Here is a 143,820-nt window from a genome sequence, read left to right as displayed (position 1 = left end):
AGAGGGAAACACAAAACACCTGCAACACCAAGTATGTTGCAGAAATGATTCAAGGTAAAAAGCAGATATTTTTATACCTCTCTTTATATCAATACTACTTTAAAATTCCAATGATGCTCAGCCAAATATACCTGAGAGAAAGTAAATATAAGTAATTATTAAACATATTTTCTCTGTCTGTCTGAGGTTTTAATTGACACACTCAGCCTATGACTTCTGTTTAGTATGATAATGGAAACCTGTACTAGTCAATGTGAGTGAGGCTGAGAAAGCTTCTTTCCTTGACAATACTTAAAGATGCATAAATAAAATTGTTAACTGACATTTAAAAGGAATCATCAAGAATTCCCAGCACAACTAGAGACCTGGAGAAGTGTTGACCACAATTAAGGTAGGATGCCAGGGGAGTAGAAGCTGGAAGAGAGAACCTGTTTCTTAAGCTGGTAAGTTTTTTTTTTCTTGTACAAACTCTGGAATGAATTTAAACAGTAATATTTAAACCAGGATAACCTTGGTGTGGAGATGCTTCTTCTGGGAGGAGATTTAGATTGAACTAAAAGTTACTGTATTGATCAACTTCTCTGTGATGGCCAGGTCCACCAAACTTATTTTTAAAGGCATGTTTGTTCCCAGTACAATTAGCAGAAATATTTGTTTAATTATTTGAAGAGGAGGAAAGTACCTATGGCACTTGCGCAAATACTGCTGGGTGCTTTATGAGACATTTAAAGTGAACAGAGCATCGATAACTGAGTTTTATGAACATTAACGTTGGATCTCTGTATTACAGGAGCCTTTGGCACTACTAATTTGACAGTAATCACATATGAATACAGTCATCTTCTTGTTACACGCGAAGTATTTCAGATTTATGCCAGTGTCAATATGGGCATTTCAGCTTGCAACCTTATTTCATATTCCCTTTGTCCACTGCTAGTTGGTGAAAGGTATGATGCTCATATTAACTGATCTAGTCACTTCGTCACCCTTAAGCACTGATCTGTCTATAACCTTTTTAATAATATTTAATGTCATTCTTGGAGGTTGTAACAGAAACCTGCATTTTGGCCTTATTTCAGTTTAGTAAAACTGCTAACACATTTTTATCTGTTGCTAATACTTTTTTGAAAGGGAAGACGAGCAAAAAAAATAATTCTCTTATCCGAGTTGTCTTAAGTATTTTACTTGCTGTTGAATATTTCAGTAAAAAGAGCTTCTTGTACTGGAATCAAAGACTATTTTGAAGATACTGGTCTCTTTTTAAGACGTAAAATGTATTAAAGCAGGACTTCATGATCCAAGCATTTATGGAGCAGATTCTGATCCCTTCTGATGAGTGAGAAGGGGAAGTTGCTACATTCCACTTTCTCCAGGCTTACCCTGGAGCAGTAAGCTACTGCAGGCTTGCAGGTCTCTTACTGGGATCAGAATCTTGCTCAGCACCAGAGTAAGAAGGCAGTGTGCAAGTGAAAGGCTCACAGGTAATTGCTCAGATCTGGGGCACACTTTTCATGGGTGCATAGCCTGTGAGAATTGCCTTAATTCATCTCTGTCTCTGCCATCCAAACCCTATTCAGAATTGCTGTGCTAACCTGAAATTGAGTTAACTTGACAGGCAGAGAGTAGCATTGTTATTGGCTGAATATCATTAATTTTGATGTGACATATTTCTTACTAATGGGAACATTTATATTATCTGTATTTGCAAAAAGCAGGAGAAAAAAAATCTACTACAACAGTATCAATATTTCAAGGGGAGGCAATGCAGTAGGGAACACTGTGGTTTCTGTAGCATTGCTTTTATTGATTGTTATAGGTATAAAAAAGAAAAGATTTTCACCTTTTTTCTCTGCTTTTTCATTCAGAGACTGCTAATGTATGTGAAGAAGAAAATTAACATAATGAGGAAAAAATATGAAAAAGCAACTGTAGCCCCATGAATAATCCTGAAACTATATATAAATGTACATATTTGGGCAAAGTGAGTACTATGTATTATAAAGACATCAACAGGAAAGTAGAGCTTAAAGCAGACTTAGGGACAGTAATAAAACCGACGAACGCTTACACAGGAGTGATTTGCATTTGTTGTGGGTTGGATGTGCAGGCCTGGCTTGCTCAGCTTCTTGTGCTGTGAAAAACTGAACTGGTGTGTGTGGAGTGACACTGGATGGCGTATGTCTGAATATAACAGAATTTGGCCCTACAACTGCAGCGAACACGTGGAACAAAGCAAGGTCTTTGCTTGCGGTGCCCCAGCAGGGCTGGGGTTAGGTGGTGCTGGAGGAGTGCTGCCCCACTGGTGTGCAGCGCCTGCAGGGCGCCTGCAGCGTCTGTGGGCTCCGTGGTTGGGCTCCTCTCTTGGTCGCCTCTCCCCAGGAAACCCGAGGGCATTCTGCACCAAAGGGCTTTTCTGTTAACTCTGGTAATGGATGTGCTCCATGGTCTTTACTCTTGTAAACGAGAGCAGGAGATGACCTGTGAAACCAATGAAGGTGCTGGCGAGTGGAAAATGGGACCAGAATTAGAGCTGGGCTGGAAGGTTAAAAGGAGCAGCTGGTAAGAAGCGGTAAGCCATGCTCTCTGTCCTGTGAGACTGGCCTTCAGTATAAAAGAAAGGAAACTTCAATACTGAAAGAAAGTGAATCTACTGAAAAAGGGGAAAAAAATGGTGCTAGGTAATATTGCTACAAGTAACACCTTTGGTGCTCCCTGCAGCAGGTGGTGAGCCGGTGCTGGAAGCTGGAAAATGGCTTTCTACAGGGCTGGGTAACGTGTTGAGCATTGTGTGTCTGATATTCAGAGCTGGTGCGCCTGCTCCTAGATCATCTTTGGATTAGCTCTTCTTTAAATAAAATATTAAACTTTAAGCAAGGAGAGTAACGAAGTAAATAACATAAAATGGAGGAGCAGGGATCCAAGTGTCGTGTCGTAGAGGTATGGCACAGTACAGCAGCTCTCTTTCCTCTGCGTCCCTCAAAGAAAAGTTGGGTTTTATTGAATGAAGGTTATGGAGAAGATGGATTTATAGGTAGCATTAAACCTTAGAAGGAAAGGGGACTGGAATATCATTATTTATAAAACTCCTGGTATTTGTCTTCTGTATTGATAACAGGGTAAAAATTAACATCATACAGCCAATCACATATGTGATACATTCTTTTTTCTGATTTTGCAACGCATAAGAGGGGAATAATTCAGTCCTCCATGTGATGTTTCAGCATGTATTTTCACCTCAGGTTTTGAGATTTTCAATTACATTTTGCTAGTATGAGAGACATTTATTGCAACTTAACACCCCTCCATGCCCCCCACGCACCCTTTGTATCACCTTTTCAGAAGGAGAAATGCTAAACTTGAACTTGCAATCTCCTAAGAATAGCATGGAAGCTTTCCATGTGAGAGGAATGAAAAGTGTTTTCAGGGCTATGTGGAGTCTAAATAGTTGCCACAATGGTGATTGAGAGGAATGTTATTTTATGAAGGGAAAAACCCATTTCTCAGCAGAACTAAAATTAATCTGTGCCAGTAGAAAAAGACACAATGAAGTTCTCCATTGTAGTTTGCTCCCAGAAAAAACGATTTTCTAGTAAAAATTTGTGGACGAAAAAGCTATAGACCTAAAGTCCTTTAGATGGCAGTCTCCACAGATGTCAGAAGAATCAAAATCTTCAAGCAGATCTAGAAAATCTGGGAAAACTTCACTCTCTGCCATAGGTCAGCCTGTAAGTGCTGCAGATCTTTGCCCCTGCTGTCTCTTTTCAAGTCTTTGCTTCAGCTTAGGATCTTTAAATGTTTTATCAGATTTCAGTCTACATATAAGATGTTGTGCATCTTTAAGTCTGTTTATAAGACAGTTAAAAGGCTGAAGTATATATTGATGACCTTAAGTAATTCAGCCACAATTTTATTTAAAATATCCAGGCACACGCTTCATCATTGTCCTGACATGAATACCTGATTATTTTTTATCCTTCAGCATAGCCTGCAGCCCTCTGGTTTATGAACATATTTACGTATGAATAATAAAAGTTTTTCATAATGTTCACCAAGAGGAAATATTGGGTGGGATCTCGTGGAATACCAACTGTGTAATTGCATTAGTGGGAGTGTGGTTTGGGGACCTACAGAGGAGAGAGATCGTGGCATGGTGCGAGCTTGGGGTCTGTGGTTTAAATTCATGCAAGTTAGGTACCAAGCTGCTCCCTTGTAGGCACCTACAACAAAAGCCCTCTGGTTCTTGGGGGCGAGGAGCTGCACTTTTCCTTGCTAACTCTGTGTTTCTAGAAGTTAATCTGTCTCAATGTTTGAAGCCTGACTTCAGGCACTTCAATTTTTTCTTTCATGCCTTCTGTGTCAAGAGCAGAGTCTTCTGGACTTGCCTCAAAAAAAAAAACAAAAAAACATAGGCTTGGCAATGAGAGTGTGAATTGTAGCAAGATTTCAATTTTTCCTTTCCAAATGTTGTTCCTGTGATTCTCAGATATAATCCTTAACATTAGCCAAGTTTGTTATTACTGGATGTGTATGTCTGAAGCTCTCTTCTGTGACACAGGGCGGGTTGATAAGGCTGAGCATGGTGTAGCTGGTGCTCAGCTGACTGATGCTTTGGGCTCCTCAGATCTACCCTTATGATGGATCGTGTGCATTAAAAGCCTATTTGTGACAACACTCTTGTCAGAGATTATCTTGTGTTGTAAAAGCCTTCTAAGGATTATGTGTGCTTTATTTTTCCAGTGACAGCTTACCTAACTTTGCTTTCATTAAAAAATATGATTCTGTAAAGTGCTTGGGAATAATGTTTTTAAGAGACTGCAGTTTATTACTGAAAATTTCAAAGAGGAAATATTTAGCCAATTATTAAATTAAAGTTGATTATTAATCCCAGAGAGATAATTACCAAGGTTTGAGGCAATTTATCTTCTATTTGAAATAGATTTTCACTTCTATTCACAATAGGTCTAAGTTTTATTTGTCACTTAGATCCACGGCTGTTACTGCAAAGAATTGCATTGTCATGCAAAGTACAAAATGTTTCTTTGAAGTTGACCATAAATATATTGGCAACGTGTTAGCTGAATTCTTCATAAAAGCATGCTGTCTTTAAGGAGTAATCTGTCCCTTCTTGCATCATAGGCAAATTTCCTTTGAGTAAGTAGTACTATCACAGCAGCAAGGAAGAACACTGTATGTAGCAACTAAACTGAAATATAATTTTACTCCCAAAAAGCATAGGTTACATTGAACTTTATATATACATACAGTAGTGTAATAAAATGCTTATAGTGATACTTAAAAGCTATAATGGCAAAAGACAATATAAGTGATGTCAGCTCTTCGGCAGAGTTAATATTCTGTCTGCAAGTATGTTTTTTTTTTTTTCAGCGTGTGTAGTGGTTGTGGGTATTTTAACCCTTAAATCTAGAAAACGAGTGCCTCAGTAATGGGTGAATTAAACGTACATCAATGCATTAATCTAGATTTTGTCTGCTATACTGTGGTATGCTAAATACAAAGGATCTGTGAATGTTATGAATGTTTATGCTTAAACATGGTTACAAATCATCTGTGAAATAGCTTTTTTAGATATTTGAATCATAAATTCCAACTTAATTACTCTGGAAGTGAAAGTGATAGCAATGCACTTCAACACTAAATGGTACCGGGAGGGCTGGAGCCTGCGGATACCCAGCGGAGCGCAGCACCTGTGAGAATTTCTTGTCAGCTGCATGCTTTTTTGATGAGGACTGTTGAGGGAATCAAGGTTATTTTCACTTTAATACTTTTCTAGAGGATGAAAATATATCCATGTTTTCCTAAAAGATGAGGTGTTAAATGCATCCATTGCAGAGAGGATGAATGCTCCCTGCTTCCCTTCCTCCTCACGAAAGGATCAGCTTGACAGGAGAACGCTGCTGCTTGTGTTCAGTCACTTTTCATCTTGGAATTCAAAGAGCATTATTTATAATCTCCTTTTCAGAAATTCGTAAAAATGCTTAATTTTCTTTTCAGCTTAATTTTATTCAGTATACTTACAGAAATGGTCAGGATGCTCAATGTGGTCCCCAACACCGCCAACCCCCCAAGATACTTCAGCATAGAAACATTTCCTCCAGGAGCTGAAGCACATGCTCTTCATTAACTCATACCGAACAAACCCACAGGGCTTCCCTTCATTGATAGCCTTTATGAGAAATCGCTCTCTGTGTTTGGATGGCAGTGATATGAAGTACCAAGATGTACCAATTGTCTCCAATACTGATTGGAGAAAAAATGGGAAAGAAAAATTTAGCTAAAAGGTAGAATTTAGACGAATTCTGGCCTAAGTATATCTGCAAAGACTGCCATAGCACCTCGGCTCCAGCCCTTTCGTCACTTTGCTTGCATAAGATAAAAACCTCGATTGTAATATAAGCGTCACTGAAGAATTTCTGCTGTCATTAAATAAGCCTCAAGGAAGCTTTTTGCCTATGGCTAATGACCAGGTATGAATTTTTTCTTTTTTCTTTTTTTTTTTTTTTCCTTCCTCCTCCAGAAGCTGCAATCAAGAAAACAATCCAATTACGTCTTTATTTGTGAATTACTCTTCAAACGTTGATTTCTTGTATGGCTGCTTCAGGAGTCCCTGAGCAAGCAGCAGGACAGCAGCCTGGTCCCTCCCGCAGCCTGGTGCGGACAGCACGCGCCGAGAAGCAGCATCTCGTCTCCTACGGTAGGTGAGCCAAGGCATCGGCATCCCATTGGAGCCGAGGGGATAACCAACAGCCCCACGGGCACCCTGGCTGCAGGAGGGTGTCCAGGAGGGCTGCAAATCCCAGTAGGACCAGCAAAGTCCAGATCTCACTCTGGTTTGGATGTCAGAGTCCCTGTGCCCCCAGACTGCCGGGGCAGAGAGCAGCATTTCTGCCTAAAGGGTCAAGAGGGAACTGGCTGTGGGGCCGGGCATAGGCGCACCTGGAAACTTGTGTTCTCCAAGAGTGATTCAATGCTGATTCCCTTTCACATGGTCAACAGGCACGGCTCAGACAGGCAGCAGCTGAACCAAGCTGACTGCCCAGCCGGGCTCTGCTTTTAGAGCCACGCTGCTTCTGCAGTCCGGGGCACCGACGATGCTTAGCAGTCCCGGCGGTAGTGAGCAGGCATTAACTAATTAAATCTTCCCTCTTCTGTAGGAGGGAGGTAAATATTTATTGTCTCGTTTCAGAGTTAAGGCAACATGAGATAAGACAGCATAATGATAAATGATGAACAAGAACCGCTGCGGTGCCTGGCCAAGAGCGAGGCCAAGCACAGAACTGGCACAGCTCCTGCCAAGGCTGAGCAGTGCAGGATCAGGTCTTACTCTCCTAATTACATACTGTCTGATGTTTTAAGTCCTTTTTTCATCTGTCGCTAACAAGATTTGTGTAACATAGTAACTGTTATTTTGGTAAATTGCAGTTTTTTTTTTTTAACTTTGCTGCTACTTTCTGTTTTAGAAAGAGTTCTTGGACCTTCACCAGATGTGATAAAGTTTGCACATGATGTGGTTTGAAGAAATCCTTACCGGAGTCATTCCGATCCCCGTAAGAGAGGCGCAGGTCTGGGTACAGCAGGAAGCTGTTTGTATTTTCTGTACAAACAGACACACCGCACCCGCTGGGGAGAAGCTGTGAGATTGCTTTGAGGGAGCCCTCAGCTTGCGGGCTTTTTCTCTCCAAAACAGCAATTGTATTACCATTAATAAACTCTCCTTGCAAATCTAGGCTGAAATAAGGCTAGAATTTCATTCATCAGTGCTTACTGCTTAAGGCAGTGCTGCCTTCTTATGGTCTCCCCACAGACACGTAGTGCTTTCCTGGGGATAGAATATTGAGCAGAAATTGCTTCCAATCTTCTGTAGGACCGAGGCGTGGGAATGGGTTTGTGCTTTGGCTGCTTTCATACTGCCAGCTTATGAAAAATAACAAAGCAAGCAGCCAAGTTGAGGAAACAAATAGGATATTATATAGTTTATTCATATGTGCTGCCTTCCATCCCATTTGTCACCATTTCATCCCACCTGCTGCTGAAAAAGATTCTGTGGCTGAGAGATGCCTTCAAGGCGTCGTTGGCACGCTCATGCTACAAGTGAATATCAATATCTGCGTTGAATAGCCTAAATGTATTTTAAACAAGACATTTCCAAATTATTGCGGTGTGGCTGTGTATGGGGCTCTGCAGAACACCAATTAAGAGTCTGTCAGCATTTGCAGCATGATCCATTGTGAAAATTTATTCCAAGTAGAAATTTGGCATGCAACAACCAAGACTAGGAATTCTCCCCTTCCATTTTTCTCTTCCTTTTTTGTCCTGGAAAACAATATCTGATGCTCTAACTGCTAAATTATTTAAGATTAAAAAATGTTCTATGTGAGTAAAGCAAAGAGATGGGTGTTTCAGAGCTGTACAATGGCTCTATGACTCTTTGACACAGCCCAGGGAGACAGTATGCAGAAGAGAATTTTGAGCATAGAAAGTTTCATATGAAGTAGATGCACAACATTTGGAGGAATAGAAGTATCTGCAGCTAGAGCAGAACACCAAAGGTGGTGTTCCTCCTACAGTTATCAGACCTTCATGCTTTTCATGTGGGAGAGATGCTATTTGGTGAAATGCAGTCTGAGTTTGATCATCAGGCTAGCCACAGGTGGTACTAACCCACACAGCAGCCATTTCATTGTGCGCTTCCCCTAATGGTGTTTGTTGCTGTGTTTTCTGTTGAGGTCTGCACTGTCTAGCTCGTGATCTATTGTAGGATGAAAATTGTTGTACAGAAACCTATTCCTAATTTAGCATACGTGAGATCTCTAAAGTCACTGAGGGTTCAGTGCTCTTCAGTCCTGTGATAGCTGTGAAGGTGCCCTATTTCTGGAAGTCTGGGAGAACTGAGTTGTATGGAGGCAGGCAGACCCTTCTTCAGGCTGCTGAATCTCTCTGGAAATACTAACAGCTGTGGCTAGAGTGAGAGGAGTTAATTTAACAGATGAACCAACTCAGCTTAGGAAAAGCGAAGAAGTGCCAGAGAAGAAGCACAGCTTTATATGAGGTAAGGGAGGTGACTTTCTACTTGTTTTATATATGTATATACTTATTCTGATTTGGAATTACAGAGAAAATCATAATGGAGGAAAAAATTCTGAACAAGGTGAGCTGTATTTTTCTCAAAGCAGCCAAGGGGTCTATCAGAGAGTAAATTGTAGAATCACAGAATATCCTGAGCTGGAAGAGACCAAAAGGAGCATCAAGTCCAACTCCTCGACCAACTTTCTTTTGGATGATTAAAGGAACTATGATTTGGCACACAATCTGCCCTTTTCATTCTTTCTAATGCTGAGCATTGCAAGCTGGAAAGACTTTTCCGCCTTATGAGCTCTGCTTTGCCAGCTCCGTTAGCCACCTCTGTGGGCAATTTGCAAACTGCAGATCACTGGTTAGTGTAAGATGTTCCTCAAGTATTTGTCCAGGTTCTCATCACTGGTAAGTACTGATAAAAACAGCTGCAAGCAATGAAAGGAGCTGGCAAAACGTGCTGTGATGGGGTTGCTGGTATGCGAGGACTAGCGCAGCAGGGCTTTCCTGAGCTATTGGACGTCATTCAGAGGATGAGAATTTTGAGATTATAATTCCTGAAATCTAGTCATTGAACCACAAGGAAAAAGGAAATCCTGAAGAGCATTGGCCTGCAGCAAGGTAGGATACACATATTTAAAATAAATCAAGTACTTTACTGCAACAGCAGCAAAAAGGAAGGGTGCTAGGGTTGAACAGAGGGAGTACAGGTGCAACTGTAGCTTGTAAAGTGGGATATTTTGATGGCCTACAATTCATCTGCAGCAAGTGTTTTATCTATTATAGTAGTGCTGTTAAGGTTATTATACACCTCAGAATTGAGTTTTGTTCTGAAATCTGCAGTGCAGAGTCTCTGATTTCATCCATATTCAAAATTAATTCACTTACATACTGACATTTCTGCTTTTAGTAGTGGCACATATTTTTGGGAATACTTCTGTAAAAGAGAAAGGAGTTTGTGTGAAATGAGAAACTTATGTTAAAAATACAATTCCCCTTGCTTTACACACCAAATTCTTGTTTTGTTTGCTAGCAATCATATGCATTGTAGTCAATAAATACCATAATCAGCAGAGGACTACAGTTCCTGATGTCTGGTTTCATCACTTCTCTTGTGGTAATTGACGTTCATTACCAAAATTATAATGGCTGTGGAGGACCCTCATGTTTGTTTTTTTGCAGGTATTTTTTTTACATATCTGCAATGCCTACTGCTTACAAAGAGCCTTTACACATGTATTCCTTTGGAGACTTGAGGTATGCAAAGGATGTAGCCACAGTTTGTGCTGGGATAATTTGGATTTCTGCTTTCTGTGATTTATGCTTGTTGACTTCAAATGCTTGCCCCACCAAAAAGCTGCATCATAAAGCTATTAATGTCAGGAGCTCTTCTTTTATATGGCTCTCAGACCACATAGAGGAATGCAGAACGCTGCAAAAGCAAAATGCTGAAAATAAATTGCTCTGCGTTCCCTGACGCACCCAAGGACTGTGAAGTGGACATTGCAGACATGTTGCTAGTGCCCACATACACACTGTTCTGGATGATCATTAATCTCGTCTCAAATTGGCTTTGAAAAGTTGTAAAATAATTCATTTGTGTTTTTCTTTCTGATGTTCCTCGTATCTCATCTCATTGTGTGAAGGTAATAGATCAGAACTCTCCCGATTGCGATGGCTGTAGACCCAGGTTAACCTTTACTCTCTGGAAGCCATTTCATGAGGATTTAAAAATGCATTTTAATAAAAGGGAGCTATTAATCTCCTGGCCATTTGTCTCTCAGATTTGTCATGCTAAAAGCTGGTATTTTACCATATGAACACTGTCTGCCCGGGGACAATTTGCATCCCACATTTCTGGGAGGACAAAGGTAGATGTCTCGTTTAAATAGGGGCAGACACTGTGAGGTGCAACTTAAAGCTGGTGTGCTTCAGGGATTGCACTAGTCTCAGGGACACAATTCTTTGAATAGCTCTTTTCTCTGCAGTTGTGCTGCTGAAAAACCAAAATTCCTTATAGCATGTCTTTTAGTCTTTTCTGTGTGGGGAAAATGTAAAACAGTAGGTGGTCACAGAGGAAATAAGGATTTTATGGAGAAAGTGATATGGGTTTTAATGCCATTCACGCTTATTATTTTTATGATTTAAATTTCAGATTGAATAAATGAAAATTGTGAAGGAAGGTATTTTTTCCATTTATTGTAGGGATATGTAGTTTCTCCCTTTAGGGTTGTGGTAAACATCTAGATGAATTTATTACACTTAACGATTTGAAAAGTATTTCCTGCGTCCAAAAGGGCAAAGGAAAAAAAGAAAATGGAGACAAAGGCAATATAGCACTTAGTTATGCAAATGCTCATGCAGTGTATCTAAATGCTATCATTTGAGACCTATAGTTAGAAAGGGTGTTTATGGGTGTCCTTAATCCAATGCTACCTTCCACATGTGACCTTGGCGAAGTCCACAATTTCACATCATTAAAAAACTGTTCTCATATATATATATATGTGTGTGTGTGTGTGTGTATATATTCATGCTTGATTTGTTTTCCTTTTCTTTCTTGCTTTATTATTTTTTCCCCTGAAGGAAAGTTTTTGTTCCTTCCAGTATTTGTTCAGGGCAATGTTAAATGTGCAATATGCAAGTGCAGAGGGTATAATTAGAAGTAATGGAAAGGAAGAGCAAATTGACTTCAGACTGCTCTCACTGTGAGGGCTATTAGGAAAGCAGCGAGTCTCTCCCGTTGTGCTTCTCTCTCTTGACTGAACACAGCACTAGAGGCAGAAGAGCTAAATCGTGTCCTTGTGCCTTGGAAGGCAGGGCCGAGGGGACAGCGTGGCAGAAGGATGGGCCAAATGCTCTCATAGATCTCTCATTTCAGCCTCTTGCAGGAGGCGGCTATTAGCCTCCCACAGTAAAAGCAGTCATCATCACTTCTTTCTGACAGCCCTGGTGGTGGTGTGGAGGTCCTACCAGGTGGTGTTAGTCTTGCTGGGTCCTGCAACCCATATGCCTATGGGGGGGCGTACTAAATGGGAAAGTCACTTAGCTCCAGCTGGGGAAAAGCACAGCGTAATTACATAGGATCAAATGCAAGGCATCACTGGAAATGACGGTATGAAAGCAGAGCGCCTGGCCTCTCATGACATGATGCTCATCACGGGTTGACTGTGTGCCTACTTTAATTTCTCACTGTTAGGAGGTTTGGCCTTTGTAGGGAAATACTCTCTAGGATCAAATGGAGGTTTCTGTCTAGAAGTGGCACAGACTTAACGCAGCGCAGATGGGATGCTCTCAAAGGCACTGGTGTAGTGGAGGCTGGTGCTGGTGGGAGGAGGTGTCCTGCACCCTGAGCCAGCCTGAGGCTGGGGAAAGCTGTCATCTGAAACTCTAGGGTTTTAGTAACAATCAGTGACAGTAAAAAGAATAACAAGCCAGATCTGTAGAGGCCTGATGTGAGTGGTCTTTATTTCTTAAGTGTTCCCATTAAAGACATGAAGTGTCTGCCATTTTTGTGCTGTTCCCAGTCACATTGCTTCTCAGGACACTGCCAGATAATTGGTTCTTGTAATTCTCTCAGACTGTCAGAGATCTCATTATTTGAGATCTCAAGTAGGGAATATTAAACCTATGCTTAGGTTAAACCATTCACTTAGGTGCCAAAATTAAGCATGTCCTTCAAGTGATTTCCTGAAAGATTCTGCTGAAGCCCAGTGTTGCAAAGCAAATCCTATGTTATGCACAAAATAAAATAAAAAAAAAAAAAAGGAAAAAGAAAAAGACCAAGTGTAGTTGTTATGGTCTGATGGAGGCAGCAAAAGACATAATACATACGGGAAAGTCTGAGCATCCCTGAACACAGGTTTGCAAGAAATTTCCATCCTTATCATCCATGAGTGCTCATAACGGTTAAACTCTGGCAGAAAATGCTGAAGGAAAAGGAAGAAGATGTACTGTTTCTATGAAGTATAGCCCGTGGCCAAAGGAAGAGAGACATTTCTATACTTATAACTTGTTTGTTTATTTATTTATTGCTATTAATCAACTGTAATTTCATTGCAAAGAAATAACCGTGAAGAAGTGCAAGTTGCTGCCTGCACAGAGGAAGCGGTGCAGTAGGAGGCATACGTACGTCCATGCTGTATGGAGGTACAGATCTATGCAATATGCTTTTGTGACTTGAATTTGTTTGGAAGCCAGAAGCTTATCCTATTCCTGGGTATCTTGCGGGCAGGTCAGCCAGTGTTTCCAGAGATTTGCCTGGCTCATTAGCTGATTTTTCTGAGTCAAACTGTGTACAGAAGATCTCCTGCCCATGAGAATCGGGTTGTGGCAGGGCAGTGAGCGTGAGCCAGCCCCGGCCCAGGCTGCCAGAGCGAGATGCTGCCTGCAGGAGACCGCAGGGATGCGGTTGGACGTAACTCAGGTCCCCGCTTGTCCTCCCCCCCAGCTCCTTCAGGGCTTTGCGAGGTTTGTGGAGACTTATCCCATTGTGGAGACTTATCCCACTTTGGTTTGGGGAGGGGAGAGGATCCAGATGCAGCCCATGCTGCGGGCTTGCTCACAGGAAATTGCACATATTTACAAGCTTGGTAATGATGAGGCCACAGTAATGATAGTTTGTAAATTATCATTGCTCAGCGTATGAATTAACGACCCTTTGGTGGAGCAATTCACACTTCTAGAATTTTTCTTCCTGCCTTCTTTGCTTCATTTTGCGCCATGTTCTTTGGAGCCATGTTAGAATGAGCCTGAAAAAGAGTACTTCGAGTTGGAACCCAGCACCATACAGAAATGTGTTAGTTCTAAGCCCTGATTACATAATAGCATTCATTTTAAATTATATTATTATTATTTTTTTAATTTTTTTTTCAAGGAAATATTTGGTGTTTTACTTGATCAAGTATAGAACATGATGCCCTTTCCTCTGAGAAACTTGTAATTTTAAAAGGGCAATTTCCTGCTCCAAGGAAAGTGGTTCTTTTGCCTCACAACTTTGCTTGGCCACATGGACGCATCTCATGCCTCTCCCTGAGAGTGTCCACCACGTACCTGTTCCACCCCTAGTGCGTGAAGCATCACTGGTGTCCGTGTTACCCTGCCCTCTTATTCCCTCCCTGACCAAAGACCAGGCTCAGTGGTGTGCTGGAAGACTGAAGAATAGCAATGATGCAATATCATGGTCTCAGGAATGCACAAAACTCTTTCCAAACAGTCCAGGGAAAAAAATCCTTTTTAATTTGTAGGAGGCTATGTCGGAGGCTCTGATGGACATTCAGGACACTTGGAGTGCCACAGCTCATGGCTCCATCAGCGAGGTGACTGACGCCAGCTGACCCCAGGGTCCTGCGGATGATGGCACTGCACATCCATGCGATAGGATATTCCAGCTCACCTTCTGCTCTCTTTGGCACCACCAAGCCATGCTCTGTTTTGCAGCTTGGACATGTCCATAGGTATTGAAATGTTTGTGAAATTGGATGAAACTTTCTCTCCCCAATACCTAAACCATTTTGAAAAGGGAGATTTAAGTATGAAAAGGGAGATTTAAGTATTGTAGCGGTTCTTATTTTTTTCTGTATAGTCTTCATATTAGCAGCATTTCATTTAGAATTCAAAAGGCAAACTCCGCTTTTTTAGCAGTGTAGCACTTGCAAGCACAGCTGTAAATTCATTTTGACCCAGTGTATGAGTTTCAAAACTGTTAGACCCCTCTATTTAAAATATGCTGACTGATTTTCACAGATCACTGGGAAGCTTCTGCTCTGATGCTGTGTCAAAGCATATTTTAGAGGAACAAATCAAAAAATCCTCAGCAGTGCGCTGCATGAAATAATAATTTGAAGGGCTAAAGCCTTATACCATGATGCTCTATAATCCTGTCTCAATGCATTGCTGTGAGTAAAGACTCCTCTAAAAGCATGTCACTGTTCTAGTTTATAACACTTTATAATTACAAAAGTGTAATCAATAAAATGTCTTAAGTGGTTCCTGAGTAGAGAAAATGATTAATGCACAATGTCTAATACACAGATACATTTAAAGCAATTTCCATAGTGAAGAGTTGTAACGTTTTCATGAAGTTAAATTCTAATACGCTACTGACAAGTAACTTTCTTATTTTACTTGCTGGCTTCCAGGTTGCCACTTGGGAATTTCCATATTATGGCAAAAACACTTGTGAGATATATATATATATATACACACAGATTTATGTAAAGGCTATTCCTCTGCCCTGCACTATGGTATGGGAAGGGACTGTATATAGACCTGTAGATGCTGAGTAGGGAAGATTATTCCTGCCCTTACTAGAGCATGTGTTCTCACTGTGTACTTTGGAACTGTAAAATAAGAATGGCTTCATTAGGAGCTGTTTATGACAAAGCTGCAAATTGCAGGTGTTTTTATTTCGGTCTCACTGAGGCCCTGCTTGTGAATCTGGTTTCCACTGTGCACAACTGCTTCTGACACCACACTGGGTCCTTGGCAGACACAAATGGCACAATGCATATGTAAAACAAATGATATGTAATATTGTTGATAGCTGCTCTAGGAATCCTAATTTAATATTACGGTAAAATTAAAATGATATACTTCTAAGAGAAAGGTTTTCTTTAACTAGAAATAGACCTTACTTTACGCTGCTCTCCTCATTCTTTACTCATAACTCCTGCAAAATGCTTATTGATTTTAGTGGGAGTCTTGCTGAAATACAGGCTGAGTAGGGAATGCTGTGGGAAGCCCTTTGCTCTCTTCGTGATGGAGGTTAGTCATAACACAAAGCACCTGAAGCTGTTGTGACTCATCCCATCCTGAAAAAAGAATGACGGGGGCAGTACTTTTCCACCACATGTTACTGTGCTGAAGGAAAAACATTGTAAGGATTTCAATAAATAGTCTGAGACACCAGAAAGGATGTTTAATTTCAGATTATGACTCTTCCTTATTCAAGCATGAAAAAGGAGCACAGTTTGTTGTCTTTCTTTAGGTTTGTGATTTGTGTGCACTAAAATTGTGAGTAGTAGCTCCAGTAAAACATAGGAATATTCCTCAGCTAGCAGCATGCACGTCTTCTAGGGAAGTCATTATGTTTAGGTGGTCTCATTATCCCTGACAATAATATTGCAATTAGCAACCATTCATAAAAATTGCACATTATTTGTATAATATGGTTTTTCTGTATTGGCAGAAATAAGCTTTTAGAACAGCCGCTTGTTATTGGCGTGTAGCTGTACAGTACTGTTAAGTAAAATTTGCTCAGGGACTCATTAGCAGGTAATAGGTTGTCAACCCATGTCTCCAACAGACATAGCATGCTATTTGCCCTTCAACATATGTAAAATTAGAAAGTACATTTGCAGGAGGCTTTGTGTGGCCTTTAAAGGCTGCTATTCAACCTCTCCGAAGCTGGTCTGCTCGCTCAGGTCATCGCCAGTTACAAGGGAAAGGGTTCCTGGAGCTGGCTCAGACCTTGGGGTTCCAAAGAACAGCCCAGGACAACCAGGCCTTGACTTCTTGTAATGCTAGTACTTGTGAATCTGCTTTTTCACATCTCACGTAAGGTTCGTACAGTGTTGTGCGTGAATTTAACGCATTTTGAGTGTCCGACTGTTTTCTTCAGTCAGTAGTTGGAGTTTCCAGCAATGTTGCCCTTTGTCAATGCCCTCGTCATATGGATATGAATAAGCTTTTGCCTACAAGGCCAACGTTTAGGTACAGGGCTTCTTGTCTGTGCCTTTGAGCCTTTGTCCTTGTCCTTGTGTGCTTGCTGCTTCTCCTAATCCCTACCTCTGAAATCGCTGCCACGCCACAAGGTATGGGAATTTCTGAATAAATAAGCTCAGCAAGTGGAAACAGGCTGTTTGTAAGGCTGCATGACGTTTCCTTGTTTATTTAACTTCTGCAGGACATTAAATAAATCTGCTGTCTGCTGTCAGAAAGATGTTGCGTGTCTGCACGATGTAGAAGTGTGAGTCTAGCCTTCCTCTGCGTGAGTTACATGTGTTGAAGTTGTGAAGTGGTTCCTTCGAATGATGAGATGCTCCCGTATGTAACAGATCAGGAGCTGTCACTTTTCTAAACAGCAAAAAAATAAAAATCCAAGTTATGAATTATGAATGTTCATTTTTTTCTGCGTAGCTTCCTTCTTGCAGCAGCCTCTGTAATGATGCAGCTGGTTCTCAGCTAAGACATATGGGTTCCTATTTCCTGCCTTTTTCTGTCCTTGAGTAATTGTTACCGTTAATTTTAATGACTTTAGTAACAGTGATCCACAGAGAGAAAGCGTGCTGCCATGATCGTGCAGTGCAATCTGAAAATAAAAGAATAAAACTCTTTCAGATACAAAAGTTCTTCCAAGTCTAACAAAAATGAGAACCGAAGAGGTTGCTGTCTCATTACTGAGCAGAAATGCAGGCAGCTTCACTTAAAGCTCCCTGGCTGGTGGAAGGATGCCTCAAATCCCTCCTGCACCCAGCTGGTCAGTACACTTGCTGTAAGCATTTGCTACTTAGGTCCATGGACATCAAACATGAATGATTATGTCTCCATCAAACGTGTGTTGGAAAATAAGTGGACTATGTAATCAAATGTAATTACAGGCTATTCCTACTTCGAAAACAGTATTTGGGCTTTGTTGTGATGCTCTTTTCCAATCGAAGCCTGAACTTTGTTTCAGCCACTGTCTGACAGTAGGAGACTATTGTGCTTGAATAACAATGCAGCCAACAGACTGTTTTTTCACAAACCGGTGCATGGATCTCTGTTGTAGCGTCCTCCCTACATTTACTATATTAATGTATTATTATTTATTTGTAACATCATTTGTTCATATATTATTATTATTTATTCTTTTACAGGTGCAGAACAGGACAATTTGAATGGAGATACCTGCTTTTTATACTGGCTGTGAGTTAGTTGACTCCGATAATCTATTTTTCAAGGAAAAACAAACAAAACCCACATGGGTTTCATTCCCTTCTAAAACACTTCTTTGTATAATGATTTCATAGATGAGTATATACCCTAGTGGACCATCTTTCTCCAAAGATGTGGTACCAGGAAGGAAGAATTGCTGATCTACGGTACATTTGAGTGAGTACCCAATATATAAATAATATATAAATAGCTCTTTACTGGGTCACAGTGAGTCTTTTCACAGCCTCCTTAGCAAAATGGTGTTGCATTTGCAATTTGGGGGAGTCAATGATGCTTAGGGTTTGCTTTTCTGATAATATTGTATAACTTTTCTCTCTGCTGTTCCTACCTTCCCTTATTAAATTACATCAATACGTAATACAGTAAATTCCAATAATCATTTGCAGCTGTTTGGGAGTTTTTATCTGCTGTGAATTTGTGCAGCAGTCAAGCACATAGCTTATCATTTATGGTATTCATAGGATATCATTGGCAATAGATGAATGCACAGCAACTCCATGGTTATAGTAATGTGATTTTTTTTGTCAGTTGTCCAAGATACAATACTTGTTCTTTGATTCTATGGCAAAGACTCCAAAGAACAAAATGTTCTTTGGGTTTTGTTCCACATGGTGCTGGAATTCATAAAGTTTGCTTTCAATCAGTTTAGAAAGAGTTATTCCAAAGGTTGCTGAGTTCATATGGAGTTTTTCATTGGTTTCAACAGGTTATGGGTCCTCCTAAATCAAACCACAATGACATATACAACCTTGAAAGGTTTCTGTAAATTATAGCATCACAGGGAGGAAACACTTAACTCTTATTGTAGGGCTTTATATCTGATTTATTTACCTTCTCTGGAGAGTCAGATAAGTAGAATGACTTTCATTTGCTCTCTCAAACAAGAGAGATCCCAAACTTTGAATTGTTTTCCTCTTTGCATACTTCTGATAATCACAGCACATATTTTTAAACCTGTCTAGGATTTAGATCTCTTATCTGATGATAAACATTATCTGTTGTGAAATAAGGATCTTGGACAAATTTTATTCTATTGAAAATTTTGGACTGAGTGAGTCCACTTGTGAGCCACTGCTCTATGTAGCACAGTTTTAACTATCCTTGAGTTGGTCATCCTTTAGTGTTGACACATAATGCTGAAGTTGACCAGTGTCTGAAAACAATGACTTGCTAGTTGTTTTCACTTACACAACATCATAGTTCTAGTGTCCTATCTAGGCTTTGGCATACAATCACAGTTCTGCTTTCTGTATTTGAAGTTTCATCTAAAATATGTTGGTGTCGATGTAGGCACTTCGAGGATCACGATGAATTCAGGTCTTTGAAATGGCTTCCAGGTGCTTCCTTATTATTTTTGTCTTTGTACTGAAATATGGGGGTCCTTGGCTATGGTTATCGGTTCATAGCCATTCTGTAGCCAGGTCAAGCTGCCTGCGTTTCTGAGGTTATATGGAGAAAGTTTGTACAATCATGTCAGAGCATTGGGAGAAGAATAAAGCAGTTTGTATTCCATCATTTGGTTGTGTGGTGGTTATTTGCTGAGTATGTGAGGCAATGTTTCAGAAGAATTAGCAGTGGAAGATGAAATGTGCATGTTCAGAGCATTTCAGAACAAGGATAGCTGATCTTTCGTGACGTTAATGGAAATCCTAATAAATAAATACATTGAGTAATTCTTCAGAAACAGAACATTCATATCCCTGGTTCTGTGTCCCCTTTTCATTATACGAGGCTAAAGGAAAAAAGTATCAAAAATGTGGGGGATAATTTAGTTCCAAATATTTAATGGAATATAAAATCTGTTCCTATAATGTAGTGCTATTTTAGAAAGCTTATTAACATTTTATATAGTGTACAGTGTATGAAAGTAATGGTCCAAATATTTATGTGGCAAGACATCCCTAAAAATGTTCATATCCATTCTGACTGTTTTAATAAGGTACTAAAAAAATACCATAATCCTCTGACACTAATGTTTTTCTTGGTAACAGTCCTCAATTATATCCACGCTACCGTTTACTTTATCATCCTCATTAAATCTAATTTTTTTCATGTTTTAAGGAAGTAATCTTACTGCATTTAAATGGCTACATTAAATCATATATGATTTCTTAGCATCCATTCTCACAATGAGAACTTTAGCAACATAGCAGAAAATGACAAGGACATGCTGCAGACATTACTCTATGTGCTAATACATAGGACAACAGCTATAGTGTGTGTTTGTATATGTATATATGAGCACAAATATGCCTCTGTGAGGCATATTTCTCCAGTGAAATTAGTAAATTCATGATTTTGCCCACTTTGACAATGTGTTGTATTCAGGACATTTTCAGTAGGAGCAGTATCAGATTATAAAAAGCTACATAAAAGGCCTTTTCCATTAGCTTGCCCTGCTGATCACTTCACAGTAAGAAAAGATCATATGATGATTTTAGAAGTCTTTCTTTAAGCATTTCCAACGCTTTGGATGTTGCATTATGATGAACTTCTCCAGGCGGCAATGAGCATTTTTGTTTATTCGTAGCTTGATAAGAATCTTCCAGTATGGGGATTCTGTTTAAAATTCTGACGGTATTAGCTATGAGAAAAGCCTCCTGTTAAACGAGGGAAATAATCTCAGTGTTGCCAATATAAATGTGGAAAGCTAGTTTTCATGGAGATTTGTTGCCTTTGTTTGACGAGAAGTAAATCAATAAATAAATGAAATAAAACCGGTATGACCCTTCCTGATATGTGGCAGGTTCTGACAGTAGCGTAGGTCATGGCAGGTCTTACAAGTACGTTGCCACCTGTTGCAGATAGCTGATTTTATTTTCATTAAGGAATCAGTGAAAACTGAAGTAGCTGAAACTGAAGGCAAAGTGAATTAAACAACCACAATTAAATTAGCTATGAAGGGTACCTCCTTCTTTTGCATTGTCAGAATGTATTGTCTATGAATAAAGCAATTGCAAAGTTATTGATTTGTCTTTGGTATTAACCTCCTTGTAAGCGTAGCGTGGCAGGATTTATCTTAGGCTTAAGTAAAGGAATAGACTGAGGAAAAAAAGAAATAACAGAACAGTTGCTGTCAACCTGCCTGCAGTGGAGAGCATCGGGAGGAGAAGTGTCATTTTTCTAATCTGCAGGAGCAGAAGTAAAGATTGTGCTGTGAGACTGGTGTTATCGGCGGCTGCCTGGCAGGGAATGACAAGGGCTGATCAGCAATGGGCAGGAGAATCCAGAATGATATCGTAGGTGCTGGGTACAGACTTTCTAGCTTGACTTTTCCTCTCCTGGCTATCCACAAAGAGCAGTGAGCTCCTGTGGGGCAGAAGGGAGCAGCCATCTGTCCCACGTGTGTGCTTAAGTGTCGTCAATCCTATCTGTCACCAGCAGGAAATCTGAGGATGGGACTGACAGATGAGCATCAGAGGTGGAAACAGGTTTGTTTCTTTATCTCTCGTGACTCCTATTTGGCTTAAAAAAATCACTGTCAGAAGCAGGATAGCGAAAGGAATTGCCCACATATCCGAAAGGGGCCCACCACCAACCACACTGACGTTTTAACCTCGTGAGGTGGTCAGTGCTCCTGTGGTCTGAGCTGGCATGGGCTAAGAGGGAGGGGTGCTCGTCCCTGCCTGCGTCCCGGAACAGAATTAAGAATGACAGCCAAACACCGGCCTTGTAGCACCAAACTGTGGCTTTTCGTGCTTTCTTTTGCCTAGATTGGTGATTGGTGGCATGCACCAATTAGAAACCAAAAAGCACAAGTCTAGTTCCTAAAAAAAAAAAAAAAATAATAAAAAAATATATATATATTTTGCACATGGATAATCACCTTCATACAGGATTTCTGGATTTACTCTCCTTGGTGTAATTAGTAAGCCTGTATTAAAAAAAATAAAAAGAAAATCAAGGACTGTCTCAGAATTTCTATGCTCATATATAAGCAAGCTGAATTAACTGCAGACAGGAGTTTTAGTGTCTGATTCAAATAACATTTTAAAATTTAATGAGCTTGCACCTGCACCTCTGATGTGCTTAAGCACCTTCACCTTACAAAAATTATTTTTGTCTTCAAAGTGCAGTCAGGTTACCTGAGATGTTCTTCAAGATGGATTTTGCTACAGTGATTCAAGGTGTAGCTGAATACCTTTAGAGTAATAAAACTATGTTCCTGTAAGTTGTCATTTACTTTAAGTTTGCCTATTGGAAAATATTAGAATTTTATAATATTATGGGAAGTGATTTTCTCTTGCTTTTCTGTGGAGTAACACTCAAATGGAGTCTGAAACTCCAGGGATTACATAAAATCTTTTCGCATGTGGCAATATATGATCTCCTCTAGTGAAACGCAGGGAAATTTTAAGTGTTTAAAAGTGAACATCATTTTTAAAACAGTATTTACAAGTTAATTAGGTAATATTACCTTAGCCTTCAAGTTCTAGAATAAGTACTATAGAGCAAAACTGTAGATGCTAAACTAATGCGGACACACATCTCCAGCAAGTGATGTCCAATTCTGATATTTATTCCCTGGCTTCATAAAACTTATTTTTTTTTTTTTCTTTCAGATGCGTGGTGTTTTTATTGGAACTCTTATGGATTCAGCTTCCTAGCACCATAAGGGGGCTTGATTGATTTTTATGCTAATCCTAAATGAAAGACAGCTGTTGTACCCACTGGCTTCAATAAAGCTAATCCAACTCATAAAAGTCTTGTAAATAGCCAGATAATTACGTTGCTGTTCAGAAGGATTTCCTTTTGCAAGGTGCTGGTAGCCCTGCAGTGCTCGCAGCCCGGGGCACTGCTGTGCCAGGCGGCCGTGCCGTGATGTGGCCGGGGTGGGTGCCGGGGAGGTGGGGGGCGACCGGGGGCTGCTGCTGCAAACCCCAACCAAAACCCAGCAAGCAAGCCTGAAAAGGAGGGAGGTATTTTTAGTGGTGCTTGAAATCTGATTTGTTTGTATGAACTTTGTACAGAGCTGTGGTTGTGCTGTTATTGAATACTAGTAGCCTTAGGGGACAGTTTACAGATGGTTATTATGTCTAATAGTCATAAGTCAATCCTAACCACTTTCAGATGATGAATGGCAGCTTTTTTGGCATATCCAGAAAAAAAAAAAACAAAAACACAACACACTATAATGTTCTTCCACTAGCTAATTATCATTATTTGTATCTTTACAGGATATGTGAGTGTATCTGTGCACGCGGTCCTTTTCACTCCATCTAAATAAATATGCATTCATGTGAGTGCATATTAACTGCCAAACACAATATTGAACACAGAATTAGTTTCTTCATTTAATATATGCAACAGAATTAAATTAAACCTCAGCATAAGCAGGGCAGACTTTAGTTATTAATCCTCCCAAGAGCAACTATAATTATTTTTGCCAGCACTAATTTCATTTGCATATGTATTGTTAAATTGCAAATCACAGCGAACCAAGAAGAGTTTTTGTACGCTTAGTTAAATTAAGCAGTGCTGCTTGAGCACATTGACTGCAGCAGCTAAAGTGCTAATTTTAAGGGAAAAAAGCAACGCGCATAAAAAGGCACGTGCACAACTTGTAGCATTTCCTGATCTCTCTGTGGTTTGCAAGAACTTTCCTGGGATTGACTGCTGCCCTCGGCCTGCCAGGAACCACTGGATTTGTTGCGCAGAGCACGAGGCTGCCTGGCTGAGTAGGTGCTGCTGCCCCAACCCAGAAAAACCCATCACAAAGCACTGGTGATTCCCCCCCCCGCTCCTGCTGAAGTTCAGCACTACCAAGGAAAAATTCAGACAAGTTTCTGGAGGGGACTGAACTGCTCAGTTAACATCAGTGTGCACGGACACAGATTTGGGGACTTGTACTGTAGAAGGAGCTCAGGAATATAACCCCCCATGTCACAACTGTGATAGACAAGTTGTTGGAATCAATAAAGAGATGGTGAATTTGAAAGTCTGCAAAGTAAGCGGTTCCGTTTTGTTTAATTGCCATGCTCCAGCTCTGTACCTTCAGATACAACATCTCCAGGAGGCAGGGGTGAACAGCAAGTACGCTTGTTCAGCTGAGCCACGTTTTAAACGCTGTCCAATTATTTACCAGCTTCTGATTTAGTACCTTTTAGCGAAGAAAAGGTGGGAGAAGCTTCAGCGCAGTGTTGCAGGAAAATATTCATGGCTATGTATCAGCAATAAACCAATTACTTTCATGGCATTTCAAAGGTGGCATTTCTTTTATTAGGTGAAGACCAGATGTTGACTGAGCCTGGGACACTGGGTACATTGCTGCACCAGCAGAATAATGCCCTGAGATTTCTTCAAAGCCAGGTAATGCATTTGTTTCTAGATTTAACTTGTAGGCACCAACGTTGGAAGGTCATTGCAACTCATTTTGAGTATGGAAGTGGTGCTTGTGGTTACAAGAGAAAGGACATGGAATGAAGCTAAAGACGTATGGGGCAGAGTGGTGTAGCTTGAAAGCAGAGCTGTTGTAATTTCCAAACAGGCTGTTGTAATTTCCATCTCACAGAGTTTTATTAGAAGAGGAAGCAGCTGAAGGAAGGGCTTTGCAATTTTAATGGAAATTAGTAGTCTTCTTTTTCTGCTAAGGTATAATTATGTTTTTGGTTTATCAAATACTGACCTGACATTCAAGATTTTTTCCTGAGAGCTTTATTTTTACAGCACTGAAAAATTCAATAGACTTGCAATTATTGTTCTTCAGAATACACACTCTGGAAGGTTCAGAGCTGAAATTTATGGTACCGTTTCAATCCTGGTAGTTTTTGATCATAAAAAAACCTAAAATTAATTCACCATAACATTTGTTAGGCATGCTTCGGGCTGTACAGGACTTCAGGTGTGCTGGTTTTATTTTTCATTTGCTCTTCAGTTGCCTCTGGAAAATAAGTTTTATAGGACTTTGCCTTGCATTCTGTCTGTGCTGTGTTCTGAACTTATAAAAGACGCATGACTGTCAGACAATAGATACAAGTAAATATTTCACTCGGACCAGTGGATGGGACACAGGTTTCTATTGAAATTTATTATAAAGCTTCATTCTGCGTCCATTTGCTTTGTTTTGCAAACTATTATTACGGGCTGGGCTGACACAGTGTGTTCCTTTTTTGTTGGCATTAATTGTTGTAAGCCAAAAAAAAAAAAAAAAAGAAAAAGTACTGACATAAGCAAACTCTTCCTTTCTCTCTTGTTTCATGACTTAGATTTGGTTTTAAAATTTTCACTACCAGATGCATGTTTACAGGCTGTCGGATGGTACAAGCCAGGCTTTGGATTTGCCTTATGTTGTGCATATTTTGTTATTTTATGTTGGGATTTGCCTAGAGAATTAATACATGGCAAAGTCTTTGCTGTTGATGCAGACATGTACGAGCACACCTCCCTGGCAGCGAGGTGTTCGTGGGAGAGCTAGAGGAGTGCTTGCCATCTGCAAGCGCATGGCACAGACTCACAAGGACTGTGAGATCTGGGCATTTTTTTCCTCCCTTTTGATGAACCCATGAGACTCATCTAGATGCCTCTTCAATTTTCCTAATGATCCTTCTTTCTGACAATCAGCACTTAGCTCAATAATGACTTAGAGCAGTTAGGAGAATAAAACATTGCCATGTTTGAAATGAAGATATGACTGGGGTTTACCATTGCAATATTACTCACAAAATTTTCTTCAGAGTACCCAAATGCATCCATGTAGCACTGTGACACTGAAAAACCCTAAAAAATTATGAAAACATGTTTTAATAAGGGAGAAGTTGCCAAGAAATAGGGAGCAGAGAGAGAGAGGAAGTAGCAATATCTCAAAGCCACAGCTGGGAATTTCACAAGGCTTTTTTCTTGCTCAACAAGCAGAGTGAAGTAAATTGGTTTTATTAATGGAAATCTGGTTTCTCAATAAGAGGGCTCAGAAGGCAAAGAACAACGAAACAAATGAATGGTCAGCATAACGTAAACTTGTTCCCCTTTACAAATAACAAATGAAGTAATATCTAGTTCTGCTGAGACTAAGTCAAATAGGTTGTGTCCTCAAAGAGCTTGGTTTGTGTAGCCACAAATGATCTGCCTGCTTTGTGTTTGTATCTGAGCTCTTCTTTAGTGATGTCCGGCCTTCTATGTTTAATATTGAACTCTTAATTTCCCAGGTTATTTCTGAGCAAAATGTACCTGTTCTTTTCAGTTACTTGAGTTAGATTTCTTTAAGTTACTGAAAACATTTAACTTATATGTGGTGTTTCTTTCTCTCCCCCAAAGAATCATGTTGCCAGTGAGAAAAGGACACAATTCAGTTTTTAATGCAAAGGGTATAAAGGAAAAAATCCCAGTGCTCCCTTGTCATATTTGCACTTTCTGTAGAGTACTGTATGTCAGATTGACCTTGGGCTAGAATGGGAAATGCAGAGCAGTTATGAACAACGTGGGCATCAATGTAATCTTTCATCAAGAAATAAAGAAGGAAAATAAAGAACTCAGCTTAGTAGGGTTTTATAAATAGATATTGCAGCACTGTCCTCTGTAACTCTACAGATAAAAGCAAGTTAAGAAGGACATCTCATGAAGGGTTTTTACTACCAAGCAGGGAAAAATGTATGAAATTACATTTGTCAAGTGTGACCTGTATGTGTGGGGGGGTTACATATGGCCTCTGTCTTAGGCTGCATGGTCTGAAATTTGCCCTTTGGATAGCATTTTACTCTGGAAATATCTGAAGGAACTTAGTTTTTTCACCTCTCTATGTAAGGACTATGAATATATAAAAAGGAAATGGTCACAAACAAAATGGGGTTCGCTTGAACTTGAATACCAAGTGGTGGTAGAGATGATGCACAACAACCTCTGTGATTCTGTGTTCTTTTTAAGAAGAATCATATTGCAGAAAAATTGCACACGTACAGGAAAGGCTCCCTCATCCAGGGAGGAATCATTTTAAACAAGGGACAGAAGCTGCACCGGAGCTGCTTGATGGCAGGACAGACTTGCTGGGTTGAGCTGCAGCCAGGCACTGGCCTGGCCCCTTCCCAGCAGCACTCATCTTGGTGAGCTTGCAAGGCCCATGAGTGTGCAAAACCCATGGGAGCACGGCACTGTATTCAGGTATTTTTTCCCAGCCTCCAGCTGTGAACGGCCTGGTTCTGAATTTACGTGGACCAAGGGATTCGTGCTGCTTCTTGGCTTCTGGGAGTGATTTCCTCCGGCTCTGTCAGCAGCCGAGCTGCAGCCTGCTCGGGAGGACGAGGGCAAAGGATGGCCATTAAAAGTGTATTGGATTGCAAGAAGGCTTGAGACTTGTCACGGGGACACGGAGGTTTATGAAAAACTGCAGCTATGAGCAGAATCTCCTTTGGCTCCATTGCTCCTGTGGTGCTGGGTGATGATGGTATCTATCAAGCCTTTAAGGGATTAAGGACAGGAATGGGCAATAGCTGTCCTAGCGCTGCTTCCAGACTTCTCAAATTAGCTGTACTGTGCACATCACAACTTTTGTTATTTTTTTGTGGATAAGTATGACAGTGTGTTCACCTCCTCTAGCATGTGTAAGAATGGAAACAAATGGATTGGGAATTGGGTCAGGTACAACAGGGCAATGTTGACTTTTCTGACTATATTTTTTCCTTTCTGTGACAAGAAGAAAGAAAATAAAGACTTAACAGATGCCTGGAAGATGGCTTTGACCTAGATATTCTAAACTAATATAAAATAGCTACAAAATAACTGGGATATTTTATACATAAGCTTCCAAAATTATGGCAATGCAGAAGTCTGTCCTAATTGGGAACCCTGGTGGTAATAGATGAAGCGTGTAGTAAGAATCAACCTTGGGTAGTACAAAGGGAAACCCCACCCAAATACAGTGGGGCAGAGAGACTTGTCAAATTCAGCATTGCTGAGCTGAATTCAGTTGTGTTTCCTCTCTGAAAATGCTGGGTTTTACTTGGACTATCTTAGTCCATCTCCACAGTGGGAGAACGATATGCAAAGGAGTATCCCTTGGGAAGGTCCCTTGTCAGTACTGGAGATCTTCATCTCCCTGCCTTGAAACGAAGAGAAGAAAGCTGGTGGATCTCTTAAAGCTGGTGGACCTTTGGGTCCACGGGGAGCCCTGAAGATGGGGGCCACTCTCCTGCAGGACCTCCAGCATTCCTAGTCCAGTTCCCAGTACACCCAGGAGTTTCTCCAGTGGCCGATTTCCTTTAGTCATTGTTCCCTCTTTCTGTTGGTCTCTGGCTCTTTTTTGCAGCCATTCAGTTCAAGCAGCCACCAATTCCTGCTTGCTGCCTGCAGAGTCAGCAGATAGCCAAAGCTCAGCTCGGGCACAAGGGCAGCACTGGGGAGGGTAAGTGCGATCCCAGTACAGGTCGGAAGTTATTGCTGAGTAACCTGATGTACTGCTTCACAGTAGGGTTTGCAGTAGCGTTTGAAGTAGTAATCACAGGTATTTGTTCCAGTGTCAGCATGATGGGGAACTTTTGAGTGCATTGTTTTACCTCTGGCAAGGAAAATATGAATATAATTTTTCAGTTGGTATTTTCTGCATGAACCGTGCTACACAAATTCTCTTGTGTACCCTGCGATGACAGCAACACTGGTGGTCTCTCCAGTGTGTGTTTAAAATTCAGTTCTTCTTAGAGTCTCATACATGAAGTATTGCAGTCACGTAGGTTTTAAACCTGTTTCTTCTGGCTATTAACTACACTGCAATTAACATGATGGCGTAAGAATCCATTAGCAGAAATGTTTGTACTTGTGTCGGTTCAGTTCTACCATGCTGCATCAAAGTGTGCGTCGTGAGGTGACTTTGGATTTGCTTGCACTAATGCTGCACTGGGGAGCACGAGGAGACCAGCAGTGAGCATCCTGCGCAGTGCCGAGCAGGTGCCTCAGGGGCTGCCCGTGGCCACGGGCCGGGCTAATCACACCACATGCTCCCCCTGGAAAAGGCAGGTGGTATCCAAGCCTCCGCTTTGCCAGGTGCTCTCTTTGGGAACAGCCCTGAAGGCAAAACCTGCATCTGCTGGGCCGGTCTCCAGCAGCACCTGCTATCCTTCCCAGCGCCAGCTCACTTCTCCGGGGCCGCCACGTCTCGCTGCCGGCTCGGCAGTCTGCTCCAGCTTGCTTTCTCCTCTAGAACTTTCCTTCCAGTTCCCAAAATTTCACAAAAGAAATCGGCACAGAATAATTAAAAATTTTAAAAGTTCAGGTGATGGCGAGTGCTCCCCTCCTACACCCTCAACCCAGCGCCAGTTGCTGCTGGAGTTTAATGGGTCTCTTGTTGCTCCGTGGGAACCACGATGTGCTGCAGGAATGAGCTGTTATTCTGTGTTCCCTACACCAGGAATCTGCAGCATTTAGATGTACAGCTCTTCTGTCAGTTTCATCAATTCCTTTGGAACTGAGCTTGCTTATGCACGAGTCAGCTGATGCCCAAATAAAAGGGGCCCAGGACAGGGGCCTGGCACTTTGGGCTGAAAGGATTGGCTTTTTGTTCAGGAGCTAAAGCATGGACTGCTTGTTGCAGAGAGCTCAACTGCACGACTAGAGGCTGGTTGTACCCCATGTCAGGTACTTTCCATGTTATTTCTAGGTGCAGGAATAATACTTGCTAATATTTTGCTGTTATATAATCAGATACTGATTAAACTGCATCCAATTTTGAACATGTTCCTTTATTTCCTTCCCCTGTCCAAGCCAACATGTAATCCTTAACTTCCCCTCCTCTCCCAAAGTTGTTCCCTCCAGAAACCATCCGCAGACACCTTCCTTCAGTTGTCTCAGTGGCCTCGGTCCCTCCAGACAAGGGCTGGCACGTCTCCCTGTGCCCAAAGGCCCACGTGCACCATTAAAGCTCTGGCTTTTTCCCTGATTTTGCACCTGCAGCTTGGTGCCATGTGCAATTATAGCCTTTTGGGGAAATGTTTAAAAAATTGCCTTCCTTAAGTCATCAGAGCAAAGCACAGGCATCCAACAGATTATTCTTGTTGCTCCTACAGCTAATGTTATTCATTCTTTTATTTTCTTAGTCTTTATACCCATCATCACACGCTCTTCACAAGAGCACAGCTGCTGTATAGGGTACTTGTATCCCATTCAAGCCCACAGCCTGACCTTTTTTCTTTGGAAATGCTGGGGATGGATTTTGTAACCCTTTTCACTTTTGCATGGAATAATAATTATTCACCTTTGATTTCTGAGGCAGGAATTTTTATAAGACTGAAGATCTTTTCAGTCTCATTGAAGAAAATACAGGTTGGCAATGAGATGTCCCAATCTGTAGTACACCAGCTGAGTGAATTGCATAGTTTGTGTTGCAAATGCTGTGAATATAATCCTTTTTTTTTTTCTGTATTTCCAATCAGGAAGATGAGTGTTAAGTGTATGTGTTCTTTTTTGTTGTTGTGGTTGAATACTAGATTATGAGGTAGATGTATTTTATATGTATAGATACATAAACTTACATTATCTGGTGTCTTTGAATATATGCTCAATAAGCTGGAGGATTTGTGCATTCATTTATTTTGAAGTTTTGGTGAATAATACAAATTCCATTGGAAAAAATGGATGTACATGCAGTTGCATTTCCAATGTGTGGGAGGATTACACCCCTCCTAAGTGAAGAAGGACCAGCTCCTGAGGAGGTCATTTTGGCATACATCTAAGTTCATAGTCTTCTCTGGAACTGATGCACACATTTATAGTTAAGAATATTTCTAAGCACATCTTCAAGTGTTTGAAGATTAGCACTTGTAAAGGGGATAAATACTGGCACTTGGTTTTGGAGTGTAGGTTGGATATCAAAGGGTCACACTGATTGAAACCACTGAGGTACAAACCTGTAACTGCTCTGTGGACAGTGGAAAGCCCCAGTAGCCTGTTTGAAGAGGTTCCAGTAATAACTTTATCCAGTCAATTTGCTCAAAGCAAAAGGTTTAAAGTCTAGAGAACCCCTGTTATTTAATTAAATACCCCCCTTCTATATTTCTACGCATGAAGTGGATTTAAAAGTAAAATTAAAATAACTTTAATCTTGTCCCACAGCTCTAAATGGTTTCTAGAGCTTCTGTCTTTGAAGTATTGTGACACTGGGGAACTAATTAAAACATAATTAACTGATCTGTTTGAATGGCTCAAACACGGGCTTGGTGTGGGACTTGAAGAAGTTTAGATGAGAGCAGCTGGTGATCTTAGGGAAAAGGGGAGAGGAAAGTTGGGCAAAGAAAATAACCCCACAACATGGTGCAGAGCACAGCTCTCCCTCCTTTTCTCCCATTTTTAAGGTAGCATTTTGCATAATTAAGGAGTAAACCCTTATCTAAGTTGATTTCAGGCCCCGTGCAGGCTCTGTGTGACCAGAAACCATCAGATAACCATCAGATAACCAGAAACCATCAGTGGGGTCAAATGGGAATGTGGGATCCTGTCTGCACAAAGGGACTGGGCTGCCACTGTTGTATTGCCCTGCTTAGCTTCTTAGACGTCTGATTTCTGAGGAGTCTAGGCACCTCAAGAAGCCTGTGGAAAACCAAACTCCTCCTGAATTCAAAGGAAATGACTGTGCATTGAGGTCTCAGGCATTTCAGGTGCTAAGTGCTTATAATTACGGACTGTTGGCACTTCGATAGATTTACCTTGTGTTCATCTGCCCCACGTTGCCAGCTGCTCCCGAGCAAACATCCAATAATCCTAATTGTCTTGTCGGTGTGGTAAACGGCTGACTAATGCTGATGTGCAGTTGCACGTTTAATTCCCCAAAGCCATTTACCCAGTGGAGAATTCTGCTCTCGAGAAGTCTCAGGGCTCTCTTTTATTTTTATTTTTTTTATTTCCTTTCTTGTTTTCATGCAATAATTGGTTCACAGATAAGTCAATATATCCTGGACTGATTATCTCTACAAAAAGCACGTTTGATAAGCAGCCACACTGAGCCATCACATTGCCCACAGTAAAATTGCAGCAAACTTTCCCTGACAGACGAGCCAGGCGTTCGAAATACAAAAAAAAATACAAAAGCTGGTGCCGCATTGAGGGTGGCTGGGAACGAGGGTGTTGTGTGATGCAGCACGCCAGGAGAGGAGCGAGGTGTGCAGGGGGGGTTCCCCAAAAAGCCAGGCGCTGTGTGCTGCCCGGCATCAGGCACTGCATCCCCAGCACGGAGCCAGCATCTCTGCGCATCCCCTGCTGGGCTGTGCCAGCTGACGGACCAACAGGAACAGCAGAGAGAAGGGAAAAACCTTCCCAATGCAGGGAATGACTGAGTCATTTCTAAAGAGGCTGAGAATGAGCTCAGACGAATTGAATGCTTTCAGATTGTATTCTCCAATGACAGATGTATTTGTGTATGTTTAAATTTGGACTTTATGTAAAAGTTATATAAGCATTTCTAATTTTTGAAAGCATCAGTTACTGAAGCAAAAATAGATCCAGAACTTTTGTGCCATTTTAATTAACGTTCCTCTAAAAAGTGCAAAAACCCATGAAGCATCTTTAATTAACACTATAATACCACTTTTACTTTCTTAAATAAGGAACTAAATGACAGAGAGAATGTGTCTTTTGTTGGCAGGCCAGCGTAACCCAACAGGGAATTGAATTTAGCTGACATATAGATTACACCTACACCAAGCTCTCCCCTTGTACAGCATTTTTTCTCCATCTGCTTCTGAGGGAGGGAAAGGTAGAGTGGGTGCTGGTTCGCTTTGTTGCTCTTCAGCTCAAGCGAGAGCAGAGTCTGGTTCCTCCAGGTTGAATACTCATCAATCACAGCAGACAAAAATCATTTTAACATTTAAAATTTAATGTAGGGTTAGAGACAGAATGTCAGCTATCTGCTGCTGTAGGCATGGGAGCATGATCCGGACAGGAATTTTGGCATTCCCCGGTGGAAGCCCTTTGCTGGATGTCCATATTGGGTTGCATATGTGTGGCATCCCGGCTACATATGAGCACGCAGGCGTCCATCTGCCTGCATGGCATGCTGCCTGGTCAGCATAAACTGTTTGCGGTTTTGGTCCTGAATATTGGGATTTGTAAGCCTCATTTGCTCTCTGAATTGGATTGCCTCGTCTGAAGCGTTTTTTGGTCTGATTTCCGTAGCACTGAGGTTCCTGGGGCTTGCAAAGCAGCCTCCTCCGTAAGGCCGGCTGCGTCTCATAGTGCTGGCTGCCACGCTCAGTGCCCGTGCCCCCAGGCAGAGCTGGGCTGTGGGCATGGGGAGAGGAGGGAGCGGGTTGTGCTCTGTGCGCTGCGCTGCTCCTCCACTGGCCACCCGCCGCTTCTGCTTGTGTGGCAGAAGGAAAGTGCACCCTTTTTTGTGTGGCAGCAGTGAAACACAAAACCAAACCTTTCAATCTCTAAGCTGAGGAAACAAGATCTGAAAACCCCCAGAATGCTACGTAGGCTTTCAAAATCCAGGGTACCATTTTTAGATCTTTCTGATTATTGCTGTGCTTTAGGATGTTATCTTTTCACAAGTTAAAATTGGTGATGAGTAGATCAAGGGATTTCCTCCCACCTGTTGAGCTGTTAGAAACAGCAGATGTTAGGTAATTCTGGGAATATAATTCTAGATTGGAATTTAGAATTTTTCATTTTTTTGCATAATTTAGGTTTTTGAGAAATGAAATAGATGTGATTCCTAATGATCCCTGTGCTTATACAGAAAAAAGAATGCTATTTAGAAAGCAGGTGCCCCAAGACTACATTATCTAAATTGTAAACATAAAATAATTTCTCTGATGACAATGGAGTACTGTACAGTAATTGCCATGGCCCAAGAGAAAATATTACTGCTAAGTCCCAAGCTGTAGAACAGTCCCAAGCATTTTTTATACCATGGAAACTCTTACACTTCATTCAGGAACAGATAGGAGGAATACCCCAAGGTAGTCTACTTGCATATCCCAGAAAACAGTTTTTTTTTTTGGTGTATGCAAATTACATTTTTATTACAGCAAAGAGAAACGTGTAATTTTTTTTTTCTTCTTTTAGTTCACTGGAAAAACAGTTGATATAATTGGACAACTGATGTAATTGCTTATGCAAGTGGAGTAATTGCACATGCAAATAAGGGATTATTCTCACAGTTATAAAACTTCTGTGAGCAGTTACAGTGCATTCCTATGTTGTTTAGACACATAATTGTATGTGTATTTCGCACCTAGGAGTTTTATGCAGCATCCTACCTGGTTATTTATTTTGTAACAACACTGTTACCTAAATACGAAGTATTCTTTACAAGATAAGCAATAAAAATAACGAGTTCACTATAATATTCAGGGCTGTGAATACATTATTTCTAAACTGTGGTGCATTTTACTTTATGGGGAGTGAAATAAACACTTACTAAAGATGAAACCTCATTTAAGCTCTAGTCATTTCACAGCAATCAACAATGTACAGAATATTTTGCCTGTTCCTGAGGCTGTGCAAGAGGAACACGACAAGCAATTGCTCAGTGCATTTTTTATACCCGTTATTGCTAATGATAAAAATTTTAGTTGTAATGACTTTCTTCCCACTCTTTATTTTTTCCAGCTTTCTTGGAGTCAAGAAGAATGGTCTATGACCAGGTAAAATCCTCATTCATGTGTATGATGTAACAAGCGCCACGATATTTTGCAGCCAAAAGAATTCCATGGTTCTGTCTGCAAGCTGCTGGACTTTCAGGATGGAGCTGTGTACACTCAGGTGAGTTTTGGTGGTTAAGTAATTCCTCTTTTAGTTGTTGGCTCTCCCTTTCCTTCTCCCGATGACTTGTAGAGGGCACTGGCTGTGCGTTTTGATGGTGCCAGGATTTTGAGGGAACTGGTAGACCCAGACCAAGGAAAATGAGACAAGTACATTGAATTTATTACTTCTGTTGGCTTCTGCCACCGTAAAGCTGGAATGTTCAGAAGCTCCATATTGGTTAATAAAGGAAGCTCTATGACTCTCTGAAGCAAATAAAATCTCGGATCAGAATATGATTGTTAGTCATATCCAGTGGCACTATGGAAATAAAGTACAAGTGCTGGCCTCTAAGCCCCAGCTGTAAATCCAGCGTTGGGGCCACTTACCACCCTGGGGACTAAATCTGGCTATTCATATCATGATCGCAATCTTAGGAGTTTCTGTTCAAGAACTCTAGTTTTATTGAATGAAATGTTAAAAAACCCAATACCCTCATGCCAACACTGTCACTTCCCTTGACTATAAACAGCAAAGGGTAGAAATACCAATTTCCTTACATATGGAGGCACTGGAGGGTATAAAAGTCAAGTCCTTCTAAAAGGCTTGTTAGGATAAAAGAATTTAAAGTATCCTCCGGCCCAGAGGAAGACTAACATAAAATCCATAGGCCAGATTTGCAGCAGTTTGGATCGATATAGATCCATTGAAGTATACAGGATGTACTTACTTATATATATCAAGTAAACATCTGGTCCTATATGTATTTAAAATACTTAAGCTGGAGAAATTTCTAATAAGATTAAAAATATCTTATTTCCAACAGCATTCTGAGCAAACAAAAGAGCCACAAAAAATACTTTCCCATTCTTGTATTTATGGGATCAGACATTCACCTTTCAGAGTAAACCATATTTTTATTCTGTATCTTGAGTAGCTCTGTGACTGATCCAGGGAAGATGTAAACCTACTTTTTTCTCAGCTATGAAGCCAATCCCTATAGTTCCCCATGCTCCTGGTTCAAATTCCATCTTCCTAACTATCTGAAAATTCTTGTTACTCTCTTGGAACAACAGTAAAAAAGGAAATTTTGTTCTCAAAGGCTCTGCTTCCTCATAAATTCCTTTGTACCTAGGGTAGTGTCTGTATTAAAAAAACTGTATGGGTTTTTGCTCTGAAAACATATTAGTGTCAAGACACTGCCAGTAACTGGATTATTTGGACTTTTGTCTTGATGCAGTCTGGCAATTCCTGTTTCGAACGATGTTCTGCAAACAGCAGAGATGCAGAGACACTGGTATTTGTTCAGCACAGACATACATCTGTATGCTCTGAAGGGCAAATAAGCCTGGTACTGAACAGTTTCAGGTGGACATCCCTAATCTGGGGCTTCAGGAATGCTCTGCAGATATCTGGATGGAGGACAAGTTGTGCACTTCCACTTCCCACTTGGAAGAGCGCATCTCGTTTCTGCTGGCAATCTGCGGGGCACGCTGAGCCCGAGTGCTTGGCCTTGCTCTAAACAGAGTGCCATTCCAGGGCCGCTTTGGGCACACTTCTGAGCTCTCTAGCTTCATACTAGGCACAACACCCAGTCTCTAGATCGTTGCAGCCTCATTGACTCGTCTTGACCTCAGCTGGCAGGGGTGGACCACCAGGTGGTCAGGAGGCCCCAGCACCAGCTGGAGGCCATCGCTGCCCACGGCAGAGCAGGCCCGGGCGCACGCTGCCCGCCTCCCTCCTCACAGCACGCCCGGCTGCCGAGCCAGCTCTGTGTGGCAGAAAGCTTTGGTTTCACATCACATCTGTCTTCTAATTGCCCTTTCTGCATTTCAAAATCATGGAAATGCAGGTGTTGCTATCTTGGAGCCATGTAAATGGTAAAACAAATGCTCGCAAGTTCTTCAGCGGGTCAGCACCAAGTTACTGTCCAGCGACGGCCCGTGTGGGGCACAAGGAACGTGCGCGGTGCTGGGTGAGCTGGAGAGCCAGGACATCGCTCCGACAGTCCGCACACAGCACGTTGTCTGTCAGTTTTAGTCCTTTGAAGTTGTGTCTGCAAGAGGAATGAATCTGAAGAGCAGTATTGCTTGGAAGTTCTTTGTTTAACCTGTGTGTGCAGGTGCTGCGGTATTTTGTTGAACAAACACTGAGATTAGACTGGGACTTGCTCTTCAGATAACATTTGTCACTTGATAGGATAAGCCTCTGGCTTGATTGGTTACACAGAGATATGAAGAGTTACTTTTATTTATCAAATTCATGTACAATATTAGGGTTAGTTCCTCAGCTGATGTAATTTGATGTGACCACATGATTATCACTGGAGCTGCTCCAGCGTATAATAGGGTCTTGTGGAGAAATGCTGATGCAAGGAAAGGCTTCACGCCTCCCTCGCTTCACCTCTCTCACTGATGTAGCTCACCTCGTTCTCTGTAGCTGAGTAGTGAATTCCAGTAGAAATAAATGATAAAAAAAAGTCTTACTTTGGTTTGCATTTTTACCCAAAGGGCAGGGATAACATGCAGGCGTGCATTCTCTTGCAGCAATGCATTGAGCAGTGCTAGGCTGCTCTTCCTGTTACCATGGGCATCACTGGCTTCCCTATGGATACTCATAAAATAATTCCTACTAATTGGAACATCCCTGTTAAAAAGGTGAGTGAGAAAAACAAATCTTCACTGTGAAAAGATGTTGATGAACATTATGTATGTTTAAGTTTTTAATGTGGCAAGATGAGAAAGTAATTCAGTGACACAAATCCTTGAAAGTATGGAGAAGGAAAGTTGGAAGGTTTAGCCAAAGTGAAGCAGAATTCAAATTATACAGTTCAAAATACCAGAACTCACTAGAACTCAAATGAAAAAAATACACATTTTTGCAGTAAATACAGATTTTAAAAAAAGAATTATAGCCCTAAGTCCTTCATAGCACAGAACAATTTCTGTGTTATTATTCCTTGTGTAGTACCACAACTCCTTCACTGCTATGCTGTGCTGTCCCCTTTCAGACATGAAGATGAAGTTACAGTAAGATTCATTTGCAAGAAAAACCCCAAACCAAATGATTCTTGCATTAAAACCAATCCCCCATATGGTGGCAGCCTTTTGAAAGATATGAGGAAAAAACAAAAACCAAAAAAAGTCCATTTAAGGTTTGTTTTAACACAGATGAAAGCATACGTAATTTGAAATGGCTCCTCTCAGTTTTGGATCTGTAATTCACTTTCACAGGAATCTGTAAGAGATTGTTTCTTAACGCTTACAAGATTATTTCAAGCCTAGATCTTATTTCAACAGATGATTATTTTTAGTTATTCTCAAGTGCTTAAAATAGGCACAATGCTGGATCAATAATGTTGGCCCCAGTTCAATTACCAGCATTGCTGCTGGTGCCTTGGGCAAGGCTGTATGGAGACTGTTCGAGGAGTTCGTTCCTCCTCCACCAGACATCTCTGCTTATATTCAGCACGCTCTAAAACACGGCACTCAGCAGAGCCCTTCTGGTTTCCAGAAGCTTTCCAAGAGCAATAAGCACTGTGCTCTTTCGCCTGGTGCTGGAGAGGCTAAATGTATCAGTGCTGTGAGAGGAGCAGGGAAAATCTATTTGCCAAAGATTTAAAACCTGTAAATCAGGGCTGTGAACTCTAAAGCATGCCTGGGAAAATCAGGCTAATTCCTTTAACTACCCATTAGACTGACTTTGCTCATTCCCCCTTAAAGTATCTGATTGCTGAAGGAAAGTTGTTTTCTGGGGGAGCTTTGACATCGCCAGGTCTTTTGGCTGCTTCCAGATGGTTAGCTGGGAAATGTCACTAGGATCCAGAAAAGGGTTCAGCTCTCCTTGGGGTGACTCAGTGCAAGGAAGAAGTTTTTTCTTTTCCCTTTGTTTAGGGACGGATGCTCACCAGGCCTTGGCCAGGTGTGCAGTGATGTTGGAAGGCAGGAGGGGACCTGGCCCCCAGCAGCCCGGCACCATTTGCGTGTTGCAGGAAAGCACAGACTTTCTGCATTGTGGCATCTGGGTGAAAAAGTAGGTTTTTGAAAGCAGATTTAGAAGTGCAGTGGTTAGATACTCTTTTGTCTTTCTTATTGCTCACAGTAGGACAGCTGCGCTGCCCTGAAATGACCCTGTTCTGCAATATTTTGTCCCCAGGTGGTAGTAGAAAAGGGGAGGGGGGTGGGAGAGAGAGAGAGAGAGAGAGAAATGTAGCCAGTGGTAAATGCATTTTAGAAGTACTGATGGTATCCGTGGTATCAGATCCCATTTTCAAGGCCTCTTGTCCTGCGGTTTAAAGACAGCCTTGCACCCCATTTTCTGCTGGAGGCAGCATCTGTGGCTTCCCACTCAGTGGGATCCCAGCTCTGTCCCACATTACTTTGGACGCTCAGCCCTGTTTCTGTGGAGAACAAAGCACCCTCCCTTTCCCTGGCAAGGGACATGTTTATTTTTTCATTTTTTTTTTTTTTTGGTGAGCTCTCCATGCTTTGCTCATGCAAATGAAATCACTCTATTCTGACTAACATCTCCGTGAGTTACAGCCTGCTTATTGTTTTAGAAATAAAGATATTAGCATGCAAATGACTCTGGAAGGTGTTTCTTCTCATTAGAGAATGGAGATCGTTTGATAAAGGATGCAGTGTGCTTCATCTGTAAAAAGGCTCAGCAAATTTGTCTTGTCTCAACAGCACTCTAACAGCAAGACCGATCGGATAATGCAGAAAAGAAAGCACAGGAGACAAATGGTTTATGACACTCAGGTTACCTTTACTGTGCGAGGTGGGCGTGAAATTTTTTATGGTGAGACAAAAAAGATGATGGACAATTAACTACAAACTCTTGCAGCAGGTTTATCATATGCTCAGCTCATCCATCTGTGTCTCAGTCTCCAGTGGACTCATGAGTTTCATCAAGAAAACCATTTTCAAACCAGCAGACCAAAACAGATCGTTTTCGGCTCCAAGCTCCATCGAGGCTTTGCAGTAATTTTACCTTGTGTTTACGATTTATGGATGCAACATATACACAGAGCAGACAAGAGTGGTCCAAATATTTTCCCCTTGCAGGGTACGTGTTTTAAAATATTTCTCATTCAGGGAACAGTTCTGCAAATACTTGAATGCATGTGAATACCTTTATTCAGATTGATACCATTCTGTCCTTCGGGGTGAGATGGCTAACATGGTATGTAACTGCCTTTAAATTCCAAAGTCTGTCCTGTGATAACTCTGGCAGAATTGGTTTGGGTAATTAGGAGAGAAAGAATGAGCTCATGGTTAAAGCACCAAATCGGAACACAAAATATTGGTGCTCCCTTTGTGCTCCTGCTGCAGGCTGTCTTTGTGACCTTGAATGAATCACTGGGTCTAGCTGCACCTTAGGCTTTGATCTGTAAAGTCAGGATAGTTGCCTTTATTTTCCTCATTTGTTTGTGCCAAGGCAGTTAATATTGCCCTTCACAACATTATGTCAATGTATATCTTATTGAAGACCTTTAAGAACTAATCTTATATAAATAATATTTTTCCATAACTAATTAGTTTCATTTATTCTTGCCAGATTTGGGTAAATATGATATATATTTTTAGAATGCAAGGTAATTATTTTTATCCTATGAGTCTCGAGTCCCTCTTCTGTTTGATTTCTCCGTCTAGTTGCTTCACAGAACGCAGACTCTTCTTCGCAGAGATCACGTTGGGGAGGGAATCGATAAAGTCAGAGCCCTGGGACTAATCAGGTAAGCTGTCACACAGTCCTGAGATGATGTCTCTTTCTTTTCCCCCTGAAAAGTATGGGAGGGTGCTAAGCCTAGCTCATGTAGGAATAATTCTGGTAAGTTTTATAGAAAATGAGGCAACGCAGAGCTGTCCCCGGGTCTGACCTGGGGCTTGCTGGTACGGGCAGACAAGCACCTGTTGATTTCAGTATCAAAATTATTTACTTCAAGCTCTCCTTTTCTGTGCCATTCTCTCTTTTGCTTATAGGAAGATAAACATTGTTTGAAGGAAACAAAGGGTCCTACTTTTTTCTTAATTTGTCAAATAGATGTCAATTTCTCATTGCCTCAGAGTAATGCTAAGCATTGACAAAATGCTACCCAACCCTATGAGGATTACGGGAGCAAAATGCTCCCTTTCCAATTCATCCCCTTGCTACTCAACACCACTGAAGAAAGTGAAGTGCTGAAGAAAGATATAGGCCTTGTGGTCTTTCCTGACAGTCAATAAATTGGAGTTTTGTCAGGCCAAAGAGATGCCATAAAGAGAGCAGATTAAAAGAGATTAGTTCTGCCAAGTGGCCTGAAGAGAGAATTTAGTGCTCGCCCCTGCCCGCCCGGCACAGCCAGCACCCGCGTGGGCTGCGGAGGGCAGGGAGATCCTTCTGCCTTCACAGGACTCTACATCACAGCTGCAATGGAAACTGCTGCTTTGGAGGGGACAGGAGGAGGGATTGAGAAATGCTTAGTTTTGTTTTTCTTTCTCTGTGTTTGCAAGAAGTGCACCTTTGATTTCTGTATTCCCTTTGCTCTGGTTGACCGTTCTTGCTATCAAAGTTATGTAACTGAATTCAAAAACAAAGTAGTCGCTTAAAATTTTTTTGTAGTTTCAACCCTATGCAGCGGTACTATTGCACAATGGTGCATGTGCAATTATTCACATCGGTGGGACTTCCGAAAAAAGGTGAAATTTGCATAGGTGAGAGTGATGGATTCCTCACAGTGCTCATGGGGTGCTCAGGAGACTGAGGCATGGGACATGAAGGGAGAAGAGGTGGAGAACTGGCCATAGGAGAGCAGCAGAAGTTCTGTTATCAATCGCTAACTGAAATTAGTCTTGAGAAAAAAAAAAAGACTTGGAAAATTCAAATTCCCCTTCAGACAGGTCTGAAAATGTAGCATGTACAGCCATCATCATTGGTTTTGTGTTGGCTGATGAAAACTTCATAAGCCTGGTCTTCATGGCTCAAAGCTCCCCTTGACTTCAATGAGGCATGCAGTCTGAGGACACCATGAGAATATGCGGATAGCCACTGTCAAAAGAAGCCCTGGCTTTCCTGGGAAACAGGAACAAAACAGGGTCACATTTTGAAGTGATGAGGGAGAGGGAGAGCTGTTACAGGGAAGCTGAAGAAGGAGCGAAGGGTATTAGAGGTGCTGCAGTGACCACGCTCTTAACCCTGAAGAGCAGAGTTGTTGGAACCCTTTTGTTCGAACCAGATGGCGAAGAGCCAGTACAAAGCTATTTCACAACTCACGTGCAGACAGAAGGTGTCTGTATTGCCTACAATGTCCCACAGAAAGACGGCAAAACATTGTAAATTGATGGTCAAGTTTTAGGTAGGCCTTATATTAAGCACAAAAAAAGAGACATATGTCTACATTTATAAATAGTAGAGTAAAAGTATCTTTTATAATTTAACCATAATTTTTCATAGGTAAAACTACTTCCAACAAATTTTTCCCAGGTTTCAACAGTAATTTCTACTTTCCACTATAAGTGCAGCTATTTTATAAGTCTGTAAAACTTGCTACTCCAAATATAATGTACTAATGAGTTCTCTTTGTGGTCTGGAAAATGCTACTGCTGTTATGGTGTTTTGATCATACCAAGAGAAAACTCAGTGTAAGAAGGCAATATGCACAATGGTAGATTGGCTTTACCATTTTTATGTTGCCTCCAAATATTTTCTCTGAAACCCTAGATCTTCTTTATGTTATATAAGAAAAGGATATAAGGTGAGGGAATAGAAGTTTAAATGCTTAGAGTTAATAGAGTAGATATAAATGTCAGAATCTAAATAGAAATGTCAGTATCTAACTCATCATTTTAAAAATCCACTGTATATTTCTAAAGTTACTTTGAAATGGTTTAAGATAGAAAATATAAAAGGAAGAATATTATATCCATGAAAATGATTCAATAACATGCCTTTCCATCTGGTTTTACTTGCCCATGGAGGAACTATTCCACAGAGAATTGTTCATCTAAGAGCTTGTTTTTTACATGATAAAAAGGACATTTGCTTACTTCCAGACTTTGAAGGTTACAGCCTCATTTGATTCACTGGAGAAAATTAAATACAAAATAAGTAGGGAGAGAAGAGCTGTAATAGTAAAATATATGACCTATTTGTTTTATGTATATCATGCATGCTTATCAGAGCTTTCAAATGGGCCGCTAAAATTTATCTTAATGTTAAAGTCAACACTATTTCATTCATAAACAGTAATATGTGCAAAACCACTGATACCAAATAAGATATAGAAGGTTAATTCCTCCCTATGAAAGTCTGTCTACAAACATAAATTCTGTAATTTAGATTGAAAAACCACTGATGCAGGGTTATATTTTATTTATACAGCATGCTGCACATGACGACTGCTATCCAAGACTGCTGTTCCTTAGCATCACTGAAGTAAAATTGGAAATGGTGATCTTTCCCATGAGGAAAGGAAAGAGCCACATGCCCGTTAGTGCCAGTACTGAGGAATCAGGCCTGATATCACAGGAACTGTTTGCAGAGGTTTGCTGAAGTTGCCTCGTGCTACTTCAAAGCCTTGCTCTTTGCTTAAAATCCAAAATAAGCAGTCAGCCCATTCTCAAGTGATCAAGTGGATATATTTTAAAGTAATTAATTGCTGGTTAATTGCCATGCAGGTTACTATCCTGTATAATCAAATTCCTGGAAATGTTAGCTCCTGTAGTAAGGTAATGAATTTTTGTAAGAAATTGTGTTAACACTGAATGATCCTTAGGTAGCTGCACAGCTTATGCCTAGTGTACAAATCTCAAAGAGGTGCTCATAAATTTTTTAAAAGCATGAGCTAGCACTGTTTCAGTGGATGAAGTGAATCAAATGAAAATCCTAAAATGAGTTTTTGGGAATCTTCATTAAAATAACTGCTAATGCAAAGTTCTAAGGGATGAGACCTGTACATAATAAAAACAATTAGAAGTCTGAATGACAAATTTCTCTTTTGAAGCAGTATCCACTGAAAAACTGGTCTTGCCCGTCATATATCTGATAGAATTTTAAACCACTTTGCAGTGAAAGGCACTGCCTAGATTTTAGCCACATGTTGCAGTGTGCTCCTTAGTTCTTTGTCAGCTTCTGCGTACCACATGTGGGCTGCAAAAATATCTATCTGCCATAAAACAAGTTGTGGGATTGACTTAGGCTCCAGCAGTAAGATTGCTTTTCTATATCTGAGTGATGAAAAGCAATGTCTGAGCCTGTTTGAGATGTCATCATCAGCAACATCAGAAGCATCCAGTCCAAACAGTAACACCTGATGTGGCTTTCCTTAATTTGCATGGACTAATTGCATCCTGCCTAAGCTTCCAGGTAGCATAGATATTAGTGACTGCTCTCAAAGGACACTCCTTGTATATATTCCTATTTTCCTAAAGCAAGTTATGGCACATTAATCGATATTAAACAGTTTATACGATGCTGTAGGAATTCTGGTGTTGCTTTGATCTGACGCTGAACTGCAGCTATCCCGACGTACTCCTGCTGCAGCAGAGTACTGCCAACCCAGCACAGCACAGCTTGTTGGAGCTGGCAGACACACGTACTGATCACACTGTCTGCATTGCTTCAACCTGCTGGTCATTGGGTTTTCCATTTGGTAACTCCAACACTGCGAATATGTCACTGAAGACTTTGGCTATGTTAGTTATTATGTAAAAACTCAGAAAAGCTTTCTTTGTGATGTGGAAAGCTTCTCCTGAAGCCAGGTGCTGCATCCCAGGGAGATTGTTAACACCTGGGCAGCTTCTGGATCAAGGCCACCACACTTCAAGCCAAAACCCATGCAGGAGCACACAGGTGAATGTGAGCCTCAGCTCTGCTGAAAGTGAGTTACCCCTCTGGTGATGGAGCATTGGCCAGATGGAGGACCTGTGGTCTGCCTGTGGGAGGCCTAGAACAGAGAGAGCACATATATTAAAGCTAATTCTAGTTGCTTTTCAAATCTAAGCTATGCTTTTATATGTACTTGGATATTTTAAAAGCCTAAATTAGCATTCAAAGAACTGCTGACAATTTTGGATCCAGATTTTGGTTTTATTTGTCTTCGTGAAAAACTAAGAATGTGTAAGTAGAAATTGGCACTACAAACAGGACAGATTTTAGCTTGTTTAAACTGAGTTTCTAGAATTGCTTTGCTCTTCTTCAGGCTGTGTGAGTTTCCAAATTGGTGCTTCATTCGGGGGAGTAATGCATCATCTGGGCACTGCACTTTGAAGAACATCACCGGCTCAGCTCTGGGCTATTTCCATGGTGAAATCATGAATCCACTCCGACTGAAGTCCAGCCCTGCATCACTTTCATCAGGCTGGGGTTTTATACCAGGTACCCTCATCTGTGGGAATTTGGATGGGTTCATGGTACTTCATGTGTATTCTGACGGCCTTTCAAGCAATTGCTGACCACACAGCAGCCTCTTTTTGCTGAACTGGTGCAGGGCAGCTTGTAGCACGGGCAGCCAGATGGACATGCTGCAGTTTCCATGCTGATATTCTGATTTTTTCTTTTTCCATTCCGTATTTAGTCTTGGAAGCACGGTAGAGCCTTTACGAGCAAAACTAAACGGCTGAAGCAGAAAGGAAATGTTGGAAGCTTACAACACAGAAAATCAAAAGTTGCTGGTTGATGAGTTTTTTGTACTCTGCGCTGGGTCTTTACATGCCATGTTCTACTGCAAGGGTAAAAGTGATGGAGCAGAGGTCTGTGGGCTTTGCTTTCTGGGGGGCTAACTGGAAAAAAGACGGGTGTCTGCTTGATTGGCTTCAGGGAGGTTGCAGTTTGTAGGTGTTTGCACAGATTTTGAGTTGCTTCCACAAATGTTTGTCCTGTGAACTCCAAACTGGACAGCCTAAACACCTGTGAGCTGTGGAATGTGGGACCCACAGCTGCAGGTTTCTGGCTGTCCTGCTTGCAGGAAACTACCAAACTGGTGTGCCTCAGTTCCCTGGCCGTAAAATAGAGACATCTTTTCTTTATAAGGTGCTTTATTTACAAGAAAGGTGTTAAATATTTAAGTTCATTGTCATTATTATTCATCCAAACTGCCTTTACATATGTATATAAATACATATAAAAATGAATTGTGACTAACAAAGCTTACATCCAGCTCTGAACTCCGTTTTCTAATAATTTCCAATCAGACACTTACATGTAAGATCTTTGCATTTTTTCCCCTTGGTAACAGGGCTCCTTGGAAGTTCCTTTTTAGTCCTTACTTCTGCACCCAGAGCAGTGGAGAGGATACAGAAGGAGCTGTGTGTGCCCACTCCACTCACACTGCTCCAAGTGCTTGGTACCACTGATGTCCCAAACAAATACGATTGTGTTTATAAAAACAAGAAAAAAATAGAAAAGAAAACTTGGGGGGAAGAAAGCAAAGAAAGAAAGAAAAACCATTGCAGACCTCTACAGTGAAAATATTTCTTTTTTTTTTTGTGCATTTTACCTTCAAGAATTTCCCCCTAAATAATAATTAAAAAAATTGACTTGTTTCTGTCTGTTGCATTTAAGAAGTATTTAACAATAAGTAATTCTCTACATTGTAATCATTTAGGAATACTCTTAAATTAACTTTCGCGATTCTCAGTAGTAGTATTGGTTATGTATAACACTGTTTACAAATTCAGGACACAAGGTTCTGAGGTAAGTTTTCATTTTGATGTTCCTTTCACACTCTTAAGCTTTCGGAAGATTACAGAAATTTGGCCAAGCTGCAGCTAAAATGAGCAAAGGGGAGAGCCATTCTGTTTGATGTCTGTGACAAAACAACTGGGAGGAAGAACAGAAATATGAAAAATCAATATTTCAAAATCTCTGTCTTTTACAAAAGATTTAAAAACAACATCCTCCCTGCCTCTTCCTTTGAGTTTTTGCTGAAAGACATTGTTTTAAGAGAGGCTGTTTTCAAAAAGAAGGGGGAAGGACGAGGCTGGAAAAAAAAAAAAACAATGTACAGTCCTTCTGCAGAGTGGGAGCCCTAGCTCCAAAGGCCAGGGAGGATGGCAGTAGAAATAAAAGCATTCTTTACCCCCTGCAAAGGCTACAGACTCCTGTTGACTGAAACATAGTCATATTTTGTTTACATTTATGTATTTTTTCAGTCTCTGGGATTGCGGGCAAGGGTTTCAACCTCTGACTTCACCCATGAGGTGTAGTAGCTAGAGCTCTGCCTCTAATTTGTGTAACATTTAATTAAAAGGAATAGAATGAGGATTTTTTTGCCCTCTTAAGTCACGCTGTGTTGCATTTGCCCTTTTCTTTGCAGTGAGTATCCATCTCACAGAAGAATCGACAAGCAGGAGTGTCATTGTGATACAAACAAAGGGGAAGCCGTGACACGAGAAGGTAACCTTCCTTTACCCGCTTATGAGATGAACCAGACCTGAGATTTTTAAATGAGAGGGTTAAATGACTTGCACCAGAAAATAAAAACAGAAGAATGTATCAAAAGAATGAACTGTAATCACTGTGATTTAGCTGAGCAGTGAGACCTTCTGTAAAAGAGAAATGTGGCTTTGAACATGGAGGAAAAAACAGGAATTAGTCTCAGGGACGTTTTAATCCTCTCGTGGACATGTTTTCTCCCTAGCCTCCTGCAAAACTAGGTTAATACACCTGCTTATTGTCAGAATGTAATTACTTCAAATGGAACTGAAGATTAAAAGTGCACACTGAATGCTGCGTACTGTTATATTACGATTCGCTCCTCCGTTTAGTGGGGAGCGGGGCTGTTTGTGCCTTAGCTGCTGGCCCGCTGCAGCCGCTGGGAAGTCCCTTCGCCTGCTGCACCTTGCCAAGTGCCTCTGTCCTAAAGGAAGGAGCGAGCGGAGCTGGTCCCCGTTCAAATGCAGTTGGAACTTCAGGGTGGAAAGTTCTTTAGATGTTCCAAACATTTCTAAGAGAAAGAAAACAGTCTAGACTGACCTGTGATGTTTTAAAGCTACAATTTGTCCTGTAAGTGCTTATCCATATTCCAATTTTCAGTATAAAGTAAATATTGACTGCGACATGAAAGGGCAAGTGGTCACCTTCCCTGTCACCTCCATACAACTACCGGGCTGTGAACAATTCCTCTGGCAACACTTGGTGGAAAGATTTTGGAGGTATGGATGCCTGGAGAGGGAACGTAATTTTTTCAGTATTTCCTCTGAGCTACTCCATGCCACCAAGGACAAAGCCAGCTCCTGACATTGTCACTGCTGCCAAAGTAATTAACTCTTTCATTAGATCCTAAATTACTGGAAGAGCAGACCCTTACCCTGACCTGCTGGCACCCACACTGCTTCATCAGGGCGTTGAGCATTGGCAGGGGCGGAAGCAGGCACTCGGAGAAACCTCTGCATGAGCACCACGGCCAACATGCTCCCTCGTTTAGCTGAGCGTTGGTTAATTAAGTCTGTTCCTTGCACATGTTGCTGTAGTGTGATCTGGCAGAGGTCGGCCTCCTTCCGCAGAGCTGGCGTTCTGGTGAAGAACTTGGTGTTTTGCTGCAGCATCTCTCTGGGTCAGGCGGTGCTGCAGAGCTCTGTCTGCAGCTGCAGGCTTTGGCTTTTACCACAGAGATTCATCTGGGAACAGATGACCGACTTGAGGGCAATTTAGTACTTGCACTGAAGAGGTCTTGCGTGCTGTGAAAGCTTCCTGTGTAATGCTCTCCTACCTTACCATACAAACCCCACCGTGCTGCCTTATTCCAAATTGCGGAGATCTCAGTACAGCCCATCACAACCCTGGCTTCGTAAGCTGCTCTTGGCACCGCATCCCTTGTCCAAGGCAGGTGCTCGAAGACACCAGCCCTGCCTGCCCCCTCAGCTGTCACACGGCCGCAGTACTTTATGTTGTCAGTCACAACCTGAGTGCCGGGCTATTTACAGTGCACCAGACAAAATCAATATACAGGGAATGAGTCACATTTAGATGTAGTTTGGTTTTGCTGTGTAGAACGCACTGATTCTCTTTCACCAAATGAAGTTCAGCTTTGTGACAAACGTCTGACACATTTTAATTAAAATGGAAGGCTGGCCTGAAAAGTTCCTCAATTTTAATACGCAACAATAACAAGACTAAGGTGAAAAAGCATGGGTAACTTGGGAGGAGAAAGGAGAATTAAGTGCTGTCTGTGCTATTGAAAATTTGCCTCCACATTAATTCTTGGAGACAAATTCAATTTTACCAGCTTCAGAATCATGGCAGGTTACTCTGGAAAATGTCCAACCTTAGAAATTCTTTCAAGGTACAGATACGTTGGAAGCGCTCGCACAATTATGGTCACGTTGTCACCTCTGCACTTGAGCATGGGGCTGTGTTCACATCATCATTCGTCATGCTGTAAAGACACCATTGTCTCCATGCTAACTGAAGATGATTTTTAGTTTTTTTTTTTTTTTCCTTTCTCCAGCTATGTCTATTATAAAATAGTTGTGAATAAAAACAAAGCAATTTCTATGCGTTAAGTCTTATTTTTCTCTTTAGGAATGGAAATGTGTCTTTAACTCTAGTAGTGATGTTGTTAGATATGCATTTTATGGGGCTCCCATACTGCAAACCCTTTCTATAAATATCCTGAAGATATTTTACATGTTGTATTCTGTGTTCTATTCCATTTTTCCGCATTTGGTGGAAAAGGGGAGATTTAGGGGAGATTTCTTTTAATTATCACCTTTTATGACCACTCCATTTCCCCAGAAAACTTCCTGCCTCCTCTCCTGGCTGTGTTTGAAGAAGGAACCCCAACGTGGCAAAATGAAGCAAATTTCTCCCACTGGAAGTGTAGAAGTCTCACCCCTGTGCTGTTTGGAGCTGGGACCAGCTGTACAACGTAAGCAGCAGCGAGTACTTACTCCCTGTGCCCCCATCTCCTCTTCCATCTTTATGGGTTGAAAGGTCCACAGAGACATGCACACGGAATACGTACATAGGATAGTGCATAAACTTTTGTGGGCTAGAACTGCATATTTTTGTTTTTATTTTTCTTACAGCTGCTGTGTGGAGAGCTAGTCCTGGTGGAAGCCAGCTTCATAATGGGTGTTGTATGAATAATAAAAGACTGTTGTAAATGCACTGGATGAAATATAAATGTGCTGTATTTTTACAGTTTCTTGATCAAAAGAGCTTATCCATAACCTATTGCAGAAAGGGTTTCATTGATTTAGTGGCTAATACATAGGATTTATATAAATGTTGATACATTTAGTTTGGTCTGAAGCCAAAGGTTTATCCAAAATGCATTTCAAAACAGAACAAGCCCTCAGCTGTAGGCAGAAAACATGTGATTTCCTAAAGTGAGAGATTTAGCAATAAAATCACTTAAATACAAAATAAGTCACCCTTCCATACTAGAATAATAATAATATAGGACTTCTTTTAATAAAAATGGGCACAGAAACCAGCATGACTGGTTAAAAAAAAAAAAAGTTTTAAAATGAATTTTTTTAGGAAGGGCTTTACAAGTAGGTATTTTTACATGCAAATACAAAAACCAAATGACATTTAAGAAGTTTAATTTCCTCCAATTCCTCACAGGTTCCATGTTTTTTGAAGGAAAGGGTAACACTGTCATAAATCATGAATCATGTTGCTTTACCTACGTTGTGCACTGCATCTACATTCACCAGCTGCCCACTGAAGACTAGCCAAATAGCAAGGACTGGTATAAACCATGGTATGACAAAGGCAGTGAAATACGAAATGCCTACCCAAATTACATCTATTTATACTCTGTAATCTTTGAGCCATGATCCAGAAGACTGGTGATAATCCAGGAATAAATGTGTACCTTTTACACAACATTAACTTACTTTTTTCTAGCTTGTCAAACAGCTTTGGGATTTATTATGTGTTTATTGTATGCCTCACCAGTTTGTTTCCAACTAGGGGACTGCATATTTATTTTTACCTTCCACCTTTGAGCATTGCATTTGGCTTAGTGAAGCATATTTGATAATGGATTTTAGCACTACAAGACTGTAAATTTTGTGCATTATTTGGAACAGAGGGACATGGGGGACCCAGCGGTGCAAGTGCAAGGTAACAGAAAACTGCCACTCAAAGAAAGAGGAAGTTTTCCACTCCAGCAAAGATTAATATATTTTCACAGCATACTATTCATCAGGGCTGTAAAAGTGAAGTTCCAGCTGTTCAGAAGGCTGCTTGTTTACCAAACAGACTTGTACATTTCAAAACTTTAGACAATATTTAGCTACCTACTTGTAGGCAACTGATTTCTCATGTGTCTTCTCGGTAGTTTACTGAGTTAGAGTAGCCAAGAGTATCACGAAAGTTAAGCTAGATAATATTATTCAGTGTTTATAGAATAGTTTTGATGTTCTTTAATGTACCAGGTGCTTGGATTGTTTCCATATTGCTTGCTATTTTCCTAGTTAATACCGTTCATTGATCGTGGTACGCCTGGAATGGAATGGAGCCTAGGAGTGAAACAGAGCCAGCTTCCATCTCAACCCTGTAGTGCTGTTAATGGCTCTTTAAGTAAAAGCTGAACAGTTTTTATTTTAAAGGACTCTGGAACGTACACAGCTAGATTCTCTCTCAGTGAACTGCTACTTCTCTTCTGCAGCTGAATGTGTGCCCAGCGTCATCCCTGCAATTAGAGCCACAGGACGAATATGTACCTGTTGTGCACTGTAAGTGCAAGACCCATGCAGTTTTGGATGGATCAAACTATACCAAGTGAAGTGACTGTCCCGAAGGTCACACTGTGAACTAATGACATCCATTCTCCTTGTTGTTCAGCCTTGTGTTTTGGTAAATGTCGTGGTGGGCTGGGAAAAAGTAAATAGAAAAGGCACTTCACTTTTTAGTGATTCGTTACAGTTTAATTGGGTACGTCCAGTTGAATATCCAGTCAAACGAATTCATACTTTTTGTGGCTACTTTTGTGTCTGGAAGAAAGTTTTGCCATGTCTAAGTTTTTCTGAACCAGACATTTCCAAAGAAAATGGAAATACAACTGGCTCTGGCACCCTTTTTCTGCAGTGTTGCTCAACTGGATTTCTTCTGGAAAATCTGGGCACCGGGTCACAGAGATCCAGTAGTAGGACATGCCTGAAGAGATATAATTGTTGTCTAAACTGTTAAGTTCTGATGAGGTTTGATTCCATTTAATTTCTCAGCTCAACACGTAGCAACAACAAATTTCTTTGGCAACGAAGTCTATGTATTGAAATGGTATCCTCTACCAAGTGCAACGAGGGGGTGGGAATGACTAGGAATTGATATTATTTCTTTAAAGAGTTTATGCTGTCCTCATGAAAATCCCACACAGAAATTGTCACCCTGTTCTTCTCCATGGTTGGAATTAGTTACCCTCTGCGTGGTCAGGAGAAGGACCTGTACCGCATTCCTCACGTGGGAAAAGGCAGGTGGGATGTGGGTTGCCAACGTGAGCACGTTGGGTAACCAGCTGAAGGAACTGGAGATCTGCAGGGTTTTTTGTTTGTTTGTTTGCTTTTTGTTTGTTTACTTCTTCTTAAATTTATCCTTTTGTTCTAATTTGCTCTGTCCTTTCAAACCAGAGTTGAATGCTGGCCTACAACAGAATTTACTGGCGTAATCATTTATATCAGAGAACCAAATGAAGCATTTTCCTTGCATAAGTTACTGTGAAGGCAGACATATGGCATGTATTTAAGAGCTGGGTAAGTTCCTGAAGTAAGTGTTAAATAGAAAATCAGTGCAATAAGTGTATCGCTCTTCTTTTTAATGCTAATATAGATACAGCTACAGATTTTGGCTCCTTTATGGGTTGTCATGAAGTGCAGTGATTGAATTATACTGTTTCCCATCACTTTCTCTTTAATTAATTCTGGATCAAATTCTGCCACGTTTGTTAGTTGTAGCTGCTTTCTCTAAGGGAAAGAGGTTGGAAATATTGCCAAAGCAATTTTGGATTAAATGAAAAGTTTATCAATAAACTGTCTCAATGATGAGATCCCAAAGTGCTTTGAAGAGAAGTAGTGTCCATGCTTACCACTCCTGAAATGATGGGACCACTGCAGTGGGCAATTTCTCGTGCACAGCATGCAGGAGGGGGAAATGCTGCTCTGCAGGGCAAGCTGCCTGGCTGGGTTGAGGCGGAGGCATCAGGGTTGTCCAAGGCTGCAGAAGGTGTTTTGTCGCCTTCCGGCACGGGTGGTTGGAAGGTGCCAGCCTCCCTTGGAGTCAACGGACTTTTAATGTTCTTGGCTATTTCAGACTATATTTAGCAAGCAGGATCAGACACCATGTGGAGCAACTTTAAAATCAATAGAAAACGAGTAACTGATGCAAAGTCATTTTTATAGACTCTGTTCTGTTTTTTATAGATTTTGTGTAAAACAATTGGATTAACCTTGTTGCCCTGTGATTGTTCCATTTTGCTGCAAATAAAACCAAAGTAAAATCTTACTATACTTTTAGGAAAAGGAATTTTACATGCAGATGCAAATATATGTTAGTATTATAGACCTTGCTGAGTTTTTTTGTTGGTTAGTATGCTTATTTTTTAATTTGTTGGTTATTAGGACTTTGTGAAGCCTGTCTTGATGTCCTCACATGTTCTGTGGGATTGTGATGCACAAAATGGCTCGATATATGTTATGATTAATGTTCTGGGGGAACCTGGTCATAGTTATGGAATTACTGTGTGTTTGATGGTCCTGACACAGCAGATAATTTTCCCCTATTTCCCATGGCCCAGCAGACACAAGATTTAGATGTGCTGACACACTGCAAGAAGAGTTCTGCTTAGGAGGATTCCCAGCCCTGGCCAGCTAAGCAGAGATGTTGTGATGGTGTGGATAAGCTTAAATAACTGCTCTGGCCATGGCAAGCTTATCTAAATTAAAACCTGGCTTGCAAACCCTTTGGAGTCTTTCCCATCACTACCACAAAAGCCCATATTTAAAAAAAGAAAATGAAACGTTTCAGTTTTCAATTTCAAATGAGTACAGTCATTCTGGTTCTAAAAAATTAGATGGTAGATTATTAGAAATTGCTTTCATGTCCAAAAATGACTTACAGCAAAATTCCGCATTTTATTCAAAGTAAACAAAAACCTTCAACCCCTTCCTGGTAGAAAATGGTGGGAATACCAACAGAGATGGTAAGTCTCAGTTTCCCATTTTCTCTGGACACGCTCACCATTTTATGTTTCTGCTGCAAAACTGTAGCAGCCGCAGAGCAGAGCGCTGAATGCTCAGGCTCAGGCTTTTTTGGTTGATGACCACACTCTACCATTATGCACAATGCCACTCGATTTAGCAATTTGTAAAACTTGATCCGATGCCTATGGCAGCCGATGCGAGCTCGGAAGGACGTCAACATGCCCTGCAGCCCCAGCCAGATAATTTGTACGGAGGCTGCATGCCACGGGCAAAGCGTCCCTGCAAGGTGTCGGGGCGGCCACGCCGGGTGCCAGGCAGCACGTGAAGGGATGTTACAGGAGCCTGTTTTCAGCGTGAACCAAAATTATGTTCTCGTCAGACTTGTCTGAGGTGTGATTTGGAAATCAAGCACCCAACAAGTTTGCTGTATCTCTGCCAAGAGGCTCCAGGCTTAATTTAGTCAACATTCTGAATTAATTTTCTTTTTAAATGGATGCTTTCTTAAAATATAGGGGGGAGATTTTTTTGCTGATAAGATTGTTCTGTGAACCGTTCCTAATGAGCTGCTGTGTCATTCCCTCTTGCTTTCCATTCGTCTTGCTTAGACTGCTTCAGTTTTAATATTCCAGTCCTTTACTGCCTGTTAATAATATTTATTTATACTGGGACCTTCTTAAAATATTTTTAAAAGCTGTTAGAAAGCAAAACGTTTTATTTATTTGTTTACATTCTCTTTTGTTCAGGTGAGTGGATCTACAAATTATTTTAACCTCTTTTATCTGTTTCCGTAAGGTTTATGAGTGCAAATTTCATTTTCCACACGTGTTCTTTTCTGGTTCCCCAGAGCCCATTCTTTCACCCCTCTAGGCTCACACACGCGGTTTGCGGGGCTCAGGGAGGCCTGGCAGCCCCAGGGCCACCCATGGCTCTAGCTCTAAGGCAGGGCTTCCAGCCTGCAACCTGCAGAGCAGCGTTTGGCTCTGAGCAAAGCAACCTGGTCTTTGAGCACACAGCTGCAGTTCACATGAGCTTCTCCCAGTGTAGCAATGATCCCACGTAATAATTTTCCTAATCAGTTTTATTTTATTAATCGTATATACGTTTTTATTTCTGTTTTAAATCTGGCCACAGTAAAGATAAAGCCGTGCTTGTGTTAAAAACTTGTTTGATTATCCTGATGGAGCTGGAGCACTGTAATCTCCACACTGTATGCAATGTATGCCGGCACTGAAGTACCTTTCTGGATAACTGCTGCCGCTCAGGAAACAGAACAGCTATCGCGTTACCATTGACGGAGATGTTTTGCATAAATAGCTATCTGTAGCATTATAAATGCATTAGACATTTTTTGTTTGCTTAGTTTTGTATGGGTCTATGAGCACAATTTGCTCAGGCCCTGCAGAGTTTGCCGTGTGGGCAGCAGCTGGAAGAGAAGGCAGGGACGTGTCTGGAGCAGGGCACAGGTCCTCTTACCACAGGAAAGCATTTGTGTGGGCACAGGAAATATTTATAACTTCTTGGTAACCATTTTATAAGGTGCCTTTAAAACCAGAGGGGAGAGCACCAAGGGGAAAAAAAAACAACACACACAACCACTCTCAAGAGAAAATCAAGACATTTAAAAGTGCTTCAGGCCAAAACAAGGCTTTTATTTTCTGAGCGCCTTATTCAAGGTGATTCCCAGGGACCTGAACATCTTAAAACATGGCTGTGATTAGGATTTTTGTTTGGCCAAGGATCTTTTGCTAATGTTTTGTGGGATTCCCATAGCTAGTTTATGTCTTAAGTGATCTATTGCAATTCATCCCCATTCTGTTGTGCATCTTTTTACACAACCTGTGAGAAAAGATCGGATTCTTGCTCACTGCTGGGCTTCCAGCACGGGGTACCACAGTACCTCCCATCTGTCTTTCAAAGTTCTGTTAAAAATGACTGCTTCCTTGTTCTGGTGTGTGCTGGGGGGCTGAGGGCCCAGTGCCAGTGGGATGCCCTCGGGTGATGCCCCCACAGCCGGTTTTGTCTCACTGGCACTCCTCGCTCGCTGCCTCTATAAATCTCAGCTAGAGGTTTTCAGCTTCCCAGTGTCTTCTAAGGAATTGAGTAAATTAGAAAAACTATTCAAGCAAGAGCTTTCCTCTCCCCGAGATCAGGTAATGCTATACTCCATATTTATCTGAGGAAGGAAGAACTTTCACAACCCAGTGATTCCACTTTTTATTCTTTTTAAACTATAAAGTATCATAATATTGTTTAATAGTGTCATACTTATATTTCATGGTCTGATCCACTTTTCTTTTCCATTCCCATTGTATTTTATGTGGTTTGAAGTCTCAGAGCCTGGAGTCTGTGCTCATGAGGCAGCCTTCTCCCTGCACCACGTGAATAAAGCAGCGTTCAGGCATTCATTAGGAGTTTCTCTTTTATTTTACTGAAACAGTGCACACTTTGTGCTGTAATGAATTGTAACGTCCTGCACATAATGTATATATTCTTTACATTTTCCATTATCTACTTCGCAGTATAGCGCATTTGTCACTGGTTTTCTTTCCTTTTGGCTTAATGAGAATCTCTTTTTTTTCAGTACGCTGTTTCTGTCCTTTGTGTCTAATCTATGCCCTCTATTTCTCTCCCCCATTGGAGATAAAGCTGCGTTTTGCTGCTGTTGCAGTTCCAGGCAGGTTGGATCAAGGCAGGGCCCCGACTCTTGGCCTTTCCCTGCATCCCGGGAGGGCCTGGGGGAGGCCGGCCTGTGAGCCGGGACAGGGCGGCCTAATCTGGTGCTCTCCCATGCTCTGCTGAGGCTCTTTCAGACCCCGATTCTGTTGATTTTATCTTTTGTAAACGGAGAAGGGGGCAGGAGGGGGAAGCTAAGCTGGTGACTGTGGGAGATTTCAGAAAGGGTACCCAAGAAGGAGGATTTCAAAGTGTGATGTGCCCCCGTGTTAGCCGTAGGTGTGTACATGGTATGGTCAGTGCTCTGAGAAGGGAATTTCCTGGGGATGTGAATGGGAAGTGGTGTCCCACGGAACGCTGCGAGTTCCTGTATGTGCTGCTTTGGTTCTGGCACAGTAACAGGGCTCGTAGCTCTGCCTCCATAACTGGCCTCGCTGAGGCCAGAGGCTGAGGCACACGACACGTCCCCGAGGGATGTCCCGCTAGAGCAGGGCGTTGTGAAGTGGAGGCTGCACGGAGATGTTAGCCCGGAGGACGTGCTGCTTTACCAAATAGGGCCGCTTATTCGAGAGGAATAATCCAAATGCCATCCTTGTACGTGGCAAACATCAGCAGGGATGAGAGGAAAGCTGCATTTCTGTGGTGGTTGTTTCCCAGAAAGCCTTATCACATAGGCTTCTTCTTATATGGCTGCAAAGAACCCATTCTGTTCTTGTTTTCAGCTCCATCTGACTGGCTGTTACTTCCCTGGGGCCTCATCGGCCCTTTCCTGGTGCTCCTTACAGAGCTGGGGAGGGAAGAACTCTCTACAGAGGAGCACAGGAATATTTGGTGTGCTGCTCTGGTTCAGCACCTCTAATGAATAAGGAAAACTGAACCTTGTCTGGGGCTTGCAGTGATATTTCACTGTAGAGAGGTATGTTTGGTCGGTGGTGCATTCAGATGTACTTCATTGTACTGCAAATAAGAGGAACATTGGAATAGGAAGGAACTGCACAGTAACGTCTGCGGTCTTTTCCACTGTTGGAGGGCTGAGATGCAGAGAGGAAAAGAACGATCCAGGAGATTTTCATGACCTACCTCTGTGCTGCAGTTGCACAGAAACACTGAAATGTTATCTGGGCATGTACAAGGGAACCACACATAAGCTCTGAAGGCAGCGCAGGGGCCTGGCTTGTAACTTTATCCTTCCTGGTGCCACAGAACACTTCTCGAATGTTTCTATTTTGAAACTTGTTTGGATTCTGATCTCTCCAGCCTGACTGGTATCTTTAAATCCAAAGAAATCCACCTTTAGCAAGTGGTCAGTAATCTGTTGTTTATCCCCTGTGCAGTGTGCTCCCTGTACTATTTATTCTGCCTCTGCTGCCATGACACTTGGTCTATGTCTTTCTCCTTTTTTCCCTTAAGCCTCGTCTCCTCTCTTCTACTTTTATAAATGACTGAAACGATAGTTTTCATTTCCAGTAGCACACTTTGGCAGGGTGGGCTGGAGGAGTTTTTGAGTATAATAATATTTTTCTGTAGAGATTCATTTGCCTATGTTTTAATTAATGCTCAAGCCAGGTAAGTTGTTTCTTTCTAGAAAACAGCATTTGCTCCATCAGTGCTGATCTGTGCACAACTGTTGCTATGCAGCAACCTCAACTTCGTTTTTTTTCAGACTTTGTTTTGAGCAAACTCCAAAAAATCCAGATTTCTGTTGCCTGTTTTTCTTTGCTGGGGAAATGTTGTAATGCTACCATCTATGCTATTGTAAGAAAAAAAAATATGCTTCCCACCCACTGCAAAGAATCCAGCAAATAAAGTGGGAGGGGGGACACAACTTTGAAAAGAAAAGGCAAAAAATGTTGTATTCTGCACAATAATTTTCTTGTTTGTTTTAACTGTGTCTCTTGAGGTTCTGATTTCTTTGACTTCATGTTCAGCATTCAAGCTAGTGGAAGATATGATTCCTTCATTTAGTTTGTCAAATAGGTAAATATCCTTTCCATTTATTTTGAAGGAAAATGAGGATGCATAGCAAATGTAACAGTCCTCAGAGAATAAAATGGTTAACTGAAAAATGCATGCATGGTTTTCTTGCATTCATAATATTGCTATTAGTATTGGTTTTGAATTTTGGAATGCCATTTTTTTATTTAATAGTAAGTTTTTGTTTGTTTGTTTGAACAGGCAGAGTTGGGTAATGCAAAGGCTGTCTATTTTCACGCAAAAAAAAATGCAAATGGAGAACAGGCAGAAAGTTCGTGCTTAGTATATAAAAGGAGTTTTAACATGTTATGGTACACTGCAGTTTCTTCTAGTGAGTAATTGCGTTTTGTTAAAACCAAGCTGTTTTCCTTCCTTTCCTCTCCATTAGGTAGAGGAATACTGTCTTTAATTTTGATCTGTCCTTTTATAACCCACCAGATCATACTTTTGAATTGGGCTTTTAGTGAAATAAAAACAGATTAAGTTAGCAGATTAACAGGAGCTAGGGATGTTGTGCATCAAATTATGCTATCACAAATTGTTATAAAAATTCCTGAGAATGTGAATTTAGGTTACCTAGTTGGAGAGAGAGTTTTTGAGTTTCTCAGTTAAAATATGTTGATGAAAGGGGTTAAAAAGAGGGAGGCAGAAAGAAAGGAGAAATTCAGAAGAATACTGGGAATGCAATTTCTGTTACTGTCTATTTCAGTGTGCAGAAGTTCAGTGTCCCTCTGAAGGAAAGAGCGGAGGCAGCTGTGGCAGAACAAGTGCAGAAATCCCTCCTCTTTCTCATGTCCTCTCTCTCCTCCCTGGAACGTGCTCCCAAGCAGTGCCACAGCAGGTCCTGCAGCATGGAGGGAATTATCGCAGGTCAAGCTGGGACACGTTTTCTTTAGTGTCCCCCTAAGAAGGACAAGGTCCCTTGCCTGAAGAGTGCACAACCTGACTAATCCTGAGGTGATCAGATGGGAGCTGAGAATCGGGTTTTGACAGCTGGGTGCACAGAACAGGGTCAGGAAGTGCCAAAAGATCGCTTTGGTCTTGGCCATGAGCCTTCTTCCCAAAAACTGAAAGCAAAACACTTGATTTACTAAAGCATTCAACAGAGCAAGCGTGATTAGCTTCACCTGAATATTGCTGTTGTTGAAGCTTTGTTCCACCTGTAGAAGGGCACTGTATTTGAGGAAAATTTCCTGCTGAGGTTATAATGAAAGCAAGCAGTGTTGGACTGCCTGTGGTATAGTGGAAGCTCAAGTGAATGGCCTGAAGATTAATCCAATTGCCATTTATGATAGAAACATCATCTGAAGCTAGTAAGTATATTCACGCTCAGCTTCTGCATGTAGTAAACCCAACCTGATCTAAGTTTCCCTGCTAACTTTTGACTCACCTTTACAGAAGTATTACCTGTTTACAGTTGCCCTGTTTTTGCACTTGGTGTCTGAAATTCGAAGTCCATACCTGGCTTGAGTGCAGAACAATGTGAAGGGTGATTAAAATTTCAGTGGGGTTATACAGATTGTCTTGTTTCAAACATGTGGCATCTACATTTTCTGGCAACCTAAGTCAAAACTGTGTTTTACTGATGCCTTATCAATAAACATCTTAAGCATCCAGGTGTTGACATGAAGTTTGTTTTGTTGAAACTGAAAAGTCGGAATTAGAAATTACAACTCATTGTCCCCATTTTGTTAAATAACAAAGGTGATCTTCTCGGTATGATTCTTAGTGTCACATTTTTGGTCTCAGCCAGACCTCCGTAGGTTTCAGAGCCTTTGATGTCATTACATATTGTACGTTTCACAGAGCCTTTGTCTTGGAGGAAAATTTCTGGCTGACATATACACACACTCTCATGCATATATGTGCTGTCAAAATATTACGTGCCATCCTAAATTATTTGGTAGCAATGGGAAAAACACCTGCTTGCTGAGTACCTTCCTTTCAATTATCTGCAAGATTTTTTGAGGGAGATACATTATTTAAAATAGTAATGACAACTGTAAAAAAGAGGTAATTTTTTATTCTTCTTGTTCCACTACTTGACGTTAGGGTACATTGCTCTGTATCCTATTCAATCACATGCAAATGGCTTTCACAAGGTGAAGCAAACACATACTATTCTTCAAGAATTATACCCATGTATATGATATGTAAAACCTTTTAGGCATTACTGCGCAACAAATGCTGCCTTTTAATTATGAATACATATAAAATATGCAAAAAGATAAAGTTGACATGAGCAATGAGAAAGCAGGAACATGAAATGTCTGTCTTGAAACCACTATGCTTTTATGTGCAGTGCTAATTTCTGAAAATGAATTAGCATGATAATGTTCCAAGGGGCATTTTAAATATCTTGAAATCTTTGGGACTTCAGATTGTTAGTCAGCCCTATTCTTGAAGTTCACATTTTTGTATGGCTACTAAATAGCATATAATATTTCACATTTTCATATGTCTAGGTACATAACTTCTTTAGATACATAGCTTTATCATATGCAGAACATTTTAAGATTCTTGCGTGTAGGATTTTGTAGTCATTGTTGCTTAGCAGTTTTATGAGATGACAATACTGATCCCTGTTACAATACTATGATCTATGTAAACTCAAATACATAAATAGGGGCACTATATTCCTCTTACGCATCTTTGCAAACATAATTCAAGGGAGCAGGAGTGTGAAATTGCTTTTTAGGCTATAAGGATGTCTGCTATCGTCTGTGTCAGGGGTGTGTGAAACATAGGGCTTCTGCCAAAACAGTAGCCATCAGTTTGTTTGGAGGGTGGGACTGGGGCGGAACCAAGGTCGGCTGAGGCAGCGGAGGAGGCATCCATCCAGGTGAGTGTGAGCAGTGGCACAACAAGGAGGAGGTGATGGCAAGTGGAGCTGTCTGATGTGTTTTGGGTAGCTGGGACTGCACAGAGGGATCACCTTGTTTTAAGGACAATCCTGAGCTAGGGAGGTCAATGGGAGTACAACTGGCCCTGAGCTCTGCTGGGCAAAGTGAGGCTGAAGAGGGCTTCTGCTGTCACTCTTGGCTCAGCTGTGTCAGTGCTTTTTTTTTTTTTTTCTTTTTTTCCCTGGGAAAAGCTGAACTGTGGAAAGCTTCAGATGTTTCAAGACATTTCAGTTCACTTGTTTCTGTACCAGACATCTCACTAGACTGAATGAAGTTCAATTAACTCCAGAGATGTCCTTGTCCGGAAAGAAAGCAGCTGCAAAGCAGGGCTTGCATGAAGAAAGGGGATGGAAGCAGCTCCAGCTTGCTAGCGAGAATGGAGATGTTTTTATGACATCTGGTGGTCATAAAATCACAACTACTATAAGTGAAAATGGCAATTGAAAACCTCATGAGAAAATTATTCCTTGTAAGTCATGCATACATGCATATACGTACCGTACATGTATATCTGCATACAGAAGTGTTATATTGGATTTGTAAGTTTACTACCATCTGTTGCTTTGGGTCTTTTGCATATTTATTATATGGAGTTAAATACCATGATGATATTTAGAGAAAAAAAGAACTATAAAATATTATAGATGGGGAAAAAAGTAATCTTTATTTAGCTAGGAAATGTAATTTAAGTTAGCGTAGAATATTTTCACATAAAGATTCCATAACTTGGCCCAGGTTCAGCAACTCTTGAGATTACTGCACATATTTTCACTTACAGCATTCACTGCGTTCAGCCCAACAGCACCAGTCGTGTTGTTCCTATGCCTTTGTGTTCTTTATTCTAACGGTTTTAAACCAGAAGGGAATTCCTCTGTGTGCTGCAGGCACTGGGATGGAGATGTGTCAGGATTTTTTTGCTTTATTACTGGCCCTAGGAAATACATACTTGCTAATGCGCAATATGATGTCCTGTAACAGTGGCATTAGATATGGGGGTGGAATATTGACGTGGCTGGTGTAATTAAAAAGACAGTTTGTAAGGCTTCATTTGGGCTAAATGAATGCAAATATTAATATTGGCTTCAGCTGGCTTGGATTGGGCCCATTGTATATCATGCCCTCTATGAAATTCTTGCTATAAATGTAAAGACTTCATAATGCTAATAACTTTTATTTTTAACAAATGATATTGTTGGGTCTTGCCTGACCTAAATTATTATGATAGTAAGAAATGCAAAAATACAAGTTAAATTACTCTTTAGCAGAAATTTCAGGCAATGGACACTTTTCCATGAATATTTCATACAAAGCTATAAATAATTCTGTTGGATTTTGAAGATCAGAAAGTGACTACTTGGATGATGTAGGGCATTTATGTAAGCCTTATCGCTTTGTGCATGCTGGAATAGACAGATTCATTCATGGAATTCAAGTCATGTGTTGGTAAAAGTGACAGTTTTCCTTAAATTTCTTTTAAATAGCTATTTGTTTCAATTGCTTGAGACAGAAATCGACAAATACAGCACTGTCATTCGCCTTTGTTGTTACCTGAGCTGCACCTACTGAAATGTTTTTCACAAAGCTTTCAAATTTTAAGAATGTTTTATTCATTATTCTAATACTAGTGCTGAATATATTGCGCTCATATAATACGTGTTGGTTAGATTACTCAAATGTAGGTCTCTCCTAACCTTCATCGAAATACAAAAATCAACGTAAACTGATTGAATTTGCCTCCTTCTGAACTGACTTGGATGGGTTTTCCTGTAAACAGTGGTAATCTCCTCATACTGACTGGGGAGGGTGGGGGGAAATAAGACCTAGAATCGTTTTTCTTTTATCCAGTTAATAGAAAAAAATTAAAAAGGTGCTTAGTTTTGCCATCGAGCCCTAATAAGAAGACAAAATTAATACCTGAAATTTGGATATTCGGAAAGGAGAAACCTCTTGATTCTTGAATGCTACTTGCCATCAGTGTGGCTGTTACAGCAGCTTCCGCATGCCCAGTTCCTCCCCGCACTCCTTCCCCAAAGCCAGCTCCATCCCAGCTTCCTTCTTCTGTGCTCGGGCACGGGTTTTTAAGGTACCGCATGGCTAGCCACAAGGAATGATGTGGGCTGGTGCAGAGGGGAGCGTAGTGCTGTGCCCCCTGGCAAAGACCCACCCTGGGGTGACAGCCCCGGCCCCGCAGAGCCCCTGGGCTCAGAGCTGCGGGGTCCTGCACAACAGCCTCTGCTTTTGGTCTTCATCAGCACTGGGTGTGAGTAGCATTATTAAAGTCATCCCATGGAAAACAACAGGCAATGAATAAATGGCCATAGTTTTAATCTTCTGTTCTCTTTGTGGTATGTATTACTTGTTCAAAACAGATCCTGCTTTACCATGCACAATTTGTCAGAAACTGCAATGGTCATTCAGCTATTATTTTTTTTCTCCTCTGCTTAGATTTTTGCCATGGTAAAAATAAGATCCTTTATAGCATTTCCAAGCTGTATTTCATTACCATTTTTCTGAATTTATACGATCTCTTTTGTAATGCCAAATGTGCTCCTAGTATATGATAAATCTGTGCAACAGGAAAGAACTTTTCTGTTTCTCTTCTTCTTACAGCTAATCCTTTAGTATGACAGAAAATGTTACTTGCATACTGATTCAATAGATGCCACAAAACAAGAACAAAGCAAAATGAGCTAGAAAGTCAAGCAAAATTACCAGGCCAGAATCAAGAAGATAATTTATATGAAACAACTTTCACATTGGTGTGAAAGCACACCGGGTAGCAAAAAGATCTGCCGTGAGACGTTTGGGTGAAACACTGAGGTGGGATGGGAAGGATCTGTCCTCCCACGTGAGAGTCCAGAGAAGTGGATTCTCCCACAGTAATAAGAATTGTAACAGAATTATTATGTGAATTGGATGTAATTTAAAGAAATCGGGAAAGCTGATATGCTGGAAACCCTATCCCCGCTGATTTAAAATTTTTAATTTACTGCTGTCGCCATGCGTGCCTCTCCTCAGTGCCTCCAGCAGCCATTGCACTGCTTTGGAACGTGCCTCTGCCACTGTGGCAGCTTCAGAGTCTCTGCTTTACGTTTGGTCGGTGCTCTCAGCTTTGCAAGGTGGTTCCTTGCACATATGGATGTCTTCAGAGGTGATGATTTACCTCCTCAACCAGTAAGCATTAAGCTGGCATGGCTTTTTGTCGCTGTTTAGCTGAAAAACAAGGCTGAAAGGTCTGAATAAGGTTGGGACTAAACCACACTGGGCATCTGCTGGACATTATTGAGGAAACACGGAGTGAGAAAAACATAACAGCGCTAAAACGACCTTCCCAAATTCATGAAGACTGGCACTGTTTCTAGAGAGGTCTGCATGTAAATAAATTGGATTAGCAAGATGTGATGTTGCTTTCACCATGTGAATATCCTGTCTCCTATCATTTTAAGATACTTATGAGATAGGGTGGAATTAAAAAAAAAAATCTTTTTAAAACTATCCAAGGAGGTGGTTTTGGGCATCTTGCACACTCATCTTGATGGCTTTGTGCAGTTCTTCTTCACCCTCAATCCTTTGGGAGCTCCACATCCCAAAATACCAGCGCTAACTCTCCTGCCCGTCCTTTGCCTGTGTGGATATTTGCTCTGACATCATCCCAACCCTCCAAACAACTACAGTAAAATTTCTCATCACCTTCTCACTACTTTGGTACAAACACAGGCTAAATGGTGATAAAGTGAGACAGTTTCTCATCCCCAGCTATTTTGCTGACAGAACATCAGCTGCTGGTCGTCGCTGCAGACACTCGTCCATCTTGCCGTGCCTTTATCACTTGCTGTGAGTGTTGCAAGTTTTAATTTACCATCGTGTTTCCTATTCCATATCTTCTATTTTGTACCTTGACATTTAACTGGTATTGTCCCCCGGTCAGCATAAGGCTTTGCATGGCAGGGGAAGCTTAATGAAGCACTTTACATGTCAGCCATAAAATATGGAAGTGTGTTTGAATGCTGCTGTTCTCATTCTGGACTTATTTTCATTTATATCTTTCATAGCCAAAGGTAATATCGCAATGGTTCTTTTCTTGCTTTTATAAATTGAATCTCCAGCTTTCTTCTGGCTTCCCTCAGGAACCTGCAAGTGAAATTGTTTTCCTGTCCTGCAAAATACTTCAGAAACCATCCCGGCCTGAATTGAGGTGGGCGGCTTTGTTTCTTTATTTTTGCTTTTCTTAAAGTAATATGTTCCATTTACTGGTCAATTCAAAGACCTTTGATTTGTATCAAATTTGAATTTTAACATTTTCTTTCTATTTCAAAATGAAAAGTATTTTTCAGGTTCATGTTTTCATCAATTTAGATTTTTTTTTTATTTGCCTTTTCACATAAACAGTATCAGTTTCAACATATATTCTTAAATGAAAATGCTTGGTTGAAAAGGTTGCAACCGTTTCTTGTGCTTGACCTTCCCCCAGTATGTGAAGCTACTTTTATATTTCTTTTTGACCACAGGCTGCTGTCTTCAGGTGTGGGGCATTTTTCTCTTCAAATCTCTTGTCTCTCCAGATCATTTTTATACCTGACAGTAGTTTCAAATTTTCTCCCCACCCTGATTTTTTCTCCCTCTGTCTGTTCCAGGTTCTCCTCTCTTTCCTTTCCGTGTGTTTTCTTGCTTTCTGGTAGCCCTGTGATACTTGGTGGCACTTAGTGTAGGGCAGGCGCAAGCCGAAGGAATCTAAACACCTTCCACACTTGGTTCCTGCAACACGCATCTTCAGCCTGCTGCTGCAGCACACGTTGCTCTTTCATTTGCTTTCTGAGCAGTATTTCAAAGAAAACCTACTTCTCTTGAAAACTAATTGAGCAATGTCAAAAAAACAAAATTATTCTCGAACTTGTGCTTCTTAACTGTTTACTACCAGTGTTACAGGAAGCACAGTACCTCTTGTGTCTGGTTTCCTATGATGCATTTAATGAAACAGGATATTTAAATCACACCTTTGGGTTTACTTTTTTCCCTTTTATCTTGAAAAATTCAACCTATCTGTAAGGGCAGTTGTGGTATAGTCACTACGATGAATAAATGTGGTACTTGAGATAACAACCATGATTTTTTGAGGCAAATAATGTAAAGCACAGTATTTAATAGTTCTGGGTTTGCACCTCTATAACTGGAAATTATTTCTTTTGAGTCTTGATATTTGTTTAATTAAAAATAGTACATCTCTTACTTGGTTATACTGAGGGATACCTTTTGATGTAGGTAATTAAGGAGATTAATCTGTAGCAGTTGCATAACAAGTTCCCTGTGAGAAATTACATGAGATAATAAGAAAGTTTCCAGTTACAGAAACCTATCACGTCAATGTGCAAAATATGTTTAAACCATTTAAAATCAAAAAAAAAATGTTTTTTTTAGCCAAATTACAAAGGTATCTTGAATATTATTTTTGCTTCCATCTGAACTTTTTTGCATTCTGAGGGAAGGTAAGAGACCATGGGAGGGAACACCTTTGACTTACTCCTTAAGTAACTCTGATTCCTGTTGTTTCACATTCTCCCAACAACTGTTCTCTTGTGACGAGTCAACTAACATTATAAACAAGTTGAAAGGTATGCACACGTAGGTATATGCTTATCGGTCTTGTGTTTCCTTTCTAGAGGTTGCTACTTATTAAATATTTAATATTAATAGTATTTAAGACTGCACAGTGCACATAGTATTTAAGACTACAACAGTACAGTGAAACTGAAATGTGGCATGTTTCTGTGTTTTCTGAAATTCAGAGGTGGAGTGGCTATTTCATTAAACAACAGCGTGAGAAGAGAGCCTGCCTCTGGGCCAAGATGCTGCTCCTCAGACGAAATCTCCAGAGGAAGTGCTGGTAGGCAACAAACACGGCACCTCCAAAGGAGAGCCGCATTACCTCCTGGCTAAGCCACAGAAGGTGAGGAAGACTCCATGTTTCCTGCGGTGCATCAGTGGCCTTTTCTAATTGAAAATTCCACCTAAGTATGGGAAATGGTATTTCATCTGAAGGAGAAGAATAATATTTGCACCCACCTAAATATATCAGCAGAAGCTCACAGTTTTTTCTTCATCTCTAGCTTGAGCTGTTTTACAGAAATATGTTAAGTGAATAGCTGAAAGCAGCATCTATAAAATTTTGCAAGTATGAAATTAATTTGAAATTAACTATAATTATTTTAGCACACAAACTTTTGGCCTCTCTCCTGTAGAGACCTTTCATTACCTCCAGCAAATCGCATCAAATGCAGCAGCACTCTGAGAGCCCCAGTCCCACTGGATTGCTGGGGAAACTGGTCCTGCGGACTGGACACTGAACTGTGTCACTGTCAGGCAGGAGTCTTGAATGTGGTCACGGTGACATCTGTATTTTCTGGAATCTCTTTGAACTCACAGATGGGAATTTGACTCATTTTCTGTAGCCAACCCCAGTCTTTAGCTCAGTTTTGTCTTTCATTTCGTCTTCCCCCTATATTATTTGGCACTTACCTTTACTGGACTCATTTTTATCAGATTCCATTCATTTAGCTTTGGACAGCTGAATTCTGCACGTGCCCTTTTCTGGCATGAGGCCACCACTGGCTTTTACAGGTGCATAAGTATTGGATGGGAGTTATTTAGTTTAATTGTGACCAAAAGTCTCAGGCGCGGGGGCTCTCTGGTGGCGGGGGCCGCAGTGGGCAGGCAGAGGCCCACCGGCACCCAGCTGCTTTGCTCTCGAGCTGCTCTCTGCTATTTGCTCTCCTCTCTCATTAAGGATCTAACAATTCCTTCATCTTCCAAGTGTCACGGGCTGGCTGAGCCTTTGCTTGCCCTAACACATTTGTCACTTTGGCCTTTTTGATTTTTTTTTTCCTCTATAGCAGAAGAAAACTGTCAAGTTTCAGGAGCCTTTTTAATGACTTTTTGAGGTAACCCCCTTAAAAAAAAAAAGCAGAGTTAATCACTCCCAGCTGCCTCTGTACTGCTCTTTACTAGCTGTCAGAGTTCTTTTCCTGACCTGGAGGAATTGTTCTTTCTCTTGGTGTTTTTTCCATGAAATTGGCTTGTTATGGAGAGAATCATATGTGATATATATAGTTTGTGTAGGTCTTCAGTTATTAATACTACAATATTTCAGTCCTGTTCTTTCTGGGAAATGCATATTAAACTTTCAGAAAATAAAGAGCATTTTCCCCTTTCCTTAGGAAAAAAAAAAAGTTGTTAAAATTTGAAGAAATTATTCAAAATTTGGAGCACAGACCCTGCCAAGTAATTCAAATATATGAAGAACCCATCTCATGGCATTATAGCAGCATGTGAGCAGCTGTCCAGTGAGCAGCTGAATAGCAGAGATCACCATTGGAGCAGGAAAGATCCCATTAGCTTGAATCTTTGGGATTTAAAAACAAACAAAAATAAGTGTATTTTTCAGGCTTTCAGTTCTACACAAAAGAAAAAATACCTGCAGTTAGATGTAATCTTCACACATTAGAATTCTGCAAGTTATCATTTCTTCTTTTCATGAGAGTGCTTGCTGAAATCTAGCACCTGGTTCTGTTTGTGCTTTTCTGGAAGCGTCCTGAAGGCCGTCATTCTGCTGAGGAGGATGGAAATCCACGTGCTCACCACCCGACACAGCCGAGCTCCACAGTTCATTTTCCCTTTCCCATTTCCTGTGTAGCATGTTCAAAAAGCCTGCTAAACTATCCACCAGTACAACTATGTAGTTTTAGAGCTACAAAATTGCCAGAGAAACTGGGGAAAAAGTCAACCCTTGCCTCAGACGTCCATACTAAACATACTGCTTCTCTCTCATCAGGTCTAAGGAAATCCTTTATCAAGGGACAGGAGGCATCAGTGTATCACTGCATTAATGTGGGAAGAACATTGCCAAGGTATATTGCAATTTGGAATAACACAGAAGCTGAGCGATGAGGGGATAATAGCAATTCTTCTTTTATAATGCTTATATTAAGTTGCTGTGGTCCAAGGGAGTGGGGAGCTAAAGTTTGGAGTTTGTTTCAGCTTCAAGCAGCTGGAAGAGTTTCTATACATTTTATTTTTAAGAAGTCCATAAAAAACGAACACGTTTTTTATTTTTAATATAGATATAAAATATTGAGGCCAGAGAGCCCGTTTCTATATGAATGTCAGAGTAAAGAGCTACTTCGGCACTCCATCGCACACAGAACCCAAAGGCCGTTCATTTGTCTCTCCATGGATGCTGAAGGTGGGGTGCCTGCAGCCCTTTATAGCCGTCGCCCTCCAGTGAGACAAGCAGGAGAATCTGTTGGCAAGAGCAGACTTTTCCTTATGTTTTCTGATTTCCCAATATGTTCTCACTTCCAAGTAATACGCTGCCAAACATGTCTGCCAGCAAGCAACAGAAATAATGAAATACCATTTCTTTTTCACATGATGATCTTACACCATGGCAGGGAGATGTCAGCCCCCAAAGCCAAAGTTAGAAGTGTCCCATCCCCATGGCTGGCAAGAAGGGGGAGATGTGGTGTGCAGGGTGCAGCCCTTTGGTTGATCCATGTGGTTTTCCACAGCCCTCAGGGCCTTTGTGGAGGTCGTGATTTGGGGACAGTGGTGACCATGGTGGAACCTGGCGTCCTTCTGCCCTGAGCTCATGTGATGTTACGGCAGAATTGGCTTCGAAGGCTCCAGCTGAACAAGCTCATTGCCCAGGAGATGGCATATCTGCCTGAATTTCTAACCCTGCCGCCCCTGGAGGTGTAAATATTGCAGTAGAGATGGTGCTAGGGAGGTCTCCGAGTTGTTCACATCCAAGCAGCCCCTGGTGGCAAGTCCTGGACTTAGACCTACCTACCCCTGCATGAATTATTATGCAGCCGTGTTGTGTAAAATAGTGTTACTGATTTTCTTGTGGGAGAGAGGGGAAGAGGAGAAGAAGTGATTTTGCCAGATTTTTTTTTCCCATTTGTTTTCTCTTGGTTCTGCTTTCCTGGAGAGCATTATTAATAATCCTTTGTCAGGGTGCCAGGGATCTGTCATCCTGAATGCAGCATAATTAAGTGGGCAGTATCTGCAGAGGTGTACAGACATTAAAACTGCTTAAATGAGAGAAAGCTGGACAGGAAAATTTTGGAAGGGCACTGAGGAACTTTTTTTTTTTTTGAGCGGCTAAAAGGACAAAGGCCTTGAATAGTAAATACAAGATCTCATAGGACAGGATGTGCTTTTAAAGTACTTTTTCTTTCCATTCCAATAGCACAATGTTGGTAAACAATCACCTTGAAATTTTGTTCAGTCCCAATTTTATGCCAACTATAAATAATAAAAGGGAAAAAAAAACCACAACAGACTGGAGTTTGATGAGGAGGAAATATGTAATTATATGGACAACTTTGCTTGATAAATGAAACATCAAGGTAGTAGAAGTTCTGTTTCTCATTAATACAAGCTTTAATATAATCTGTTAAATGATAAACTAATTATTGACCTGCCTTTGTTGATGCAGCCCATTGTTTTCTTTTCTGCTCTAGATTTATTTAAATTTAATATAAATATATAGGTACAGATAATCTGTTCTTTTTCTTTTCTTTTCTTTTCTTTTTTCAGATCCTTGCCCTATTTAAAAACAAAAGAGATACAGATACGTGCAAGCCAACAGAATAAGACTTTAATAAGACAGTACAGCCAGGTGTTCTGCTTTCAAAAAGCCTGGTAGCTGATTAGTATTGATTAGGTCAAGGTGACTTATCCTAATACAATACAGTTCAAATTCAAAATAGCTATAGTAAATAAAATTAATAGAACCAATTTGCTACTCCCAAGTAACATTGTAATACAGCTTCTTATGACTGGGTTCACATTGGAAAGTAAATTAATGGCCAGTAAAACACAATGGAAGTGCAGATATGAATTTCCAGAAAAATATACGGCCATTAAATCCTTTATTATTGTAAAGCATATGAACCAGATTATCAGCTGATACAAAGTGACATGGTTCTACAATATTTAAAGAGCTGTCACGGATTTATTTATTTATTCCCCACAGTTCAGTGGGGGAGTGCTCTTTTATTTCTGCTTTCTGTGTTTGCGGTTCTGTTTGCCTTTTGTCAACTACTGCGCAGTGGTTAGCATGGTTGGGTCACCTAAAGGTACTTAAAAATACCAGCTGTAGAATTAAAGTTTTTCAGTAATTACTTTGGAGAGCAGAAAGACAGAATAGAAGACCATTGGATATATTTCTAACATCTCATAGATAAACCTGGCGGAATAAGTTTTCAATCTGGTTAATCTGAATTAAATACATACTTACATACATAAATACATACATACATACATAAATACATGTGCTCTTATGCTTTAATTGTTAATATAGCTTCATTTGGAAAACAAACCAAAACCAAAACTTATGCTCTCTCTTCTTGGAAGCAGCCTCTCTCTTAATCTCAGGAAACCTGCTCTCATTTCCCCACTGTTTTACACCTATTTCGTCCATTCTATCAGATTTCAACACCTCTATGGCTGTTTATTAGATCCAGAATGCTGTACGCAGCTCACCAGGCAACCAATTACGTCCTCTATAAAAAGAATATGCTACTTATGTCTAATTAACTTCACTACAGCATGTTCGACATTGTGGGAAAGTAACCTGCCGAGTCCAGGGCAGAAATGCGCCAGATTGAAACTCTCCCAGATGACTCTATTGATGAATAAACAAAGAAGGGCGGCCGAGGTGATGGTAAACAGTATATCTTAATACATGCACTGCTTGGATAAACAATGTGTTAGCTGTTGAACGTTCATTTTGCTTATCTGCAGACCATTAAAATTACCCTGGTATTTAAAACTACATACTCTTAGAAAAATGTATATTCATTTTCCACCCCCGAGAAACCTAGATAACATTGAATCAATATTTAATTTTAGGGGACAGCCTGAAGACACTGAGAAATAGTGCCTGAGAAACTCTGTCTTCTGCAGGAAAAGGTCAAAGGGCTGATTGTGGTCAGCCACAATGCTGTCTGCTCTCAATCATGTCCCTCTGCCTGACGGGAAGCAAGGTAAGCACTGCGGCCGTTTTTTCAGCTCCGTATTTGTACAAGTCTAACACAAGAGGGTGAACCTGCGTAAGGTCATATAAATAATGAATAACTAGGGAAGTTGCTGAGCCAACTATCATGCTCATTCAAGCGCAGCTTTCAGGCTTAGGCTTTGAGCTCTGAAGCAGGAAAAGGACCTCATCATGGTGCCCATCTTGCACGCTGGTTCCCCCTGGTCTACATATATTATATACAGAAGAAATCTTGGAAAGAGGCAGCCAAATTATTTTCACTCAATGCTTTTGACCATGTTTATGCTTCAGCTTAAAATTACAACTTTCATCTTTCTTTTAGGTCTTTTACTTTTGTCTTTTTGTATCATTTTTGAAGAGATATAGACTACAGGCAAGTGATGGACATCTACCCAGCACAGTTACTTTTGTGAGCAATCACAAGTCGCAGATATTTTTCTCACAGATCCTGCTACTTGAGGCCTTTGTTCCAAAGCATACTAATATTTTATCTATTAGTTTGGGAAAGGTACCAGGTGCCAGAGAAACATCCAGGGAAACTGAGACACAGAAATTTAAATAAATAAGAGAAGATACTATTTCGTATACACTTTAAGCACATCAAGATTTTTCAGATCTGAAAAGAGTAAAAAAAAAAAAAAAAAAAAAAAAAGGCAAGTGGATATTAGGAGCATAGCTAGTTAATTATATACAGAAATGAATAAAATTCTTAACACTTTGTATTGTATCTCATATCCTACAGTCACAAAAAGAGATAGCATTCAGTCATGAGAACTGTTGTTGGAGCCTGAAATGGCAATGAATTCTGTAATAGCAAATTCAGTAATGTATGATATATCCCCTTTGCAGACATAATCTGTTACGTTGGATTTTGCCCCAAAGTGGTTGTAAGCGAAGGATCAAGCCGAACATCTTCAACCAAAAAGGTTGCTGAGGACTAAATAACAATGCAGTGATTTAGGGCACTGATTGTGCTCGCACTGCGCGGAGTACAAATGAAGTTAAAGTGCTTTGGGCACAGTAATTACCTCTTTTGTCTTTGGTATGCCAGTGCTATGGAGGTTTTCTATTGTTGAAGTTCATAAATCATTCACTAGGAGTGCAGCGTAGTGCTCCTTGCACAACATAATTAACAAGCTAAACCATCACTGCAGCATACCCAGCTGCAGAGAAAGGTGTTTAATTAAAAGTGGGATGCTTCCAATGGCTCGAAATTGTTTCAGGTTCTAATTTCAAGCTTTTACATACTGGAACGTCAATTTGGAACTTTATAAACTGAAAACCGTTGCGAGAAGCATAAAGCCCTGTATCCTGAGGCAGTAATGAGATCTCTGCTTGAACTTCTGCTGAATGTTACATTTATTAGCATAATTCCAAGTACAGCTTCAGCCTGTTTGGGGAAAAAAGTACCTCTGCAAAAAATACTGACGGAGCTCCATAATGAGGGGTGATATTGTTTAAGCCAGCCTTTGCTCATGCAAACTCAGTGCTGTTATACGTTAGGTCCCATGATTGCATTTCAGTTGCACAAACTTCTATGTGACAAATCAGTGCTCTGGTTTGTGACTGGGACAAACAGGGCCCAACGGGTTAAGGAGCTTTGGGTTTAGGAGACACCGTCCTCCTCACATATGCTGCCACGTGCTGCCAGCTGTTCCAGCTGTGCTCTGTGCCAAAATATTTTCAGTGCTAGAAAAGCATTTTGCTTTTCCCATCGCTAAATATTGTAGAACTGTCAGTGATCTGCAGTAGCATTATGGGGTAAATGTTTGCCTCTTTTTAACTTATGAAGCTTGCGCTCAAAATATTTAAGATCGGAGAGAGGATGAGGATGAGGAGTGGTTTGTGTGGTAGCGGCAGCTGTGGGGCTCGCGTGGTGCTGGGGCGATGGCAGGCAGGCAGACTGCTCATTTCCATGGGAAATTGTAGGCTTCACTAGCTCTCACATTCTTCCCCCCCCTCCCCCCAATAAATACAGAAAACACTAACAGATACATAGCTTTAATTTACAAAATGTAACATATTTCTTTCAAACAAACCTTCATCTTTAATCCAGGCATCTGGAAAGCTCAGACTAATAAGAAAAAATATGCTGTTTGTTGCTCTGCCTTTGTAGTGGATGGTGAAATGCAATCTTCGGGACACAAGCAAATGGCAAGATGCTGCTTCTCCTACCTCAGAAATCTTCTTCCAAAAGATAGATTCCTCAAGGCCAGCCTCAGTTGCATGTAGGTGTTAAAACTGCCAGGCTTGCAGCAGGGGTTTTGGAGCTGGCTCTGCCCCATGCTAGATGACTTTCCCAACCCCATTTGTGGCCAGTACAGGCTCATTGACATGACTGGCTCACAGCTTATGGAGAAAATCTTACTTTTTTTTTTTTTCCTTGCTCCTATAAAACCTTTATTTGCTTTAAACCCAAATGAAAAATCTAGAAAAAATCTAGATTTCTGGATCAAAATTATGCAAAATGAAGTTAGTTATTATTTGTTTCAAGTAAGTTTCCTGTAGCTTGCTGGAGAAACAAAAACCCCCCAAGCTGCTCTGTGGGGTGCGTATGATAGCACGCTAACAGCCCTTCCGAGCGGGTCCTTCCGAGCTGCGCCACCCTCCCTGCCCCACGTGGGGTGGGGGTAAGCTGGTATTGCTTACCCAGTCAAATAATGTTATTACCTGCAGGCAGGAAATAATGACGTAGAGATAATAGCAAGTCCAAGTCAGACAATTAGCACAAATTTCCTATCACAGGGAAGTGTGTGCATGTTCAGAGTCTTGTAGTTAACAGCTCTGGATTACACTGAAAGAGACTATTACCTGTTGCATGCAAAATCCTTCCTTTTTTTTCTTCTTAATTCTGAGCTCCAAAACTGGCTAATGAGAAGTGGAAAGAAAGACTCTTACTGTAAAAGCAGAAGTGGTTGGGTACATACGAAGCAGGCTAACCTAGCAGCCACTACAACATTGGGGGCTGCCTGAAATCCCCCTGCACTTACCAAGCCCCAGAGGATTCCTTGTTGTTGCTACCATCCAATTATTCATTATTGTTACTTACTAATTTATCGTAAGTAAGCTTTCTAGGAGAAATAATATCCAAGCTGTTAGATACTGTGCTATTTAAAACATAAAGCTATTTATAAATTTGTCTATAAGAATTTACAAAGAGAAGTCCTGGGGATAATGCAATGGTGTCTTATAATTCTCTTAGAAATAATGCATTTTATATCAAATTAGAGAAGAAAAGATCAAAAGTGTAATCTCTGTAGTAATATTTAGACTCACTAGTTATGAAAATTCTTTTGGAATACTTTTATATTTTCTCTTGCTTGGCTACAAGGTTTTTCACATCAAAGGAGCATGGGTGTAGCTCGTTGTGAGCCCTGCAGCCTGCTTTCCCAGCTGTAAATACTGAGATTAGTGATTCTGCACATCAGGTGGGTTAATACGGGGGAGGAGAGAGGATGAACAGTTCAATTAATTAAGCCAGGTTGTAGCACATCATCATCATTTTTCAAGGTGTCAAGTGGGGAGATCTCCAGGAGTGATGCAGATTAGCTGGGACCACCTGGGAATTCAGTCTCATTTGCAACCCCAGCACTTCAGAGCAATTGGAAATAATGTTTGTCAAAGTTTAACATTAATCCCACCATAAATATGAAGCATATTTGTAGGAGTGCCCTAAAATACTGTTAATTTCCCTCCCTGTAATATGGAAATAATCCAGTGAAGCCAAGAATTTTTCTGACTTTGTGCAGAGGCTTTTGGGTTTGAGGGCGTGACCCCAGCCAGAAAATTCGGCAGTGGTGCAGCTATTTCAGTGATCACGATGACAGAACTGAAAAGCGGTTTATTCCGAGCTCTCACAGCTTGGGGTGAGAGCATGCCGAGGAGGCAGCGGAAGCCTCTCACCTCCTGCACGCTCACAGAGCTGTGCTTTGGGAAGCTCCGCAGGCTTTCTCATGATGTGAGCTGTGAAGACCCAGCAATATTTCATCCTGGAGCTATATTTGCATATCTGTAGTCTGCAAGTTTGGCACGATTCCCTTTATGAAACCATTTATTCTGCACAGATTGATATTCTTGAATGTCAGGATTATATGCAACCCACCTCCTTTTATCCCAGTCCTGTTGCATGTTATGAGCTTTGCCCTTTATTGCTTTATTTGCTACCAATTCTGCAGCTGTTTCTTGTTTCTCCGTTCAGGTGGCAAACCAAAGTGCTGTGGGCCTGATAAGGTGGTGCTTGCCCACTGGGGAGGAGCCTGGGGCTCCTGTGTGGTGAGGGGGCTCTGGGGAAGGAGCTAGGTGATGAGGAGAGGCTTTGCTGGGTTCTGTGGGGGACCCTGGGGGCTGCTGAAATGAGAGTGGAAGGAAGATCTGAAGGAGGTAGGTTTTGTTCTTTTTTTAAAATTCATTTTCCCCTGTATTTGTTCATTTTCTGTCTTTAGAGAGTTCCATTGTTATGATTTTCTGTCCTAACAGAAGAGCTTGGAAACTTTTTGATGTCTTTGTAGAAAGTTTTGGCTGTATGCTCCAGCTGGCTGTGAATCCCTTCACAGTGTATCGATATTAATTAACCCAGTGTATAACCCAGGCTGTGAATCCCTTCACAGTGTATCTTTATTAATCGCCCCTCTTTGGGGTGAGGAGGACCAGGGCAGGCCTGCTAAAGGACCTGGTGGGTGACCAGGCTGCCATCAGATGTGGTCCCAGGTCAGCACGGCAATTGTTTGCTGGGCTGTAACTGAGGGGGGATGTAGTGCCATTGGGATGAATGAGGTGCTGGGTCTGTGCAATCAGCATACGTGGTGGAACAGGAGAAAAGTGAGAAATTTGAAAAGGCAGGACTGCCTTTTTGGTGTGTTGCTGAAAAATCCGTTACAATGATACACAACAGAACAGAAACATGCAGGTAATTGAGCATGACCTGTTCGCTGTGAGAAAACAGGTAGTTTTAAGGTTGATTACATGTTTGTTTTAGAATGATATATTCAGTACTATTGAGGGAAATAGTTGGTGATGACCATTTCAGGTCTCATAGAGAAAGATTTCTGGAACAGTAAATTGTTGCAGAAGGAACAATATAGCTATTATTTCTTGGTTTAACTTCAAGAAACTGTGGTGTTGTGCTTGGTCCTTAGCACTAGAATCTCCTTTTCACACCCCACTCTGCTTTGGTATATAGTTACTCTATGAATATTTTGTAATCTTGCTTTGCGAACAAGGAAGTATTTGTTTAAAGGGAAAAAAAAAAATCATATCTTTATGAACTTGCATTTCACATAGGAAAATGGCTTGAATCTGAGCAATGTGAGGGGGAAAGGCACCATTCTAGAGCTGACTGCTTCCACCACCAGTTACTCATCAGTGAGCATGGTGACTGACTCAGTCTTGGGCTTGGTGTGCTCTCTCATGTAATCAAGTGGTTTTTGCAGGCGGCAGCGTTGTGATTTCTTTCATAAAGTGATAAAACCTAATCATATAACCAGTTCAGTTCTTTCCTCCTTGGGAGAGCTGGAAGGTTATTCCAGAGCTTAATTTTTCTGATTGTTAGAAACTGATTATTTTTTTTTTCAACATTGGTTTTCGGCCAATTTATTTTTTCTTTTTCTAACTTTGTCTTAACTGTTTCCTCTCTCCCTGATTTTATTTACTGGAAAACATCTAGTGAAGTTTCTAGGTTAAATAAGCATATTTGTTTTAATCTTGTCCTCTGTTCCCATTTCTTGATCATCCAGGCAGTTCTTTGTAGTATACGCTGTAATTCATCTTTCTTGAGCTTGAGCCAAGATGTCCAAAAATTATGTTATATTGAAAATTAAGTTCTTTGTGTTTCTGTCTATTGAAAAATGATGTGTAATATGACTTTTTTTATTAGCAAAATCCCATTCTAAGTAAAGCATGCTCAGTTTTTCCTTATTTCTAACTGATGAATTCCTGATATTTAACAGAAATTCTTCTTGTTGCTGATTCCTGCTACTAGTCTGGTGGATAAAGGGGCTTGCACTGGGGGTGGGGGGGGAAGACTCGCTGCATTTAACATGGTCCTCTTCAGTAAAATGTATAAGGAAGTCTGAAACAGTGCAGCTCATCGTGGGTTGAGGTCTGGTAAATGTCCTGAGACTGATGAGTAGCAATGATGTAGACTATAAAGAGTTACCATAAAGTAGCTTGTTTGTTTGTCAGAAGACATGAGAGTTGGGCAGACTCTTGTGAACAAGTAAATAAGGGATATCTCACAAACTCATAAACCTTTGAGAAGTTCTTAAATAAATTTGAGCAGCTCAGCTCTGTTGCTGGTGTTATTTGCTCTGTAGACCAACACCAACGATGTGTCTCGCTGACTTTGCAGTAGACCTGCTGATTGTGCGGATTTATCTCCAATATCAGTTTCAGAAAATATCTTCTAATATTTGTCAAACTGAAAAAATACTACCGCTCCAACAAAATTCTTGTCCTGTTAGCAAATTTGAGCTGACAAGCTGTACGAAGCTCAGAAGCTTCTCGCCCTGTAGAGGCCGAGCTGGCTCATTGCTGCCAGCCCTCGGCAGCATCTCCTGGCAAGCAGGACACATTGGCGAGTTGTCCAGGCTGCACCAGGGAGAGGAGCTGTGCTGGAAACAACAAGTGGTGCTTTGTGCCCAGGGCCTTTGACAGCTCTCGGCTGACTCCATGTGAGGTCTGTGGGGGATTTTTTGCTCTGGAAGTTTTCTTTGTTTTATAGACAGTATTTCTTGCTCCTTCTGAACTGAGCTGATGCTGGTTGGACAAACGGTGCTTGTGGATCCCGAGGAAGAGTTTGTATGCTGTTTTCCCAACTCTCTGAACTTCTGTGGCTTTGGGCACTCAGTTGGGTTTTCATATTTGAAGCTGTGTTGGTGACAACTGCTGTTTCAAAGGAGAGACAAGACCCTAGCAAATGACATAGCCAGTTCCAATGGCAGTTGCCAAGAGTTCAACCAGCTCCCCAGACTCACTGTTCTGGAGCTCTGTGGACATCCTTCCGGGGAACTTTGCAAAAATATTGACAGCAACCAGAAAAGTGTCGCCTCTTCTCGTGCCCAGGTGCAGTGCGCTTTAGCTCCTTCCAGCTCAGAGCTGCTTATAAGCTGAAGCAATATTGGTTGGAAAGGAGTGGAGAGAAAATGTAGTAACTTGAGTTTACCAGTCCTATGCTTTAAGCTGCTGACTTTAGGGATGGGCCTTTGTCTTTCCCACTGACCAGTTTTCTTTGGTGCCACAAGCACTAATGACACCACTGGAAAACAATCATGGAGCCCAAGCCAGCTGTAACTCGTCCTTGGGTTGGAGAAGTGAGGGAATGGAGATGAGAGAGCAGGGTATGGAAAAGGAGTGAAAAGAATACCTCACAAAAATAGGGGGGGGAAAAAAGGACAACCAAAAACCTTCTAGTGAACAGGGCAGATTTATTTTCCAGAAGTAAAAGAGTCAAGACTTGTTCGAGATATTGGAAAAGCTCTTATGTTTTGTAAACATTTTGTATTTTCTTTCATTGAAAACTTGGTAGTCATTGTATGAGCTTAGATTGTTATAGGCCCTTTCCCCGTAGCAGTGGAAATCTGTGTATCTTAGACTTGCAGAGGTGTACAGTTGTGTCTTTGTTACATCAACCCTGAGCACTATTTTATCAGATTCTGCTCCTGCAGGATATACTCTTTTGTTGGCATGAAAAAACATTCTGGCCTGTGACTCAGCCTGACCAGCTCTGCTTTACTTCATCTGCAAGAAACTGCATCATCCATGTATTTATTTACTGACACACTGCATGGTAATTTTTGCCCTTTAATATTCTGTTGTCTAATTGCAGTTAATAGGGGTTCTTAATCTTACTAATTACTGTAAATCATGCTCTGCTAGCCATCCTTTCTTTCAGTGGCAATAAGGCTCTTTTCTCCTTGGAAGGTGCATGTAGTTTAATATAATAAAAGTGTCTTGATAATTAAGATTTATTGGTGAGGGCTACAGAGGGCTGTGAGTCTGCATGTGAAAGCGACATACTGGGTTTAAAAAACAACAACAAAGGGGACGGAAAATTCAGGGCCTCTAGAACACTTTAGTGATGCAAATGGCAGTGAGCATAACTTTAGCCACCTTAGTTTAGACATAAAATTAAGCCTAAGACCTTTAATTAAAACTATTAGAAGCCTGCAATGCTGCTGGCATACTGTTTGACAGGTGGAATGTTACCTCTGAGCAATTATCACTTCCAGCACAGTGTTCTGGCATCTCTGCAGTCCTCCTGTGGGTGTCTAAACTTCTAACACTTTCCCTACAGAACGCTTTTGATTTCATGGTTAATCTGTTGGCCAGATCATCATATGCTATTAACGTGTATAAATCCGATCAAATCAGGTTCAAAGTTTTATATAAAAACAGGTCTGTGTAAGAGATTAATCCAAGTGTTGATCCACTATAGATTTCTTTTGGTGTTTATAACTTGAATTCGGTCTGCCTGAATATTTTTGTATTTGCTTATAAATGCTGGTGCTAGAACTGGCTCTGAGGTTTCAGCTTAATTCCCATGAGGTAGAAAACATTTGTGTTTAGAGGAAATATTTAACTGGTACACTCTGCAGAATGCAGACTTAGAGCTTAGCCTTAGGAAAAAAGAACAGAAAGAACTGAAAAGTCACCAAAAATAGATTCTTTGAAACTGTGATCAGGGAAGTTAACAAGTAATGGGACTTGTAAGAAGATGACTAATTTATTTTTTTTGATGATTAAAAATCTGTGCACAAAATGTTGGAGCTGTAATTCGCTTCATTGATATTCCAGGTTATTGGCTGAGAAATCTCTGTAAAACGCTGCGTTCTCACCCTTTATGCTACGAGTGGGCACAAGGGACCTCCCTCGGTGCGTCCTGCCCTGAGCCGCCCCGTTGCAGCGGGAGCAGGTACGTGCAGGAGCTGGCTGCGCAGCCAGGTCAGGCGCCAGCCTCTTGATGTGGTTTTGTTCTGCTCCGTCCCTGTGCTCTCCTCCCGGAGCCTATAAATAGCTGCAGACGACAACCTGCTTTCGCTCCCTCCACGCTGCTCCTACTTGTTAAATAACAACTGCATGCTGAAACCAAGCAAGTAATCATGCAAAGCTGTATTAGGCTCTCCGTCTGACATGTCACTTTAGAAGGAAACTTTTAATAATGAATTAACATCTAATTTTCACAGTGTCCTGTCATGTGACTTGCATGTGTAGATGTGCTATTAATTACTTATGGTAGCTGTAAAGGAGATACTGGCAGAGTTCACAGGCTGCTTTCTAAGTGTGCAGCATCATTTAAATGTGTCTAATGGCATTGCTTAGAATACACTTACTCTTGGCAACCTGCTGATACCATGCTTAGAGGCATTTCTCTGTGCTATTTGTGTTCTGCTGTATCTGTGGTTATCAGCTGGCAGCTGAGGCTTTTGCTATAGGATACTGGAGAGTCATACAGCGATAGAAAGTCCTGGATAATCTAAAATAAACCAGCAGACTGAGGGAATAGTGCTCTCCCTGCGGTGAGGAGGAGTGATATAGCATCTGTCTGGAACCTGCTGAAAGCACCTGAGGCAAAATTTCTTACCTGTACGCCTTGTGGATGCATTGCCCTTGGAATTGCCCCATGAGACCATTCTTGTTTCTGCATCTTTAGGAGACCCAAGAGATGTCCCAACAGGCTACTGAAACAATTGGGGGATTCCTAAGGCTACGTGTGGCTTTTTCTGGAGAAATTCCTACCTGGAGCGCTTTGAGTTTACTAGAGAGCATCCCATAGGGCTGCGTGGCATGACCTACCTTTGTGTTAAATATTTCATATGTCTAATGTAGCTCTGCAGAGCTTCCATGTTCTCACTGAGCAGTCTAGCCCAGAGCGGTCTGCATGTCAACACGTGGGGACCTGGGTCTGACATGTCCTCAGCGGCATACGTGTGGACAGTATGGCAGTACGTGTGAAAACAATGCTGAAGTACCAGTGTCTCCTCCCATCTCAAAGACAGGCTATGCTTCCTGCAATCTGACTCTCTCCAAGGGGCAAGGGATTACATGCGGGTTTCTAGAGTCCTCCACAAACTCATTCGTTTGTGAAGTGATTGATGCAAATGAAAGGGAGAACGGGGCACCTCACGTGCTCGAATGCTACAGATATGACGAATCTAAAACCTAATAAAATCGAAGATATCTTTGAAACTCGTATGAAAATATAATAAACTGGCAAAAATCACAGTTGTCTTCTGCATGCTTGAGAAGTAGAAAAAGGCTAAATTTTATTATACGAGCGACTCTTTTCCTTCTTTATGGTGGCTTCACTTCCTTCAGAAAAGAGTCGTGTCTAGCCTGTAACATTGATTTTTGCTGAGTGAACTTATTTTGCTCTTTTTTTCCCCTTTTGGATTTGCTCATTTCTGCATGCCCCTATTCATGTACCCAAATATGTTCTTTAGCCTGGCTTGCTTTTTGCAAATATTTTTGTTCATTGTGTAAATAATCAGAGATATGGCAACTTAACTGATTCCTGTGTGGGAGATGCTCCCCTGCCTAGGGGAGGTAATAAAGATTGACAGGGGCACTGACATTTTGGTTAATTTGTCTTCAGGAGCTTTACTCTTTGTGAGTTCAACCTGCGTTGAACATGATTTCCTTGACTTACAAAGAGACTGGGAGAGGGAGATGTTGATGCAAGAAACATTGGTTCACAGCTGACAGCCCTGTCCCTCCCATGTTGACTTATTCAAACTACTGAGGAAGATGATTATGAGAATTCTCAAATTCCCTGGTATTTGAAAGGTGGGCTGAATCTTCAGAACACGTATGCAAGAAGAGATGATCTGAGTTACGAAGGGCTACCCCTGTTCAGGAGAGCAGTGTTTAAAGCTCAATGACAGACTACTTCTAGCTTGGAATTTAGAGTTGTTTTCTCTTGCCCTGTTCTCATCCTGTCATTATATCTTCAGAAACATTGCTATTGACTTCAGCAGATACTGTCACAGCCCAAATGTCATCTCTTAAACTCGCATTAGTATATGACTACACACCAATTGCTCTTTTACCGATTCTTTGTCATCTCAGTGTCAGAAAAGTGAGCTTCTAACAGACCAAAACCTTTGCTTTTTCATTTTGTATTTCTTTCTACATTTTCAGGTTTTTCTCTTTTTTTTTTTTTTTACTTTTTCCATACCTTTGAAGGTAAATAAGGTAAAATATTTCAAGGTGAGTTGTTTTGGTGTATTAATTACTTTTAGCATCTTTCTACTTAGGACAAATTTCTCAGTCCTTGAAACTTAAAAAGAAAAGCCTTGAGAGCTTTACAGAATAATCATTTACATCCATGTCTTCAGCTATTTACAGGACCTCTGAAGTAATGTCCTGTTAAAGAGAATATAGATTTCACATATTATAGCTGAATTGGTCTTTATAAGGTCAGACATCAATTTTGAAAGCCTTTGAAGGAAAAGGGCATCCAGTCCTATTGTATTTAAAATGTTAAAGAGCTTTAACTGTCTTTGCCTGGAAACAAAATGCAAATGATAAAATATATTTGAAGATTGACTGCCTTATAAGAAAAGCTGAAAGATTCCTGTTTATTTGGTAAAATTCTGCTCCTCTAGATGAACTCCTTTGTTAAGGTAAAGGTTTTCCTCAGTTCCAAAAGTTCTATTAATATTCACTGACCAAATTATGGTTGTCAGTCCTTTGCTCCGTCGTGTTTTTGACTTGACTTAAATTATAAATCTTTCTGCTGAATTTTGAGAACCATGTAGATGTCTCTTAGAACCTTTTTTACTTTGGAGCTATTGACATTTTCTTATCCAGTTATGAATACATTAGCTAGCTAGTCAGACAACATAAATGTTTTGTTAAACATCTTTCTTTTGAGCACTGTGTCCTGTGACAATCAAGTCAGTAAGTCGGAGCAGACGTCGTGTTGTCACGGGGAAGGATGGGGTGCCTTCTCAAACCATACTTGAAATGAGAACTACCGCATGAGTAGTACTCTTTTCATACACGATCTTAAATTTCAGTTACTACAGTAGAATATTTAAAATGTAACTAAGCCTTAGACACCGTGGTTTACTTTTTAAAAAAAAAAAAAACCAAATATGCTGATTGTGCAGTTCAGGAATTGTGAAACCCAGGTTTTCATCAGTATTTGAAAATCAAACAGTGAATTATTGTATGGTACTCCTATGTGCTCATTTTTGTTGCTTTGTGCTTCAAGCAACAAGAACAGGTATTTCATAAATGAGATGAAGGCATGACAATTTTCTTGTTAATTTGCATCTATTCTTACAAGACGATATGCTCAAGAAAAAAAATGTGACTGAAGATATTGATTTCCTCATTTTTACAAAGAATCTATATTTACCTCCTCGTTTTAATCATCGTTTTAATAAATGTTATCTCATATCAGTTATTTCCCTTATGGGAAGAATTGTAAGAATTTAAGATTAAGTTTTACTTTGTGCCACTGGGAGTGTTTTTTGTCTTTCTCCCAGAAGTGTTAAACTTCTATTTGTATCAATGTAATTGTTTTCTCTAAATTACTCAATTTATAGTTCTTTATAGTGTTGATTCCTTGAAGTCGTGAATAAATGAAGATGGAATTGTTAACATTCTGTTTGATTTCAAAACTTCTGGCCAATTTGAAGGAGGTCAGATTGTGTTGGCTTCAACACACCATTAACAGCTCAGTTGTATAACAAATTGAGAATATTGAGATGCCATTTCTCTAGAAAATAGCTACAAATACTTGAATATCCATTTCATGCTTAAATTGACTAAATGCAGTTGGGAAATGCAGAAAAGCTAAACTTTGTCTCTAGATCAGCAGAAGCATTTATGAGATTCACAAAACTGAATTACTGATTTGACTTGATTGTGCTTACAGCCACAAATAACAATGATGTACTTTAGATATATTACTGTAATGCAGTTATTTTTAACATTGCATCTTTCAAAACTGCAAAACAAGAAGTTATACATCAAAGCTGAGTGTGTTATACTCTAAAAACAAATGGAATCTGTCATTATTCATATCATATTATTCATATGATATCACGATGAAGGATATGATTCATAGATGACCTGTATCTCAAGGTTTATAGTCATTGTCAGCTTACTCTGTGGTATTTATACCTTCCAGATGAAGGAATAGCTTGGAAATAAGTTAACTAACTCTTGGGCATAATTTCCTTGTCTGTATCAGATATAGATTTCATGTCTGCATCAGCCTATTTAATTTGCTGTCAGTGGTAGTTACTTCTTTATTACCTCCTTGGAGAATTTCTCCTTAATGAGCAAATTAAGACTCCTGACTTCATACTGTTAAGTCTTTGACTTGCTTTATGGGAGCTGCCTTCTGAGCCTCTTTAGCCTTGCCTACTTAGCTGGGTGTGAGGTTTCTGCTGAAGTACCTTCTCTGAAAAAGACATAGGCAGTATGCTTTAAGAGTTTAATTTCAACAGCAAGTTCATTCTCTCCTTCATCTATCTCTTTTATGGATCATATAGGTACATATGGTCTCTATTTTGGCATTCCTTAACAGAGATCTTATGTTCGATTGTCGCGTATGCAGGGAGTTACTTGGCGGCTTACAGAAATACATTGAGATCTGACGAAATGTGAGGAAGTGTCTGTTTAGGCACATTTGGCAGCAGGGAAGGGAGAGTTAGAAAAATAAGGGTGAATCTATGAAGGCAAGCTGAACAGTTCTATATTTTATCTGCTAATAATGGCCTCCTCCTATATATAAATATTTTTTCCCTTACTTCCCTGCATGGTTCTTGCAATGTTTACTGTCGCTCATCAAGTTAATCCTATCAAGTCCAACCCATGAGACCACTTCACGCTGTGCTGTATCAGCCAGCCTCACTGTTATCTTATTTAGTTTGATCTCTAATATAACTTGGTTTGACTTGCTGGTGTGCAACATATGTCAGCTGGAAAACAAAAAGGGAAATCTGTTTGTTAAGTGCAGCTAAGACAAGCCTCTGTTTGCTTCTTACACTAAGAAAAATGAGCGAAGCCTATAGCAAATGTGGATGCTTAAAATTTGAATCTGGGAGACTTTCATGAAGAAAGATGTATTTTGGGAAGTATCTTACCCTTCTTATTGAAGTCTGGTGGTAAATTGCTTGGGCTCAAACATAATTCATGTAAGTCTTACAATCAAGAGTAGTTTTGTTTGAGCAGGGACTTCAGAGCTAGAGACGTGGAATATTCTGCTATTGACTCCACTAGGAACAGACCTGGGCAGCTGCTGAGCACTTTGGAAGTCTGCTCCAGAGACAGTCTTGATATTTGGATGTTCAAGGCTTTACATATTTACTCATCTTGTGATTTGTCTTATTAACCTTTTGTCAGTAGCTTTTCTGACTCTGTAAAAACAAGTCTTCTAAATTATAGAGCTCTCTTAACATTTTTCAATTACGTATTACACAAAAGCTAACAGGTTATTGTTCTATTCCTCAGCGTGCTTATGCCCAATAAATCATGGGATCCAACTGTCCTGGTTCAGGTTCTGTGCTATTTCTAAGGATGAATGATGAAATAAGTCTACTAAAAAGGAAAGTAGTATAGATTTCCTGTAGTCATTGTGTCATCAAAAGAGTTTAAATCTGACCAGTTTGAAAAGTCCAGATCAATTGTATATTATGAAAATTCCTTAATGCATTTTTGTATTGCAAAAAATTATAGCTTCTAAATGCCACGCTTTGAAATACAGAGCTCTTACTAGTAAAGGTTTTTCTGAATTACCTAAAAGCATGAATATAGAAAACTGAAGGCAGCAAAGGATAAAATGTATTTTTTTCCTAGCTTTGTAGCAGACATCTTATGTTTTAGGAAAAGGAGGCAAGGGAGATATGTTTTCCTAGTGGTGATATCTATAAATTCTTGGAAAGTGATGTGATACACAAATAAAACAAATGCGTTGTTTGGCTAAAAAAAAAAAGCCACGTTGCAACTGCAGTACTCAGTGTACTATACGTGTGCACAATTCCATGTATACATGGCGAATCCTGTTGCCTGTGGAAAATGACATTTGCAGCTCTGCAATATTGGCTGTGCTAAAATACGGTATGGTGGAGAGGCTCTGGCTGAGATGCATCCCCCACCCAGGCCGTCCATAATTCAAGGCATGGCTGTTAGCTTTGTTCCTGAGATGCTCTGGCTGATGAGCATATAGCAGTCTCATCCTCCTGCCTTCCTTCCCCTATCCCCACCTCAATCCATTCTTTGGTGCTGGCTGAATGAGCAAAGCAATATGTGGGTTTTACTTAAAAGTAGAGAGTGTTTTGTCAAGGTGCTCTGATAAAGGAACTTTGTGTGCAGTTATGAGTGTCTGCGGTATTTATGGGGTATGGAGAATTGCTTTTTCCTGTCTCCTCATATTTCCTCTCCTATGGCTTTTCTCTGTGGCTGCTGTTCTTCTGTGCAGTTTTCTGAGAAAGCAAGGCAGATTGTGCTGCCAACTGACCTGAGGGACAAAGGCAATTAATTGCTCAGTCATCCTAGGAAGACCAGACTGGGAGAAGCCAAAGCCACGGGCTGCTTGGAAGTGTCTGTAATAACACCTCTTTCAGGCTTCGTTTTAAAAAATAAATAGAGTTTTTGTAAGAAAAGGAAGCGTGAGCTGAAGAGTACAGAAATGGTTATACTTTTTCAGATCATAACCTCCAAATGAACAAAACTACACTGGAAATCAGTACCTTAAGACATAAGTATGTAGCTTGATCATGTGTTCTCCTGCTATAGGCTCCTGCACCCATTGGGTTATCTTCTCTGCCAAGTTAGTTTAGGTTCAGCCATCTCAAAGATGCAGCAAAAGACTCCCAACGCTGAACCATGACATTCTGCCTTCCCTAAGGTAAAGACAGTATTCCAGGTTTAATGCAGGAACTTCAAAAGAATCAGAGACACGTTATTTATCATACTGTTTCAAAGACAAAAATAGGAGTTTTGATATATGGAAAATTCTGGAAATAATTTATAGTAGCACTTATTGTCATGACCTTAAATCAAGTAAGGCTAACTCTATTCAGCAGTGGTTAGGACTAATGAGCAACAGCCTATATATTTATCCATAAATTTCATTATAATCTTTCCAGTATTACTTGGAGGTTTCTAAACTAATCCTGATTTTTATTACCTAGCAATATGTTGGTTGTTTTGCTTGACTCCTTTTTATATGGCTTCTTTATGCAGTTTGGTGGCACTGTCTAAATTAGATGTATTTTGAAATGACATAGTAGGTTATAAAAGTGGAGACCGTCTGGTGTTTACGCTGTAGAACACGCTCTCTGCCTCCAGGCTTGTTTGGGCTGTGTGCAGAGTTTACAGTTGCAGGCATTATGCAGGTTTTAGAACTATCTTCTGTATGGTACATTAAATCTTGACCCAGCTCTAGGCAATGCTGTGACAGTTTCCCCCCTGTATATTGGCCAGAACATGCACTTAATGGCAGCGAACCCCGCTGCTATAGGTGCTGCAACCTATTACCGGCAGAGTGGTGATGCCTGAAACACGCTGCTTTAGTCCAGTCAGGTAGATCAACATGTTCTCTCCAATGTCTGTTTGGATGAAAAATTGGAATTTTCATGAATTGTTCTTATACAAAGCATTAATTTCATAAGGTTCTGCTTTCCATTGAAGATCCTCTCCAAATCAGGTTTGAGAATCCCAGGTGTGTAAGAGTTTTTGGTTTTATTTTTTAATTTGTCAAGGGGAAACCACAATTTGAGGAGTAGTTGAATTCAGCTCATTTAGCTGGTCTCATTGACAAAGTTTTAATTTCTTAACTGTTTTGAATACAGGGTTGTTACTTTTCTGTTACTCAGTTGTTAGGGGGAGAAAAGAATAAACCTGAATGTTTTAAACTATTCATAACATTTTTCAAGACTTGCAGATGAGATTGGAATTAACTTAAGTGATGAACAAGGATATTTTCTATCTTGTAAGAATGAGGGGGGGGAGAGGGAAAAAAACTAAACCCATCAAATAAGTTATTCATTGCAAATTACTCATTCTGATTTAATGGAAAATGAATTATTATATAGTAAGTAGAAAGTATATTAATTTAAAACTGTCTTATGGAAATTAATATAGAAATAAGTTCTCAATGGAAAATTATGTTTCAAGAATACTATATTAAGAGAGTAATGAATACATTATGAAAATTTAATTGCATATTTTAAAGCAATTATCCAACTGATCATACAATTCCTGTTGCAAATAGTAATTAGGAAAATATTTAGATTTATCTAAGTATATAAATTGTGAACTATCAGGAAAGAGAATCCACTGTAATAAAGAATAATTGCCTGTCGGTTGTCCCTTAAAACTTTATAAATACTTTTTAAACATTTCTCATGAAAGCTGGGCCAATCCTCTTGTGTTTTAACAAGTTTATAGAACGCCATAGTGGGATGGAATATCCTTGTAAGGTTTCTAAAGAGAATTTCAAACAATGCACATAGAAACACCATTTGCTCACCAAAGTTTGTTAAAGGTTTTGCTGTCAGGCACTTGGGCTGATGAGGCCAAGTGCCAGAGCTCACTGGCAGCCCCCTAGGAGGGTGGCAGAACTGCCTGGGCTGCAGCCTGCCCAACGGGAATCCCTCGTGCCTCACTTAGATTTTAAGATAGTGTTTTCATGTCCAATTACCTTCTCTAAGACGAAGATAATTTTGTGTTGCTGACTGCAGTGAGGGACCTGGCACTGAGTTAATGTTCCTCTGGCACAGAACCCGTGCTCACGTGGAGGTTTCAATTCACAGATGCTCTAAAACCTTTCTTGAAACTACCTTGGAATTTGGGTAAATTATGTACGATTTTCTGTTCTAATAATTTAATTCTCTATTGGTGAGTGGTGTGGTAGGCAGGTAAATAACCTTTAATTTGGGCTTAATTAGCTTTTCTTTCACTTGCATTTATTTTTCACTTCCATGTAGTGTCTATATACCTACCAAAGACACATTTGCCATCATAGCTTCATGAATTTTCTGTAGCATATCAGTGCTGCATTCTTTATTTACTTGCTATATTATATGCACCACTAAAGTAAAGAAAGAGTACTTAGTGTGAAAGCTTAATTTCACTCTGGTATTTTTTCTTGGAGGCCACTCGAGTCTGGCTGTGTCAGGAGGTGGTGAAACAAACGCTGCAGTGGCGAGTGTGCAGGGACCTGATGTCCAGGGCCAGCTCCTGTCTGGTGCCCTGGAGCGAGAGCCTGTTAGCAGGAGCTCGTTGGATGCGCTCCTAGAGCGTGTTTTCCAGCTTACCATCGGCCAAAGGCGATCTGTTTCATGCACCGAGGCTGCTCCGAGACAGGAGCCAAAGCGTGGTAATTAAGGATGATCAGGAAGTTGTCTGCAGAAACGCACTTCTCAGCTGAACTGAAACACTGATGTAGATGCGCCCTCTGTTCTGCACATACTTCCTTTATCGCTGTTGTTTGTTTTTTATAGTCAGAGACGTCTTTGTAAGTCAGAGATGAGACACGAGGCAATCGGTGTCAGTCTGCAAAATGGGGATGTTGCATCAGCGTTGCCCTCTTCGCGAAGCCAGAGGTGAGCTTTGCGGCAGCTGTTGCTTCTGGACGACACTTGAGCGTAATTTCCCGTTGATCTCTGCGGCGGTCTGTGCTGACAGTGTCAGAGGTGAAGCACAGAAGGTTTTTGTTGGAAGGGCGAGTCACAACCATTTGTACCTGTGCTGGCCACAGCAGCCAGCCTGTCTGTAACAGGTATCGCGCTCGAGCAAGGCTGACCTCTGCCAGGTCCTCGGGTTATGAGTGCAGTAAAAAATAGTAGCTGCGTAATACCCTCATGTGAGGGCTGTCGGGGTGCTTTTGGCATCTGGTCTCTCACTGCCTCAGTGTCATGCAGTTCTCTGGGCTGCCCAATGTGCTCGTGTGCGGGCATCCTTCAGCAGCCCCCTGGGCTGCTCCTCCTCTTCGTAGCTGAGGGCTCTGGGGGTGGTTGGGAAGTCCCATCACGAGCGTGCAGGGAGGCCAAAACTGAGGACCCAGACCTCTCACCAGCATTTTCTGCTGCACTGGGAAGTTTGGAATATCAGTTTTTGTTTGACCTTTGGATGCATCTCCACGCATGGCTCACTCCACTTAGTGGGGCTCCAGGACAAAGCTGTGCACATAACTCAAAGCTGCCTGAAGGACCAGGGACTGGTTGGGATCTTATGTGCCTAGAATCGTAGACCTTATGTGTCTGCTTTGATGTGATCCAAATGTCCAAACAGTCTTTTTTCTTTAACTTCTGGAATGAAGCTACTAATTAAATTTCCTCTTAAAGGAATCTAGTTGGCGTACGCCAAAACTCTGCTGTGAATTGAATTAATATCTGGTAATTGGGATTGATTAAAGGATTTGTTTCAAATCCATGCTCTCTCTAATCAAAACACTAATGTACATTCAGCCTCTGCAGCTGACATTGAGATGCTGCTGTTGAAAGAGAAGGCAAAATACTGCAATGGGTGTTAGTGACAGGTTGGGGTTTCCAATGGATAAATTAAAACAGTATTTTTTTGTTATCATGTCTGAAATACATGTATATATGTAAAGAAATTAACAGAGCAGTTGCACCTGTGTAGTTATAGTGATATTGGAAAATATTTTTCCACACATGGCTTATGCAGTAATGCCAGCTTGCACATGGTGTTGGCTTTTGTGAACCTACCCAATCTGCATGTGAAAAAAGCTGTCGTGTCCTCAGGTGGGATTTTCAGGCACATGTAAGAGGTGGGCTCCTATACAAGATTGTATGAGGGAAACTAGTCTTCTGCTCATGCTGTCCCATGTGTGGTATCACATATCCTTGGATATCACATACAAAAGCTTCACGTGTAATATCTAAGCCCATGCATCCTAAAGTTCTTCACTTTTGCATACCTTGATGAGAACAATGGCTTACTTAGCACCTTTTCTCTCAGGATCTGCTAATGTAACAGCTGATGCTTTGAATCCTAGAGGACTAATCCAAGCCTATTTACACTGGGCCTTACTAATCATCAGAATTAAATACTGTTGTAGGACCGAGTTTGCCGGTGTAGCGTTGCTTTGTATTTCTATTTTGGTTTTTAGACTAGAAATAGATATGTATCTTCCTAAACTAAATTATTCAGCTCTGCATCTCATGAATCTCAGCAGTATGCATGCACACTGTTATGCTTGCTGTATGCTGTTTTTTGGAGAAATGTCTTAGCATTGTGTAATAGGCAATTCAGGAAAAGATCCTTTGATCAGGTATCTGTTGCTGATGAGAGTAGAGTGAATACAGAGGAAAACACCACTTTTTCTTTTCTACCCTAAAAATTGCATATCTTCCAAGATGAACTTAAATAATTCATGGAAATTTACTGCAGGTTTCTAATTAAAACTAATTAGAACCAGTCTTTTATCACATAGTTTACCTCTCAACAGCTTCATATTCTTTATAAGATGACATTTTTGTATGCATGTTTTTGGCTTGCAATTAATGTAGACTTAAAGCTAAAATGAGCATTTTGTTTTTCCTCTGGGTAAAGCTTAGGGAGCACAAAAGCAAAAGGTAATCTTTTTCTCCACATTGATTGGGGGCTGAGAGTCAAATCAAGCATTCACCCAACTTGGCTAAAGGTTAGTGTCTTTAAAGCTGTTCATATGTGTTGCTGGTTACCTCTGTATTGCTTGAGGTATCTACGCCTGTGTTTGCCTCCTGTGACATTATTTTGTTAAAACCAGGTTGAGCTGATAACCTCCCTACAGCAAGCTAATTTGAGCAGTGCATCCTGACATTTTTATTAGCAGAAGCTGCACTTCGGGTCTGTTTGTGTACTTCTGTCCTGTTTCAAATGCCAGTTCGCATCTCTGGTTGTCACCTCCGCGATCGTTTTTGGCGTCTCTTTGAATCCATGATTCTTGCGCTGGGGTTGGCGCTGACAGAGTGGGCGCCCTGCCCCTTGTCCTCGCTGCTCAAAGGCCTGCAGGAGAGGAGGGTGCCGAGAGCTGCAGGGCTCGGGTCCCGTGGTGGTTCTGCTGTCGCGGAGCAGCCCAGCAGTGGCAGTGGTTGTCCTCCCTGGGTCGGTGCCGCTTGGGGAATGCGAATGCAGCTGTCCTGGGTTGGGGCCGCTGCGTGCCCCAGGTGCTTGCAGGGCTGTGGTTCCCCAGCATTGCCCTGCTGGGGCAGCAGGACAGCTCCCAAAGGCATGCTCGCTGCCTTGTGCTGCGCCTTCCTGAGCCCAGGGGCCAAACTGAGGGGAGCTCCTGTGAGCAGAATGAGTCGGAAGAACAAGAGATGGGGTGGGAATGAAAAAATGTTTGCTCTGCGTCTAAAAATGCTGGAGATGCAATTAGTGAATTAAGCTCTGCAGAGTTTAACTCCTGTTCTGACCCAGTTAAATCCTGCTTTCCCTAACTTTCCCTGCAGTTACCAGGGGAAACTGCCCCCATCCCCTTCCTCCCGCGCCACGGCACAGCGTGGCTGCTTGCGCTTACACAGCCCTGGCTCCAGCGGGGCTCGATGGCATCTCGGGGGCTGTGGGAGATGGAAACGGCTCTGCATGAGGCCTGAAAGTTCACAAAAAAAGACTAGTTCTTCAGTATAAAAACCATGTGCAAGTGTACTGCTTCTCTTATTTTAATGTAACTGGAACATTAGCAGATTTTGAGATTCAGCTTTTTTTCTTTATCCCTGGAACTTAATACCTATGAATGTTGTCTTTGAAAATGTTCCATAAGCATTATAATTCTCCCTTCGTAATTGTTTCCTAATCATACATGGTATTTTCAATAACAGTTTCCAGTTCAATACTGGCATAGCATTCTTTCATCCGGTCTCCTAATAGTACTGCAGGAGTAAACATGAAAGTCTATAAAAAGCAGGCTAAAAGTTTCTTCTTCCTATAAAGAACTTTAACTAAGAAATTTAAGTCTAGCACTGTCTATTAAGCAAGTAAATAATTTAATTGTTCAATTAAAAGATATTTTAATGGCTTTTTTCTTTAATGAAGGCATGTGGTTATTACATCCCTTAAATTGCACTCAATAAACTCATATTTTTTGTGGTGTGCATGACCCGGATTTAAATAAGTAGTTGAAGACACTGAACTTAATAAACGCTCTCTAGTTGTATAGTGAGATATGGCAGAAATTAGATGACTAAATAAGATAATACTGGGGGGGGGGGGGGGGGGCGGAGAGCTTCCCTCTTCCCCCCCAAACCAAGCCCTAAAACCCGCTGTGTGCAGTGATGCTCTCACCAGTGGTGTCCCCCTGCAGCAGGGCTCCTCGGGGCTGGCTGCTGAGGGCAGCCTGGCTGCTGGGGGCACGGCAGGCACTGCTGCCTGTAGGGACCTGCTCCTGGTTTTACAGCAGGCTGCTTTCGGTTTGGTGGTGCTGTTTTTAATCGCTAGATGCTCTTTAGGAAGCTAGTATTAGCTTAAATTCTTACGTTTGCTTAACTTTGGGTAAGCTCTGATAAATCCATTTAATGCATTTATTTATAGCGTGGTCTCGGTAGTATAGAATGGGCTCCAGGATGTTGGTGAGGTCTTTTTTTTTTTTTAATGCTTGTAGAATCATGTTCGCTCCTTCAGAAAAGACAAATTGGATGGGATTTGCATCTCAGATCAAAGGGCAGATGCTAAAAGCTCACCTGAACCTGGCTGAGCAGGGAGCGATGCTGCTGCTCACAGCCATTGGGAAACCTGCGTGGTCACAGGCACCAGCTGATTGTGGGATTGGCTTGAAGAGAGAACTTAAAATATAACAGTGCTGCTTCTTGTTACTCTAACTGGAGAATATTTTATCTGTGAGAACCTAATGGTTGCAGATGAGTCTGCTTGGAAGACTTGTCTAGGGTTTTACATATGTGAATATGCTTCCTCATGCACAGAGGAAATAAAAGAAGGGAAATTCTTGGGGAAATCCTCCCTACTTATAGGCTCAGTATGAACTTTCCTCTTGTCCTGAACTGTTCCAGTGATACCTCCAGTGTATTTTAAGAGAAAATTGCATTTTCCAAAGCTTTTGAAGGATTGTTGAGGTTACTGGTGTTTTCTTGTACCATGTTTCTGCTGATTATGTATCAAGCTCAGCAACTGCTTCAAGGAACAGGGATCCAAGGCAAAATGGGAGAAATACTGAGGTAAATTTGGCTACAAGACCCTTTCACAGGGGACTATGGGTGTAGGAATGCTACCCACATGCAAACAGGGTAACAGCAGCCAAGTTTAGCCGTGTTGCCCTTTTTTGTTGCTGTCCCCGTGTAGCAGGAGATGTGTAACCGCTTCTCCCCTGTTTAGTGATAACCTCCTGCAGAGTATAAAATCCACTTACCATTAAATGCATGATGTGCTATGGTTTCTTGGGCAATTTCATCAACGTTTTCCCCAATATAAGACTGATGCCACTGAACAACAATTCTCTACTTTCACTGCTAGCAATAGAACAATAAAATTGTTCTGTTGAGATTATTCAAGCGCAATAACTCCTACTAATAAATTAGAAAAGGGGAGGGGGAGAGTTTGTTTAACGGAACAAACAGCAGTGGTGACATGAGTTTCTTACAATCTGTAAACTGTGTTTTTTCAGGATAAACTTTTCAGTTATGCCATTGAAGAGTGGAACTAAAAAAGATTAGATTCAGAACATCATCATGTAATTTTATTAAGAACAGATGGGTGGAAAATTCCTTTGAGTGCTATAATAGCTGCCTGCCATTCTCGGGATGGCAGCTGATAATGTACTGGATGGACCTTTCTGTCCATCTGTTAGTCCATCTATCCAATATTCCTTGGCTTAGGGAACACTTCAGACTTGAAGCTTCAAACAGCATAGTTAAATGCCAGAGAGATTTTTGTAGTATTTATAGACTTTGCTAGTTCACGTTTAAGAACATTTTCTGTGATTCATCAAGTGTTACTTGATTTGTATCATTTATTAGGAGTGCAGCATAATGAGTTAGAGCTACACAGGATATTTGTGTGCCGCTTGGTAGTGTTCTGATCAGACAGGCTGAACTAACACCTACCGTGATGTGTGTTCTTACTGACATATACTAATTCATATTCATCTTAAAGTTTATTTTACCTCAGATCAGAGAATTTTAGGGGGAAGTGTCCTTGGTGCTTTTGGATAAGGGAAAGGCAGGGGAAGATCCAGGAGTTACCCTGCCTCTCCCTTAGCATGTATGGGTTTTAGGTGACAAGGGATGCTGTGTGCTCAGTGGGGAAGCTGTTAATCTGGTTGTCAAATAAAATAGCCATCCCTAAAGCAAGAGCTCTTAATGGATTCGGGGGTTTTGGTCTTTATTTTTCACTTATTTCCTGTTGTCTTACCTATAGTTGATTGGGAAAAGTGCCTTGAAAAAAAAGCTTAATAAGTTTGCTTAGATTTCTTGTGGTTGCAGCGCAGTTAAGATGCACATCCTTTACAAAGAATGTACTCTGCAGTTCCCCCGTGTATTAAACAAATAAATATAAAGGGATTAACACCAGCTTGTACGGTTACCCAGAAGTTAAAGCATTACTTACAGCACTAAAAAGGATGTGAAGATTTAGTGCTGCTGTGCAGTGCACTAAATAACACCAAATTAACTCATAAAACATGTCAAGACTTGGTACTCCAGCCACTCCATCTGTGTACAGCTGTCCCTGTAACAGGGCTGCCTACTGTGCTGGTGATGAGGCTTGGTAGGCACTTTAGGAGAAAATGCTCAGTGATGCAACATGCGAAGAGACTTGCCTAAGCCAGAGAAGAACGAACTTAAAACACATATTTCTTTTTTTCATGACCTTACTGTAAATGCAAGTGTCTATTCTCCATGAAAAGACTCTTAAAAAGGACTGGAGGAAATAAAGAGCAGAAAACCACTGGGTTGCTAGTGTCCACTTGAGATTTGCAATATAAATCTAACTTCACTTTGCTGTCTCTCAACCCCCAGGTATGTTTACTATGGCTACTCCTGAGAAAATTGTTTGTGTTGGGAAGTTTTCAGTGCTACTTCTCTAAAATGGTTTCATAATCAGGACAGCATTATAGCATGTTGATGACTCTCTCTTCTCCCTGGCCTACATCTGATGGCTGTAGTAACCACAGCAGATATTTTATTGCAAAATTATAGCAGGTATTTTCATGGTATTTGTTACCACTTTTAGTGGGAGAATAGTTGAAGGGATGCTCTATTTTTGTCTTACTTTTCTTTTATTACCTGCAGTGATGTTTCCCTGTTGTTTTCCTGTCTTCACTTGTGCTGTGCCACGGCTTTCCCATTCCTGGCTCACGTGTCCCTGCGTGTGTTCCTCTTACCCCTTGTCTCCAGAACTGTTTCCTTCCTCCTTGGGTGTGGATGGGAGTAACATAGTCCCACTGCTGAGAAAAAGATCTCAGAAAACATTTTCCTTTTATTTTGTTAAGTAACGTCAGCCATCAGTAGAAGTGTTTGTCTGGGCTCCTCCTGTTTTTCCAACTGCATCTATGAGCATCTTGACTTCTTGGCAACAAAAAGTTTGGAGAATGTCTCATGTATTGGAAATGCACAGGTTAGATGACTGCTTGACCTCTGCAAGCAAACAGGAAGCACTAAACATCCATGCTTTGCAGGTTTTACTTTATGAAATTCTACTTAGGTGGAAAAAAAGTGCTTGAATTATTTGGATGTAACTTCTAAATTGTAGGTGAGTGTACTTGATCTCCATTTGAATGTGCCATCCAAACAATGTGGTCTGCTCTGCAGAACAAAATAATGATGAAGGGTGTTTTTGCTTCAGATGAGAGCAGCTGATTCATCAGAGTAATAAAAGGATTAATTACGTACCTGACTGAGGTTATTTTGTTCAGTCAACTATGACCACTTGTATGAACTCATTATTCTCTTGTGTATAAATGTAAATACTCTCCAGTTGTCAGATAATCCTAAAATATTATTTGTGATGATGAATTGTATTCAGAGCCATAAGAAAGCTTCACAGAAATTCTGAGTTCGTGGCTTTCAAAGTTTGAAGCACATTTTGTTGTTGAGTAGAAGCTCTGAAAACTCTTTCCCTGTTGAATTTCAAGATGGTTTGTTTCTTGTTGCAGTATAGAGGAGATGGTCTAGGTGACCTCCTGGTAGACCTCTCAGTCCTGTATTTCTATGGTTGTATAAATTTATCTCCTCTTCCAGGGAAGGAAAATATCCTGTATGGGATCAGTATGTAAATCTGTGTCAGGAGGCCACAACTCTTAAGGAGGCTCACAGAGTGGGGCTGTCGAGCTTTCGTGTAGTCTTGGGTTTGCTCAAGGCTTCATGACCTCCTTTTTAAAATTCTGGATCTTCAGTGTTTTTCTCCATCTGATGTCAGATTCTATTAATGCAATATCTGAGCATCTCAATAAGAAGTCATTTGCTAATGTACCTGCAGTATTGTAACTGTACTCACAGTACCCTTGCAATGCACTCAATAAATTAACCTTGTTTAACTGTCGTGGAAGTTGAGGCACAGAATGTAAAAAACAAAAGATTAGAAAAGGCTTTTTGGGGATGTTTATGCATCTTCTGTGCCTTAAGTTGTGATTATAAAATCACAGATAAATACTGTTTCAGAAGTATACTTTGTTATACCCACCCTGTCGTTAAGAAATGTGGATTTTCTTTCTCACTTTCACTCAAATTACCTTAAAACTGCTCCTAACTGATAATTGCGTAGCTTCTTCAAGCAATCAAAGAGCCTCTCCACTGATGGATTTGCTGTCCAGAGCTTGACTGTCCTTGCAGTTGGAGAACTTTGCCAAGTGCATAGTCTGATAATTCTTCTTACTCTTTTCTCAGTGGACATAGCGAGCTGTTTGCTCCCTTTGTTCTGTGTGTGTGGTGTTTTTTTTTTCCTCCCCTCAGCCTTTTCTACACACCATCTGTGAGCCTCTTCTGTTAACTACAAAAAGCGGTGCCTGGGTGGGGAGGGTGCGCTTCCGTCCTCGCAGGCGGGCTGCCCACCAGGGATGACACAACGCGCAGTGGGGGTTGTGCAGACGTCGCCTAACCACGTCATCAGCGACAGCCACGAGGTTTTAAATTGGGAGTTGGAGCTTCCGAATCTGGGTGGGAAATGGTGGATTTGGCCTACGAATCTTAAATTTAGTGTGTGAACTTCTACCAGCAATCCTGGGCAATCTTTGTGATAGCTTCAGGTGAGGGTTGGATGATTGCGAATGATGTTAAAAATATTGGAAATTAATAAATGGTAGATTTATGGCTATTTTGTCTAAAAATCTAAAAAGATTTCGTGTATCTCTTTTTGTCAAAGAACAAAAAACTGAAATTGCCCAAAAGATACGATGATTTTACAGTGAAATATTTTGTCTCAATATCAATTAAAAAGGTAATGCCTAAGTCTGAAACGGATTTCACAATTGCTTTTGCATACTTCTGTTCTTATGGTGAAGGTGTAATAATAGGAGTCTGAACACACAGCAGCGAACATATATTAAGCCAAATTAACCCTTTGTTTTCCAATCTAAAGATTTGGTTTATTAATGTGCGTGGAAGAATCATTTAAAATAAGGTTGTAATTTCCCTAACTCCTGGATTTGGGGAGAACCCTGGCATGTCACGCACAAGTGATCTACCAAAGGTTGGAGTTCAGTTCTTCGCTTACAAATTCTTAAGCAAAGAGAAGGGTAGTACATCTAGTAAATCAGAAAAGAAAACAAACCAAAACCCAGAAGACTTGGATGCCTGAAGACTTACCCCTTTGTTCTAGCTACATCAGCTGGTCTAACAAAACATAGTTTCTTTCCCTGCAAACTTCTCCTCACTATTATCTTTGTATTGTCACAGCTACAAAAGCGACACTGCAGTATTGTATTCTTGTACAGAGCTAAGTTATTAATGAGGTAGTAAAGAAACTACTGTTATGAAATTATATTCTTCCCTTGTAAAAAGGTACCCCTGCTTTCTCTTTACTTCCAAAGGAGATGTATCAATTTATGGGATCGGCATATATAATTTGGCGGCTGAGTCATCATTGGAAGGAACACAGAAAAGAATTGTAGTTTTCCATTACTTGCAGGAGATATAATGTGTTTGTTTTCTCTTCATACTACATAGGCATAATTGCTTGATTCCTCTTGCACTAGGCATTTTGAATTAGCTGCTTTAGTGACAATGCTCTCCTGAGTTTTCTGAGGCATGGTGGGCCACCATGCTGCTGGTTTGATTTTTGTATGATGACAGCTATGAATATTTAAACTCTTTTCCTACCTGTGTGCTTAGGTCCTGTAGAGCACCCTCCCTGTACAGGAGTAGTGCAATGAGGCTGAAGAGCACATTGTTGCTTAGGAATGATGTTTAGAGGCTTCTTCCACTCCCCTAGGTAATTATATGGAAAATACTAATGTGCTTCTGGTCTTGATCAGTTCAATTCCCCTGGTTTGAAACTGAAAGGAAAGAAGGATAAATTATTTGAAAATTGAAGACATTTATCTCTGACATTTAATCAGTGTAAAGGGATTTCTCCTGATCCATGAAACTCCCAGTACAACATAAATGTATCTAACCCTCATCAATGATAGGCCGTCCGTCAGCTTATATACTTTTTTCCTATTACTGCAAGTTTATCCTCAGATCTAGCAAAGACCATTCATAAATTCATATTAAAGGTACGTTGTTTGGAGAGGATATTATACAGTATAATTCCAAGCTCAAAATCAAGCTGTGATAACTGCTCTTTATCTGACATACTAAGCTTTCAATCACACTTTATCACAGATACAGGCGTCAGTAAATGAGCAGTTTTTTCCCAGGAACAATACAGATAAGCGAAGGTGGCTGAGAAGGTGCAAAGCGTAATTTAGAGAAGACAGCAGGTCTGTTAGGTGTTTTGACTTCCAGTATCCTTTGTAAGAAAAAGCCCATAAAAAAGAAATTAAAAATGACTTAGAGAATCATCTTCCTGAATTATTCAAACCCTTATTTGTCTGCTCCAAAGCAGAAATAAAAGAATTAATACCTTGTTGTCATACAAGGGCTTGTATCAGAGGTTGTGCAATTGTCTGGGAAAGCTTCTGGGGGAAGGCGTAGCAGCTCTCTCCTGTTTCCATTATGGCAAATAGGAAGCTCACTCCTCTGCACTGAAACGTGGGGCTCAAAGGAGAGGAAAAGAAGCATTTTATTAGGCTGGACTAACCCTTCTTAGCACAACCAGTGTGCGCCGATGGCTAAACTGGGCCAGGCCTCTTAGTCGCAAGTGCTGAATTGGGAAACTCACTATCTTTTGCTTTCGTCTTCTTTGGGTCTGTAGAAAAATATAAGTTGCTGAAAACTAATTTGGAAATGGGACAAGAGTATTTGCTTTCCCATAGTTTGTGATTTTTGTTTTGTTAGAAATGTAACTTTGAACCAAATGATACCTTTTGTTTAAAAACAAACTTCCATTGGCTCTGTGATACAGCTGATTTTTTTTGACTAAAATCATTCAGATGTGTTAAATATACTTGACTTAGCAATGGGGCAGTGGAATTTCTGACCATGCTGCATAAAATGTCACTGCCGTGCCATACTGTGCCCGCAGACCACGGTGTGTATGGGTGTGTGTGCCTTGACACTTTGTGTCCTACTCTTTCTTCTTCTCCTTAAAGAGCTGTAACAAAGGTAAACTGATCTTTTGTTGTTTTTTTTTCCCCTTTTTCCCAAAAATCTGTGATCTGCATCTGCTGTGGACTTTAGGTTGCATCCCTGTGAAGACTTGTTCTTCCCTAGTCCCAGGACACGTCAGACACTTCCAGCAGCTCTGCTGGCCCCTCAGGCACTGTTTCTGGAACTGCTTTCTCATCCCTTTTTATTTTTTTTTCTTTTTTTTTTTTTCCTCCTCCCCACAGACACAATAAAACTGATCATTTCCTCAACTGTATTCCTCAAAGCCTGCTTGCAGCGCAGACTGCTGCCGTTGTACGGCCTGGGCCAGGTTCTGCAGCAGGGAGGAACAAAGCGCTCCCCATGGCCCAGGCTGGCGCCCGGTGCCCCGCTGCTACGCACGCAGGCACTGGTCATGCTTTCAGCGCTTGTTTTGTACGTTTCGTTATCTCTGTTTGTGCGACTAATTCTGCCTGGATCTGCCGTGTGTGTACAGAAGAAATTTGGCTTCTGGATTGAGCAATATAATGGTGTTTTCAAGATGCACGTTTTTGAAATAATGTCTTTTTTTTGTGAGGAATGTTAAATACAAGTCTCAATGAATTCAGTGCGCGGCCTGTATTTTGCCCAGTACAAGGAAAAACACCTGACTGCATTTCCCTCTGTGTTCACCAGGCAAAACGGCTCGGGTGCTTGCAGGAGACAGGCTCCAGCTCCAGTCTCCCATGGGACGTGGTGGGGAGTGCTGCTGCTGTTCTCCTCTTCGGGCAGGAAAATGGTACCCCCAAAATGTGATGTACCCCTTCACCAAACTTGGTGGCATTTGCCAAGGTTGTTAGTTCATGGCCTGCTCTTCTATTAAAATGTGTGTGCGCCTTCCAGGTGAGGTTATTTAGTGATGCAATCTTATTTATTTTTTTTTTTAACGGTAGGCAGCATCGTTTGTGTGCTTCAGCTTTATTGCGTGACTGGTTGTGTTGTGGGAGGAAGAAACTTTATTGGACTTGTACCAGTTTATGCTGTATTTAAATTACGTCCTGAGACACTTTTCTTCAGAAGTTGTTGCATTTGTATTCAAAACCACCGCTCTGAAAATAGTCCGTATTACTGGAAAGTGAGCCCCAAAACTATTTTTTTGTTTTGTTGGAGTCTGAGGAGCAGTTAGCTCCAACTACAATATCTTAGAGTTACAATCTGGTAAGGTTGTCTTCTTACACATGGAAAAAAAAAATAATAAAAATATATATATATATGAATTTACAGAAATTTCAGGGCTGCTTCTCACATTAACAGAGCACAGAAATCCCCATATCCATGACAGAAAATGAGGCAAAAGGACATCAGTACCCAGGGTTAAGTGGTGGTCATGGCTCAAGCAGCTGACAAACCTGGTTTTCAACTAAAGAGGAAAAAAATATCTCTACAGCCAAATGTATGTTGCTCAATCCTCCAGTATTCCCAGTCCACTTAAACTTCTCTAATGAGAAATTAAGAGTGAGGCAGACCGTGGCACTAAGAAAGTTTTGATTTATGCCTCCAGAGGATTCGGTCAATAGTCCCAGGCTGAATGCAAGGCTGAAACATGAAGGCGTCCATCACGGTAGGCCCGTGGTCACTCTTGAGAAAGGGGCCTGCCAATACTCTCGCTGTTCTTTGGAATTTATTAATAAAGAAATGGGGAAAAAAATTATAAATCACATCTTGGGGAAAAATAAAAGCAGAATTGGTGTCAGAGCTGAATCAATGTGCAGCATTACTAGGTTACCTGTTTCAAAAATGAGACTGATGTGATTTTGTACAAATACACATTAGCCATAAAACAAAGGGCATTTTAGGAGAAATAGGACTTCTGCATAATTTAAACAGGCAGGTTTCCTTGGACATAAATGGGAATTGAATAAGGCCTTAGGCATTTTTCTATTCATACATTAAGAATTATTAAGATAGACTACCGGACTTACAAATGCTGATAATAGAGGCATAGAGACACCCGAGTCACAGGAGAAATCTTATGTTGCACTTAAAGCCCTGTAATTGGTCTCTAATTATTGATTGCAGCAGAGTTCCTTGAATACAGTAGCAGCTCATGTTGGGGGATAATTTATGTTCATGGAGAATTATTACCAAAGCCACACGTTATAATATGCTTAAATATCTTTATGCTTTATGGAATGTAGAATATTCTGAGTGCTAAGTAAAATAAATAAAATGCTTTGGGGAAGACTTGAATGTGGTCTTCTCTTGGTCGTGTGGAGTTCAGAGTCAGCAGATATTGCTTTACTCTTGCTTCAGAAAGCCAGAGGAAAGCTCCCAGCAAAAGAGGAGCGAGCCTCAGCAGGACTTCAGTGTGTTAAATCATAGTTCTGAATTTATGCTGCTTTTTCACGTTGGATTAATTTTTAGGAGTAGATACTGAGTATTCAACTGACCTGATGGCTAAAACTTAATTGCTGATGAGGTTAATTAAAAAAAAATATTAAAAAAAAAATCGTTGCAGCAGTGTAGGTTCCTCATCACGCGGTACCCAGTTCCCCAGGTGGTGCTGCAGTCTGGGCAGCAGGCTCAGAGCTGTCAGCAGCATGTTCAGGAGTCTTCCTCTTCTTCCTCTTCTTTCCTCTGTTGTAAGCAAGACCTGAGCAGAGTGGTGATCTGGAACATTTTTGTTTTTAACTCTGTCCTCCTCGCTACATGGGGAAAAAAAAAAGTCTCCCTGTAGAAAAGCTTGTGATTCTGACAAATGGCAGAGAAGTTCAATCCCTCCCATGAAGAAGAGCGAAGTCTCAAGAGGAGAAGAGGGAAAAGGATAATGCTGGGTGCTTGTGCAAGGGCTGAGCATCTAGGCAGGGAGAGGAGGAGAGCAGCTTTGACTTCAGGAGAGAGCTAAGAAAGAAGAACTCTGATCCAGAGCAGCTGAAGTGGAAGGCTGTTCAGCTGGGGGCCATGGGCGGTGCGGGGGCTCCCCGTGGCATCCCTGCGGGGCTCTCGCCACCTCCTCTGCTCTGTGCTGCCTTCCTCAGCTGGGCGTGGGGGAGGAATTTTCCTCTGGCATCCCCTCCAGCTGGGTGTGGGAGGTGTTCAGCTTCATCGCCATCTGCTAAGGAGGTGTTAGAGAACAGAGGGCTTTTTCCCTGTTCTATTTCAAGAAAGAAGGAAAAAAAGGAATTTGTGTGTGTTTCTGTGTCAGAGTTTGCAGTTTACAGTAATAATAGCAAAACCCCATGTAACAGCTGCAGAAGTTCTCATGTACACTTGCACAGAAATATGAAATAATTATTGCAGTCAGTTCTTTTCAATGTTAATAGAATAGGATTTTTTCCTCCCAAAGCAACACTGTTACAACCAAAAGGGATAGAGTTAACAGTCAATTTTGTGATCCTATAATAATAATTCATTATTACTGCTTTGATTTCCTTTATACAGTGGCCCAAGAGCGGTAATCCAGAAGCAGTGGGTTGGTGGTTTTGGTGCTCATGCTTCTCACACATGGCTCCAGCACCCTACTGATGCCAAAAGATGACCTGGGTCAGGGCAACCCCGTGAAACAATGCACTCCCTATTTATCAATCCCTAAGTGATCTCTGAAATCAGGTCATAGATTCTAGTCCAAATTTCCCTGTAAATCTTCTTAGCTTTATTTTCATGTATACTTCTGTGTAAATCTGCATTTCTTTAGGTGGTGCAATATGGAGGAAATTAAATCTAGCTCAGTGAAATCAGTAATATTTGAAATTATTTTTCAAGTTCTTACTAAGACTTGATTTAGCAAAGATTTTGTGTAGTTGCTGGACTATGGACTGAGATCAACAGATGTTTTGTTCCCATCCAGGCTAATGATGATAAGATTAATGTGTTTCATTATTTGTTTTCAAAGTCCTGGCATCATCTTTGAATGCGTACCTAATGGAAAAATTATTTCTTTTCCCGAAAGGTCATGGAAGTGTTGAATGACTCCGGTAGCTGAATCACCACGTTTCTTCAGGTTTCCCCTCTGATGCCACACTGACTCGCAGATACTTACGTGAGTAATCCTGCGTGTGACTTCGAAGCATTTACACGCAGCTCCTTTACACGCTTGGGAAAAGCTCTGCTGTTCGGGGGGCTGCAGACACTTCCCTGCTCCGGGGAGCTGTGCAGCCCTGGTGCTGAGCGAGGAGCCGAGTGATGCGCATCAGTCAGCTCTCGGCAGTGCTGCTGCAGTCGGAGGGCTTGGTGTGTCAGTAGGTGTCAGCATTCAGTTGCTGTGTAATTGAGCACTGTGATTGAATGCTCATGGCAACACGCCTGCGGAATTAATGCCAAGTACTCTACAAACCGTGCTTTAGGATAGGATTATTCAACCAGAAGTTTCTGGATACAGAAAGGGAAAAAGATCCTTACAGCTCTGTTTGGTGTCCAAACCCCCAGTTTCTTCACTGGAAACACCACTGTGCTCCGTCGCACCTGCTGACAGCACAGTGTGTGAAGATGAGCACTTGCCCCTATAGTGTTGTGCAAGTGTTGTGACCACTTGCTCACCTGTGTCTGTGCCTGCCCTTGGGTGGGTTGGGGTGCTGCTGGCGGCACGAGCCCCTGCTCCTTCTCCTTGAGAAGTGGATACGTGCCTTGGACAATTTGCTGGCAAAAGTCTCTGCTGATAGCTGTAGAGCACCTGTGGCAGCACCTCCTTCTCTAACCATGTTACAGCCTCCCGGTTTTCCAGGCCTGTGACTGTAGGTTAGCGTTCAGTCGGTGCATTAGGATTAGCTGGTGCGCGCCCTAACATCAATCTCTCTGGGGGAGGCTGAAAACTTAGTGCATTGAGGACACTCCTGGAAGGGTTGTCAGAGGGGTTTCTGAGCTCACGTTACCTGGTGAAGTGATGGGACTATGGCTTCCTTGCTGCTTCCTGCTCGTTTTCAGGAGGGATGATGTGAGGAAGCACAGCTCTGTGGCTTTCCTGCAAAACAAGGCTTCTGGCTTGGCCCATCTGTACAAGGAGACCGTGTGGGAACATAATGAATCTGGAAATCATGCACAGGTTACAGCTTGGGTACTATGGAAAATAAAGTAATGCGTGGAAGCTGCATGCATTTATATGCAACAATGTGATATGAGTTTTAGAGATGCTATGGTTGTTACTGCTCTTAAATTACCTCCCTGGATCTGCACACGTGTGCACAGTCAGGTTCTGGCACACCAGTCCTTGGTCAGTGCTTCAGCCGTCAGCCAGGGCTGCTGCTTCGTGCAGATTGCTGCCTGGTGGAACTAATTAACTTGCTCTGTGTAATTGGCTTTGTGAGGAGCAAAGAACCCCTTTGAACTAAGATCTGGTGCAGTTATTTTCATATCCATGTTAATGCTGTTTCCTCTAGTAGACGCAGGGTTTTTAACTTCTCCGAGCCCTTCTGGTTCATGCTTTCTGTTTCTTCCCTCTTTCTCTTCCTAGCCGCTGTAACTGCTGGCATCAGGTGAAACAGCATGAAGAAATACTTTTTTCACAGACCTGCTGTGCAAATGACATTGGATTTACAAACCTGAAGGGGGCTTGCTTGCCTTCCCAGCCTGTCAGTCTCAGGAAAACTTCACTTCAGCTGCAAAACGCAGCTGTAGGAAACGTGTGAGGTTCTGCAGTGAGCACGGGGGAGGAAGGTGCAGTGATGGGAAACCTCTCAGAGGTGGCCAGGTCCTCTGTTCAGTGTTAGGAGCAGATCAGGTGTCATGTCAGGCAGTGCCTGAGGCAAGGTCTCTCCAGCTTTACTCCTTATGGTCTAACTCAGTCAACTGAGAGTCTTCTTGTATCTTGTCAGAGGGAATGGGCTGAGAACTGTGTCATACCCCGTTTATTTCCCATAGCGAGGTGGCTGCATGCTGAGCTGCGCCAGCCTTGAGGGATTATCCAAAATACAGCACTTGCCAAGACCGGCTCCCTTCCTGCCTCCTCGAGGAAGAGGCTGTGGCCTCATCTCCTCTTCTCTATGGTGCCGAGAGCTGTGTCCATGCCGCTCTGGGAGATGAGCCCACCCGGTGCTGAGCCTGTGCTGTGCTGGGCAGGGACGCGGTGGTGGCTGCCAGCACCGATGTGTGGCCCCATTGCTGCACCCAACCAGGCCCAGTTTCTCCAGCTGTCATTGAGAGATCAAATCATTCATTTGTGAAGTAGTTAAAATCCAGATGCAAAAAGTATTGCTAATCATGGAGTTGAGGTAGTGGTGGTACAGGGATTTCTGTTGTTATTACTGATTTACAGTATTGGTGAAGGAAGAATTATTACCCATTGCTCATCAAGCACTCCTTAACCACTGTGCTGCAAGAATATAGCTGGTGCTAGCAACTAATCTTCTTGTAGGCTTTTGTGAAAAACGCAGGATTATCCCCTTCATTTCACCCATTCAGCTTGTTTCTAGCTCATTTTGCCTTGTTATTTCTCTAAAGAACGCCAATTCTGCCTCGTGATTCCATCCCTTCCTGGCTGACACATTGATCCTTCCTCGGGAGGCTCCGTAGTGTATTCCTCAGTAGTTCAGTATTACAGCCTACCCTCAGTATAATGATTTCATTTAAACACTAAGACTTTCTCATCCTACAAGTTTAAAATATGTTGTGTTTTGCTGTGCTGCTGTCTGCATTCAATGACTTCACGCCAGCAGAAGTGAATCCGGAGCACCACGGGATGAGGCGGTGTGTTTAATGGAATCATTATTTCTAGGAAGGAACAAAGCAGTGTCATTTCTTGCAGCATTCAGACTTTCCAATTTAATTCTTTCTTAAATACTCTGTGAGGAAGAGGGGAGGAGCTTTCTGTGGGCAGAAATAGAAGTGGTGCTGGGCATGGGTGTTTGTCAGGCTTCAGGGGCTGTGTGCCACAGGTTGGGTGAGTGCAGCTCTGCATTGTGTTGTAACGAGCACAAGAAAACCACCTGGTAATTCCTGACCTAGGGCGAGCTGCATGGGCTGCGTTGTGGTTGCAAAGGATAAACTTGTCTGAAGGACCACTCATCACTTGGGCAGAGCAAGTGAAGTTGGGACATGGTAAATACTGCTGGCATCAGGCAGTCAGGGTTAAAAGCCCGACAAGTCAGCTGTGTGAAGTGAGAGGAGTTCCGTGGATCCAGTGTGGTTTTTGCACCAGGGGGCTGATCTTTCTGTAGTGATGTGCAAGCTATTCCTGGAAGGGTCCTTTGCCACATCTGATAGAGATGGGAACATTTTTAATTACCGTTTGTTTTTGGTAAAAACCTACCTATCTGCAGATCTGGCAAACACTTTGTGAAGAGATTGTTTTTATTTATTGCAGCATAGACAATCAGACACAACCAAACGTGGCGAATTCATATTTTTGAAAGCAAATGGATTTATGGCTTTGGATTATAATATATTTTCGGTCCCAAATTAAGTTGGTTTATATATGTATTTGTTTTGGGATTGGAAAAAAAACCAAAAAATTGTTGCTTTTTTTCCTTCCTCCCTTACGTTCACACAGTGAGAATAAGGGAAGGTGCCTGGGTCTCCTGCTGGGTGATACCTACCTGGGCTTACCCTCCTACAGCGGTGGGTTCCACCTTAGAGCACTACTGACCTCCAAGCCAGCAGCGAATAGAAATACGCTTTGGCTATAATCACCTTCCTGGAGCCACAGGAGAACCCTGGTGCCTTTTCTCCATGCCGAGCAGGGGAGCACGGTGGCTGTCCCTCGTGGCGGTGCGGCCACAATTGATGTTAATTTCTGTGCCCATACTAAGCCTATGTAAACTCTGATGGTCGCTCGGGCCAATACTTCTGCACCGTTATTTAATCCTATTTTCCTGCTTTACATAAGCAGTTTACCAGCACGTGATGATTTGATTTTCTTGGCACCCCACTTACTTCTCACTTTTCTTTATCAGTTGATTTACTGCTTCTAGGCAGAAGATGAATAGTTTGCACTTTGTACTCTTAAATCAAAACAGAATGGAGAAGACTGGTTTAATCATATTTTATTCCAACCTCACTTATCTGTATCACCTATTGCTTAGCCCTGTCAGGAGTGATATGTCTGCAATATCCTATCTGTGGTGTTTGCTCACCACAGTACCACAGGTTTTGCTTATTCATGATTCCAGCATTGTTTTAGAACAAAGCTGTGAGAAGAGGGCTCCGAGCAGTTCAGTGCTGCTTCTGGTGGTTTGAACAATGAGACCGAGATGAGTTGGGAACAGCAATTCAGTAATAGTTTACCTTTCCATTTAAACCTTGGCACAGTTTGAATATGAACTGTAAGCTAGGTCTTAGTTTCGCATGGTGTTTACGCATATTTCTAATGCTAAACATGTGTCAAGCTTTCCAGCTATGTGTATTTCATCTGAAATAGTTGAAGTATGTGAACCAGTGGTTGTTTTAACGCGGGCTTGTGAAGTTTCTTGAATCTCGGTCTGAATGCAAAAACAGGTTTTGTATTTTTGATTTGAGTTCAATTCATACTGGGTTATAAAGCAGAAATAAAAGCAACTTAATGAAAATATATTTAACACTTTTTTTTTTGGTGATGTAGTCTTATCTTAGATGAAAACAAATGTTTGGACCATTTTTCCAACTGGATTTGAATTCTGTGGTTCAAGTTTCATGAATGTACGTCCCTAATATTTTGGATAAAGCATCTGGAAACTAGCAATCCATTCCTTTCATAGCCAAAATGTAACATTAAAACTGTTTCAGTACAGCTTGGCAATGAAAAATGTTTTAAATATCAAAGTACTACAGGGTGAAAGATTTAACTTTGAAAATTAAATAATCAAATGAGTTGACATTACTGTGTGTATACACACGTGGTGCATTCAAATTATTTCTCATCAAAAGACAAATCTCTTGCAAAGGCAGACAGTGACAGGATATTTTTCCATTGCTTTTTTTCTTGAACTGTATTTGAGCTGGCATGATGTATATAGCGGAGCTTACCTTTAAACAGAGTTGGGTCTTCAGCCTGAAGCATGCCAGAGCTTTCTGCTCTGCCGCAGTGGTCTTCTGCTTCTCGCAGTAGAGCAATTAAAGATATCCTTTATTTGATCAGCTGGAGAGCATTGTTGGTGTAATTTTCATTTTCTTACTTGCCTCTTACCAGCATATGAAATAATTTATAAGATTTATAACAGCCTGAGCAATACTGTGTGTGGCTGCGAACAGTTCTTCAGAATTTTCCATTTCTTTCATTGAAGTGTAGCCACATAAATGGTACTTGGTGTTTTCTGTCTTGTTTGCTATTTTATTGCCTGTGAATCAAGCAATGGAAAAGCTTGAGTGTTCAACTCCAAAGGTTTAGGCTCGAAACCAGGTTCTGCCATCACTTAGCACTGTGGTCCCTTTGAGGGGACTAAGCTAAATTGAATTCCATCTTTTCCAAGGCTACAGCAAACACTACAGTCCTGGCTGAGCAAGGCTTTCTCCAGTTAAAAATGGCTTTTTAATTTTGTCCACTCATCATGTTATTATGTACAAATTTTTCTGAGCAATCAAAGGAAATTATGAAGATCCAAACTACTGCATTACTGAGATAAAATACAACTTTCAATTCAGTTGGGCTAATTGAATTATTGGCCACCTCAGCCTGTGAGCTGTGGTGTGAATCAGCATGGAAGTGATTCATGCTGAACCACCACAGGACGGTGGGAGAGGCAGCCTGAAGGATACATGTGCTCTGAGCAGCTAAAACTAATTTTAAACAATATAGACAAAAATGTTTGTTCTAAAGGTCTTGGCTTGACCAGTCAATAACACCCCCCACACCCTCCTCTTACGTTTTCATTCTTAAGCATTGTTCAGTCTGAGCTTTGTTTTAGTGCCCTGGGACTCGCTGAAGCCCCAGCCTGCTAGTCCCCTTGCACGATGATACTTTACTCTTTCACCACCCATAAAGCCAATTAGTAAAACCAAAGGTTTCTTCCTGTACAAAAAATAAGAGGTTAGAATATGTACCTAGCAATCCTTTGTAACCTTTGGGGAAGTGCCGTGCGATATTTAGAGGTGAGCTCCTAGCCCTGGTGGTGCGGGGGCCAGGCTGCCCAACGCGGGAGCTGCTCTGCTCGGGAGGAAGCAGCTGAGACTGAGGCTTTTGCTCAGGAGCAGCTGAGGCTATTAGGTGGTACAGGTAGCTAGTGCACTCCATGGCTGCTCAATATAATGCATAAGAGCAGCCTGAACCCTTCTGAAAGCACTGGGATTTTGGGAGATGAAACTGTTGAATGCCTCCTGTGTTCTGCTGAAGCAAGACCTGCTCTAAAACTCAGGAAATCAATAGGCTTTTCCTGGTGTCCTTAACTCTCACCATTATTAAATTGCTATTCTTCTCTTGCTGCTCTTCTAACTATATTTGTTATTTTTAAGACTGATGCAGCTGCAGAGTCGTGTCTTACCTCCTGTCGTTGAGATCTTACTGAGTGTTTAAAGATGGGACTCATCCTTTTGAGCTTAACTTTGCCTTAGCTTTCTTGCCTGATAAATGAAGAAAACATCTTCTCACGATAGCTGTCTTTCTCCATCAGTTATGGAATATCAGCCACACATTTCAACAGCTATCACTGAAATGAAAAATACCCTCTGCGTCTAAGTGGACATAGCTCTAAAAGACTAATGGTGGGAATCGTAGGTGGACCTACGAGTTGTTCTGCCCTCTGAAGAAACCTTTCTGACTTGCCTCTCTTGCAGTCATTCTTACCATCTTCTTTGTGAAAAAGCAATTTTAGCTGTAGGCTTTGTTGTTGTTTTGTGCTGACTGTCTTTGGAAATAGTAGAGGAATTATGGAAATTTCAGTTAGGAAATAGTCGTTTTGAACATTATCTATTTGGTTCAGTTTCTTCCAGAACACACTTAAAGAACATATAGAAATCATTTTTCAGTCTTAAAGCTCAAATTGTCTTGTGAGTATGTCACTTTTGAGTGAAGAAATGGATTGACATTGATTTTTCTTTTCTCCCTTTTACACCAGTATCCAAGTTTTTTTGTGTCAGTTTGATTCGACAGAAACTGAGATCTGCCTTTATTATTTTTAGACTACTGACAGCTCAGTGTCTGTGACACATAGGGAAAGTTCCACATGCTTCTGACAGAGATTACCCTGCTTAATGTTTTCTTTTTCTTACGTTTCTCGTGAATACCATACCACATTGACTCCAAAGTGAATGAATGCTGGTTAAGATGCACAGTAACTGAATTGACTTTGATTTCTGGATTTAGGCGACATGTCCATGACTTTCTGCCAGCTCACACCTGAAAATCATTCTGAAAATCTCTGCTAGAACAACAGCTCCTGTGTGCGCTTGGGACCACTGGAAAGCACCACCCCCGGAGCTGCTAGCTTCTAGTGCCCAGGAGCTACGTCTCTGTGACAACAAAAAGTGAAGAAAAAGATCACCGAGATCTCAGAATAGGTGTGTGTTTCATAGGCAGAGCAAATGTGTCCCAAATGTGTGTAGGGGGCTCAGTCTGAGCCGCAGTGACCTGAAGCTACGTGCCCCTTTGGTGTCCTGTGAGCATGAGCAGCCCGAGGCTTGGTGTGCCCCATGCCCCACGGCGGGGCCGGGCTTTGCTCAGGGTGGCTGTGTGCCCTCCTGCCAGCAGTCACCCTTGGTTCAGGTCTGCCTTCCTCTGCTGCCTTAAAATCATGGCGCTTTCCTTCTGAACTTGGCCTCTGAGCTCTTGAGTTTGTTGCCACATGTTCTAAAAGGAGCAGACTCCTGGTTACGCACAGTGAACACCCACTGCTCCCTCTACTATTGCTCCAGTGACTTTATTCTGTAAAGCCTATGATGCACTAGGATTAACCTTCCTGTCTGTATTACTCCTTTTGTCACCATTATTAAGGCTCTGGTATCTATATAATATATATTGAGTTTGCCATTGTACGTCTTTCTCTTTACTATGCGTTGGGTATATCCCAAATTTCTCACGGTGAATTTAGAAGGACAAGTCTAAGTGTAATTCAGAGTGCTTTCATGTGCATGAAGAACTCCTCTAGTAATTACCCATGCAATTTATATATTGGCAAGTCAAGGGTCACACATGCTCATTAAGCGTGCAGCCCTGGATGTGTGTGCAAGAGGTGAGGTGTGTTTTGAGTTGGGCCTGTCAGGTGTAACCCTGCTGCTCTTGGATGCTCCTGCTGGAGGAGTTGCTTGTGGTGCATCACATCCCTGGGATACACAGGCTAGTAAATCCTTTGGCTAATGTAAGTACATCAGCCTGGATGTCTGTGGTGCATAGGAAAAAAAAGGCAGAAATAAAGTCTAGCTAATAACTTAACTGAGGATCCAGCAGTGAATAATTTGCAGATTAATGAGTGAAGACAGTCCATGCAAGTAGCAGTAAAGGAGTGCAATGCCTTGTTAAATGTCCCACTTTTCATTCCCTGGCCGTTTTTCCTATAGAAGCATCCTCTAGTCTCCCTGCCTCATTGATTCACTGTCTATTTGCAAATCACATTTGAAAACATATTTCTTCTTCAGTGATTATAGGTTCTAATTCTTTTTTTTTCCTCTGCCATTATTTTAACTTTATGTTATGCAATTCTGTAAATCATGAGGGAAATATTTCTTTGTGAATTACACCTTGTGGAATAAAGGTATGTTGGACTGAACAGAATCTGGGTACAGAATCCGTCAAGGAGGTCAGATACTGGGCAAGAGCAACTGTGTTAAGCCGTTCATCTGTGGAACACAGGCTCGAACCAAGTCACTGTTTGGCTGTACCTAAAGTGTGGTGTGTTATTCTGGCTGTCATGTGGATGCCAGTAAAGATTTTTGCTTTCAGAATGCAAACAAGAGTATGTTGCAGCCAGGTTTTTGAACTGGGACTGATAGCTTTAAATGATGGACGAAGGTGGGAGCAACTCTTGGGCAGCATATAGAGGCTACAGTAGAGAGAAATGTCAGATATTATTTATTGTCTGTTGTAAATTAATTCTCATTTAAGCTTGTTTGTAAGTCTTTTCCCCTGTGTGATTGGCAAATATTTCAGAAATCGGGCTCCACTGGTACGTGATGCTCGCGGAAACCTGCATGTCGCAGGGTACACGCAACAGGCTGCAGTTAACTCCGAGTCACCTGGCATTGTGGTTTCTTCCTGTTAGGTGATTTATTGGTCTGGGTCTGTATGTTACAAATACAAATCTGTTTTACTTTTTCTAGGGGTGTGTACGGGGGGGTGCTAATTAATTTGGCAAGTTTCAGTTTACATGCATCTGTTTAACTAAATTGCAAGGGTCAATTATATGTTCAATCTGATTGTTGATGTCTGTGATTAGATGTACTCAATTTGATTTTTTTTGCCAGAAATTATTTTTTTATTAAAAACTCTAGTCTTTCTGTCTACCTTATATACTTTCTGTGTATGGATATTTGTATACATGCATTTAGCTAAGTATAGGCTCTTCAACTACATTTTTTATAATTTTTCTTTGTTTTACAGAAACACTTGCTATCATTTTATATGAACAGGCAAAAGGAGATTTGTAAGAAGATACAGATGGAAGGCTTCAGGGTGTTGATAACAAAAACAATTAATAAAAAAGGGGGTGGGGGCTATCCTTGTCACTGCACAATCACCGGCTTTCCCGGCTTTCAGCAGTTTGCAGCTGTGGGATTTCCCAGTCCTCCAACCTTCCCTTTGATGCTCTACTTATCTACTGAACAGGCAGATTTTATTTCCCCACCTCATTCACCTTGATCTTGACCCAGAAAGACAATTATTTAAATTCCAAGGACCCATTAATCTTTGACATCCTCATAGAACAGAGCAAATCAGCTGCTTTTATAATGCAGATATCTATCTTGTTGGAAATGGTCTGAGATCAAAAGGTTACAGGTGAATGAGGAGCCAGTAACGATTTACGGAGCTATTTCTGCCATTGAGATCTCTTCACCAGGGGCCGATCCCTTGTGAAACACATCTGGAGTTTCATCTGTGTTGTGGTTTTCTTCACAGTCTTTATTACAGACTATCTTAGATATAAATCCAAACCAGCCTTGGGGGTCCAAATGGTTTTACATCTGGAATTTGTGCTAATCCAGGTCACAAAACATTGCATGTACAAGGATATTTTTCCTTGTCTGGTGGCCCAGCTCTGTTAGTCTGATTATAGCAATGAATTACAAAGAAAATTTTTCAGTGTGTTTTTCTTTGATGGATGAGTGCACTTTCTCTTCTTTTTCCCCTTTATAGACCAGACTGAAGGATGTATTTGATCACCAAGAGTTAATTATTAAAGAGGGAAAGGAACATTCATTTCAAAAGCAGATGGTTTTCTACATTCACAGTAAACTGGCAGCAAGGCAGTTTCCTCCAGCTCTGTGGTCCTTTATCAATATGCAGCTAAGTATCAAATGAAAATAAATAATGGAAAGAATATTGCATCAATTTTTCCCCCCTCCATGAGAGAATAATATGGCCTTGTCTTACCAGTCACCAAAGGAAAGAAGACAAAGAGGTTAAAGTTTTGGGATTCATTTCTGGATCTGCATGGTTCACTGATTTACATGCCATGGAGCATCTGCTCATCAAATTACAGGTATTTATATAAAGGAATAATGCTAACTACTATACTAAAAAGCAAAACATTCACGTGGTGGTGGGTGGGGCGGGGGGGAATAGCCATGTGTTTACTAAGTATGCTACTCTTTGACTGCTGTAGGGGCTTGGGCTGATATACTTTGATGGGCATTGGGTAAAACCAAATTCATTGCACTCCACATGAGTTTTGAGTCTTTCAGAGCTTTCACTTAAAAAAATCATTAAGAAATAACCATTCTAGGCAGAGCTCTGACCAGCTGGCATGTTGGCTACCAACCCTTTCAGAAATAGGATTTAAGGGCTTTCATATGTTTGCAAACCAACCACTCTTGATATGTGTGAACTGTCCTTCTCTCCTCCTTCCATCCCACCTTGTGTATAAAAATACCAGACTGTTAATCCTAGAAAATACTTAGGCATTTTGAACAGTTGCTTCAAAACTACTTTTACTGCAAATATTGCCTAAGCAATTAATACACCCAATTTCTAATGCAATAAATAGAAGTTGTCCACAGAAACCTCCTTGTGAAGATTATAGGAAGTGGGAAAAATTAAACTTTGGAGATGGTTATAGATGTGTAAGGTGATGGGCCATTCTTTCATTCTTTTCAAAACATCCGTGTAAGTTAAAGATGTTAAAACAATAATAAATTCATTTCTGAGTAAAGTAATCTGCCATACACCAACTGAAAGTATTACTTCTATAAGGCAGTATTGCACTTAAGTGATAGTAAAGGTACTTTGAAATGTAGCAACTTGGTCTGGTGTTATTGTATGCTTTGCTTTGAATACTGAACACCTTCTGTATGTACAAATATGGGGACAGTGTGATGATGGTACATGGCGTGTTAAACTTCATTTTCCAATTGAAATTCACTTGTAACAATATTAAAACAGGTACTGTATTAATGAGTTTGCTCAAAATTCCACTTTAGTGGCTTCTCTGAAATTCTGTTATCGTCACGGCTGGTATCAACCACCTCAGACTCAGTTCTCTCTGTTTTCCATGCCTGTGGTGCCTCTCCGCTGGCCTCCGGTCAGAGCTGTGCCTGCCCTCTCCCAACCTCGGGTGCTCACCTGCTGGCTCCCATTTGCGTTTCCTGGCTCCTGTGCGTGGCCAGTTCACCTCCACATACACCAAATGGGCTGGAGGGTAGTTTTGGGGCTCGGGTGCAGTTCTTCCTAATTGGTTGAGCATCTGCTTTTGTTGAAACCGGTCCAAATCTTTCTGCAGATACAACAGAGAGAAAAGTCCAATCTGGGCTGAATGCCAGCTAGGCACTGTGCTTAAGTAATAAGTGCAATTATCTTGCTAATAAACACCAGCTTTGAATTAAGCTTATGTTTATAGATACATAGGATGCTTAAATGTTAAGTGGAATGAATTAAAATCCAAAAGAAGTTCTGTCACAGGCAAAGATGCAATAAAAAATGCATGTGCTTTCAGCGTTGTGTGTACTTTCTTTTAGAATTCAGTGTTTACCTTAAATCACCGAGGGAAAATAGTGTTAAAGCTGGGACAATTTTGCACAAACAAATATTTTTCACTTAAAATAGTATCTATTGAACCAAATCATAACATACAGAGAGGCATATTATTAGTACAGAAGTTTTCTGTATATAAGCTCCATGTCTGTACAAAAAAAAAAGACTTACCCCGTCACTGTTGGATGCACTGCTGGAATGTTTTGTTCACACACCTGCTTGCTGCGTTCTTTGATTCAGGTTATGTCTGCAGGTTAAAATTCTGTGTTCTATTCTTTGTGGTCAACCCTTCCTACTATCTAGATACGTTTCTCAAATTTTGGTTGTTCTAATTACCATTTCCTTAGTCACCTTTACTCTTTCAACAGAGATACTAAGACTTAAGAGTCTTGTTAGCACGCTGAACGCAGAGGAGTGTTATTACTCATTTTAAAGTAGTCTTAATCTTGTCTTTCCATCTGTCGCTATAGGTTGCATCAGTCCTCTGAGCATCACTGAACATTTCAAGACGAGTTGTTTATGAAGCATGATCCCAGCAGATCCTCCACAAGAACAAAAAGGTATTATTCATATTTAACAACATGAAGACAGAGTTAATGTTTAGTTTAGATGCCTGAATAGGCTACAGACTTACTGCCAGCTGCTTTCTTTAAAAACATTTTACTGTGTTTTCTCTGTCTTATGCTAGTGGCGTGCAGGTCTCAAAAGGAAGAGAAGAGGGTAAGTTTAATCTTTTTTTTCCTTGCCTCCCAGATCAGGGAGGTTTTGTTCCACTTCTGTCAAAGGCTCTGACAGGTGTTCTTCCCGCAGACCTTCACAAATAGTTTTAAAAATCTGTGTGGCATTCACCTGCCTTTTATTTTCCTTTTAAGTTTTGGTCTTAATTGGGATCCATGTAGACATTTATTTAGTTTGTTTTATTGAGTGGCAGCAGAGCAGAGTATTCCCTCCCACGGAGGTGGGCTCGGGAGAGGACCTGAGGGCAGGTAGTTCTGTGGAGACCCATGCCGATCACAAGCAATTTCCCTTTAAATAATTTATTTTAGAGGTGGGGGGAGAGATGCATGGAATCATTGCCATCTGTGTGCTTCTTCTCTGACGCTAATCAAGCTCTTCTGCCAGGTGACTCTTCCCCATGGGCCTCTCCTGCAGGGAATTTTTTAGTTCAAAGGCTCTGCAGAAATCCAAAGTATCTCAGCTACCCTGTCCTGTCACACCTCCAGCTTGCTGCTGAACCCCCTGCATCTGTCACTGCAGCCAAGTTTTGTGCAGTGCGGATCTCCATCCTGGTGGGATCCCAGGGAACGCTCCCCTTCTCTTCTCTGCTTCCTGTCACTGCTTTGAGTTCTGGTTTGTTCTTTTTGCTTGTTTCACTTGCCCTTTAGTCAGATGGACTCATTCAAACTTAGAAATGCAGCCATGGCTCTGTCTGAAAGCATATTGAGAACAAAAATTATGATAATGGACAAAAATGCTAATTGGAATTGATCATTTTTATTGTACAGCCTAGAAATGTGCTAACAAGGACATCGTAATAAGACAACACAATATTAACAGAGGATGGAGCAGTGAAACAGAAGACTGAAGATGGAGGATAGAAACACTGCAAAAAGGAGAAAAAGAAATACAGATCCAGCTTCATGCCTGCCTTTGGTACAGAGATGATACGAGATGATGAGCGAGGAGTGGCTGCAGCCGAGCAGGACGCGGGGTGTGCGCAGGGAGTGCAGTACCAGCAGCCGTCACCCATCCGTCCCCACGTCCTGGGGCTCCTGGGGCCATGGCAGAGGTGTGCTCGCTCCTCCTTTCTTTGACCAGTACTTTTAGCAGTGTGGTTTGCACTCATCTGCAGAAAATAGTTTAACTCTCTTCTATGAGTTGCATTTTTATGCCAAGACTTGGGAAAGTCTGCCCACAATTATCAATACGGTTGGTTCCTTCTAATCAATCATACTAGGTTGATTAGAATCTAATATTTCCAACCGATGTCTGTGGAAGGAGGCTTAATTTGAGGTGATTTATTCCATTCACTAAAAGTTTTACAAGTAGCTTTAAGGATCAAGCTTTAAAGATCATGTTATCTGATAACTATTGTGTTACTGTGTTAAAACTTGAACATAAAATTAATTACCATATACTGTATGTTCAGCACCTCAGGATATTTTTCCTTTCCAGAACATGCGATCAGCACATCCCTAGGCCAATTATAAATTATAAAATATCACCATCAAATGTGAGTATCCCTGAGCGGAGGTGAGTATTTTGAATGGGTATTTACTGAAGAAGAAGAAAAAAAAAAGTAGAATTTGCTTTATCACTTTCTTTGAGTTTGCCTTCTTCAAAGCCAACTAATTTATCAGGATGAATATTTGTAGACACAGCAGACAACGGAGAATATTTATGGAAAGTGAATTTTAAACTCAAGCATGAATATTAATGTGGGAAGGCTGAATCTGAGTTATTTATTTTTATTTATTAATTATTTATTTTAACCGGGGAAGATATCACAAGCATTGCACTGCAACTTAAACATCCATATGTGCAGCAAAACTGAACCTCACAGTGAAATGGGATGGTGACTGTTAGCATTTAACTGCTCATAAACCACAGATGACATTTTATGTGGTAAGTAATTATATACAGATACTGTCAAGTAAATCCTATATTTAATAACTTCATATGAGTCAGGGAATTTGAGGAAAGAAAAAGATTGCTCATATGCTAGTGAATGGTAATAAAATTTATTATTTGTTATTATTTCACTCAAATAATAACCAGTAGTTATTTTACTCACAAATTCCATGGCTATCCATATTTATCCCAACTATCTGTGCTAATTAAAATAATTACTTTGATCCAGTACAAATAAATTTGTGCTCATTTGGTAGCTTCTTTTAAACTGTACAAAGAAAAAAGCTGCTGAAATGTGGTAGGTGTGATTAGAATAGAAAAGGAGCAAAATCTCCTCTTGGTCCTTCATAGGGTGGATTAAGAGGGGGAAAGCTGATGTGGGGAGTAAAGAATGGGAAAACAGATTGATAACAATTCAAGCAGCTACTACTTTCCTTGTGTGAGGTGTTTTTTTTTTTTTTTCTCCCTTCTGGTTGGTTGTGGCTTTTTTGGTTTTCTTTTAACAGCTGCCAGAAAAGATGCCTTTGGGAGTTGGGTAGTTTGACATTTCAGGGGTGATAAAATGGATGCACTTGGTCAAAAAATTCTAATGCCTTTCTCCATCCAACCTGGCCCCCTGCCACTTATGAACAATTTAGCTCATAGGAAGAGATTTTTTTTTTCCCCTTGACAGCTCTGAGGATTTTGTCTGCCTGATTTTTGACAAAGTCAGGATCAATGTTCCACCAGACTTGCTTATGTCTTAAAGCCTTCTCATGGGACTTCTATTGTATCTATCAAGGTGGATGAATTCTTTTTATAGATAAACAACCAAAACTTTGGACAACGTTTTTTTTCCTTTAGCAAAAAAATAATAAAAAAAACCAACATCAGTCTTCCACTCCACCAGGAATAGCTAGAATCTAAAAGCGTGCCATAGATTATCCAGTATTTTTGTTATCTCCAAGTGAATAGAAAGTCCTTTATAATTTTTGACCTCTGCAGAAGTAAGGATATTGCTCTTATAAATTAGTTTTTCCTTCTGCAGTCTGCTGTAATGCATTGAGATTATTAGTACTGTGACCTGTATTGTAGTTCATCCTTCTTTTCACTGATGCATTACTCACACCTCATCATATCATCCCGTCTTATAGAGTGGTTTTTATTTAGAATTGTGGTACTACTTAATTTTAAGGGATCTCTTTATTTTGAGCCACAGAACAGAGAATCAGTTGGAAGGGAGCCGTGGAGGACTCAGGATCAGACCTGACTCTGGCCCAGAGCAGGACCAGCCTCGGCACTTTATGAGCTCGGGCCAGGTTTCTCAGGGCCTTGTCCGTTCAGGTTTGGAACATCTCCAGGACCCCACGGCCTCTGTGGGCAGCCTGCTTGTGCTTCGTTTTCTCCACTGTAAAATCTTGCCGGGTGTCAAACGCCCCTCTCAGAACATCCTGGCTTTCTGCTCAGCGCCAAGGTGGGGGTGGCAGCTCCTGACACCCAGTCTTTGAACCTCACGAATGCAATTAAAAGGCACGTATTTTCAGTCTTTCCATTTCCTCCAGGCATTATGAGTTTGAAAGACAACCTTTTGCAGAATTTATGATCTCTATTTGTGATTCAGAGCTATTCATTCAATTATATGCGCCTGGCTTTGTAGGAGTGCCAGGAGCTTAAAGACATCTGTTTCTTAGGCTTGCTACCACTGCCTTCCCCCAGGATGCTTTACCTGGTAATAGGATTTTATTCTATTTCTCTCATGCAGTCCCCTAGTTAAAGCACACAGGGACATCAGCCATGCAAAACGCATGTCACACCTCCCTAAATTGGTATAAATTCTTATTCTACAGGAATGCCGAAAGGCCAGGAAAGGATGTGTGAGTTCTCTTGCACTGAGGACTACGTACATACAGTCCAGATTGGCTTACGTGAGAATTTAAGACAAGATGCAAAGAAGGTTAATGGAAGGACTGGAGAAACAACGTAAACACTGCTGGCCATAAACTCTCACTGAATTGCAGTGCACTTATTATATCAACATATTGTTACTGCTCTATTATTTGTGTGCTTTATATATGTGGATAAATATTTATGAATAGTTCTCATTTTCAGTTTCATTCTAGGAATTGTTATGACTGAATAAGCACCTCTGCGTATGTCGTCTTCAGAAGGGCTGTCACCAGGAGACTGCAGCAGCAGCTCTCTGGGCTGATCCAGGAACTCATTGTAATTCCCTGCTCGTAGCACTTGAAGGATCAATATCATTATTGTTAATGGTCATTGCATGCATGATTCAAGATGAAAACAGCTGCCAAATGTTGAATCACACTCAGACAAACCATCTCAGTGCTGTGCTGTGGCAGCACGTTCCCAGCTAAGCGTGAGTACGTGGTGTGTCAGCCCTGCCGTCCGAATTATGGGGACACACGCCGCACTGACGTGACAGGCTGTTTCCACAAACCGTTTTCAGATTGTAGCTTTATTTCTGACTATGGGAAACAGTACAGCCAAGGGTCAGTGGAAGAAGTACCCTTTCATGCAATTGTATGGTTTCTTGCTTTGAACTGTAGTATCTCAGGGATACGCAAAGACATTCAGGTGCCCAGGAGTACCAATGAATGTATTGGGATTTAGGTATGCAGCCCTGTATTTATACTTTGCGTGTTTTGAAATGCATGCTGCTATTTCAAAATCTGGCTCTTGAACATTGCATTGCAATTTAAAATATGTGGTCTGACTTTAATAGATATAAAGAGTTCATGTAAAGATAATTTTTTTCTTAAAAGTACATTTGCCCTTTTTCAGTACAGTTGACAGTCTTGGTTCACCAGAGTACCTAAAAGAAAACCATAATAATCAGCTGTGTAAAAGTGATTTTATAGTACAAATTGGCTTGCTGGGACCGAGGGAGTATTTTGATTGTTATTTTCTCAGTGGAATAGATTGATGTGACATCTGAAATGACAGTCAGGAATAGATTCTGAACTGCCACCTTCATCTCTTAATTAGTACAAGTAATTCTTTTGAACAAAATATGGTTATCATCAAGTTCATTTTGTCCCAGTGAGATTAAAGAGTGCTTGAATTTCACTTTTTTTTTTGTCCCAGGGGTGGGATAATCCCTGTAATTACATCATATTTTCCAGTGTTATTCATGCATCATCTCTAGTGATACTGGGATCTTCTGCAGATCACTTTGAATATATTAGACAAGCCTTGCCAATACACTTCTCATTCAGCAGCTGAAGATTGCTCTAATGGAAGTTGCTACTTTGAATGATATAAAGTTCCCCTCACTGCTTGTTAAGTATATGAAAATGCTGTTAAATGCTGTTTTTCAACCTCTCTATATTCAAAATATCATAAATACTGGGATTTCAGTGTGTATAAAGTTGTAGCTAATTGTTATTCCCATTCATGAATTTAGTGGTGAATGTTAGGAAGTTGCACAGTTAAAAAACTGCACGTGGAAGTATTCAGCTGGGCTATAGCTGTCCTGGGGAAAGGACAATCTGGAGTTCTGTATACCTTGAGATATATCACAAATTTATTTCTCTCTATTTTATTAAATCTGCAACTCATCAGTAAACACATGATTACAGTTGTTGGCCACTCTTCCCTTTGTCTAAGAGAAGCTTGAGAAACACATGACTCAAAAGGTCTCCTGCTTCATTTCAGTTGTGCATTAGTGACTGTTGTTCTGTAACAAGCAGTGACGATTCCTGGCTTTGGAAACGTGGCTGTTTTCCTTACCTCCTCCTACAGTCTACAGGCACTAATTCGTCTCGTTTCCCAGGCTTGCTGTGTGCTCTGGTGTCTTTAGCATTCTTCTGATGTCTTGGTGGTGGTCAGGGAAATCGTAACACGTGGACCCGTTGGGCACTGACCTTCAGTGGCTGCAGGTGACACATCTTCATCTGCTGCTGATCCAGTGGATTTGGCACTATTTCAACTTGCACCAAGATGAATATCCAGCCTGAAATATTGTAATTCATCCAGTGTTTGCATTTTGCTCGTGGGTTCAGCAGTGAATCTTGCTTCTCTGAGCACATCAGAGGAAGACAAGAAGGGAATAAATGGACTTTAATTATTTCAGAAATACCAGGGAAAGGCTGATGCAAACAAGAGCTCAAGCTCTGTTTCAAGTGTAGCATGTAGACTTTCACAATTTTTTCAGAGAGAAAACAGAAAATGTCGTTTATATTAAGAATTTCTACATAGGTATTCCCTACTGAAATCAATGTGTTCTTTCACAAATGGTATCACAGTGGCTGATGTAAATTCCTCATGATTGACTGAAAGTATCAAAGCCATCCTATGCTGGTGAAATGTCATCAGGCTAAAAAAGATCAAATATCTCCATTTCAGAAATGAAAACAATGGCAGAGAGAGAGGCTGAACAGGTTTGAAAGGGTTTGAAGACACATTTTGCATTGAAAGTGATGGAATAGGGAATAGCTCCATTTTTTTTCCAAGTTCTGCTTCCAACCTGCCAGATGATAGGTCTCCTCAGGCCCCTCATTTGTTGGCATTCAGTTTTGTATAAGTTAGTAAACAGATAACTTCTCAACTGTTTGTCATTACAGGTTATCCAAAGCTGAGTCAGGAGTGCTGCAGAAAGCAGCCAGAGTGAGGTATTTGGAGCAGAGCTGGAGGCACGGAAAGCAGCGTGGGGTGGCCTTGTCCAAGGGCTCAGCACGTGGTCCGGTTGCATCGTGACAGATGTGCGCACAGTGTCAATGCACATAGTATATAGGATATATAGGATTTTATTATTATTTCTTTTTTTAACAGGACACATTGGGAGATTAAAGCCTGTGAATCTTCTTTAGCCACTCTGGGGATCATAGCTTTCAGAGGACTTCTATAATTTCTCTAAACCTGTGATCAAATGCCAAATAAATGAGCTAGGAAGCTGTCAAAAAACCTTGCAATGACCGTTTAGGAAGGCAGGTTTTCAGGGCAGTATCAAAAAGCTTTGTGATATATCCTGTCACTGCTGGAAGGGAGATGCCACGGCACGCTGGGCTCCTCAAAACCCACTGAAAGTCTACTCCTGAGACTGCAGCAATTAAAGCGACTGATGTACTGGGACTCAGCTATCCCCTGCTCAGCACTAACCGTGCTGGGAAAATGCCTGCTGAGTCGAGCAAATGCCTTCCTGCGTGGCAGGATCAAGCAGGTAGAGAAAGCGTGCTGTACCAGGGCTGCGGGAGGGCAGCGGAGGCTCCATGCTCCCTGCCATTTTGCTGGGAGGGGCTGATTGCTTTTAGCTGCTGCAAGAACATTGCAGGGCGACCAGCCTGACCGTCACCCAACTGGATAAATTAGCACTTTATGCCCTGTTGTCTGCTGAGCTTATCTGTGTATTTTGGTAATGCACACACTGCTTTGGGGGATAGTTATCACAGGCAGAGGGAGGGCGGGAGGATAAGCTTAGAAAAAGGCTTGGTCTGTGCTGGCAAATTAGTAAGTCTTTGGGCTAGAAGTTTGACAGTAAATATGCTGCCTTCAAATGCAGTCTATAAGTAAACTGGACTTATTAAAATAAATGGGCTATAAGGCTGTTGATGTAATGTGTATTTGAGGATCCCCCACAGCCCTTTTGCCGGGATAGCTTTCATAGTGTTCATTCTTCTTCAGCAGTTTCTGCTTTAATCGCCCCTCCTTGAGCTGCTGTGGATCCAATCCAGTTGTCACACGTCCCATTAGCATTAACTGGGTCTTGGGCCAGAAATGAACTTCATCCTTAGACTGCAGTCCTTTTGTGCTGGTTCAATTTACAAATTAAGTATCGCAGCAGAGAACGTTTGTGCACGTTTCAGCTGTGTGCGGGGGGCAAAGCTAGCTGGGGGCATGGGATGAGGGGAAAGGGCTTTGGGTGCGCGATGGTTATTCTGCAGGAGCAGCCCCAGAAGTCTTGCAAATGAAATTATCTGCAAGGGTTTTTCTAATGTGGGTTCAAGAGAAAATCAACCCATCTAAGATAGGGTGGCTGCCAGTACCCCGCTGCCGGAAAGGTTTCTGGGCCAGGAATGTGGGATTCAAAGAGCCAGGGTGTTGTACTTATCCCTCTAATTTGAAAGGAAGATCCAGAAGTCACAGGTTATTATAATTAAGAAAATGTTAAAATAACCAGTTACTCCTCCTGGAATTAGACTTGCTGCTTTTAAAATTTCATTAAATGAGAATCTAAGTCACAGAGAATATATACGTAATCACAACTGCATAGTTCAAAGAGCTCTGTCAAAAATGGGATGCCCAAAAATATGACCTACCTTCCCTTCCGTTTCAGATTTCCAGGGAGATATTAAAAATTAAAGGTGCCTTTAAGGAGCTTCCCAGAAAACTCTTTAAATGTAGGACATAGTGTACCAGCAGGTTACATTCTGAAACAACTTTTATGCAATATATTGTGCTACAAAGCAATTTTGTTCAGAGTATTTAAAGTACTTCAATTAAGAAAAATAATGATCAAGGACAAACAACATTTTAGTAGGAAGAGATTAAATTATTTCTATGGTTACTGTGCTGGAGCTGCAGCTAGAACTAAAGTTTTAAGATCCATGTTACTTGTGTTAAAAATTTGATGCTAATGACGAATTTTTCATATACCAAAAAAGTCCTTTTTAAGGACAGGATATAGAAGAGAGCTCAAGCTAAGTAGCAGCTTTATCTGTTTGAAATTATTTGCGTATTCCACTGCTTTGACACTAAACTTGGTGACAGTTTTGACTGTTCCATGTTCAGATCTTAAAAAGTTTTGGTTCAAATTGCACAGGGTCCTGCAAACACTGAAAACATACTGTTACTTCTCTTCTTTACTTCTTTTAGTATTTTTTTTTCATTGAAGGTAAGCCCCACACAAAAAATGGAGATAAAAACAAGTATATTACCTTACCATCCTACCAGACTTTTACATTAGGAGTCTGAAGGTTTGTTGGGTGTTTGGAGGGAGAATGTTTATAGGTTTTTCAATCAATAGCTCTTGGACAGCGTCACAGTATCCCTCTCCCTTTTTTGCAGATGCTTCAGGAAAAAGGTAGTTTGCTTTCTGTTATTCGGCAGCCAGGCAGAACAGACAGAAATGATGCCCAGGTAAGCCAAATACCCTGCTTTGGGCTTGTTTGGTTGGAATTGGAATAATTACTGGGGAAAGGGGTCTTGAAAGACCTTAAGAAAGCTACTCTCTCTTAAAAGTAGATTTCTTCAGTTGTAATAAAGTGAAGCAAAATGAGGTGAACATAAAATACTTGTGAGTTCCTCCAGTACACCAACAATGGCATAGACGAGGTGCCAGAAGATGCCTGCTCACCGCTGTGGACCCCCATTTCCTGAAGTTCTCAAGGAGCAGCTCTGTAGGAACTGCAGTTGAGTGGAGGAGCACTCGAGTAATGGCTGAGCAGTAGTTACATTAACAAGAAATCATTGTACTTTAAGGTTTGGGAGCAGAAGTGGATGCCAGAGCTGTGCTTGAAAATATTGTTTAAAGGTCATATAAAGATAAGGGACAAGTGCTGGAAAAAGAGTGCTTTAGAAAATAGGTAAAATTTCAAAAGACTATTAAGAAAGGGTTTCATTTTAATAGTGTACGTTTTCCTCATCTCTCCCTGTCTGTAGAACTTTTACCGAGAACTGCCATCTGTGTAATGTTAAAAATAATCAAAGTTCTCATTTTCTTTGTGAAGAAAGGAAATTAGCTGAAACAGAGCCGTTGCTCTTGCTGCTAAACAAGCATGGACAAAAGATGCAAAAAAAAAAAAAGAGCAACTAAGGAGCATTTTTCTTGGTGCTTAGGCTTGCAGTGTCTGGGCTCAGCCTCATCAGCCTCTCAGGTGGTGCTCATCTCCTGGAGGGCTGGGGTTGTGCCACTGCTCCCGGCTCCATCCCCGCTCGCCTGGTGCTGAGGGCACCACAAAGATTTCACCTTCCTCAGCAGAAGCGGCTCAGGCCTTGCACTAGGGCAGAAAAAAATACAGTACACAAATAGAAAAATGAAAAAGGTAAAAGATGAAGTGATAAAAAAGGAGACCAAGTCTTCCGCTGAGGCCCTAGTCAGCATTTGGTCAGTGAAGATGTGGTGCAAGGACGAGAAATTTCATTTTCCAATTTCTGTTAACAGCTTACAAGGGACAATATTTGTTTCTGTTTCTGCTGGGACAGGCGTTGAAGTTGGATGTCGCCTGCTCTAGCCTTGCATTCAGACTTGGCACACCGTGGGTGCCTGGGTGCTGAGCTCCTTGCCGCCCTCCCCACGCGCGAGGTCTCGGCGCGCCTTCCCTGCCGCAGCGCTGCAGGCAACAGCCACAAATGGCTCGTGTCGCACAGCATTTCGGGTTTGAGTTCACTTAATTACAGCATGGGTTTGTTTGTTTTCACTGAGGTGCTGGAGATTGTCTCTCTTTCTTTTTCTCCCCCACGATTAAAATTTAAAAATGTTTATTTGTAATTACCGTGACTGATTCGTAGCATAATTGCACCAGGCGCCTCTGGATTGCCGCAGTCTGGCCAGCTGTTTCGGGAGGCGTGCTTGTTGCTCTCTGAGCAGATCAGTTTGCTGCATTACAACTTAATAATAATTTGATATTTAGTAAAATATTAGCTGTGGGAAGCTGTCAGCTGCTGATGGGAAAGGGAGTCGGAGGTGGGGCCGGGCACGGTGCTGAGCTGCCCCCAGTGCTGTGCTGGTTGGGGGAGGCAAGGGCAGCGCCACTGCGGCTGTCCCCAGGGCCTGGGAGGGACCGGGGGTGGGGTGCAAGGCATCTTCTGGTGGGATGTCTTCTGCAGTGTTGCAGTGGAAATCTCACCTTGTAGGACTGCAAAGAACCAGGTTCACTCTGAATTGTTGTGCTTGCTTGTATCTGGCAGTTTGTTTAGTGTGGGTACTCAGACTTCTTAGGGAAATTCAGTTAATGTTCCTTTTTCTCATGTCCAGCAAGGAAAAGTAGTTGGATAGTTATTTGTAGCGTGGTTTTTTTTTTTTTTACTTACGATTCTTATTTAAAAAGCATTAAAGAAATAGAAATAATAACAAAAAAAGAGAAATTATAACACAATCTTTTGAAATTTTAGGTAAGGCATATAAAAGTGATTATTTTTGTACCAGCCACACTTCCCAGACTGTACGTTCCTCTTTACACTGGGTTTGAATGGAAAACAAGACATAGTGTCATCATCTCCGTGCAATTCTATTACTAAATTGTCAGAACATAGTCATATTTCTGGCAGCAGTGATTCAACTCCATTTCCACCTCCACATGGATCAGCAGTGACCTTGACATTCTTGGTCAATGCTCATGTAGAGATTGCTTGGCAGGCGCAGGTGCCAAGCTGTGGAATATAATTTCCTGACAATGTATGGTATCTGGGTGTGTAATTGGCTTCTGGGCTGTCCCCGCACAGCTATAGGGTCCTTCCCCCTGCCTCTCAGCTAGTAGTTTTTAATGACCGGGAAACCATGAACCATCTGCTTGTACAGTACTCTGGAACCACACAACTGTTGCTGGTTTTACTGGTCTTATATATTTATGTGCTCCTCTCAAAAATATTTTAAGTGAGATCCATTATCTAATTTTTTGAAATGGGCTATCAGGCAAATAGGATTTTTTTTTTTAATTAGTGGCAAAGGTGGAATCATTAACATGCAAGAGAACACTAAAAGGCAAAATTGCATAAGCGGAGTCTGAAAGTAAAAATCTCTAGCCACAACAAGCATTTCAAGCTAAATCATGTCCCTGGAGATGAAATGATGCAGTAAAGTAATGGACTTTAAAGATCTCCTCCCCTCTCCTTTGCTCTTGCTGCTTTGTCCATTACTGCCTGGGCAGCTGCCCATTTGGCCATTAATGCCTTTCCTGTGTAGGTGTGTAGGAAAGCATTATGTGCAGGTAGAGGTCTGGCTCTCTTTCCTAAGTATGCTATCCAGCACAGCTGGGCCAGCACAGAGAGGAAAATGGGAGGCACCAGAAAGCGTCCTGGCGCAGGCGGAGCGGCTCATCGAGGACGGGGAGCTGCTGGGCAGCGCAGCTACAGCCCTCTGCCTCGGAACGCCTTAAAACCCACAATTTTGTCATCACAGATCATGCCTCCAAGAGAAGCAGGTAAGTGGTTATTATTTCCGAGAAGGAAAGGAGTAAGAGACAAAAAATAGCCTTACACAAAATCAGGCTGCTGCTCTAGGCAGTATCTGCTGAGATGGCTGCTGGGACGAGGGAGATACTGGTGTAAAGCCTGTTGCCACCAACAGCATGGCCTCCTCTGGAGCAAACTTGCTTTCCAAACAAAACCCCCTCCTGATTAAAGGATAATTCAGGATGTACCTGCTGGAAGTGGGACCCCCCACGCACCTCTGTGTTGCTGACGTGAAGCAGAGAAGTGGCACCTCTTCTGGGCTGGTGTCCAGCACCCTGCCCAGGAGGATGGCCTTGGGATGGAGCTGAGCACAGGGCACAGGAAGGCAGGTCCAGACCCACAGGCTCAACATTCATCTCTATCTACTAAAATCCAGTCTGTTTCTATTGTTCCTTTTCTTCTTCCCTCCCATGGCCTCATTGCGTTGTCCTCTGACCTCCTAAATGCTTAGCCCAAACTTTGTCCCCACACCAGTTTAAGAATTGGGAGGAGGAAGGAAAAAAAACTAGGCATCACCACCACCAAAAAAAAAAAAATTAAACAACTAAGAACATGGATCTGTAAGGAAATTGCATAGTTTCACTGTGAAAGGAAATCATTAGTGGAACATACTTGGCAGGAGTATATTCATAAAGAGTTGAGAAAGAGTGAACAGGGAAGGGAAAAGCATAAGTGCCTTTGAGGACACTAAATAATTCAGGGTAGTAGTAGTGTGCTGCACCCATCTCAGGAAAGATTTTTAATACAACTGGAAAAGGTTCAGGGCAACACAGTCCACGCACTTGGGCTTTTAAAGTTGGTTTTGTCTCTTCAACTACTTGTGCATAAAATTCCCACTTTCTTTTTCCCTCGCATGCCTGCTGGTGATGGAGAGAAATTAGGATTTCATGTGAGACATCCATTTTTTACTGATCCAGTTTAGTGATATCAGAAATGCACGAGTTAGAGAAGCGGATAACTTGATGTTAAATGAAATATAAGGCTTTCAGTACATGAACATCTCCTTTGCTAATACTTTATTAATTATATAGAATTTTCAAAAATCTCCTTAAATTCATGTTTAAATTAGTACGTGTGACAAGTTGAGGACAATGTTATATTGACATGGGCTCTTCACAGAGCTAGTTAGCGGTGAGATAATAACAAATGTTCCATACTTTGCTTTTTTCCCTGTTCAGGCAGAATGTACTGCTCTTCAGTGTCTTTTATTTCCAAGTGTTAATAGTTCATCTCCCTCAAGTCAGCAAAATACTGATCATAATTGCAGTTTTGGACTTCAGGTAATGAGAGAGGTTTAACACCCTGAAAGATCTTTTCTTCATTAAAGTGATGTTTTCAACTACTACGGTGGGTTTTTGATAATAAATCAAGGCTCAATGCTCATTTTAAATGGAATCTATAAAACAACAAAATGAAACAAATCCAGCCAGTTTATTGATCAGAGCTGGGTTGTCTTCTGTCTTGTTTTTGCAGTTATGTTCTCATGTTCTCTTTAAAATATGTGCTGCTTCGTGTGAGTAACATACATCATTAAATTAAAAAGAAAGTTAGCTTCAAAGGCACTAATGAAAAACATCCCTATCTGCTGTTCGCTGCCAGTGACAGAATTTAAAGGGTGAAATATTGGTGAGTGCTGGTGAATATATACGTTAATTTAGCAGCAAATTAAAGCTGGCACACTTAAACATCTGCTTCTTTGTTAATTCCATACGTTTTGGACAGTTAGTGACTTGTTTCCTTAATCAAGGACTGCAGTGCTTATATGACCAAAATCTCTATTCCAGATTTGCTTGTTTTCTTTCTTGTTAGTAGCAACATATGGAGATGCACACCAGTCATGAGGGCTGAAATTAGTACCTAGTGCGGAAGTGGGACTGCTATTGTTTGATGGCTTTCTTGTTCTTGTGGAACTAATTCCTAATCTTTCATGATCATTTAATATGTTCAATCCTGCATTAGTGCTGACTTCATTTCTAGGACAATCTGTAAGAGAAGATAAACTCTGGCTCTGACCACTGAAGTTTGGTTATGTGAACAGTCAATGAATTCCTATTAAATTAGGGTGCTGTTGAATGTATTCTTTTCCCTCCAGTGCATTGTGTGCAGGTTGTACACGTGGAGATGCTTTGTCTGTGAATCCCTTGAACTCCCAGGGGCAGCAGAGGCTTTCCGTGTCTCAGGGATGCTCTGGAACTGCATCAGCTCTTCTGGAGGAACGGGCTCCCTGGAGCAGACTGCTGCCAAGAACAGCAGTTCTCTGCTGTACGCTTTGCACCGAAAATGTCCACCCGCCTCACACCAGTGCATTGAAATGCAGCGCGACAAGGCAGGTACGTTGGGTTTTAAGTATGGTTTTAATTTTAGGCTCCAGAAAATCCGTTGTAAAAAGATGCAGCCATATCTACGTGGCTGTGCTCAGTGGTACGCATCTGAGCTGAAGTCATTGCAATGCTCTTTTTCTTCAGAGCTACCAGTTATGCAAACTGAAGCTTTACCTGAGTAGGGATTAAGGTTTTTCATGTTTAGCTCAAACCATTTAATGGAAAGCGATCTATTTTGATGGGATGGGAGGGAAGAACCAAAAGCAAAATCAGAAAAGCCTTAAATACAAGCTTCTCATTTTAGTGCTGTGTCTTTCATACGTACTAGAAGTCATTTTGTTTCTGTCAACAGTCTTCTGTTTAAAACCAGCTTCTGTTCAGAATACAATAAGAAGGAGGAATCAGACTCAATAATTTGCTTATGCTTCTAGTAGTTGTTCCTTACTTTATTACTTGCCAAAGTGCCAGAACTGACAAATTATCCAATAACACAAAACCGAAGGCAACATCGCAGTCGTCGTAAAGCTGGATTAGTTTATAAAGTATCCTTGTTGTGTTTCATGAAATGAATAACTGGTGTTCAGCAAACCTGTTGCAGATTCTTTTTTCCTCTTCCTTTCTCTTTCTTCTTTTTCTTTCTGCCACTAAAATGAGCATAAAGTTGGACGTTTATTTACTTGTCACAAGAGAGGAAATTCTTCAAAAAGAAAAATTGTATTCTACCTTAGCTATTTCAGAACATGAAAGTAAATGCATTGGATTTCGAGTTTGCTGGTGTTCCTGAGGTCTTTGGGTAGCTGTATTCCTGGTGTGGGGGAAACAGCTGTTTGAGGTTGGAGGTATTACAGTAGAGAAATTTTTTTCCAGAGAGTAATACTCAAATTCACTTAGTGAATTACTAAGTACTACATATTGAATTATAACTAGCATTTGATTTAATATTAAGCTTAGAACTTGCTGAAGGCTTTTGCAGGAAAATATAATGCATCAAGGCTGGCAGTTATGGCTTTCTTGCATTTTTTGTTTGTTTGTTTTTATACTGTGAGCTGTAGACGCGGACTGCTGTATCGTGTGTAGGTGTGCACACTTGATGTGCCTTGTTGTGTTCCCAAAGGTGTGCGAACCTGACAGCGCTCCTCAGGCCTGCAGAGATCAGTGCCCCCAGGGCAAAGCCAGCATGGAGCTCCAGGAAAGGCAGCAAACTTGCCTCTGTGTGAAAGTTTTTGGAAGGTGTTTTTTTGTGTGCGCGCGTGTTTTTATTTTTTTTTTATTTTTGCTTTTTCTTTTGCTAAGTTTGTTTTTGGGGCAGGTTGAGCAGACCATGCTCCACCGCACTGCGAGAGCCTCACTGGTGTGGGAAAGAAGTGCTATCAAGTCCTGTTTTTATACATATATATATATATACACACATACACACACACATATATACATATACATGCTTTAAAAGCTGAAGTATAGCAGTGCATTAGCAGAGCTATACAGCTTCCCAAATAAAGCCAGGCTGAGTTCGGTGGTTCATACTGGATGCAGAGCAAACCTACTCCTGCTGAGCTGTTTTGCAAAGACATTCCTCCTCGCCTCCCTCTTCGCTCCCTGGATGCAGATGACTGGTACTGCATCCAGCTCCACAGAAAATAGTCATGTTCTGACCCAATGCTATGCAATTTAATAATTAGGAAATATTTTATGGCACAGTTCTCAGTAGAGAAGAGCAAGTGCAGGTCGTGTGGAAGGCATACTGAAAGCTGTATTTAAGTCCATTTGATCTGATCCCTGTCCCACAGCCCGTTCCTCTCATGTCACAGCCCACCACCAGGGCGTTCTCCTTTATGGCACGTTCCAGCGGACACGAAGGCCACAACTCCCATCTATCGGCTGGCATGGGAGGAGGTAACCTGAGCACACCTCCTTCTGTGTAATTACAGGTTGCTGCAGCCTCTGGCTGCTCCTCTGGAGAAGGAGATAATTGAAGTCACTACACCGTGTGCTTCTAATGGATCATCCTGGTCTTTAACTGATCCTCTCTGGATTTTTATTTTTTTCAAGTGTAACTTGTATTTTGCCCTGCCATTAACGTGTCAGGTCACCCAAGAATGCTTTAATGAGCGTATCTACATAATAGGATGCCCAAATTAATTCTGGGTGTACTTGCTTACATAGGAGGGGTGTAGCAGTGGCACCGATGAACCAGCCTGCAATGGTTGGTGTGTCCTGGTGTGCACCAAGGCAGCTCCACCAGCGTGCACCTCGTGCTGGAACCGCACAGGGCTGAGCATAGTGAGTGCTGCCGGGGCTGGGGGAAAGGTTTCCTCTCCCAGTTCCTGGGAAGTGCTGGAAAACACAAACAGTGCCGGAATAAAAAGAGCCTTCAGGCTGTTATATTCAGTCATTTATATTTAGCACCTTGTAAGATGAGTGGGAAAGCAGCAAAAACCTAATTAGGTGCAGTTTATGCTAAAAGAAGAGCTACCCCGTAGGAGTGGAGTTATTAATAGAGTTCATTAGGAACAGTTTTGAGACTGGCACTTAACTTAGCAATGTGCTATTGAAATTTACCAATGACACAAAACCTAGGGAGGGAGGTATTGCTGGTGCAGAGGAGGTTTGGTATATAGGAAGAAAGAGTTGACTGGGAGGGCTGCAGTAATGAAAATAAGATGAATAATAATAAAAAAAAATACACAAGAATATGCACTTTGGTACTTAGAAGTGAAAAATTCCTGCCATAACTGGAAAATTACAGTTGTAGATGATGGATGCAGAGAACAATTTGAATATTGGAGTTGATCATTGCATATAAACCAGAACGCTGGTGCAGCTATGCCAGCCAGTGCATGTAGGATGCTGTTTACTATTCTGATCACAACTGCTTGAAATGGATGCTAATCGGAACAGGTGAGGACAAAGGCTTTCCATTCCCTCCCCCCATCAGCATCCCTGCCTGTCCTTCAGCAGGTTCCCAGAAGGACTCAGTGCAAACAGCCCGGCAGTTCAAAGCCAAAGACGACATCAGCCTGCTTTCTGCAGAGGCATCGGGATGAAGTACCAGCAGGTGACCACAGCAAAGTGCAGTCAGATCAGCAGACATTTCTCCTGAATGAAGGAATGCCAATTAAAAATCCACCCAAAGGAGTGAGGACCTGGCAGCCCCGTTCTGCAGGACCAGAGCACACAAAAACCTCACTCATTTTCCGGTGAGGTTGGCCTCAACTAAGAAAATTGTAACACGAAGGAGAATACAAATACACCTGGATGAAGTGATGGGCTGTCTGTTAGTGCACGGTAAGACCCGAATACTCAGACACCACCTGATTGTAAAGCACAGAGCAAACTGTCATCCCTCTGGGATCTGTGAGTGGTACCTGACCCACTTGGCTCTTCTTGCCTGCAGAGGATTTCTGTGGGCTAGCTAAGCCTCTTTGCTGGTGACCTGCAAAGCAAGGAGACGTCTGAACTTCACTAGAAAGAGGTAGACGATCCTTTGTCAGCGTGAACACCACGCTGTTCTTCCTTCCAGCTCGTTTTTCTGCCCAACCGTAGAAAAAAACAAACTATTCCCACAGCATTTGACATTCCTGCTAGACCGTCAGCTCACTCTGGTCAGTTAAAATACATTTGTCTTTTCATTAGCTTAAACTTACAGGAAGAAAAACCTTTTTGTGAAGCCAGGAGGTGTTTGCAAACAGCAGGATTCCAGTGACTAGCTCCTGCAGGCTCCCGAGACCCGTGTGCTTTCTCCTCTTTACTTTCAGGTCTGAAAATGACAGGAAGGTCAGCGTGACCGTGGCTCAAAGATTGGGACCACAAATTTGACAAATGTTGCAGCCTCACATGATTTTACTTCCTTGAATAATTTTTTATTTTCAACAATACCGCTGCTTGAGGAGGAGGTTGACCCATGGAGCCCTTCTAAAAGACACTCTGATAACTCATGCTTTTTCACTTCAGCAGTGCTATTTGTTTGTGTGCTTGACATTTGTCCTATAGCTTTGTGCCACCTACTACAGCTCCTTCTGATTGAATCACTGCTTCCGTTATTATTTCTCCGTTCCTTGACTTTTTTCCAGTGAAGTGAAAATATTCTCATTCTTGTTTGCTATTGATCAGATAATCCACAGGTCTGAGCTGGTCTGACATAGCCCAGACTGCGATTTGATGTATTAGAAGATGAGTACGTACATGGAGTGGTTTATGCTTTTTTACCCACACTTTTATAAAATGTTTTAATATCTGTAGTACATTTTCAGTGCATTACAATTCACATGAATTACATTTCAGTGCATGTAGTGTGCCTTTCCAGGAGGGTTTTCCAAGGAAATACACTTGGTGCATTCTTTCAAAAATCATCAGCTCTGTTGTTCCCCTCCAACAAAAACCTCTGTTGTAGATTAAATAGTTGTTTCGCAACCAGTGTCTGAATATTTTCAACAATTTTTAAACATTTTTACTTCTTAAATCCTTCTCAAGAAGGGAAGCAATTGTTTTTCAGATGCAGTGAAGATAAGTGTGTGCTTTTCCAAGGAGGATTTCCTTGATCTCTCGCCTTGCTTGGCTGCGTTTGTACAGAAACGTTGGACAACCTCAAGCGGGGAGCAGCGCCTGCTCGAGGAGCCCTTCCCCAAGCCCCAGGTGTGGTTCTCCTCCCGGGATGATCGCCGTTCTGGTATTTTCCAGTCTGTTTCCTCCCTGAGTACTGCAGCCCCCCATGTGAGTGAGCGCAGGGTCTTTTCTTGTACATTTGGGTGTTCTGGGGTGGGGGGGTGGAAGCAACGGTCCGCAATAGCTAGGTGAGACGTAGATGCATGGACCCCTGTCTTTGAACACAATTATTCCTGTCTGAATCCAGTGAGAACATCTGTGCTTTGCTGTTGTTGTTATTTACCTTTACAGCAAATACATTTCTTCCTTGAGTTACAACAGCAAAGCTTTTGGAAACTTTTCTATGTCTCTGGGTGTTTTCTAATGGGTTACATCTGGGTTATCTGGGGAGCTTTGTCTGTTGCTCCCTTCCCCTGGTCGCTCTGGGTGCTGGCCTGTGCCCTGCAGACTGTCCCTGGCCGGAGGGAAGGGCCGGCCCCGCGGCTGTTCCAGGCTCGCATCGCAACTGAACTCGATGAAGTTTTGGAGGAGGGATTGGGTGCGTTTGCACGAAAATTCAACAAAGCTGGGAAGCGTTTGCTCCTGTCAGGCTGGCCACCTTCCCTGCTCAGCAGAGACTCCTGCAGGAGCTGCTCTGGGGACTTCTGAAGCATCCGTGTGCTTTCTGGTAGGGGCAGCAGCTGCAGCGGCTTGACCTTTGGGTTTGGGCCATGGATTAATTCAGGTGGCCATGCAAGCCAAGCTCAGGTTCTGCTGGAGAGATCACAAATAGCAGAGTCAGTTCACAACTTCTCACAACTTTCCATGCATCTTCAGGCAGGACAAAAATATTTCATTTTACTTCCACCGTTATTACCACCCAGATGACTACAAAGATACAGAATTATAAAACTAATTGCTTCTGCAATTTAGCTTCATTTTTACTGCGTGATTTATAGACCTGTGACAAGAAGACCCTTTCCTAATGGAGGCTTTTCCAAATGTATTTTCATCCGTTTCATAGGTCATACTCCTCACTTCAGTTCTTTTGTCTGCCATTTGCTATGGCTGTTAAACAGCTCTAAAATTAAAGTGTGATTATTCAGAAATCACTTCGTAAAACATTATATGCCATTTTCCACCAGTTTTTCCTATATGTCTTGCACTAGGCAAGAGAAACTGCTGAGTTTGAGCTAGCAATGCAAAGTTCATTATGGATAACTGTCGATTAGATAGGAAAGCGAATTATAGAAAAGAGATCAGTGGCATCTAATTGTCTCTTCTGTGGACACGATGCTTTATAGATGGAGGGAGCAGCTTGCGGTATCATTGGTGGCACTGAGATTAGTTATAGATCTCTTGCTAATGCAGACTGACAAATGGGGCAAATAGAATATTTAACAACTATTTAAAAAGCACATTTCCTTTGTTCAGCTTTGGGAAGATGAATGAATTAATAGTAAATTTTATTTTAAAAAGAAAAATGTATTGGTGGTAATGTGGCGTGGGTGTTTTGCTGAGGAGGAAGGTGGGGGTTTGAATTCTAAATCACTTGTCTAACATTTCCTTCTCTGAGTTGATCTTGTGATGTTACTGGTCTGATGATGGGTACCGTATTCCCATCCCAGGCAGAGCACAGAGGCAGGTGCCATTTCATGCACCCTGAAATGTGTTTCAGCTTGTTGTGAAGTGGGAATTATAGGAAATTGTAGCTGCCAGTGTCCTTTTTTCCCTAGAGTAATCAAATGCTAAATAATATCACTAGCCTTAGCTGTCTCAACATTACTGTTACTGGCCTTCCTTTGAGCACGATAACCTATGCATAGGATGCTATTACACCAGCTGAGGGGAGTGAAATGATGAGGAAGTAGAGAGCTGGGAGAAAATTTTGTTATTTTGAGTAAGATGGTATCTGATGGGGGTTGGGGAGGACTGGTAATGAAGGAGAAACAAAATGTTCAGGCAGGGAGAAGGAAAGAAACCTTATTTTGTGTGCCTTTATGTAACAGCGCTACCAAACCCAACCATTCAGCAAGTGCTGGTTAGGGATAGCGTGACCTGGAAAAGGGGCCGCGTCCTCCTCCAGCAGCCAGTGCATGAAAATAGGGAAAGAAAAAGGCCATTCAGTAAAAGAGTGAAAATGTCAAGGAAATACAGATGTCTCGTAACGTATGGGGACTTGAGAGTTAACCTAAAAGACAGAATGTTCTGCTGGAGCTTGTGTGCAAGGTTAAAGCTGTACATATTTCTCTCCCCCAAAGTCTGCTTTTTCCAAGCCTCATTAACCATTTTGCTGAACATTACAATCATTACTCTTCTGCCAGGTTTTACCACATTTTTCAACCTTTTAGGTACAGACCTTAGAATTATTGATCCAATGAATCATACTGACTGAGGTGCTGGTTGCTGCTGAAACACTTGGGTAGGAACCAGGATGTTGGCTCGACACCAGACAAATCTGGCTGAATGTTCTTTGCATGGGGAGTGCTTTTCCACATGGAAGAAGCAGCAGTGCTGAGGGTATCACCTCCTTGCAATTTCTGTGGTAGCGTATGAGCTTTAAGGCATCTAATGACAATGATGGCCAGTAAAAAAAAAAAAAAAAAAAAAAGCAGGGACCTTTCATCTTCACTACTGAAAATTCTTCATTACTGCAAATAATGAGATCTGTGTACCATGGAGGCATTCTGTACACAGCACCTGAGGCTAGTAATATTTTGTCATTTTATTAGCTGACTGGGTTGGCTTGCACTGGGAGGAGCATGAAGAGGTTTGACAGAGCTCATGGGGTGTAAAACTCCAGGGACGGAGGGCTTAAATGACTGCTAATAATATGTCTGTGCATACATATATGCATATATAACCATATATCATACATCTATTCTTGTATACATGTCTACAGTGCTACTGTAGATGTGGTAGAAGCAGATAGATATTGGTCATGCCTCTTTTCATATGTTTTCGGAATGCCAAAAACTAAGCTATTTGTGTGAGCAACTGGTTTTGACTGAGCTACAGAAAAATCCTGTCTGAGCTGCCAGAGTGCATGGCATCAGGGGCTTTGGGTTTTTGTCTTGTAGTCAGGATTATGGTACTTAAAGAATGGGCCTAGTGTTTATCCACCACACAAATGATTAGTACAATTTGAAATCTAGAATAAATGTGCAGCCAGATGTGATGCTGCCTCTGACTCTGTTGCTGGTTATTGAGCCTGGCCATTAAAAATGGAAATAAGGCCTTTTAGAAAAGACACAGTGAAATCACTGACACAATGAGCAGCAGTCGGAGTTATTCTGTTCCTGATACATGTACCCTAATTGCGGAGGTGGCCATAAACTTTGGTCTGCTTCTCCAAGAGATATGACAGTACAATAACTATAAACTAAGTAATTACAGCTAAGATATTAAAGATTCCCGAACATCTGCTAAGTCTGGGATGAGACACAAGAATGAACTGCCTGATCTTGAAAACCAGCTCTAATGTGCTCATCTCAGGCTGGATCTGGATGGATTTGGGGAAGAAATGCAGGACTCGATGTGTAGGCATTTGTCCAGGGGAAGGCCTGAAAACAGAGAGCCTATTTATTAAGCAGAGTGTAAAGAGAAGGCTTGAAGGATCCCCGCTGCAGAGCAAGGTGTTATTTTTATTTTCGCTGCGCCAGTGCCTGCAGGAGCAGCAGAGATTGCAGCCTCACAGCACCGGTGCTGGGGGGCAGCAGCTGAGCCCCCCCTGCTCGGGGAGCCCACGCTCCGGCAGGGACGGCGCAGATGCTGCCTGCGTTGCTCATATTTCAGGTTGCTACAGGGAATTTGTAGCAGTTAGGAACGAGATGTTCTGAGTCTCAGACCGGTACTTGAACATCAGGTTTCTTTGTCCTCTATCTCAAGCACTTCACGTTCGGGTTTTTGCTTTACCCCGGCTGCTTCAAGCTGCCAGCGCAATCCTGCGCCTTCCCCAGGCACGTCGATGAGCAGGACAAGAAGCCTATCCCCGCACAGCATAAATGGGGTGCAGTCCTTTTATCACTTATTATGTGAACTATGGTGATCTTGAGTAGCAGCAAATAAACTAATTACATCGTAAGCGCTTTTTCTTTTGTGTTTACAGAACGGAACGCATAATGCATGAGTTTAACAGCTCCCCGCGCTATACTGGGATTACAAAACTGCGTATGGGTATCCGGTTTACCACAAAATATACATTAGCAATGAGCATAAGACAACGTACTTTGGCAGATCTGACTTGCTCTCCGTCAGTTTCAAAAGGAACGAGCTTTAAGATTTATTTTGTAGAAAAATATTTTGATAGAATATATAACAGATTTTGCCAATTCACATCTCTGTTTTCTTTTTTAAGAATAAAGAGATTGAAACAGTTAATAGCTTTGAATGAAATTAACTTTTCTTCAGTAAACCAACCAACCAAACAAAGCAGCTATGATGATTCTCTTGCAGCTTTCCAAAACAATTAGGCAGTAATGACTGCTGAAGAGATTTTCATGTCGTTTGAAACACTGGTTGGCACAATTGGAAGCCACAAATTTTTCTCTTTGTGACTTTATTATCTAAAAGGAAATGACTAATTTGGAGTTTGTTATTATTGTTTTATAGTCCATGAAATATAAATATATAAGTAAACACTTCCATGGATTTAAATGTATAAAATACATAACGTGGAATAGTTAAAAATTAAATAGTTTTCTTTAGCTGAGGCTGAGCCGGGCTAAATTATAACTAGGATTTAATTCAGTGGTTTTCAGTTCCCTAGTACAGCCCTCATGGATTGTAGCTGCCAGTGAGTTTCACACCAGGAATAATCCCACTGATGGCACCGGGACCTCTGTCCTTCCTGGTGCCGCTGGGCGGGATGCTCTGCAGGGTGGGTGGCAGGACAGCTTTATCGTTTATTTTTGTTTTTATTTATTTATTTTATTTATTTCTCTCACCAGGCCTGTTCTCCTAGCTTCCCATTCCCTGAGGATGCTTGCTGCACGCACAGCGGACTCGGGGAGTGCTGCCCCGTGGGTGCCGTGCCTGTGGCCGTGCCTTCCCGAAGCAGGAGCGGGGAGCACGGGGGGCCGAGGAGCTGCCCGGGGCCGGGCACCCTGCAGGTAATGCTGCTCATGCTGCTCAGCCATCACCAGTAGCTACGTCTTCTCCGAGAAGCACACATATATTAAAAAAAAAAAAAAAAGACTCGTAATTCATTTAAAGATGACCCACGATGAAGAACGTTCTATATTGCCGTGCAGTAGGACCGCTTATCCTGATATTTAACTTAATTTCTAACTCAATTTGAGTATATGAATGAATCATGACATAGGAATAACATTTGAAAAGAATGGGTTCCTCGACATTTAACAATTGTTGATCAACGTTAATAGGGGAGCAGTGAGGTCAGGACTTGTCCTGTAGCCTTTTTCATCCCAGAAATACTAATTAAATCTTGCTCCTTTGCAGTCAGCCCAGGGCCCGTCTTGCTGCAGCCGGCTCGTTCCTCAGGAGCTGTAATCCCTTCCTCTGACTCTCCCGCAGCTGGACTGCCCCAGGTAACTGCACGCAACAGCACACCAGATGCTCTTTCTGGCATTCCCCCTTACTCTTACCTTTCCTGCATGGTTTAACAGTCCCTCAGCTCTACCCAACAGGAATTGTTCCAGGCTATTTTGGTCCTCGTCCAGACCATATGTATTTCCTTCCCTTTCAAGTGCGATAGATGTGTGCTGGAGGTGGATGTCCCTGACGGGCACATCTTGTCCCCTTCCTGTCCAGAAGTGCCTGAAAACCCTCTTCTCCGTGCTGTGCTGCTGCTCTGCTGGCAACGGCACTTTTTGTCACCTCTGCGCCTGCCTCTCCAAGTCCCTTTGGTGTGTTACACTGCCCCTGTGCAAAGGAAAGAAGTCCCAATCATTTCTGCGAGCTGTTACATTAACCTCCGTGTCCCTTCTGAGATCTGGCTGTGCTCCGGTGGCCGCAGTGCTCTGCCCTCTGGCACTGCCCGGGTGGGGACAAGCTGCAGCTGCTGCTTCTCTCATTTCCCTGTCCTGCTCTCCCAGCCTCTGCTGCTTTTTTCCCTCCTGTAGCAGCCTGTCTGTCACGCAGGTTATTAGCTTGCCAGCTCTTTCCTCTGCTGTGTTTCCTACAATGCCAAGAAAAATGGGATCCTGAGT

The 143,820-nt window shown here is 41.3% G+C and overlaps 2 protein-coding genes and 2 long non-coding RNA genes across 13 annotated transcripts; all 4 read left to right on the top strand.

The window, feature by feature from the left end:
- The first annotated feature begins 1,286 nt into the window (after positions 1-1,286).
- LOC308200236 lies at positions 1,287-8,122 on the top strand. Its single transcript, XR_013955366.1, has 3 exons — positions 1,287-1,981; positions 6,536-6,712; positions 7,479-8,122. It is a non-coding gene; the product is annotated as an uncharacterized lncRNA (long non-coding RNA).
- Positions 8,123-9,433: 1,311 nt separating this feature from the next.
- LOC308200235 lies at positions 9,434-39,507 on the top strand. The gene is made up of 10 exons (XR_013955365.1): positions 9,434-9,711; positions 14,337-14,546; positions 16,997-17,059; positions 17,949-17,997; positions 18,102-18,183; positions 23,205-23,266; positions 24,251-24,336; positions 34,552-34,704; positions 37,230-37,340; positions 39,372-39,507. It is a non-coding gene; the product is annotated as an uncharacterized lncRNA (long non-coding RNA).
- Positions 39,508-44,385: 4,878 nt separating this feature from the next.
- Positions 44,386-60,356, top strand: LOC308200233 (uncharacterized protein). Of its 4 annotated transcripts, XM_080605589.1 has the most exons (9): positions 44,388-44,781; positions 44,864-45,039; positions 45,239-45,413; positions 46,979-47,058; positions 49,399-49,531; positions 49,692-50,374; positions 51,287-51,474; positions 52,245-52,367; positions 59,177-60,356. In XM_080605589.1, exons 3-6 carry the CDS (start codon positions 45,340-45,342, stop codon positions 49,708-49,710), a joined length of 306 nt encoding a protein of 101 aa, XP_080461715.1. In that variant the 5' UTR covers positions 44,388-44,781; positions 44,864-45,039; positions 45,239-45,339; the 3' UTR covers positions 49,711-50,374; positions 51,287-51,474; positions 52,245-52,367; positions 59,177-60,356. The 4 variants fall into 4 exon arrangements, 3 of the variants coding, with proteins under 3 accessions (XP_080461717.1, XP_080461716.1, XP_080461715.1); XM_080605591.1 differs by lacking the exon at positions 49,692-50,374 and having other exon boundaries at positions 44,386-44,781; positions 51,287-51,353; XM_080605590.1 differs by lacking the exon at positions 49,692-50,374 and having other exon boundaries at positions 44,386-44,781.
- Positions 60,357-75,077: 14,721 nt separating this feature from the next.
- Positions 75,078-142,284, top strand: LOC308200365 (uncharacterized protein). 7 transcript variants are annotated; one of them, XM_080606009.1, is made up of 10 exons: positions 75,078-76,799; positions 105,945-106,034; positions 116,181-116,526; positions 118,484-118,573; positions 118,702-118,733; positions 119,519-119,802; positions 120,189-120,246; positions 127,647-127,718; positions 132,844-133,081; positions 141,759-142,284. In XM_080606009.1, exons 6-10 carry the CDS (start codon positions 119,654-119,656, stop codon positions 141,770-141,772), a joined length of 531 nt encoding a protein of 176 aa, XP_080462135.1. In that variant the 5' UTR covers positions 75,078-76,799; positions 105,945-106,034; positions 116,181-116,526; positions 118,484-118,573; positions 118,702-118,733; positions 119,519-119,653; the 3' UTR covers positions 141,773-142,284. The 7 variants fall into 7 exon arrangements, 1 of the variants encoding a protein (XP_080462135.1); XR_013955559.1 differs by lacking the exons at positions 127,647-127,718; positions 132,844-133,081; positions 141,759-142,284 and adding exons at positions 121,837-122,352; positions 122,471-127,629 and having other exon boundaries at positions 75,085-76,799; XR_013955560.1 differs by lacking the exons at positions 127,647-127,718; positions 132,844-133,081; positions 141,759-142,284 and adding exons at positions 121,843-122,352; positions 122,471-127,629 and having other exon boundaries at positions 75,086-76,799.
- The last annotated feature ends 1,536 nt before the right edge of the window (positions 142,285-143,820 follow it).

Source organism: Anser brachyrhynchus, assembly GCF_964034855.1.
Source record: "Anser brachyrhynchus genome assembly, chromosome: 10".
NCBI classification, from domain to species: Eukaryota; Metazoa; Chordata; class Aves; order Anseriformes; family Anatidae; genus Anser; species Anser brachyrhynchus.
This window is presented reverse-complemented; position numbering and strand designations above follow the sequence as displayed.

What these genes read in the sequence shown, in the direction of transcription:
- LOC308200233 (XM_080605589.1), top strand. Translation starts at nt 45,340, where the DNA reads ATGAGTTTTTTGTACTCTGCGCTGGGTCTTTACATGCCATGTTCTACT. An exon ending in GTAAAAGTGATGGAGCAGAG is followed by an intron (nt 45,414 to 46,978) that starts GTCTGTGGGCTT and finishes TTTTCTTTGCAG; the next exon opens with TGAGTATCCATCTCACAGAA. An exon ending in GGAAGCCGTGACACGAGAAG is followed by an intron (nt 47,059 to 49,398) that starts GTAACCTTCCTT and finishes CCATTTCCCCAG; the next exon opens with AAAACTTCCTGCCTCCTCTC.
- LOC308200365 (XM_080606009.1), top strand. Translation starts at nt 119,654, where the DNA reads ATGCCTGCCTTTGGTACAGAGATGATACGAGATGATGAGCGAGGAGTG. An exon ending in ATAAAATATCACCATCAAAT is followed by an intron (nt 120,247 to 127,646) that starts GTGAGTATCCCT and finishes CCTTTTTTGCAG; the next exon opens with ATGCTTCAGGAAAAAGGTAG. An exon ending in CAGACAGAAATGATGCCCAG is followed by an intron (nt 127,719 to 132,843) that starts GTAAGCCAAATA and finishes TTTTCCCTCCAG; the next exon opens with TGCATTGTGTGCAGGTTGTA.